The sequence below is a fragment of the Dipteris shenzhenensis genome, chromosome 33 (assembly GCF_047967505.1).
Source record: "Dipteris shenzhenensis isolate YYH24624 ecotype China chromosome 33, Dip_SZ_1.0, whole genome shotgun sequence".
NCBI classification, from domain to species: domain Eukaryota; kingdom Viridiplantae; phylum Streptophyta; class Polypodiopsida; order Gleicheniales; family Dipteridaceae; genus Dipteris; species Dipteris shenzhenensis.
Window position 1 is genome coordinate 6,886,256 of NC_141628.1, and position 120,855 is coordinate 7,007,110.

A 120,855-nucleotide genomic window follows, 5' to 3' on the forward strand; every position below is an offset into this window, starting at 1 on the left:
TGGGCCCCTAATGGGCCTACTCCATTTGGTACTGGAAGCGCATTGGGCCATGGAACTTGCCCGATCGTAAGACAGTGATGAAGCATGCAAAGGTGCCATCCCAACTTGTAGTGCATTTGGCCCCTGCTTACTACCTTTAGCTGGGACTAGAACACCTTTTTGAAGATGGTGAACTAGTCCACAACTAAGTCATCCTCTAGTGCTACGATTATCCAAGAACTAGGAATGCATTCATTTCGCTAACCTCTAATGGATTAAAGTGTTGGAAGTTGCTTGTGCAACGTGTAGGACTTAAGGACATAGCCCACACTCTTCTTCAGTTCGATGAACTCAGACAAAAACCTGCATACTGTCCTTAAGTTCTCTCAAATGCTTTGCTAATGAGGTAGCCTTGTGAGGACGAATAGCTACCTGCATCGAAGTACATGTCACACCTTGAGGGAGTAGCAAGCTTCCCAGGATTCAGGTGCTCTTTGAACTTGAAGGTTTTTTCTAGCAACTATGAGCTAAGGCGTACATGGATGCCATCAATTATGACGCTATGGTCTTCTTTGTCATAGGAATCTAGAATCTCTTCAACCAGTGATTTATTCCACACCTCTCTCCATGGCAGTTTTGCAAACTTCATGTTTGCGCGATCTCTGTGAGGATGTCACTTTTGAAACTTTTGATGGGGTGTGGAGGTGACACATGAAATGGTGCCCTTCTCCTCTTTTGATGATCAAAACGCTCTGGCTTTTATCTGGTGGTGCATGTCCTTTTGTGTTTTCCCTGCCTCCTGTCGATACTATTTGAGGGCCTGTTCATCTTCAATTCATGTATGAAGTTTCTATCAGCCTTGGCCATTTCTGCCAATAGTTCTTGCTCTAGTGCCTCGTTACGTTCCTGTAGTGTTGCGTCCATCTTCCTAGACTTGCATGCTGTCTCCTCCAAGGTCTCTCCCACCACTTGTAGACTGATGATACGGCCTTGTGCTAGAGCTGGAGCTCTTCAATTAGCCGACGGATTTGCTCTCTGTCCTGGGCCCGTGTGGTTGAGGCTGCTGCATTGACTTCCTGCCGCCTTTTGTAGATGTTGTGTGCAATAGGGACCCCCTGGATTAGGAAGCCCGTGAATCGATCTTCCATAAGGTCGGCGTGCACAGATGCCTTCTCCCATAACTACCTATATTCTAAGATAGGCTAAGTTAGTGCAATGGCAAGAAGCTTCCTGTGCATCAATCCAATTGGTGGTAGAGGGCCTTGCTACTCCCCAATAAGGTGCATGCCTTTGAGAGATGAGAGTAGAGAGGCAACCTGCCTCAACAAGTTGGGGATGTGCTACAAATATTGAGATGTTTGGCCAACCGACGGGTCTTTGAAATTAAAGAGATCATCATAGAGCTGGTTGGATATCCCTTTGCGGGGATTACCGAAATCTGAGTGACTGCGTTCGAGCGAGGTGGAAGTTTGAGCGAGAGCTCTTATTGATTTTCATATTCCAATGCCTGATTTATGTTGCAAAAGTATCATGCATCCTTGTCTTTTAGTTTGATGTTTCCCCCATTAAATACTAAGTTGAATAGAGTGGAAAATGCCTCCATGGTCATGAACACTGTGTAGCAATGGAGTGATGATGAGGATGATGAAGAAGAACACTAGAGAGCCTGATAGACGATCAGGCACAACAAAAATGAAGGAGCTAATGCAACCGACGAAAATCTGGAAGCTGTCGTGATGAACGATGGAGATGTAGAAGCAGTAGAAGGTTGAGAAAGCAAATGGAGATGACTGAAGTCCCTAACCCAATGTAGCCAAACGGAATAAAAAATTGGACATCTCGTCCAATGAATGGCTGCATGAATAACCCTTTCTTTAGCATCATTATTCTTCATTAATGTGCCCACAACGTTTAAACTGCCACGTGTTGGCATGCCATGCATCTCTACTGTCACTAAACAACTAATTGGCACTCTAGTTGGCATGAAATTCACCAAGGCATTGTTGACCGAGTGATTTGCATCTCAATCTTGTTTGTCCAAGGACCCGATGCTCGGTACGATTTCACTTTGTTCCATTATACAACTCAGGGAATACATTCCCTTGCAAATCCTCAAGTTGAACTGTCCCATTAGAGAAGTCTTCAATTAACCTGTAGGGACCATTCCATCATAATTTGAAGTTCATTTTGAGAGGCCCCAACTTAACATTGTATAATAATATGAGCATACATTTTTTCAAATGCTTAGGCACAATGTGCCTATCATGCCATGCCATGCCATTCTCATGTGCTGTATCACCTACTGTGACCAGGTTGCTCAAAGGCATAACTCATCCAAGTGGCTTACCTAAAGCAATTACCCCTTGATTGCTACTGACTCATCCAAGTGATGCTCCAATAGCAATATAAAGACTCGGAACAATAAGTTCTAAGTGAACAACTGCTTCCAAACTGAAGGCCATACGAAAGGAATTAAGATTTGTAGTTACCTTATAAGTAGTTTTATACGCCCACATGCCATGAGGATAGTAAGTAGTGGAAACTGTATGCATGATTTTGAATTCAATCTTCAGTAAGTACCACATCACTAAGGAAATGTGTACCTTGATCACCAACAAACTTCAAAGGGCATCCATATCTACAAATAATATTTTCAAAAATGAGCTTAGCAGTGTTTCGAGCCGACTTATCTCGGAGTGCCTTAGCTTCAGCCCACTTAGTCTCATATTTAGTAGCTACAATGATGTATTTATTATGTGTAAACTTGGTAGGTTTGAAAGGACCAACAAAATCCAAACCCCATCTCTAAAAGGCTTCCCACAGATGAGTAGGTTGTAATGGCATAGATTGCTTGGCCGATAATTGTCCAGTGCATTAACAGATGTCATGGTGCATACATTTAGTTTGAGCATCATTGAGCAAGGTTTCCCATCATAAGCCAACCTGCAAGACTTTTCTAGTAGTTAACTTCCCTTGGAAATGTCCTCCTGATGGACCCAAGTGAGCTTCCTACAAAACAATTGCTCATTTGTGTGGCATAACCAGAACTCCATTTGCACACTGATGATAGAGGTGTCCACCAATCAAAGTGTATTTCCAAGCCTTAAAGGCTACACTTATCCTAAGGCATTGTATTAGGAAATGTACCCCTAGACAAATAATTCATTAACTTAGCATGCTCACAACAATAGTCAACTGCAAAGAGTTCAGCATCTGGGAGTTAAGTAGTGAGAGAGTAGTGAAACAATTAGTGCCTACATGGGTTTTCCCAGGTTTATGAATGATGATTTTAAAGTTGAACTCTTGAAGAAGAAGCATCCAATGTACAAGGCGTCGTCGATGGTAATTCAACTGACACTACCTCATCAACTAGTGGAGTGTCAATTATAGGTACAGTGGCTAAAAGATCTACCTCTCTTGGTTGCTCAGATGATTCTTTGATCTTCTGATGAGCAAAGAAATCTTGATAGTATGGAGCTAGTCACATTAACTTGGTGAATGTTAGATTGACTTGCATGTTCTTGAATATTTTCCATGCTTGGGCTAGCTTTGTGCTAGGTTCTAATGAAGCAAATGGTTCTATTTAATTTGCCTTAGATTTCGAGGATTCCCCTTGCTTAGTAATGGACTACTGAATCTTCTTGGGCATTTCCACTACTGGAGCTTTCCCTTTTAATTCCCTTTCAATTTTAGCAGCTAACTCCTTTAAGCCTTCCAATTGACGTCTTTACTTGAAGAATCCATGTCTTCAGTGGTTGTAACTGTTCCTTTTGACCAAGTAACCACTTGGGCATCAATTGCATCTAGCAACTCGGCTACAATTGCTCAACATTCTAGATCCACTTTTTTTCTTTCCATGTTAGTTTTGAGGAACTTAAAATGTTTACCCCATATTGGATAGCCAAGTCGTAGATGATTTTCTTCACATTGAACTCCAACCGCTCCAGTTCTCATGATAGGAAACCAACTCCTTTGGCTTAGGAAACTTCATGCCTAGCTGCATATCTCGTTCTTTTCGAGCATGTATCAGCCATTGACTAAGGTAGAAAGTATGTAAGTAGCAATCCAAATACTCTGTGTATTCCACATGTCGGTCTTCAAGCACACCACTAGACTCCACCACTCATTTGGAGTCACTTGGAGAAATTTCCTGTGGTAGCCCACAATTCCCAGCAAACAACTGTTTCACTTCCTCACTGGTCAAGATGAACCTTAATGACCTCAACACTAAGCTTACTACCTCAATTCTCTAAATCTCTTAATGTGAAAAACTCGTTAACTTGCAATTCAATTGACCCTTCCTTAGCAGGATCACCAAAATGTTGGCAATTCGGTTCCCTCACTTGAGCTACGTAGTGTTAGCTCAAGCCTGTACTTTGCTCGGTGAAGATGCTCTCTGTTGTAATCCTAAGTATGAAGTGCCTGGGTGATATAACAAAAGAAAACATTGATACTCGGAGTTCCGGGTAGTTGTCCATAGGAGAAACATATGGTGAAGGCAGAATATCGAGTTATACACACTTAAAGAGAATCATGAGCATAGTTCATCGACAAAGACAAGTATATAGACAAACAAAATCAGCTTTCTAGGTCAAAGGAAGAGCTCGGCACACTGCTCTCTTGTTCTTCTCTCCCTGCCTATTACAACCGCATCATCTACCTAAACAAAATAGCCTTCTAAGAGTGGTAGCCCTTGGTGTGTATGCCCCTACTATTGATTGGTGGATTTTCCACAATCTCCTGCACCTTTGATGCAAAATGATGCTTGGTTTAGGACCACCACTTTTGAGTGAGTTAGCGCTCGGTGACTACACTTCAATCTATGCTCCATGTTAGCCTGACCCAAGGGCTAACAAATGCATAATGGTGGTGGAGTGGTGTAGAGAGTACCGGATCACTAGTGTTTCCTTATCCTCCCCTAAGAACAACTTGAGTCTTATGAGAAATTATTTTTTGTGTATGGATGGTGAGAGAGTTGATCACATTATTTCACACAATTGTTTGGACAATGCCTTGGACCTTGTAGTTCTATTCTATTAGGAGCACATCTAATTGAGACCTTAGCATTTGGTCAACATGTGTTGAGGGTGGCTTAGGTGTTGTGTCATTTTAAGCCATGGACTGAGCGGGTCCTTTCTTCAATCCAACTTTGGTATTGTGCACCAGATCCCCTCAATGTTGAGATAGCGGGAACTATGACCAATTGATAGATTTATTGGCTATTGATGATATGATGTAGAGGGGAAACGTGTAGACTATTATTTGTTCTAGGATGCTCTATCCAAAGAGCTTACCGATAAATAAAGCTGTTATAAATGGTTGTGGGATGCGACTTGTTCAAAGCTCATAGCATGGATGTGGGTGGGCACTAGACTTTGAAAAGGTTGGAGGCATGGTATATGGCTAGCCATGATAAATATGTGTATTCCCATATCGTGATTGCAATCAAACTATAGCTTCATCAAGTGCCTAGTGTGTAGCTAAAAAGGAGGTGCCACTTGTTACTACCAACTTGATAAAGATGAGTACAAGAATAAACTAGAAAGTACACAATGTGGCACCTCCATTGTGGCCCTGGTCATATTTGATTATCTATCCTTGTCCTTTCACAAATAGGTTGTTAGTATGCCCAACATACCCTTGTGTCTCAACCTTACTCTTTCTTGGATAGGTTGCTTTTATGTCATGGGCTAGGTATCTTCTCCTTCTACCATTAGACATGGCTACTTACTTTATCTTATGTAGATTGCCTTCACAATAGGCTACCCTTTTTATTGACTAGTCGTCACTTTTTTGAAAGGATGTTCATCATCACCATAGTTGCTATTCTTTGCAATAGGTTGTTTATTCTCTTATCAGGAAATCCATTCTTTTCTATTGACCTTTTCTCTTTCTTATTGCTAGTCACTTATTTTATAGGATGCTATGCTTCATTACAAGATGCTTCTTCTTCAATGCCTACCGTCATGATCACATAAAGATCATTGCCTTTGTGCTTGATATTTTGCCACCTATGTAGTCAATGCATCTTTCACTCTCCTCCAAAACTTAAGCTAGGACATCCTCCTCTATCCCTTCCATAGTAGCTAGCTCCTTGATTTTTTCAAGATGATTGGTGTAACCCTCCTTGTCTACCTTAAGAGATCATGATATGTCCTATGAGATATTGGCTATACTCTATGGATCTATCTCATTGGTCCTAAGACCACGGTCACCCATCCCTCAGACCTAATCATTGGTGTTAGGATAAATTTGGTAGCTTACAAAAAGGGCGTTCATATTTTTGTACCAATTGTTGAGTGATGTTGTCCATGTGGAACATATGGCCACATTCATCATCACTAAAAGATGCAATGCACCGAGCTTGAGCTTATATATATAATACATTCAATGAGAAGCAAAGGAAAGAGCTATAATTGGATGTATGAGACATCCCATAGCCTCTCCCATGGATTGTGGATATAATACAATGAATGTTCTGGTCCTCAAAATCCCCATACAATGAAGCTACCTACAATGGTGGGAAACATGCTAGTATGCTCTATGCTCTATAGTCTTATGCCTAGTACTCTCCATCGATCATCAACTTATGCTCTACAATCCTATCCTATGGGCCCATATAGTTAATGTAGGTCTATATAGGCTCATATAATTCTTCGTATAAACTTATAAAAGACACATAGGCCCATTTATACCCTTCTACGCCATTGTAGCAATATCTAGGCCTTTTAAAGGGCCATGCAAGACCAAGACAAGAAGATATAGGTGCATAGAGACCTTTGTAGACCATGTAGGTCCATACAAGGCCCTTATAGTCCATACAAGCCTATATAGGCTCATATAGGATGTTCTAGGATCTCATCTGAGTTGTTTAGGCCCAAAGGGCTTATAATGTCCATGTAGGCTAGATAGTCTCTTACAGGACATTAGGTTGATATGGGCCTTATTGCCCATGTAGGGTACATATAGGTACTTATAGGCCATTTAGGTCCATATGAAGCCCTTATAATGTTTCTCTCGCTCTCTCTCTCTCTCTCTCTCTCTCTCTCTCTCTCTCTCTCTCTCTCTCTCTCTCTCTCTCTCTCTCTCTGTGGGTGCGAGGAAGAGAGAGAGAGAGAGAGTGAGAAAGAGAGAGAGAGAGAGAGAGAGAGAGAGAGAGAGAGAGAGAGAGAGAGAGAGAGGAGACTCTCTCTCTCTCTCTCTCTCTCTCTCTCTCTCTCTCTCAGAGTCTCCTCTCTCTCTCTCTCTCTCTCTCTCTCTCTCTCTCTCTCTCTCTCTCTCTCTCTCTCTCTCTCTCCCTCCCTCCCTCCCTCCCTCCCTCCCTCCTTCCCTCTCTCTCTCTCTCTCTCTCTCTCTCTCTCTCTCTCTCTCTCTATGTGGATCTCTCTCTCCCTCTCTCCCTCTCTCTCTCTGTGTCCTCGCCCCTCCCCCCCTCCCTCCCTCCCTTCCTCCCTCCCCCCCTTCCCTCCCTCTCCCTCTCCCTCTCCTTGTCCCTCTCTCTCTCTCTCTCTCTCTCTCTCTCTCTCTCTCTCTCTCTCTCTCTCTCTCTCCCCCCTCCCTCCCTCCCTCCCTCCCTCTCTCTCTCTCTCTCTCTCTCTCTCCCCCCTCTCTCTCTCTCTCTCTCTCAATGCATGCATGCATGCATGCACACACACATGCACATAGGTCCTTATAGGCTCTTATAGCATAGCTCAGCCCATTATAAGGACATGTATAGTCTATGTAGGACCTCATAGACCATGCACAATGATATAGGCCCACATGGGGCCTACTAAAGTCCATGTAGGTTCTTATGGGCTTAGAAGGGCCATGTAGGCCCACATTTTCCCTTATAGTTCATAGAAGTTCGTGTAAGTCTAGATAGCCTCCTTTAGGGCCATACAGGCTCATTGTGTGAACAAGTAGGCCCTAATTATTAGCCTATGTGGACTTTATTTTCACATTCTAGGGCTGCTATCAGTTTTTTTATTGCTGTAAATACCTTGTTTGGTTGTTGATTGCCATGGAGCTCATATGTGGCTTATTTCTATTGCAAGCTCTCTAGAGTTGGTGTTTGATTTCTCTATGGGCGAAGGCCTAATGACTTGGATGGCCATAAAGTATGGATAAGGTGCATTGATCATTGCCAATGGTCACATTATATGTGGCATGATGGATAGTAAGGTTCACCGATGGGAATGGAGTGGAGTACATTGCATTGCATTAAAAGAATGCATGCATCTTTATCAATGAAATTAGGATGATATATTTGAAAACACATCTAGTTGTAGTCATGGTCTTTGCATTAGGCTCAAAGAAAGTCATTACTAGTGCATGTTAGAGGATTGGATGACTATAAGTTATAAGAGCAGTATTGAAAGACTCTATAAACCACGTCATCACCTATGGATGTTAAAGGCTTCGACTATAAGTTAAGTAACCGCATGGTATCCCAAGAGCTCTTAATGACCCAAGAAGGCCGTAGCCTTTCTAAGATTTTTCTCTGCCATTGATGTAGGAACTGATCTCCCTTGTGACTAGCTTGATTACTTGCACCCATGTGAAATTCTACTCTTAGATGGCTTAATTGTGTCATATGCGATGACTTGTAGATTGCACTTGGAGTTAAGATTTTGGTTCTTGTTGTTGTTAATTGTCTTAAATGTTCTTGATATGAATTTCAAATTGAAGAATTACTAGAAGAGGCAGGCACTCAAACACAACCGGTAGTATAGGGGCTCCCATAGTTCTAGAGATATTCCATACTTATGTTTCTTTGAGTGACACTTCATTTCATTTCTTTCATTCATACTAAGAACATATTGCTATTATATATAGCCACAACTATCATGAGACAAATTGATTTGAAAATGATCGATGCCCATTCCTCAATAAGAACTCGGTTTGTGATTCAATTGCCATGTATTGAGTTATCAAGCTTTAAAGAAGTAGTTTTTATGTGATTGTAGCCTTGAAGAGAGACTCCAAATTTTCCACAAGCCTCATAAGTAAATTAAAGGGGACCGCAAAAGACTTGCTAAAGATGTGCACGGTGCATTGCATCATTGCTACTTTTTTGTGACATTCATGTGATGAATGGTGTACACTGATGTGCAATGAGACAAAGTCATGACGGTGAGGTCCAGGTTCTCATGAAATTTTACTTCTTTGAGTTCATGAGAGACTGGATGAACATATATCATGTATGTTGAGATATCGAGCTCCACTCGCGATATGCCAGGGTGACTGTTGTGCATTTATGTCACCGACTTGTTAGCTGGAGATGCGGTTGGTACACCGCCCACGAATAATAGCTGGATGACAGCTATCGTTATCTATTCTAGTTTGTGGCTCAGTTAGTATGCCACCTTAGTTAGTTGAGTTTGGTTTGAGACCCACATATGGGGTTCTTCTATTTCTTTGTACTAGAGTTCTTTTGGCTTTTACAACTAAGAAGAGGAAAACTATTTTCAGCCTCCACCTTTGTGTGTATTCCCCCATTGTGCTTGTGAGAAAGCTATAAGTGAGACTCCTTCCCTCTCTCCCACTATCTTCACATGGTATCAGAGCCTTGTTCGTGGTAAGGAGCTCAAGAAAGCAAACCAAGTTCGCAGTGTCCTGGTAAGAGGACAAGTGTTGCTTTCCTTTTTCGAGTTTGGGAGCAAATCTCTGCAGGTAGCACAGCCGGAAGTGCAAGAGTGCACTGTCTCAGATTGAGACGCCCTTCGCGGTGTGACGAGAGGGCATTATATGCTGATTCGAGGTCATTTCGGGGCCCGTTTTGAAGGCGGAAGTTCTTCACAGGCACTCAGAAAAAGGCCCTGTTTTGGCTGTGCGACCACTACGCGGCTAGTCGGTGAAAAGTTGCCGCAGAAATTACATCGTATGCCTGTGTGCAGAGATATTGGGAGTTGCAGAATCATGCTTGTTGCCTGTTGATGCAAAATCGTCACTAGGAAGTGACTGTGTGGTGAAATACCACTTTCGTCAGTTTTGCAGATCTGCCCGTGTGAGGCAAAAGCTGTGTTTTTTGCAGTGACAGAATATTTTGCAGTGTTCTGTAATGGCATCTGATTCTCTTTCACAGATTGTCACTGAAAAGCTTGACAAGAACAACTTCCAGGCATGGAAGTTTAGAATGACGAATTTCTTGATGGGAAAAGGCTATTGGGAGTTCATTACAGGAAATGAAGAAGAACCTGTTCTTCCTAATGTTCCCAATCAACAGGAACTGCAGGCATTCAAAGGATGGCATGAGAGAGCCAGGAAAGTTATGTACTGGCTGTCTATCAGTATTTCGGACTCCATGATTGTGCATATTCAGGATGCAAGTACGCCAAAGGTGGCATGGGATACGTTGGCTAAAATGTATAGCACAAATACGTAGGCCAGGAAAATGCAGCTCAAGCAGGAGCTGCACAATGTGCAAAGAGAAAATATGAGCATCAATGACTACCACATGAAGGTGAAGAAAATTGCGGATGCACTTGCTTCCATTGGGTTGCCAGTGGATGATGACGATTTAGTTTCTGTGACCTTGAATGGTCTAGGAAAGGATTATGCACAGTTCCGGACATCCATTGCCGTCCGTGAAAAATTTCCTGATTTTGAGGAGTTGATTGCTCTTCTAATTTCTGAAGAGCAGAGAAATGGTGGTGCATCCTCTTCAGCAGGAACTTCAAAAGAAGCTGTCTTCTACTCAAATGCTGGCAGAGGTAGAGGCAGAGGTAGAGGAGGCCGATCTGCAGGCCGTGGTAGAAATCAGAATATGCAGCAAATGCAAGAAAACCAGTCCTATGCAAGAGGACGTGGTAACTCTAGAGGCAGGGGGAGCCAAAGAGGCCATGGTGGATGGCAGAGAGGCCAAAATGCAAACAGCAATGTTGAATGCTACTATTGTGGCAAAATGGGTCATATGGCTAAAGACTGCTACAAAAAGCAGAATGACATTATGAATGGAAAATTGCAGCAAGGCAATTATGCATCCTCTAGTAGACAGGGTGATGACATAAATGAGCATTTGTTTATGGTACAGCATATGACAAATTCTGTGACAAGTGCAGAAGAAAGCAATGATGTGTGGTATGTTGACTCAGGTGCGTCAAACCACATGACAGGTCATGCTGAATGGATGCAAGATGTAAGGAAAATGGAAAAACCAGGATTTGTGGAGACTGGTGATGATACTGCACATCCTATTGTGAAGATTGGCAAAATTCCTTTGTCTATGCAGGATGGGAAAAAGAAATACTTGTCTGATGTATTTCATGTCCCGAACATCACCAAGAACCTGGTTTCTGTTGGTCAGATGGTTGAGCAGGGCTTGCAGGTCGGATTTAATCCTCATGGATGCTTTGTTGAGGATATGAAAAATAATGGTCGCTTGATAGCAAAAGGAAAGAAGAAGGGCAGGATGTTTACGTTGGATGCGGACATGCCTGAATTGAGTGCAGCAATGTTTGCACATGGGACCGGTGTAGTTGCAGATATTGATATCTGGCACAAACGCATTGGTCATGTTAATATACAGCGACTTAAATCAATGCAAGCCCAAAATATTGTTGCAGGATTGCCTAAATTCAAGGTTGCAGAAATGCACAAGGTTTGTGAAGCCTGTCAATTTGGGAAACAGGCAAGGAAACCTTTTCCTAGGCATGTTCAAGAGAGTAAAAAGCCATTGGAATTAATCCACTCTAATGTGTGGACTACTAAAGCTGCATCTATTGGTGGCTGTCACTATTTTGTCACATTTATTGATGACTTTAGCAGAAAAGTTTGGGTGTATTTTATGAAAAAGAAAAGTGAAGTGTTTGGGCACTTCAAAGCTTTCAAAGCTATGGTTGAAAAAGAAACAGGCCTGCAAATAAAATGCCTAAGGTCAGATGGAGGGGGAGAGTACCTCTCAAATGAGTTTGCAAGGTTCTTGCAGGAGCATGGTATAAAGCAGCAATATTCATGCAATCATACCCCACAGCAAAATGGAATTGCAAAAAGGAAAAACAGGCATATTGGAGAGGTATCTCGGGCTATGCTAAATGAAAAAGATCTACCAGATTATTATTGGGCTGAAGCAATTGCTACATCAGTTTATATAATGAACAGGACTCCCACTGCAGCAATACATGGCATGACGCTAGAGGAGATGTATACTGGTAGGAAACCAGATATTTCTCATTTGAAAATTTTTGGTTGCATTGCCTATGTCCATGTGCCAGATGAGTTGAGGTCCAAGTTGGATCCAAAAGCTGAGAAGTGCGTCTTTATTGGTTATTCTGTGCAGCAGAAAGGGTATAGATGCTATAACCCTTCTACTCGTAAGTCTACAGTGAGCAGAGATGTTGTTTTTGATGAGATGAGCAATTGGTATAAACCAGTAAATGTGATGATTGATGTAGATGCACAAAATGGTAATGCTGCACAGAATTCACAGCAGCAATCACAAAATATCAGTGGACCTGCAGTGTCATCTAGCAGTGGTTCACATACTTCACCATGGACAGGCAGATTGAGATCAGGAGAATCTCCTCAAAGCAATGCAGATAGTGGTACGCAGGTATCACGAAAAGGAAAGGAGAAGGTAGATCAGCCCATGTTTGATGTGAATGCAGGTCACTCTTATGTGGATGGTGAATCCAGTGGCTCAGAGCAGAGCATTGATGATGAGTTGGGTATTCCTTCTGTTGTTACACCTGGAGTAAGGAAGACCAAGGATGTTTTGAGAGCACCTGGAAGTGAGCCTATTTTACGCAGGTCTACCAGGGTTAGGTATCCTGTGGATAGGCTGAAATATGATGGATTTACAGCCATTCACTATGCCTATATGGTCAAAGTGATACAGGAACCAGAACCCATTTCTTTTGAGCAAGCCATGGGAAAAGAAAAATGGGAGAAAGCCATGGATGAAGAAATGGATGCCTTGGATGCAAATGCAACATGGGAATTGGTGCCTTTGCCTAAAGACAAGAATGCAATTGGCTGTAAGTGGGTTTATAAGATCAAGCACAATGCAGATGGTTCTGTGAATAGATACAAGGCCAGATTAGTTGTCAAGAGGTATGCACAGACATATGGCATTGATTATGAAGAAACTTTCAGCCCGGTTGCAAGGATGGCAACCGTAAGAGCAGCCATTGCTATGGCTGCATCAAAGGGATGGTCTTTACATCAGATGGATGTAAAGAATGCCTTCTTGCATGGTGATTTGCAAGAAGAGGTCTTTATGGAGCAGCCAGCAGGTTATGTTCATGCTATCCATCCTGAGTTTGTTTGTAGGTTAAAGAAAGCCTTGTATGGCTTGAAGCAAGCACCTAGAGCATGGTCTGACAAGATAGGACAGTATCTTGTCACTATTGGCTTTCAGATTTCCAAGGCAGATTTCTCACTCTATGTGAGAAAAACAGAGAAAGGGATTATGCTGCTTGTCATTTATGTTGATGATTTGATCATCACAGGTGACAGTGATGAAGATATCCTTCATGTGAAAATGCTATTGAGGCAGAAATTTGAGATGAAGGATTTGGGAGAGCTGCGTTATTTCTTGGGCATTGAGGTGATTAGATCACCAAGTGGGATACAGCTCTTGCAGAGGCAGTATGGGCTGGACATGCTGTCCAAATATGGGATGACAGGCTGTAAGCCTATTTCAGTTCCTTTGGAGCAGAATATGAAGCTGAGCGCAGATGCAGGTGAGCTTCTGGAAGACCCTACTATGTACAGACGCATAGTAGGAAGTTTGATTTACATGACTATTACCAGGCCAGATTTGAGCTATGCTGTTGGGTTGGTAAGTCAGTTTATGCAGGCTCCAAGGAAACCGCATTTGGATGCGGCTAGACGCATACTCAGGTATGTGAAGTCCACATTGCAGTATGGACTATTTTATGAGGCTGGGGTTCAAATACAGTTGCATGGATACACTGATGCTGATTGGGCTGGTAGTATGATAGACGATCTACCGGTGGATATGTGTTCTCTTTTGGGAGTGCTGCAGTCACTTGGAGTAGCAAGAAACAGCCTACAGTTGCCTTGTCGAGCACAGAGGCTGAGTACAGGGGTGCATCAATGGCTGCATGTGAGGTAGCTTGGTTGCATAAGCTGCTCTATGATATGCATCAGTCTATAGACGGTCCAGTTGTCATTTATTGTGACAACATGAGCAGCATACACTTGGCAAAGAACCCAGTCTTTCATGCTAGAACAAAGCACATTGAGGTGCATTATCACTATGTGCGGGAGAAGGTTTTACTAGGTCTTATTGATCTAGTTTATGTCAGCACAGAGGATCAGGTAGCTGACATATTCATGAAAGCATTGGGTGCAGAGCAGCTGTGCAAGTTCAGAGACCTGCTTGGTATGCAGGAATTGGGATTGAGCTCGAGGGGGGAGTGTTGAGATATCGAGCTCCACTCGCAATATGCCAGGGTGACTGTTGTGCATTTATGTCACCGACTTGTTAGCTGGAGATGCAGTTGGTACACCGCCCACGAATAATAGCTGGATGACAGCTATCCTTATCTATTCTAGTTTGTGGCTCAGTTAGTATGCCACCTTAGTTAGTTGAGTTTGGTTTGAGACCCACATATAGCGTTCTTCTATTTCTTTGTACTAGAGTTCTTTTGGCTTTTACAACTAAGAAGAGGAAAATTGTTTTCAGCCTCCACCTTTGTGTGTATTCCCCCATTGTGCTTGTGAGAAAGCTACAAGTGAGACTCCTTCCCTCTCTCCCACTATCTTCACAATGTACACGCACTTGCCATTTTTGAAAGCGCAAGTTGTTGCTTTCTTATAAGGCAACATTATGCTCAAGAGCTAGCATTCATCCATAGGGCTCCTTTGCTTATCTCATGGGATTTTGTCCCTTTTAGATCTATTGCTTATGGATACTCCCTCCTAGTGGTACATAAATGAAAGGAGAGAGAGAGAGAGAGAGAGAGAGAGAGAGAGAGAGTTTATTAAAGTCTTCAAAAGTCCAATGGGTCTATGAGAGTGTGAAAAATTCTAATACAATTAAGTTGTGTTGGTGGAGCTACTAACAGGCATCCACTCCATTTGATGAAAGCAAAATGATAAGTGCTCAGTGCTATATAGTTATAGTCATGTCAAAATGATGATCGTTTACAATTTATTCAATGTTAGATCCACTACAATTAACATGTTCATTCCCTTCCAAAGGCAACCATGACACAATCTCCCATTGTAGTAATGCAAAGCTAAAAGAAACCTACGATATTAAGAAAAATCAAAATACAACATGATTGAATATACCTAATGTGGCAAGTAGCTCACATTCATCCCTTTCGAATCAATCCTCTCCAATAAAATATATATTCCATGAGGGCAATTCCATTATACTAGAAAGCAAGAGAACCACAAATGGAGCAACATGAAATTTGCCACCACAATGGTTGATAAAAAGGTCTGTTTGACCTTTTCTCAACCCCACCACTATCATGCGACTTGGACAACTAAGGGATAAATCTTGGTTGCTCTCTTGTGTTCAAGGCATACACCTCATCACATGAAATATTACAAATACTCTTTTGAAATGCTAATATTTATATTGGCTCAAGATGATCAACACATAACTAACAATAGGATGTATATTTTCAAATGAGAAAATCTAGAGACATTGATTCTATGGCTTCTCTTAGTTTTTCTAATTGATTTACAAGGCACTATTATTTAACACACTTTCCTCCACAAGACTCACAAATGTGCTCCATAAGGTCAGTGTTCACATTCATGAAGTACAAAATCCCAAACACCTGCAAATTGGAAAAAACTTTTGTGTAAGTATATGTTGTGTGAATAAACATACAAAGTGTAGAAGTAGAATAGGCACCTTGGTCCCATAGCCTAGTCAAGAAAGTTGGCTAGAGAAAGCTAGTTTCAACCCGGTTGGACCGTCAGGGACCTCCGCCCAAATGGTGAAGTCAAACACACAAATTGTATTCTTTGCCTTCACGAATGAAACTTTCTTCAAGATGTACATAACCACACCCTCCTCATTAAATTCTTGGAGAAGCTGAGTCAATGTGGGTTTCCTTTCATTGACGAATGACAGCTACACAACAAATACCATGCAAGCATAAGCCAAATTTCCACCAATTTATCATCAAATTAAAGGAAGCTGTCAACAAGGACTCAAACTTACTATAGCTCTATCCTCATCTCATGGTCCATCTGCAACAATGATTGGATCCATCATTCCTTCTTCATTTGCTACTTTGATGATCACAATTGCAACCATTCCCATCACATTTGATATATTTAATTTTCCCAAGTTAATCATCTCAGCAGCCCAAGGAGCATATGTGCAAAGAGAATATTCGGGTAATAAATGAAGATTTCCTTCAAAAGGTTCTCCTCTAATGATGCATGTAGTAGCATCCGAAGAAGAGAGAATCTAGAAATTCAACCTTCAGTCGCACCTCTCAAAACAATGCTAGCTCCTTCTATTCTATAAAACTCCCCAACTTGCAAGAAATTAGCAAATTGGTGAATGTAAGTAGAAGGAATGAGCGATGTTACTGTATGAGAGCGAAGTCCCCTTTAAAGAATGTGGGTTAAGTCCAAGCTAGAACTGAAAAGGCTATGGTACAAACTAGAAGAATGTGGCAAAATGATGGGCAGTGATTGGGCTAGTTGGTTGAGATAAGGGGATGACTTGGGGAATCAGTGGAATGATACCAACATGGTGTGGGAGAGATGGCTAGCTGAGAGGGAGAGGGGAAAGAAAAGTCCAGGAGTAGTGTGGGATAGTGTATGACACCTCTAATATAGGTGCCATAGGTAATGATGTGGATGGGGAGACTGTAAGAGTAGCGAGAGGAGAGAGGGAGGAGATGGGTGCACTGGAGAGGGGTAGGAAGTCAATCTTGAACCTCCTATTATGGGTATATTTGTAGCTGAAGAAATAGATGGAGTGGATGTGGTTGCTAATGAGGCTGCTGATGAGGCCATGGCAGAGGCTGAGACTGAGGCTGAAGCTGAAACTAAAGATGAGGCAAATCCCATCTTATGAATTGCTTTGCTATCTAGTCCAAGTCCACTCCGGTTGTGACGCTTATTCATATCCTCGAGCTTTAATTGTATCTGCTGGTTTTTGTCCTCTTTCTTGATTTTATCTTTGTCTTTCTCCCCTTTTCCCATTTCAAGTCATAACTCTTGTTATCCGGTAGCTTTTTTCACTTTATTTTTTTTGTAGGTCCTAGCGTGGGGGCATGACCAGCCCCCCCATTGTCAAAAGGAGAGCTCTCATCAGAGGCAAGAGAGGTTCATGTGGAAGCGCAGCTTGAAACATGTTGTTGTTATAAAAGTTCATCCCAAAATGGGTTGTTGTCTTTGGAAGCGGGTTGCGGGGGAGGCCAGGCAAATAGCAAATATGAGGGAAGGGTAGGGGCGGAGAGTCAGAGTGGAGATGGGAGGAGATTGAGTGGAGATGGGGGAGTAGAGGTGGGTGGAGAGGTACAACAGCAGGTGCGGGGAGAGGGAGCAGTAGTGGGATGAGCTGCAGTGGGCGGGGGGGCAGTAGAGACAGAGGAGCAAGGGTGGAGTAAAAGTGGAGGCAGAGGAGCTAGAGAGGAGGCAGAGGAACTAGGTGGGCGGAGGCCTTGTCAGACGCAGTGCTACGACTAGGAAATGACACAAGACCATGTCCACGGGCCATTCCCAGCACTCTATCTCTGACTTTATGCCCTCACTACCTCAGCCCCCTTGATGCTCTAATGATGACTGCAATGAATATGCCCTCAATTATGGTAGGAGTGATGTCTTGGCAATTGAATATGCAATGAATATGTCTTGGTGACTTTCATAGCTGACCTATGGTGTAGCAAAAACAAATGAAATCTTCCACCCTTACTTGTTGACTTCTACACACATGAGAAATAAGAGTTCATAACATTTCATGAGTGAAGGCATAAGACTTATGCAATCTATAGCACCAAAAGAGCAAGCGACTTTTAAGTGGCATGGTTGTGGTGGGGTCCCGGAGGCCTTGGAAACTTCCTGTGGTATCTTTAGTATGTTTGTGGTCATACTCTTGCTTTCAATTGTAAATGGAATTGACCGTCGTGTGCACAAATGGGTGTGGTAGACTATCATAACATGTGTTGCGATGCAATGAGCTTGGTAGAGAACATCAAAGACACCAACCTTGTAGTAACAATCACTCACATGTGGCCAAGATCACAACCAAATGTCCCACATGTCACACACACACCCACATGTCTCACACACCCCCCCAACAAATTTGCAAACGATGGCTATCAAACTGCCCTCATCTCCTAAAATCAAAAAGACATTTGGACTGCACCAATTATAACCACGAGCACAGATCGTCAAATAGACCAATTAAAGAATAGACCAAATAGACCAATTAGAGAAGGACACATGGACAATACCCCTTCCTTCATCCATTGACACGAAAATTGACTTTGATCATCGGTTCTCAATAAAAAAATTGTCTCTTTGCCTTTGATGAAGCTGGTCACCAATTTTCCAATTTCCTCTTGTGAATTGGCTCCCACTATCGATTGCCCACATTGTCGAGAAGGCTAGGATCCTATTTTGGAGAAACTATAACTCGTTCCCAAATCTTGCATTCATCACTATGAGAGAGATGAGATTAACTAATCTAGTTCTTCCTTATATAAATAATCAACATTAAATTCCATGTGGGCCTTCGATGGATGCAAGCACTACCACATTGTTATCCAATGACTCGAATCGAGTGTTGCTCATGACCCCTTGATATGAAATGATCTAATGGTCCTCATTTATTACCATCTATAGCGAGTCAATTTATGTGTAATGTAGCCACTAGCATGGACCATTATGAAGCTTTGTGGATCGGACGGTGAGAATTTATCCTCCATTGACCACATTCGTTAATGGTTTGCATATATATCGTCAACAAAGGCTTGTGTCAGCAGATTCCAAATTCGAACCGTCTGATCCAAACATCTTCATAATGGTAATCCTCCCTCGAATACGCCTGTCCAAATCAACTTCGTCAAATATACCTACCTAGAATCTCACATGTGTCATCCCATAAAGCCCCTCCCACTGCCCTATTCCTTCTCTGTCTCATGGACTAGTGCTAAAGACGATGTCCCCACTCTAGGTAGGTATATTTGAAGAAACTAGTCTCTATGAAGAAGTGCTTTTCTGTACCAAAAACATCTCGTAACAATCCAACATACTTTGGCACGATGTCCCCACTCTAGGTAGGTATATTTGAAGAAGTTGATTTGGACTAGTCTCTATGAAGAAGTGCTTTTCTGCACCAAAAACATCTCGTAACAATCCAACTTACCAAGCTCCAAATTATGGAAACATCATAGACATGTCACAAACTATGGCACCCCTACTTTCATCATTAGCATTCACTCCAGCATTCACTCTAGAACAAGCATTAACCACCACGAAAAAAACAAAACAAACACCACAACCCCACACAATCACCACCAATGAACAACATAACTACAATACACAAACCACGCATAATACTAAAATCCAAAACACAAATACATGTAGGACAATTAATATTCAAATCCAAATTATTAGAACCAGAAACAACCACCCCAATTTTACCATCCTCCCCACACAATGACCACCACATCAAAAATACCACAAGAATACTTCCCAACAAAACCCAATCTGTGATGGAGCACAACCAAAACTAGAATTACCAATCAAAAAACATCCAAACCTATACAAGCACAGAACTAACATTAAGTAACAAAACATAAAACCAAAAACTATAAACAAAACAACACAACACACGTTACTTGCATAAGAACCAATACAACCAACCGTATCACTAGAAGGAATCACACCATCAACCTTATTATGGAAAGTCTTTACACTATCCCACAGCACATCCTAATAGTTCTACAAATTTCTAAACTAGTCATATAAATTCGACAGGATAGATTGTACAGCAGCAACCTTGATAATGTTGCCATTAGAAAAAATTTAGACTAAAAAAGGGTCCTCTAATAGAGCCCTTGGGCTAGTGACATGGAAGAATGAGGTGAATACAACCCAATAGAATATTGGCTGGTGGAGGGTAATAGAATATTGGAAGTAGCATGACTTCTCTATTACTTTATTCAATGGCCCAAACAATCATGTGGAGCACCCACTTGATAACTCAACTCTCCCATCACGTTTTTTAATTGTAACAAAAACTGGGAAACCTAGTTTCTCAACCAAACTTGTACCATTTGACCTGAAATCGCCACGCAGATTTACCCCCTCCCAAAGGCCATCGATGGTCAAGAAAGGGCCTTCGTCACCCTTTTTTAGTTGGGAAGTTGCCGAAAAAGGCGGCTCATTGCCTTCTCGGGCTTCCCTCCTGGAAAAGGGCTCCCAAGGCCCCTTCCCTCCAACCATGAAGTCTCAAGAGGAAAAGGATGTCAGATCATCTTTTTCCACAAATATTAGCTTTATGCAAAAGCTCAATTAGGTTCAATAGAAACTCTTTTAACTTTCCCTAGCATGTATACACACTTGAGGGCTTCCATACAACCGTGCTCAAGGGGTATTACTAAAACTCACCGTTAAATTGTGAACCTTTGGATAAACCATTTTTTTGTATTGTCCATGTGTCCTTCTCTAATTGGTCTATTTGGTCTATTCTTTAATTGGTCTATTTGGTGACGTGTGCTCGTGGTTATAATTGGTGCGGTCCAAATGTCTTTTTGATTTTGGGAGATGAGGGCAGTTTTATAGCCATCGTTTGCAAATTTGTTGGGGGGGTGTATGAGACATGTGGGTGTGTGTGTGACATGTGGGACTTTTGGTTGTGATCTTGGCCACATGTGAGTGATTGTTACTACAAGGTTGGTGTCTTTGATGTTCTCTACCAAGCTCATTGCATCGCAACACATGTTATGATAGTCTACCACACCCATTTGTGCACACGACGGTCAATTCCATTTACAATTGAAAGCAAGAGTATGACCACAAACATACTAAAGAAACCACAGGAAGTTTCCAAGGTCTCCGGGACCCCACCACAACCATGCCACTTAAACGTCACTTGCTCTTTTGGTGCTATAGATTGCATAAGTCTTATGCCTTCACTCATGAAATGTTATGAACTCTTATCGCTCATGTGTGTAGAAGTCAACAAGTAAGGGTGGAACATTTCATTTGTTTTTGCTACACCATAGATTAGCTATGAAAGTCGCCAAGACATATTTATTGCATATTCAGTTGCCAAGACATCACTCCTACCATAATTGAGGGCATATTCATTGCAATGCATGTAGACATATTGACATAAGATATTGAATTTATTCAATGTTAGATCTACAACAATTAGCATGTTCATTCCCCTTCAAAGGCAACCATGACACAATCTCCCATTGTAGTAAGGCAAAGCTAAAAGAAACCTACGATATTAAGAAAAATCAAAATACAACATGATTGAATATACTTAATGTGGCAAGTAGCTCACATTCGTCCCTTTCGAATCAATCCTCTCCAACAAAATATATATTCCATGAGGTCAATTCCATTATACTGGAAAGCAAGAGAACCACAAATGGAGCAACATGAAAGTTGCCACCACAATGGTTGATAAAAAGGTCTGTTTGACCTTTTCTCAACCCCACCACTATCATGCGACTCGGACAACTAAGGGATAAATCTTGGTTGCTCTCTTGTGTTCAAGGCATACACCTCATCACATGAAATATTACAAATAGTCTTTTGAAATGCTAATATTTATATTGGCTCAAGATGATCAACACATAACTAACAATAGGATGTATATTTTCAAATGAGAAAATCTAGAGACAGATTCTATGGCTTCTCTTAGTTTGCCTAATTGATTTACAAGGCACTATTATTTAACACACTTTTGATACCCCATGCATAAACATGGGAGCAATTATATGCATGCACAAAATAGGAATGAGGCAAGTTGCAAGTGTGTTCTAGAATCATGTAATTTCGACTCAACAACGTGTAAATATAGCCCATGAGTTCGATAGAAGGATTTTGCAATTTAAGTTTGAATAAAAAAACATGGTTTATTCAAAGGGCATAAATACAAGTGTAATTAAATCCATGTACAAGAAATAGGAATTAGGCAAGTTGTGGAATCACGCTAGGCCCACTCAACACTGTGTAAGTATAGCCCATGCGTTCAATTAGAGAATGATTTTTACATTGCAACATTAAGTTTTCATTTTCTCTTTTATTTTCTTTGTAGATTTTTTATCTTTAGAACAACAAAAATTCTAAATTTGTATGATTGGACTTATTCTAGTTTTACAAAGGTATGTGGTATTCGGGTTTGTTATCCACCACCATGCCTTGCTGTTGCATGGAAACACGTGCTATTAGCAGGGCACCAGAAAGTGAATAAGAACTGAGTGGTTATGGAAGAATTGTCAGTCATCTTGTCATTTTTCCCACTACATTTGTTAAAGTAGAGTAACTTTATTTATAATGGGAGAATGAGTGTCCAATTTTTACAGGGAATGTTGTGGAAGCATATCTTAAAGAGTGATGCCTTCATAGCAAGCTTTGACCATGGCCGAGAATCAACGTATTGATCCTAAAGTGGATGAATAGTATGTGTGACAGTCGTGTGCTTTATGGTAGTGATGATGAAAGTAGGGGTGCCATAGTTTGTGACATGTCTATGATATTTCCATAATTTGGAGCTTGGTAAGTTGGATTGTAACGAGATGTTTTTGGTGCAGAAAAGCACTTCAAACGAAGGTTTTCAATGGCGGGCATTTGCATCAAGCTTGAGCAAAGCTATCCTTGATGGTGGTCCATAGGCCTTGATGACATGGCACAGCATTGACTTTGATAACAATAAAGGGAAAATGTGTCGATGTAGTTAAGGCCAGTGCTATATTGATAGAAGTGCACCTGTGCATTGAGGTCTTGGAGGAATTGTGTTTGGTAGGAGTTGCATCTAAAGACTTGGGAGGTTATTAATAGGGTCCATTGTCGTGATCCAAATCCACATTTGGACTGAATTTGCTTGTGGTGCTGCCAGTGCCCTGCTCCTACACTGTCCTTGTGCATGCAGAGGGTCAAGAAATACAAATGCATGTTGCTTCAAGTTGAAGGGGAAATCTTTTTGTTGCTTGGATACTTATGGTAACCGAACGTTCAACCTTCATCATGTATATGGTTTCTTCTTAGATAGGTCTACACTGGAGTGACATGGACCGAATGATACATATGCATGGTTCTTCAAGTTGGAGGGACATGTTTTCTGTTGCTTTGATACTTACATTGGTTACAGAACATTCAACCTTTATCATTGAACAGCTATTCAACTTTATTGAAATATCTTACGCGGGTGCAGAAGCCCCAACAACTAAAAATTTTCAATAAGAACAATAAAAACATGAATTTTTACGCTTGGATATATTACAGAGGTATATTTCTCTATCACCTTAGTGGACATACAAGTTCTTTGAATTTTCGGCCAAGTGGTGATCAGCTGTTCAACCTTATCGAGATATCTTACGCCGGTGCAGAAGCCTCAACAGCTAAAAATTCTCAATAAGAACAACAAAAATCTAAATTTGTATGATTGGTCTTACAAAGATATATTTTTCTCACCTTAGTAGACATGAAATTCTTTGAATCTTTGTCCAAGTGGTGATCAGGTGTTCAACTTTATTGAAATTTCTAATGCGGGTGTAGAAGCTCCAACTGCTAAAAATTCTTAATAAGAAAAATAAAATTTTGAATTTGTACAATTGGATATAAGACTATACTAAGATAGATCTACACTTTATTGACATAGAGAGTTGATGCTCATGAGGGTAAATAGTTTTTTCTCTTTAGAACACTTTGAAAAACCAAAATCGTAGATATCGATGTCACAAAGAAGATAACTGAGCTTGCAAACTGTAGGTGCTTTGCAACCTTGGACTTCGTAGAAAACTAGATGTTGCACTATGGAACATTTAGTTGAAGAAGCATATATGGCATGTACAAAGTAGGGTCTTCTTATATAGCCTTCTCTTGCAATGCTAGCCTTTGTCACGGTTGAGTCTTATCTTCACTTTGGAGTGCTGACAGAAACTTGGTATGAAGACTTTTGTATAAATGGGTGCCTGAGTGTATGTGGGTGTGGATTCTTACAAAAACATACCTATGTCGGTGTGTGGATACGTATGTGTGTGAGCATTTGTTTATACTTTGGTCACTGCTAGGTGTTGATGACGTCGGTGGGGGTGTCATAGTCGCTCATCTCCTTAGAGGCTAAATTGGCCTTTTGCTTTGAGCTCCAAATTTTATCCTTGTCGGCTCTAGGATTCAAAGCTAGAACTCTTCGGAAGGATTCCTCACAGAAATGTTGCTAGTGTTCTTAGGTTGGTTGCTTTGACTTTTAACATTGGTTCTCTCTCTCTCTCTCTCTCTCTGTGCTAGTGTTCTCAGGTTGGTTGCTTTGACTTTTAACATTGGTTCTCTCTCTCTCTCTCTCTCTCTCTCTCTCTCTCTCTCTCTCTCTCGTTCGCTCGCTCGTATTGATTGATCAATGTTTCGAGTTCTTATGAGCATGCATGTAAACTATCCTCAAACTATCAAACACTTATTTTCCCTCACACATTTAGAAAAGGTGTCCAATGGACACTATGGTTCTACTAGAGTCAAAATTGGATAGAAGGCATGTGGAGAAAGAATGTGACTCTGCCACCTCTATGTCCGAGGCATGTTGGTCTACTCCTTCATCACCAGTACTCTCAAGTGTGGCAATATGGTCTGCTAACTCTCTGTCAAGCGAATGAACCAAATTGCAGCATTTCACCCTTGATAGAGTGCGTGTGGAGAAAGAATGTGAGCCCCCTCTGTTTTGAGGCATGCTAGTCTGTTCCATCACCATTACTCTCAAGAGTGGCAATACGGTTTGCTAACCTTGTGTCAAGTGAATGAACCGTATTGCAATATTGATTGACCAATGTTTCGAGTGTGCCTTTGTGAGCACGCATGTAAACTATCAAGCACTTATTTTTCCTCATACATTAGCAATGGTGTCTAGTTGACACTATGGTTCTACTAGCGTCAAAACTTGGTTTTGCAAGAAATGGAAAACAAATTCCACAAAGATGAGGTCTTGTTGCAAAACATGTTTGAAAGCATAACGAAAGTAAGCAAGTAGACATTGCAAGGTTGTATGTTGCATCAAAACTTTCAAAACGTAGAGTGGGGACATCGTGTTTGGCACTAGTCCATGAGATAGAGAAGGAATAGGGCAGTGGGGACATCTAGAGTGGGGACATCGTGTTTGGCACTAGTCCCTAAGACAGAGAAGGGAACATCGTGTTTGGCACTAGTCCATGAGACAAAAGGAATAGGGCAGTGGGAGGGGCTTTATGTGATGACACGCGTGAGATTCTAGGTAGGTATATTTGAAGAAGTTGATTTGGACAAGCGTATTCGGGGGAGCATTACCATTATGAAGATTTTTAGATCAGACGGTTCGAATTTGGAATCTGCTGACACAAGCCTTTGTTGACGATATATATGCAAACCATTACCGAATGTGGTCAACAGAGGACAAATTCTCACCGTCCGATCCGCAAAGCTTCATAATGATCCACGCTAGTGGCTACGTTACACATGAATTGACTCGCTACAAATGGTGATAAATGAGAACCATTAGATCATTTCATATCAAGGGGTCATGAGCAACACTCGATTCGGGTCGTTGGATAACAATGTGGTAGTGCTTGCATGCATCGAAGGCCCACATGGAATTTAATGTATTTTGTTAATTATTTATATAAGGTAGAACTAGATTAGTTAATCTCATCTCTCTCATAGTGATGAATGCAAGATTTGGGAACAAGTTATAGTTTCTCCAAAATAGGACCCCAGCCTTCTCGACAATGTGGACAATCGATAGTGGGAGCCAATTCACAAGAGAAAACTGAAAAATTGGTGACCAGCTTCATTCGTTCCTAAGGTCTGTCAATGGATTACCTCACATTTGACCCCTCCTTCATTAAGATGCATGACCTTACATACACCGGACTTTTAGGTGTACGCAATCCTGAGAATCTTTCCCTCATCAACCCAATCCAACCAAAGCACATCAAAGTCAACATCAATGTTCTACAAGAAATTCAACGATTGAGAAGTCAACGAAAATGGGTTTCACAACAAAGAAAGTTCTCTCACTACACACACACACACGACATTGCAATCTCTTAAACAAAAAATTTTATGAAAAACAAAAGGAAGACATACTTAGCAAGCAAAGCAACACTTATGTCGTCATCAGTGCCCAAGCATAAGCAGCTATACTCAGTTTCTAAAGACCTGCGAGTCTCTTGGGCAAACCCAAGGCTTACTAAAATACGTCAAATAAACAAAAGAGAATGAAAACAAGAAATAAAGAAGAAACGAAGCACGTGACTAAGCAAAAATAAACAAGCGAGTCAAGAAACAAAATCTTCCAAAAAACTCTCTCTCTCTCTCTCTCTCTCTCTCTCTCTCTTATTTAAAACATAAAAAGCTAAATGGCCCTTTACACTTATGTATCATTTCTACAAAGAGGCAAAAATACATTTCTAACTTAGAAAGCACAAGCATACTCAAACAAACTCTCTTTTGAAACTAAAAGAAAAACGGGCTATTCAGCTCCCCGCTTTTCTTTTGAAACAAAGCCGAATACCATAAATCTTAAAAGTGTAGACCCCACTTCTGTTTACGAGTATGGTTCACCTGCTCCATCCCTGATTATAGGGGGTGTCTAAACATAAGTACAAAAACTGTGTCTTATCCACCCATTGTGACTACATTAGCTAGCTGGGTACTATGGGAAGGCCCCAATTATACAAAAAGACTCCCAAGAATGGACCGAAAATTCTTGGCTATCACAACTATTCAGCACACAAATGGGACCACTTTGCCTTTAAAGCAAGAAGGAAATCATCCAGCATAAATATTGCTGGACAGGAATCTTAAAGAGTACTTCAAACTCCATAACCAAAAACGGCACGAATCTTCCGAAAAATGTGCTCTCTCCAGCCTCTCTCTGTATTTTCAACAACAGTAGCATTCCCAAATCTGCATTGGCCAAGAAAGCATGATTAATAATCAAGCTAAGAACAAACATGTAACAGTTTGTAACTAAACTAGAAACACACAAACATTTCTTAAGAACCTGTCCTCTTCAGGAACGTCTGTCTGGGTCAACTTCACAACAGTAACACCGATTTCCGGTTCTTCAAAGGTCAGGCAAACCTGCAAAAACAGATTGACACTTTGGTATAAAAGAGCTAATTGGTTGTCCATGTATGCCTGCGCCCAAGGGCTAATTAAGCTAGCAATGTTTGAAACCCATTTCTAGTCTCACTAGATTTTGACCACAAAGGCACCCATCCACACAGATATTTGGAGCTTCCATATTAGCAATGCTTGCAACCCATTTCAAGTCTCACTATGTTTTGATCACAAAGGCACTCATCCACACATATATTTGGAGCTACTAAATACTACACACAACCATACCTTCTTCAAGAGCACCCACCAGTGGCACGGGCATGCAACACTGTCCTACCACACACACTCCCATAGAAATATGCAGGCTTAACATATGGATACACTATCCACATGTTTCAGAGAATGGCTAGGGCTCAGGCGCAGGTGTTCGCCAATAAACCAGCCAAATGTTGTTCAGATTGGCCAGGCAGTTAGCACAGCCTTCTATTAATAAGGGCAAGCAGCTCATGCTTCCTCATGAAGATAAGCATGAGCAAGATGATGCCAGATACAAAACTTATGGGTCACTTTTCACAAATTACCACAGGAGGTGTTGAAGTTTAAAGTAGGGGATTTTGTGCAATTGCAGCACACAAGAACATGCATGCCTCCTTGAAGGGTAAGACCAACACAAAGCTAGCCCACAAGTATGATGACCCTTACAAGTTTATCCAAAGGTGGGGAAGTAGCACATCAGTTGGTCCTACCGCACATTTCAAAAATTTATGACAGTTTCAAGTTCCATTACTGAAACCGCACATCGGTCAAAACATGCAAGTCTTTTCTAAGCTGCCACTTATGAAAGAGTCTCCATATCCATGAGCTGATCATGGGCTTCAAAAATAGGATCCCTTTTTAAAATAATAATAACAATAACAGGCCTAGATATATTATAAGGGGTGGTCAGCCCCAAAAGGAGGACCAAACCCAAAATTTGGCTCATAACAAGTGGGGCACACTGCCCGTAGCCTACACTGCAAAGCCGTCGAGTCAGGTCTAGGGAAGTAAGAAACTAATGTTGAGAAGACATGAACTCGTTAGGGTCTCTTTACCCTGACAACCATGCTAAAGTCCTGAAGTACGGACTTTAATCCGTGCACTATCTTCCTTGACTCTGTAACCATAAGCAGGGCCACCTTCAAACACTAACTGATTCTGCACTCCCCAGATCGACATGAAAATAACTGCCCTCAAGAAGGGCCAGCGATCAGCCAAGGTCGAAGTGAAACCTTGGGGGTCATCTACAAAAATCCCACTCCAGATTGCCTTTACAGAGAATCTAGACATCACCCCTGTGGATCATACAGCCCACTTCAAGCAGCCTCAATCCAATTTGGCTGTCTGGCACAGATGAGCATCCTTTAAGGCACACGCACAAAGAGGACAATCAGATTAACCTGGAATTATTTTGCCAGCCGACTACACGCAGAAAGCCAATTATGTAGCACCTTCCATAGCATAAACCTCGATTTTACTACATTGCACTCTTTCCGAAGACCCCGCAATCTCCCTTTCCACTAAGCTATTCCCCTCCATAGATTCCATTTGGCATTTTAAGAGCTCCCTGCAACCAGAGATCTATAGACACACAGAGCTGCGATTTTCCTTAACACAATTTTACCTCCAACTGTCCACGATTTACCTTCCAATCAGAGGAGCTAATGCAAATTGTCCACGAAGGATCTCTACTGATTTCCAATCAGCCCTGCTACTGTCCCACAGTTGTTCCCACCTCGCCACCCCCTTCTTCTGGAGACTTCTTGCCTTCAGGATATCAACTCTTGCCCAGGGGATACTATCCTTCAAAACTGTCAGCTCCACGATATAGAGACTCTTCTTCAGCTTGCAAACTAAATGATCTTTGCCCTTTTCTTCAAAGCCTTCCAGCTGCAGTGGGGCCATTGACTTCTAACACCCCCTCTCAATGACGCAATTGTGGGCCGATCATCATATATCGAATGAGGTGCTCCAGTTGATCTCTTGGGAGTTGTCAATGGTTGGACAGTACATCAGCTCCACGACCCCGTCAATGATGAGCTCCATACGAAGTGTTATTAGACCTCTATGTGAAACCAAACTTCTGGGAAACCAAAGGGCAGTGAACAATTATTAACCAGAAAATACCATTATTACAGTCACTTACAGAAAAACACAGCAACAATAAATGGGAGCTAGATTGCTCCTGCTCAGAAACCAGACACCCGATTGGCCCCAAACCTTGGCACCCCCTTTGGTCTTTCTTTTCTTCCTTTATTCAGTATGCAAAAATTACAGCAAGGACAACTCCCTTGCACTTGTGACAAACTAGCCAACTGAAACCAAAAACTGGCAGGCACTTGACATCTTGCTACTACTATGGCAATTCTTGGCAAAAAGCATCCAATCTCCAGGGCACAATTCCTGGTAGATAACATTCCAATTTCCAGGGCACTATTCCTGGTAAACTGGCATCCAACTGGCAGGTATGAACAACCTGCAACACTAGCCGATTCCTAGCATACAAAGGCATCCAAAACCCAGTACAGAAACTCTGGCAAGCTGCTCTGGAAATTCACAAGAACTTTCAAGGCAATCACCTTCTTTGGGCTGTCCCAGCATCAATTCCCAGACACACAAGGCCTGTATACAGCCCGGAGCTGTTGCGAGCAGCCCAACTCAGCCACACAGCTCTCACAAGCTGTCACTAATGCCAAATCCCTTACTGTCCACCTGGAAAGTCCTGGCAGAATTAAAGTCCAAGTTTCTCTGTCCTTTCCCAAGTTGGCCCAGCATCAACCCAAAAGCATCTCAGCAGGCACACAAGCTAGAGTTTACCCAGACGAATTCGTACAGCCAAGAGCTAATACTAGCAGCCCACCTTGGTCACACAGCTTCCCCTGCAACTATCCCTGGGGCTCCCTCAAGCCTGTGCACAACCGGCCAGCAAACCATAGACACAAAATGACCTTTTCTGAAACCCACTGGCACACAGGAGCAAAATCAGCCCACAGACAACCCTGGAATCAAGTCGCTGAGCCTCCAACAAGCTAGGTGAAATCCTTCTAGCAGTTTTCTGGTAACCACAGATGATGGCCAATCTTCCTGGCTGCACCAATAGCCATGCATCAGCAAACGAAGATTTGGCTGCACCCAGCAACCCTGCAACTGATCCTGGCTGCACCAGGCAGCCCTACGTCTGATTGCGAATCACCTTAGTCTGAAAACGAATTGCCCAAGCACGTCCCTGACTGAAAGACGAAATTCCATGTTGCTAATTACGAAAATTGCTCTAGTAGCTTTTGGAAGCTCTTGGCACTGAAAATTTTTCTTCTGGAGGGACCTTGGCACAAAAATGAATTCTTCTGGAGGCTCCCTGGCACAAAAGAGAATTCTTTTGGAGGCTCCTAGCACAAAAAGGAATTCTTCTAGAGGCTCCTTGGCACAAAAATGAGTTCTTCTCGAGGCTCCTCGCACAAAAACGAATTTTTTTTGGAGCTTCTAGCAGCCTCTAGCTGCTCCCAAACAGCACGCAGACTGGTTTGGTAGTCAAAAATCAGCAAGGCGATCTGTTAGAACAGGCCTGGGACCCTTTCCCAACTTGTGACTTGCCTCTCTCTGTCTTTCTCTCAAGCAAATTTTGACTTTTCTTCTTGCTTCCCAAGCCATCTTGCTAAACGTGGCCCCTTGAGCAATTTTTAGCAATGGGACTTTTACCCCTCTCTTGCCATTCAATTCTTTGCCTTGGCCCATGGAATTAATGCACGGAGTTGGCCCTTTTTAAATTAAAAACAATTAAAGGCCTAGGATATTCACCCGTAAATTCCTAAGGTCCAGAAATTCACGTCCTGGTGACACTGTTCTTTGTCCGTGCATGGAACGGAACTGGGAAGGAGATAGTTGTACGCTGAATTGAATGTAAAATTCATTTCACATCAAGATACTTGAGGGCTCTCTCTCTCTCTCTCTCTCTCTCTCTCAGTGCTCTCTCTCTCTCTATTAAGAGACCGCCAGAGATGAGGCATCACCCTTGACGTAGCCCATCGGGTACAGGGATTGAGGAGACCACACCCTCCGCCGCCTCGAGAGACAGCTGAACAGACACAGATGCGAGAGCTCCTCACATCCCATCTAAGAGCCACCAGGGTACCTAGACATTTGGAGCCTGGGCATGTACTAGGAGTGTTAGCTTTGGCACCTGATACTAGTTTGCTATTTTGCTACTCTTCTATTTTGCTCACTAGTTTAGCACTTTAGCTTTAGCTTTCAGCAAAGGCCTTAGTGAGCCCTTTGCTTCAGCCCATAGCGGCTAGTATGAGTTACTTTTGGTTTTGTACTTTGTCTCATAGACACGCGAGGTCTCCTGCAGACTTTAATACATCTGTGTGTGTGTGTGTAGGGGGGGGGGGGGGGGGGGGGGGGGGGCTGCTTTTTGCACTCCTTGGGAGCTGCCATGTGCCCTCCCTAAAGCAAATGTACTAGAGGGTTTCTTGCTGTCCCATAGAGTTTTTGGTCTCCAGTGGACGTTAATAGACTTTCTTTCTTGCTTTCTTCTCTCTCTCTCTCTCTCTCTCTCTATGTGCACACATAACATAAAACATTCTCTAGTTGACCAAGGTCAACCCTCTTGACCATAATTATGAGGCTTTGATCAAAGGTCAAGGCGCGTTAATTAAAGCCAAAACTCTCCGAACAGAGTCGGGAATATCTTATTTGATCGATGTCAACCCTCCTTGGCTAAAGCCAAGCTTTGCTGGCTGAAGTCAACACTCTCTGACCGAAGTCAACTCTAAATTGCTCTAGTTAACCGTAGTCAACCCTCTTCGTCTAAGCCAAGTCTCTCTAACCAAGGTTAGTCTTACTTAATCAGAGTTATGTATCTTTGACCAATGGAATATAACTCTTTGAACACAATTACCTTCTCCAATAGCAGGAATATAATTCTTTGAACACAATTACCTTCTCCAGTTGCTACTGGATCTTCTATTATTGGCTCTGGAGGCTCCGGCCATTGATTTCTTTAGAAGACTCACATGAAAGGTATTGTGAATCCTCCAATGGTCTGGCAGTTATGGAACCTCATTAATCTCATATGAAACCCTAAAAGGACCATAATATCTGAGAAATAACTTTGCATACACTTTATCTTTGTCTTTAAGCTTGCGGATCCTGGCTTTTTCAAATTTCAAAAGTACCAAATCCCCTCACTCGAGATCTAACCGTCTCATGTACTTGTCTGCAACTTTCTTATGCTTTTCTTGAGACCTTTCTATAGCTGTCCGAACCTAGCTAAAAGCTGTATGGAGGTCTATAACATACTGATCGGCTACATGTATCTCATCTTTGGTTCTCAGGACAGGTGGCAGAATCACCTTTCCATAAATGACATGTCATCTCAAATGGGGCTTTTCCTCTGGAGCTATGAGCAGTATTATTATATGCAAACTGAAGGGGAAAGGGAAGAGGGAGAAGAACAACAGGGAGAGAGTAAGAGAGAGGAGTGACACTAAAGATGCGGGTGTGAAGTGATGAGCCACACCACAAACTCATAGGTTTTATTAGGATTAGGTTGTTCACCCTATGACTGTCTTAAGACAGTCATAGGTGTCATATCTTTAATAAAGGGGTGGCAATGTGCCTTTACCCCAACAACCTCCCACCTAAAGGCCAATGTGCCTAAAGGAAAAAAAGAATAAAAATTACAGCAATATACAGTTACTGTATACAAGACCATAAAATAAGAATGGTCTCATCCTGATCCCATGATGTGGCGGCAATGTGCAAACCGCTCTGTTAGCAAGCTCTTAGTGAGCAAATCTGCAGGATTATCATTAGTATGTACCTTCACAAGCTCAAGTCGCTTGTCTTCCAGTACCTCCCTGATGAAATGGTATTTCACATCAATGTGCTTTGTCTTTTGATGAAAGACCGGATTCTTTGCCAACATGATAGCACTCTGACTATCACAATGCAAAACTGGCATATCTCCTATAATGCCGAAATCTCCCACCAGCCGAGTAAGCCATATTGCTTCCTTGCAAGCCTCAGTGGCTGCAACATATTCAGCTTCAGTAGTTGATAGTGCAACGCATTTCTGCAACCGAGACACCCATGAGATAGCACCTCCTGCAAATGTAAAAATATAACCGGTAGTAGACTTCCGGTTATCTGCATTCCCTGCATAGTCTGAATCTGTAAAACCATGCACCAATGCATCCTGCCTACCATAGCATATGCACAAATCTTTGGTACCCTTGAGATACCTCAAGACACCTTTCACTGCTTCCCAGTGCCGCTTGCCTGGATTTGCCATATACCTGCTGATGACTCCCACCGCAAAAGCAATATCCGGACGAGTGGCAACCATGGCATACATCAAAGAACCAACTGCAGATGCATACGGAACCTTGGCCATTTCAGCCTTATCATCATCTGATCTGGGGCTGTCCTTACTGCTGAGTTTTAAATGTGGAGGTAACGGGGTACTAATAGACTTCCCCCCCTCCATTTTAAACCTCTGCAGTACTTTGTCAATGTACTCCTTCTGTGACAGAAACAAAAGTCCCTTGGACCTGTCACGAGTAATCCGCATGCCAAGAATATGGTTTGCATCACCCAAGTCTTTCATGTCAAAAGACTTATGCAGTTGTTTCTTCAAAGCACTAATCTCATGCTGAGATTTACTGGCAATTAACATGTCATCCACATAGAGAATGAGTAGCATCAAACTGCCATCCTTTGCCCGTTTGGTGTACAAGCAGTGATCGGTCTCACACCTATGATACCCTTGGGACTGCATGAAGGCATCAAACTTCTTGTACCATTGTCTTGGTGCCTGCTTGAGTCCATACAAGCTCCTTTTGAGCTTACACACAAGCTGCTCTTTCCCTTTAACAGCATATCCCTCTGGCTGACTCATATAGATCTCATCATGGAGATCTCCATGAAGAAAAGCAGTCTTCACATCCATCTGACATAAATCCATGTCCTCATGAGCAACAAGAGCTAACACTGCTCTCAAAGTAGTCATCTTGACTACAGGGGAAAAGATCTCATCAAAGTCAATGCCCTTCTCCTGCTTAAATCCCTTGGCAACCAATCTGGCCTTATACCTCGGTAAAGCATTTAAATCCACTTTGACTTTGTAAACCCACTTGCATGGCAAAACCTTTCTGCCTGCAGGTAGCTGCACCAAGTCCCATGTATCATTTTGAAGTAGGGAGTCCATTTCTGACTGCATGGCTTTCTCCCACTTCCTTTTCTCTGTTCTTCCCATAGCTTCCTTGAAGCTGGAAGGCTCACCACAATCTGTCAGCATAATAAAATCAGCCACATTATTGGCTCCTGGGACAAACTTGTCAGGAGGCCGTTGTACACGGGTGCTCCTCCTAACAAAATGTTCCGGATTAGGCTGCTGTCCAGCCTGTTCGTCATGCATGACGGGTGGCTATACCACCATATTTGGCTGTTCTACAGCCCCATTTGCTGGCATATCCTGTGGTGCATCATTGGCAAAATTATCTGGCTGATTTTCAGCCTGTATACCCTCTTGAACAGGGTTATCTGCAGCAGCCTGCTGCTGCATATTAATGGGCATTCTTTGCTGTCCGACATCATCATAAATAACCCTCCTGTATTCCACAGGTTGCACGGGTTCTTTGTGTACACTATCCTCTTTAAAGATGACATCATTGCTGCGTATAATCTTCCGTTTGATGGGATCCCATAACCTGTACCCCATTTCACCTTCGTCACCATAACCCATAAAGATGCATCTGAAAGACTTTGGCTCCAGTTTGGTGCGCAGTTCTTTGCGTACATGAGCAAAGCACTCGCAGCCAAACACACGTAAGTGCTTATATGAGGGTGGCTTGCCAGACCACACCTCCTCTGGCACTTTCAACTCCAAAGCCTTGTTTGGCGACCTGTTAATAATGTGAACTGCTGTTTGCACGGCTTCTGCTCAAAAGCCATGGGGCAATGCAGCATAAGACAACATACATCGAACTTTCTCCTGAATAGTTCGATTCATCCGCTCACTTACACCATTTTGAGATGCATTATGAGGGGCTGTGAGTTCCTGTATAATGCCCTTAGCTTCGCAAAACTGCACAAAAGCATGTGACACATACTCACCCCCATTATCGGATCTGAGCCATTTCAGCCTACGACCTGTCCGATTTTCAACCTGAGCGACAAACTTCTTGAAAGCATCTAAGGCATCGCTTTTATGCTTCAAGAAATAGACCCACACTTTGCGTGTGGCATCATCAATAAAAGTAATGAAATACTTTGCACCCCCTAGTGATAACTCTGGCATTTCACACAAATCAGTGTGCACTAGATCAAGCGGTGCTCTATTTTGGGGAGTTCTCCTCTTATGAGGAGTCATAGAATGCTTGCCAAATATGCAATGATCACAAGTAGGCAAATCTGAAAATGAAAGAGACGGCAGATAACCCAAACGTGACAGTTCTTGCATTCCTTTAACGGACATATGTCCCAAACGGCTATGCCACAATGAAATCTTTGGCAGCTCGGTTATGGCAACAACATGATTACCTACGCTGGAAACATAAAGAGGGTACAAGGTATCACTCTTAAAACCCTCAGCCACTACAACCTGGCCATCAGTAATCACCCATTTGGAATCCCCAAATGTGGTGTGGTAACCACTGTCATCCAATAAGCCAGTGCTAATCAGATTTTTCTTGATTTGCGGCACATGGCGAACACCATCAAGCATAAATGTGCGTCCATCAGGGAATGCTATCTGTATACTGCCAATCCCTGCAATCTGACATGCATAGTTGTTCCCAAGGTGAACAACTCCATGAGTACCTGTGTAGGAAGTAAACCACTCCCTATGAGGAGTAACATGAAAAGAAGCACCTGAATCCAAGAGCCAAGTGTGCATGTCATGGCCATCAATAACCAAAGTATGTGCAATTACAGCAGAAGAGCATAAAACATCATGTCTGTCACTGTCACTGTCCTCTGCTGCAACATTCACTGCATCCAAGTCATCTACCTTGGCCTTGCCTTTGCCTTTGCTTCCACTGCCTGCATCCTTTGCTTCAGCCTTCTTGGCTTTCTGATCCCGTATAAACTTGAAGCACTTAGACTTCACATGTCCCTTCTTGCCACAATAAAAGGATTCAATATCCTTTTTACCACGGGACTGACTGCGGGATTTGGACTTACTAGCAGATCTCCCCTTCTGCTGAGTCCTGCCTCTTTCCTGTACCTGCAAAGCATTTGAAGACTTGCTGCCTGCATTATTTTTCCTGCTCATCTCCTCCATGAGGAGAGAGCTCTCTACATCAGCATATATAAGAGTGACATTTGAATTAGACAAGGTGGTCTTGAAAGTGTCCCAACTCTCAGGAAAGGTACACAACAAGAAAGTAGCCTTGAACTCCTCATCAAGGTTCAACCCCTGTGCAATCAGCTGTGTAAAGATGGCATTGAACTCACTCAAGTGTGAGGTCATAGCTGTACCTTCCTTCATGCGAAGATCAACCAGCTTCTTCAACCAATACACCTTACTGGCTGAACTCTTTTGGGCATACAACTCTGCTAGCCTCTGCCATACACCATAAGAGGTCTTTTCAGCCTGAACATTGTACACAAGAGAATCACTGAGAGTAAGCATGATAGCAGCCCTCGCGGACAAATCTAGCTCCTCCCATTCATCATCTGACATCCCAGATGGCTTGACACCCTTCACCCTTATGGGCTTAGAAATCTTCTTAAGCAGAAGTACATTCAAACACTGTTCTGCCCATAATGCATAATTGTGTGCCCCTTCCAATTTCTTTATGTTCAGAATTGATGATTCACTTCCCCCTGATGCCATATCAGATAAGGAAAGTACCTGACTCCCTGTAAGTTAAAAAAGGACTGAATAAAATTCTGATTTCTCAGAAAAAACCTGCTCTATCAAGAGCCAGGAGCACTCACAATAGTGCTGTTTTTTACTGTCAGAAAATCTGCAGCAAAACAGAAAATCCCCTCCAGTTATTGTACCTTCTGACACACTGTACCGTGCTCAAATATGCATAAAAAACAGTACTTTCAGAATGCTGCAGCTGCTCCACAAGTGCTTTAACAGTGCATCATCAGCTGACAAAGCACAAAACACTGCTGTCCTGATCACTTCTCCCACCTCAGATGAGGTATTGCACTGATTTAATATGCATAAACCACTTGGCATACACTGTTTTGTTCACTGAAAAAGAGGCTCCAGACACTTCAGCCTGTCACAAACCTGCAACGGAAAATGGGATAAATCCCAAGCAATCACCCTTCTGCCAAGGGGATAAAAGGCATCTGAAGATCTCTGACAGTAACCCAAGTGCTCTCAAGCAAAATCTGGGCAAAAGCCCCTTGATTTAACACCTGTACCAAGTGAAAAACACCTCAACACTGAGGTAGCAAAGAAAATACAGCGCTCTCCTGGCACTTTCACCTGACAATGCAATGCATAAACAGCCCTGTGTACACAATAACAACACAGATCCCAACGTACAAACACTGAAGAGAAAATCTTTTGAGCACTGTCAACGATGGACAGTTAGGGACTGAGTAAACTCGATGCGCCCTGGCCAAACGTGGCTCAACTGAGATTTTCCAAGGTGTCGTACACAAAATGTGACCTGTAGAAATGTCACTGAATACACTGCGGAAACAAGACCAATGTGGGCTCCCTGGCTCCACACTGCCTCAAGGCATACACTGCATAAGCTTCCAGGAAAAAGCCCTTTGAAAATGTCACCCAAAAGCTGAGATTTGCACTCAGCAAAAGCATAAAAATCCTCTGCAAAATCAAGGCATTACCTTCCCGAAACAAGATAACTGTGCAACCACCACACACTGTGGTACTAGTCACCTCAAGCACGAGGGACAAGAGTGTACTTGCTGTACCTCAAAAAAAAAAACACAGTTTGAAGGACTGAACAGCCGGGAATGCTCTCTCTTTGCCTTCTTTCCCCAAAGAAAAATGCTGTACTTGCTGTACCTGTGTACTGGCAGCACTGTACCTGCTGTACCTGTGTACTTGTGCAGGGTACGAAATCCCACAACAGAGAGAGAAAGAAAAAAAAAATTTCCGAAATGCTCTTCCCTGATGCAGCTCCCTGTCGAAGAAGTTCCTGACGCTGCTCCCTGTACGTACGGTGGCGTCCGTACAGTACGGACGCCTGTACGGAGTCCGTACGGCGGTACGGACGGCCGTACACGCGCGCGCCGCCCTATACGAAACCCGGAGGCTGTAGCAGCTAGCAGCAGCTAGCTGCTGCTGTGCAGCTGCTGGCGCTGCTCGGCGCCGCCCTGCTGCAGCCCGCAATGCGCCCTGCGCTCCTGCCCGCGCTGTCCCGCTGGCCCGCGCTGCGCTGCCGCTGCAGCTGCCTGCGCTACGCCCTGGCTGCTGCCCTTGCTGTCCCGCTGGCCTGCGCTGCCTGCGCAATGCTGAGGGCACGAAGCCCGAGGGGAGGGGGAAGGGTAGAGAGAGGGGTAGGCAGGGGTAGGGAGGGAGTGAGGCTGGCTCTGATACCAGTTGAAGGGGAAAGGGAAGAGGGAGAAGAACAACAGGGAGAGAGTGAGAGAGAGGAGTGACACTAAAGATGCGGGTGTGAAGTGATGAGCCACACCACAAACTCATAGGTTTTATTAGGATTAGGTTGTTCACCCTATGACTGTCTTAAGACAGTCATAGGTGTCATATCTTTAATAAAGGGGTGGCAATGTGCCTTTACCCCAACACAAACTCCACAAGTAAGGGCATTCCGTAACAAACAAGTGTATATCTTTACGCATAGCTGGCCAATAAAAATACCTCTCTTAAGCCTAGGTGCTAGCTGTAATTCCTCTATTCCCAGCATATGGAGATGAATGGCATTCCTCCAATCTTTTGCCTGAGACTGCTCTCAACGGAAGAGACCTGCTTTTACGTACATTTCCTAATTTACTACACTACTGCAGATCACGGGAGTAGCACCACAGATATTCCTCCCAGCCATATCCTTGCTAGAGCGTGAGAGCACACACAGAAATCAAAATCACGTAAAAGTTTTTTTCTCTTTTTCTTACTCACTCCAACAAGCCCCATCTCCCTAGATGGATCTAGATGCCACATGTCATCATCCTAGGGCCTTTCCTAATGCATCTTTTCACCCCTCTCTTGGGATGCTTTAATTTCCTTTGCCCCTGGGCACATTGCTTGCATTAGACCCTTAGCCTTAGATCCACCTAGTCTGGTGCTATCAGCCCTTACCTAGGACCTTGACATTCATTCCCTCCCGACCATTTACATGAAGCGCAAACAAATATATTACAAACGTAGATCCTTAAGGGAAATGTCGACTGATTCTTCCGAGGTCATGCTACCTCGGCTAGAGCGTAACATTCCTTCCCTCTTCAGACATTAGCGTCCTCGATGATAAAGTCTGGGAACACTCTCCGCAACTGATATACGGATTCCCAGGTAGCTTCTGATAGAGGCTGACCATGCCATGCAACCAACACCCTAGGTATCTTTCGATTTCGCACTTGCATTGTTCCTCGGTCCAGGATTCTTGTTGGTTTGCGCCTTGCATTATCCTCTATCTCCTGAAACAAAACCACACCTTCGATTAGTGAGTCACCAGTATGCAAAAATTTCTTTAAACGAGAAACATGAAACACTGGGTGCACCTTGCAATCCTGTGGCAATTCTAATGTATAGGCTACCTTGCCTATTCTCTTTAGAATTAACCAGGGCCCACAGTATCGAGGTGATAACTTAGCACACTCTCCTGAAGTTAACGACTTCGAGTGCGAAAAAACTCTGAGAAAAACTTTTTCTCCTTCCTTAAATTCTCTTATAGACCGGTTTTCATCCGCATACGCCTTGGCTCTATCCATAGCCTGGCGGATATTAGCTCTCGCAAGTGCTAGCATCTCCCGCATTTGAACCACAAAGTTCGCGGCACTAGGCACTTTCTGAGTTACTCCAACTGTAGTTGGATTTGCTGGTCTATAACCATAATTTAATTCAAACGGACTAAACTCCGTAGAGGAATGTTTTCTATCATTGTAGGCAAACTCTAACAATGGCAACCACTTGTCCCACGTATGTTGCCTCAATGACACATATGCCCTCAGCGTATCCTCTAAAATCTGATTGACTCTCTCTGTCTGACCATCCGTTTCAAGATGATCCCCACTACTCATTCCCAACTCAGTCCTTAGTGTCTCAAATACCGCTGTCCAAAAATGACCGGTAAATCTGACATCTCTATCCGACACTATGGATCTAGGCAATCCATGCAAACGAAATATATGTCTAATAAACAAATCCGCCACTTCGGGGCACTAACAGACTCTCTAGTTGGAATGAAGTGAGCCCTCTTGGTTAGACGATCAACCACAACAAGGATAGAATCATACCCTCCTTGTGTTGTAGGCAGACCCATAATAAAGTCCATGGAAATGCTCTCCCACTTACCTAGTGGTATTTCCAAGGGCTGTAAAAGTCCGGGTGGCTTCACCCGCTCAGCCTTCCTTACCTAACACGAAAAACACCATGTCACATATTCATGAATATGCTTTTTCATCTTTGGCCAAAAGAAATCTCGTTTCACGAGATCATGTCTGCTCGACGCCTGGATGTCCCGCACATGGGCTATCATGGCACTGTCGAATGACTCTCTGCCTGAGATCATTCTGACTAGGTACTACTACCTTGCCATTTCTTTTCAGCATACCATCCCTTATGGTATATCTTGCATATGTCTGGCCTTTTCTGGATGCCAGGTCATCCTTTTCTTCCCCGGGTCTAAACACATGAGCTTTAGGCCATAAGCTCTGGACAAACTTGTCCACCTTTTGAGTTTCTCTAATCTCGGTCATTACAACACTCTCTAATACCGTAAAACTCATATTGTGCATAATGCGAGACAACGCATCAACAACTTTATTATCATTCTCTCTTCGGTACCGAATCGTCAAATTAAACTCCTGATGAGCTCTGCCCACCTAGCTTGGCAGCCCCTCAAGTCAGGCTCTTTACAAAAATGTTTCAGAGTATCATGATCCACATCCACATAAAACTCTGAACCATACAAATAATGCCTCCATGTTTTCAAAGCATGGATAACAGCATACAACTCTAATTCATGAGTTGGCCAATTCCTTTAAGAGGGAGAAAGCTTCTTGCTTTCAAAGGCTACTGGCCTTCCCTCTTGAAGGAGAACTGCTCCTACCGCAATGCCACTTGCATCGGTTTCCAGGAACAACGGTTTCTGGGAATCAACTATTTTTAACACCAGTCTTGTGACCACAGCTTGTTTTATGGTGTTAAAACTTTCTTGTTGATTCTGTCCCCATATAAAAGGTACTTTATCTGAGGTCAGATCAGTCAATGGCAATACTATTTCGGAATATCCTTTGATATGCCTTCGATAAAATTGGACAAATCCCAAGAATGATCGCAAAAAGCGGTCAGACTCTGAGGGATTGGCCAAGTCAGTATCGCAGCCACTTTCTTTGGATCCATTTCTACCCCCCTCTGGAGTAATTATGAATCCTAAATATTCAAGCCTAACCGTACATAGTATAGTTTTCTTTTTATTTACATAGAGACTGGCTTTCCTCAAAGTACTAAACACTATTCTTAAGTGTTCATGATGCTCAGTAATACTTTTACTGAACACCAGAATATCGTCAATAAAATGTACTACAAACTTTCCGATATACGAACGTAGTAAATCGTTCATAAGCATGATGAATGTAGCTAGAGCATTGGTAAGTCCGAAGGGCATTACCAAAAACTCATAATGACCAAACCTAATTCTGAAAGCGGTTTTATGCACATCCTCGGCTCTAATCCGGATCTGATGGTAGCCACACTTAAGATCTATCTTGCTGAAAATCACGGCTCCATGTAATGCATCTAGCAAATCATCAATCTGAGCCATCGGATACCTGTGCTTAACAGTGATATTATTCAATGCTATGTAATCTATACAGAGGCGAAACGTATCATTCTTTTTCTTCTTTAATATCACTGGCGAAGCAAAGGGTGAGAAACTTGGTTGAATCTGCCCCAACTTGAGGTATTCTTCCAGTTGTCTACCCACCTCCACCTCTTCAGTAAAACTCATTCTATAGGGAGGTCTATTTACAAGTTCTGCCCCCGGGATCGGTTCAATTTTATGCTCAACATTCCGCTCTGGAGGTAGCCCATAAGGTAACTCATCCCTAAAACATTCAGAGAACTCCTCTGCTATAAGGTTAGCCAGCTTGGCCATCTCACCACTTTGCGCAACATCAGTGCTAGCCGAAGAATCATCAACCGGATCTACCGATGCTGTACAAAGAAATAAAAACTCTTCTTGAGCTTTTTGGATTTCCATCATGGAAACCAACGGTCCCTGAGGTACATCTTTCTCACCTCGTAAGACATACAGTACATCATTCATCTTGAATTGATATACGTGCTTTTTCCAATCAATGGCTGGATTCTTCCTAGAATGCCACGCCATACCCAGGGCTATATCTGCATGAGCAAGCTTAGTCATTTCAAAATCAAGCTTCTCAGCATATTCCTGAATACGAAGCTCCAACTGGGTAACCCTTTGGTCCCATACTTCAGTTGAACTTCCATCTGCCATCCTGACTGTATACGCATAGTCAGATGGGCTGTCTTTAACTTCAGCCTCTTCACGAGCTTGGAGTTAATTACATTGTGAGTTGACGCCGAGTCAAACAACACAATGACATCATGATTGGCTACTTGCCCTTTCATCTTAATTAACTCCGTATCATTAAAGGCTGTATACCCTATTGCTGCGGACTTAGATAGGATGTTATCAGGTACACTCGTTACTAGCTTAGCAACGGACACACATAATAAACAAGGTACTGACCTCTGAGAAGATCCCGCTAGCTGAATCTGCATCTGTTCCACTCTAGGACTTCCCTCCATCTCCACGTCGCATTCTGAGACTACCATCTCAGCCATCCGACGATCCTTATTTCATGGACAATCCTTCCACTGATGAGGCTGAAGACAACCAAAACACAAGCCTTCTCTCCTCGCTTTTTCTCTTTGCTCTGGGTTTAAGGGAGACTTAGACCAAGCCCGGGCTGCCATTGGTGTTACTTTCCTCTTCACTCCAATGGTGGTACTAGATTTAGGAGTTTCAGCGGGTCTCGCCTGCTTGGCTTGACCACTCGGCTGAGAACCACTCCCTTTACTAATTCACTTCTTCTTAAATCCAGATTTCTTCTGGTACCCATACTGGGTTCCGACCTGTGCAAACCCACTTGGCCTGCTGCCCTTGGCATCTTCATAGTTCAGGGCTATGGCTATTGCACATCCAACGTGTTTGCATACTTAGCCCGAACTTCCATTTTAATCCGATCATTCAATCCAAATATGAAATCTTTCACTTAGATTGATTGAGGTAGGGGTTCATCAACCTTCATTACGCTCTCTCGAAACTTATCAGTGTATTCTGCCACTGACAAATTTCTCTTACGAAGGTTTCTATACTGATCCCAAGCTCGGGATGCTTCGTCACGAGGTAAGAAGTGTTTCCTAAATTCCCTTTTAAACCCCTCCCAGGTAGTGGATGCAATACCATCTTTCTGTTGTTTAATCCACCACCGATCCGCTGCCTCACTAAACATGTGGGTGGCCTCGCGGATCTTCTTGATATCATTTCTGATTTCACAAATGGCGAACGCCTCGTCCCATTTGTGTAACCAGGTCTCAATGACATCAGAACTACAGTCATTCATCCGACCAGAATACTTTTCCAGCCTATAATTGGCAATATTAGGTACTTTAGCCTTTCTAGGCTCAACCGTATGAACACTAGACTCTGGTTCCATTCGAGCCTTTCCTTTCTCATCTCGAGAAGGTCTGGCAGACATACTGTGTATCACTCTTCTAAGTTCAGACTGCCCTGCATTTGCCTGTAACTGTTGCGCTAATAACTGCTGCAAGGCATCCCCAAGTAATGCGATCCTGCCAGATAAGGTGTGAGCTACTGGGCGCGACACCTGCTAGGTCGGCCGGACTCCTGACTCTACAGGGTCCATCCTGGAAGCTCCTTCTTCTGCTTCCATTCAGGTCAATGGGTGTTTTGCTTTTTTTTTTTTTTTAAAACACCGCTAGAACACTGTATTTACAAACTAACAAATTTCAGTGTACTGGCACTCTGACACAATTCCCTATTCTAGGGAATACCTGCAATCCCACATGCACACTAACTAGGCATTTGACACAGGCATAACCCAAATACCACTTTTCCCTATACTAGAGAAATTCCTGCAAATCAACTCTGACTGAAGCACATAGGCATATACACAAGCATAGTCTCAAAGACTGTCCCTTTTGCTGTACAGGAATAAATCAACTGTAAACTCTGCTGTATAGAAACAAATCGATTGCAAACTAAGATGTTGTATAGAAAGGGAGCAAATGGGAAGGAATGATGCTCCCTGGAAGTTCCACGAATCGCAGATGTCTCAAAGCCTGTTCTCTGTCTCGGAACGATACGCTATCTACTGCTTTGAGTAGCTGCTAGATGACCTGAAGGCCTCGGCGTGAATTTTGAGAGCGGGGGACCCGTCAACCACGCACTGTAGTTGAGTCACCCACATGACCATACTGCTACTCGTGCGTCGCCCATCGCTATCTGTGAGCTCCACGAAGTAATTCTGCACTCTGATCATCCGAAGGTCTTACGCCTCCACGAACTATCTGCAAGCTGTCAACGATCTGTTACCTCGACTCCATCACGCTGTCCTGATCGTCAGCGCTCCCTTCATATGCGACTCCTCTCTTTCACACACCACCGTTCCCACGCCCTACTGCTCGTCGTTACAGCCTTGACCGAGTAATTGATACGATCATTATCTAATTCTCTGGCTTTTTCGTCGACCGAACCAAATTTTGCGTGGCTTAATTTGTCGCATGGAGGTCACGAGCCCCTTGACTCTTTTCCTCCGTTTGGCGTCACGCCATCTCTATTCCCCAAGTTTCTCAAACGTAGTTCCACGTAACGGAATCCGCCTCAGCCCACGCCATTCAACCCCCTGTGCTCCGATGCCCCAAATCCCGTTCGTCCAACCTGGAGCTCTGATACCAAAATTTTACGTACATTTCCTAATTTACTACACTACTGCAGATCACGGGAGTAGCACCACAGATATTCCTCCCAGCCATATCCTTGCTAGAGCGTGAGAGCACACAGAGAAATCAAAATCGCGTAAAAGTTTTTTTCTTTTTCTCACTCACTCCAACAAGCCCCATCTCCCTAGATGGATCTAGATGCCACATGTCATCATCCTAGGGCCTTTCCTAATGCATCTTTTCACCCCTCTCTTGGGATGCTTTAATTTCCTTTGCCCCTAGGCACATTGCTTGCATTAGGCCCTTAGCCTTAGATCCACCTAGTCTGGTGCTATCAGCCCTCACCTAGGACCTTGACATTAATTCCCTCCCGATCATTTACATGAAGCGCAAACAAATATATTACAAGCGTAGATCCTTAAGAGAAATGTCAACTGATTCTTCCGAGATCATGCTACCTCGGCTAGAGCGTAACACCTGCAGGTCCCAAATCCTTCATGTCGAAGGCCTCATGTAACTTGGCCTTCAATGCATCTAGCTCATAAGTGTTCTTGCTAGCCAATAGCATATCATCCACATAAAGTGCCAAGAGTATCGTAAAGTGTACAGGCAATGATCAATCTCACTTCTTCTGAAACCCTGGGACCGAATGAAAGCATCAAACTTCTCATATCATTCTCTATACACTTGCTTAAGGCCACAGAGACTCTTCTTTATCTTGCAAACCAAATGCTCTTTGTCCTTTTCTTCAAAGCCTTCCAACTGTACCATGTATATTTTCTCATGCAGATCTCCATGCAAGAAAGTTGTCTTGGCATCCATCTGCATAAGCTCCATATCCTCTGCTGCCACAAGTCCAAGTACGCATCTAAGTGTGATCATCTTCATAATTAGAGAGAAGGTCTCATCAAAATCCACACCCTTCTCTTGCTTGAACCCTTTACCAACCAAACCAGCCTTATACTAAGGCACATTATCACCTGTGACCTTCATCTTGTAGACCCATTTACGTGGCAATGCTTTCTTTCCATGAGGCAAAGAAACCAAGTCCCAAGTCTTATTCTTCATAAGTGAACTCATCTCTAATTGCATAGCATACTCCCACTTGCGCTGATCCCCGCGCATCATAGTCTTCCTTAGTAAGAAGGCTCCCCGCAATCAGTAAGCATCACATAGTCTGCCCCTTGAATAAATCTATCAGGCGGTCTAGAAACTCTAGCTGATCTTCTCAATGACATTTCAGCTTGCTTTCCCGCATGCATATCAGCCTTATTTGGCTCATTAATTCCACCAATAGATGTTCCATCATTTGCCCTTGATTGTGTAGCTATGGAGTATCTAGAGGCACCATTTCTTGCACATTCGATACATGGACAACTTGTTGTCTATCAACATATATCGGTGTTTCACATCCAAAAAAGTGATTCTCCTCATTTCCACGTCCCTCATGGGAGTCTTATGCATCTTCTTCTCATTGAAGACCACATCACGACTTCGTATGATCTTCTTTGCTTCTGGATCCCACAAACGATAGCCCATCTCTTCATTTTCACCATAACCCAAAAAGATGCATTTCCTAGACTTGGGATCTAGCCTCTTCAGAAGGTCGTTTGACAAATGTGCATATGTCTCACACCCAAATATGCACAAATGAGAGTAAAAAACTTCTTGCAACTCCATGCCTCTTCAGGAATACCACCATCAAAACTCTTACTAGATAATATATTGATCACATACACTGCAGTTTTCATTGCCTAGTCCAAAAACCACCAGAAAGATTTGCATGGAAAAGCATATATTGCAACATTTCCAGAATGGTGCGGTTCATCTTGGATTTTGCTCTAGTGTACCAGGGAACGTGAGCTCCCCCTTGATCCCATGTGTATCACAGAAATGCTGAAAGCCATGAGAGAGATACTCTCCACCGTTGTCAATCCGTAGACATTTAAGCGTTCTATCTGACTGATAACCTAAGCCACTCATTTCTGAAATACCTAAAGCATGTCGCTCTTCCGAGCCATAGCATAAACCCACACTTTCCTAGTTGCATCATCAATGAATGTCACATAGTATTTAGTCCCGCCTAATGACCGTGTAGGCATGGGACCACATACGTCTGAATACACCAAATTGTTGGAATCGGAGTCCTAGTGTGTGGTCCTAGAATCCTAGGAGTGTCCTACAGTTGTGTGAGTGTGAAGAGTCTTGAGGCCACTTGTGCCACCTCATGTGGTAGGTGTGATTCCTCCCCTAGATTATAGGATCTAGATTCTCTTGTGTGTGACCTTATCTATGAGGTGTCTGTGTGGGAAGATAAGGCTTGCCCAGCCTATAAAAGAGGCTATGTACTTGCTGTGATAACACAATCTATCAACATCAGTTCATGCCTCAGATCTTGTCTCTCACCCTCTCCCCATTTTTAACAGTTGGTATCAGAGCCATGTCTCCTCCTCCTTGGCCTCACTTGGAACCTGTCTACAATTGTTGATTGGTGAGCTGCTGGCTGAGAAGATGCCCACAACTGCTTAAGAACCGACAGCACTGCCATGAAGACATGTTGCAAGCGCAAGATCGCAGGAGTCACTCTATGGGCAAAGATCATAGTCATTCTTGAGTGTTGTTGCATCACACTAGCTGAGGCGTTACCTTCTTGAAGGATATAGCCGGCATACCGAGCAAGGAGTTTCTGTCCTGAAATAGCTCACGTTGATCGATGTGAGACCATAACCTTCTTCTGAAGAATCCTTTGCTTGAAAGCACTGTGAGTGTCTCTGTAGTGGCTCTTGTTGTCTACTGCACACAACAGTGTCAACAAGTACGCTTTCTTTACAGACATGCGCTGAATACGTCAAAGGTATCCTCAAGCTTCTGGGCGCATTCAGAAATGACCGATGGCAAAAGTACCAGGCAAATCGTTGAGCTTGGATTCGTTGTTTCAAATTCTCCTTCCTATCATGTCTAACCGCTCATTCTGCCCGCCATCCTGCGAATCTTCTACCCGCTCCTCTGCTCGTCATCTGCCCACACAACAGGCCTGATTTGTTGCTCCTACGCGCGCCATATAGCCTCTGATGCTGCTGCCCGTACACCTGCTGCTCCAGCCTGCTGAGTGCCCATACACCTGTTTCTCCATGGGATTGCTGCCAAGACCTGCCCGTACACCCACGCTGCTTCTAGTTGCTCACGCAGCTGCTCCTGCGCCACAAGAAGCTCTCACTCTAGGTGTATTCCTCCAATTTGTGCACAGAGCCCGTCTGACTTTTCAGCCATTCACAGAAGCCTCGCTGTTGTCTTCTATTGACCCTGAGCGTGATGGTCTCGACAATGGGATGATTTCGTACCAGTAGTCTATAAGCTGTTATGCGCTTTCTGGAAGATACACCACTGCCTTTATCTCCTCGATTTCTTTCTACCCATCACGTGCTTCATTTCAACAATGTCGTGGGAGTTCTCCAACAACATTTCGCTTATTGTTTTGGGATCCATGTCCACGATCTGAAATCTCTCTCAGGCAACAGCACGAAGGTAAAAATTGCAGATTTGCTCTTTCAGTTCGTGGGTTCACTCTTGCGGTCTAGATCTTGCTACAACCGGTACTATTCTGCAACAAATTGGGGCTTTTATGGTCTGAAGCTTCCCTAGTATTGCTAGAACACTATGCTCTAGGAAATTTTGAAAAGCCCCAATTTTCTGCAAGCCCTAATTTTGCAGCAACCATAACCCAAAAATTTAGGGCTTTTTTGTCCTATGTCTTCCTTTGGCATAATTGAAGCTTCTAACATGTAAAATTTGAGTAAACATTGTAAGGGATTTAGACACTGGCTGTAATAACAGCTAAGACCTTCCCACCAATGGATCGCATAAAAAACTCCTCGTTCATCGAGAAATTCTCAGGGAGCAATTTCCCAACTTGGCAGACGAAACTCCGGCTTCTTCTTATGCAAGAAGGGATATGGAATATCACCAATGGCAAGGAGCCAAAACCCCAAAGTGATGATGCTAGAATCAGTTGGTGGGAGAACCAAAATGATAAAGCAATCGCTATCATTGGCCTAGCTTTAGCTGACAACCTTATCCACCATGTGGATTTTGATAAGACTGCAAATGACGTTTGGGAAAAATTAGAGAATTTGTTTGGAAATAAGATCAATAATTCCAAAGTATTTCTCAAACAAAAACTCTTCAAGCTCAAGATGAAGGAAATTGAAACCCTAAATGAACACTTGAGCAATCTTGGGTCAATTCTCCAACAATTATCTGCCATCCGAGCCATTGTTGAAGATGATGATCAAGTTGCTGTACTTCTCTCAAGTATTGAAGACATTTCCAAGTACAATGAGATCCTTGTTGTCCTAAGAGTCAGCCGCAATATGAGCTTTAAGGGTATGGTAGCTCATCTCATTGATGAGGACCGTAGGCTTACAGAGAAAGCAGAATCTTCCTTCGAATTTGGCAAAGCATTCTTTCTCAAGAATAAGCCCAAGAAGAAAGGAAAACCTCTAAAATGTACTAACTGTCAGAAACTTGGCCATCCAGAGGATCGTTGCTTCAAGAAGATGGCAAAGGTACAAGCCAAAGAACATGCCAATCTGGTTGCGGAGCAGAGCGAGGACGAAGACGATGAAGCTACACCTTCTGGACCTGAGGAACAAGCCTGCACTGCTACTGTTTCTGGTCTATCCCTCCATGAGGTGATAGATGAAGAGTGGGCTTTCTAGAGTCATGTGTGTTAGGTACTCTGCCTTGGGTAGTCCCCCTAAAATGATGTAATAATATGTCATTTTGTGTGCCTTGTCCTATAAAAGGCTCCACTTATTTCCATGTACCCAGTTAGGAGACAGGGGGGTTGTTATGTCTTTCCTTTATCAGGCCTGGCCGAGTTCCAGGATGTTGGTGTACTCCCTAGACCTATGAGTTGGTCATGCATCCATGCTCAGATTTGAGTCTCTAATCACGTTGACACCTAAGCCATGAGAGTGCTTGGTTCAACCTCTGAATTATGCTCAGCTGTTAGCCTCTGAGATTGCCTGGGATGCATAGTCTGGATGAAGTCATAGTTTTTCACCCTAGCTCCGAAGGGGCGTTTGTTGGAATCGGAGTCCTAGTGTGTGGTCCTAGAGTCCTAGGAGTGTCCTACAGTTGTGTGAGTGTGAAGAGTCTTGAGGACACTTGTGCCACCTCATGTGGTAGGTGTGATTCCTCCCCTAGATTATAGGATCTAGATTCTCTTGTGTGTGACCTCATCTATGAGGTGTCTGTGTGGGAAGATAAGGCTTGCCCAGCCTATAAAAGAGGCTATGTACTTGCTGTGATAACACAATCTATCAACATCAGTTCATGCCTTAGATCTTGTCTCTCACCCTCTCCCCATTTTTAACACAAATCAAGCTTTTCAAGCTCTTTTTTTTCCCTTCTTTTATGGGCTGATTTAGTCTGCTTCCCATAGAGATAATGCTCACAAAATTCAAGTCTAAAAAACTCAAATGCGGTACATAACCCAAATGACATAAGAGTTTCATGAAAGAGAGAGAGAGGGAGAGAGAGGGAGAAAGAAAGAAAGATATATTAATGTCCACGAGAGGCCTCACGGGTCTACGGGACAAAGTACACAGAAAAGCGAACTAATACAAGCCTCGGTGGGCTGAAGCAAAGGGTACGCTACGACCCTTAATGAGTACTAATCTATGCCAACAGAATCATAATCATAGAAAAAAAAAGTCAACTACAACTGCAGAGTGGACCATATCAATCAATCTATTGAAGCGCTGGGACGAAACCGAAGCCTAGTACAGTGATGGCTCTCTGGTGGGCTGCGAAGATGTCTCGTATCTACGTCTGTCGAGCTATCTCGCTCTGCGGTGGGAGACGCAGTCTCCTCGCTCTCTAGACTCTCTGGGCTATGTCTAGGATGACCCCTCGTCTCTGCCGATCTCCCTTGAGGAAAGCTGTGATAGGTCGGACCTCAATAGAGTGTACTCTAGGGGCTCTCTGTCGCACATGTGGCCTCTGCGTCCCTCTCTCGGTGATACTGTGCCGGATGCTCGTCCAGATTGCTCTCATATTGGCTAGCTCCTCCTCCTCCACTCCACTGTGTCTTGGGACTGACTCAAATGTATAGAAGTCTGTGACGTGTCGATGTGCCCGCTCACCCTCTATGTCCTGCTACTCTCTGATCTGTCGTAGAAGCGTCTCCCTGTGTCGCCGCATCTCCATTAGATAAAGCCTAATACAAACCTGGTCATGAAAATAGATCAGTCGTGACAAAGGACCAAAGCCACTCCCCTCTAGGTAGAGACAGTGGTAGCATCCTCGAATCTCGTAGTAGGCTGGACAAACACAAAGAAAATGCTCCTGTCTCAACCGCCCCCAGCGTCCACAGCATGCAGACCCGATGCTCTCTGGGTATACCTGCTGCTCTCCCTACCTCAATCCTCAACTGGTGGGATGAAACCCGCATATGAACAATGGCAATCCTCAATGCATGGGAGACTCCTCTATCCTCGAGATACTAGGGTCTAATAATGAATCCCTCCTCTGATACTCTCAGGAAGTGGTCGCGATAAAGATGGGTCTTGGTGGGGAGCTCCTGGTCCTCCCCCCAAGTCCCAGATATGTAAAGCTAGAGGAGGTCTAACCGTATGATACGATTGATCTCATCTCGCCGGATCAACTCAGGAGGTGCATCCATGCTGTACTGAAAGGAGGGAAGCCTGTCTATCTGGATACCGTGCCTGGCAAGCCATGTAGATATGCATGCATACCATGCGTCTATCCCGCTCTCTGCGAGTTGTCTGGATGACTCTAGGGCCTATCTCGAAAGTCTCCAATAGAGTAAGCCCTAGACTCTGTGGATGAAAGTCATTGTTTGAAAGATGGCATCAACTTGGAGAGGTGTCATGGCGAACTCTACCTGTACTATCTCATGTGGAACTGAGGGCTTACATCGGATCCCATCGTCACCTGTAGCCGCTCGAAGCTCCTCCAATCTGTCCACGGAAGATCGCACCCCTTGAAAGGTGCTGAATACATGACAGTCGGCCGCACTAATGTGCCGAAAAGCCTTAGAGGCCAATCATTGCTGAGTGGTTATGAGCCTCATTGAGGAAGAGGATATTTGTACAACTCAGTATTGCCGATTGCTGATAGCAAGAGGATATTTATACAACTTAATCTTGCCACCAACCGAATTTGCTGCATTCGATTTTTTTGGGAAGCCGATGGAGGAGACGATGGAGAGGCCGAAGACTAAAAAATACGGAGCCTGTGTCAAATATCTCCTGGCAAGCTAAACGGAAGGGGTGGAGATAATCTCCCAGAAGTTTCGAAAGAAGATTGGAGTCAAGCCATCCTCACCTGGACACTGCATAAAAACTACAAGACTATTGTCGATACATGATCCCAAATTACATCCCTGGCCACAAGACCAACTAGGGTCATCCTCTCCGTCTGAAAGAGCTGGCTGTAAAACCATGTGGTCAGGTCCAAAATCCCCTGCCGGTCACTGTGCATGATGCCTTGCGAATCACGGAGACACTGCAGCTGTGTGCCTTCCGATCGGGGCCCAATGGTCTAAAAAAATTGCTTCGTCATCCTGTCCCCTTGTTGCACCCACCGGGCCCGAGAGAAGTGATAGGAGAACTCAACTCGCCGAATCTCTATGTCCTGAAGCTCAAGGCGAGCGCTCTCCTTTTCTTCCATAGGATGGACCAGCTTGTGAAAGTGAAGCTAGTGTTGAATACATGAGGTGCAAGTCGCTAAGCCACTGAGAACCTGGGTCCTGCTCCTCGAGCCACCCTATGGAGGCGAGGTCTCTCCTCAAAGCCCGTCACACTCCTGAAGAGTCCGCCGCCTAAGGGCGTGAGTCTGCAACTCCTCACTGCTCCTCTGAATCGCATCAGCCACCCACGCAGCCCAGCCCTCGCACTGTGTCATCTATGATTGCTCCCAAAACCTTGCCATGACCTGCTGGATCTCCTCGTCCTGCAAGACCTCCTTTGGAATGCAGACCCCCTTCTAGGGGAGACCTCGGCGGGGCTGATCTAAGTGAAGTACTACTGGAGAGTGGTCTGGCATCGTGGTACCTGCCAGAATCCCGGTGGAGCCGCCTCTGTGTAGTGCTCAGTCCCCAACATAGAAACGGTCTAGTCACTCAAGCAATCCATCATGTCTCCTCTGTCCAAAGAAGAAGAGGAGGCTGCAGCCTGCCAGGTGTCCTGCTGAAATTTGGCTCTCTCCACGGGTCTCTGCCACAGATCATGAAAATGAATTGCTCCCAGGTGCTATGCTCTGCTGCTGGCATCTCAGAGAAGGAGGCGCCACCCTGCTTGTCTTCCCCAAACTCCAGGTTGGTAAAGTCCCCTCCAACAATCCAAGAGTCTACATCCGGAAGACACTTTGACAACCTCCTCCAAAAGGCCGGGCAGTGATGTCTGCACGCTGGGGCATACACGTTCAGGATCCCAATCCTAGACTCTCCCGTCTGAACTCCCATCCAAACTGCTCGTCCTAGAATGAGCTCGCACTGATCGTAGACCTCCGGAGCGAAAGTCTATGAGACTGAGATGCACACCCCTCCGCTCCGTCCTACTGCGGGAGACCACTCCTCTGGACCTCTCCCTAGGAGAAGAAGGTGTCGGCGTTTGATATCTGATGCTAAAAACATGTGCTCCTGAATCAAAAGGATGTCCACTGCCCACCCTACCACTGACTCCTGCCGGAGTATCAAGTACTACGGATGGCTACGAGCACGATTGTGGCCCGTGCACGTTCCAACTCACTATGAGACTGAGATGCAGACCCCTCCGCTCCGTCCTACTGCGGGAGACCACTCCTCTGGACCTCTCCCTAGGAGAAGGTGGTGTCGTCGTCTGATATCTGATGCTAAAAACATGTGCTCCTGAATCAAAAGGATGTCCACTGCCCACCCTACCACTGACTCCTGCCAGAGTATCAAGTACTGCGGCTGGCTACCAGCACGGTCGTGGCCCGTGCACGTTCCAACTCACTATGGTCCAACTCATGAGAACAGGGGTGCCGAGAACAAGGCTCTCCTGCGGGTGGGTGCCTCTTCCAAAAAGATTGCCTTGCGTGACTTTACCGGTGGTTTGGAGAGCGAACAGTCCCTGTCTGTGCGACGACATACTAGGGTGGATATCGGCTCAATACCAATCTTCCATCCCCACTTCATTATGCACGAGACTTCCACCCCGAATAGTTCCGCACACTTCTGGAGGGGCCAGTAGTATGCCTGCTCTACCTTTGCCTCCAGTGGAATTCTGATAACTCCTACCGCCAAACCACACATCGGCTCCTCGTGCGTGAAGCTCAGCTGAAAGTTCACCTCCGTACGATGGCCATGCCAAAGGTCCAATCTCTGTGGCCCCATCCACTCGTCCATCATGCGTGAAATATGATCTCCAATAATAACATCAAACACCTCTGAAGACCACTTCTCCAACCCTATGGAGGCAAACTGAAATCTCCAAATGGGGTGTGTCTAAGAGCCCACTGCACTGATCAAACCCCCCTTCCAGGGCTGTAGGACCATGAGCGTTACCTCCAATGGCAGGGGATATGAGTCCGGAATCTCCAGATAGTTCCAGGGTCCTAACCTCCAGAAGTCCCGTGATAAGGGACGCCCAAATTGGAAGTTGGGAGCTGCTGATCGGGAGGACAAGCCCCATCCCTCAAGATCCCTCCCTGAATGGATCGACTACTGCGATGAGGAAGCAGAAGAGGGCGTCATCTTTCCCTTGCTTGCTAGCACGAGTGTCGAGGCGGAAGAACCTGCTGCGGAGGTGGAGAGGGGGGCGATGGGGGAGGAAGGGGAGCGGAGGGCGAAGGGAGGGGTGGGTGGTGAGAGTGATCATAGCAAGAGGGGCTTAGGGAGGGGAGGACGGGGGAACCCTGGAGGGGGAAAAGTGGAAAGGAAGAGGGGGAGGGATTTGGAGAGGGAGGAGGGGGAAGGATGACCACAAGCCCCTCTGCTGATCAAGCTTGCCGGGGCTCTAGATCCGCTCCTCCGCAGCGCTGTCGGGCTAGCATCCGCAGCTTCCGCCATCGCCGCATCTAGAGCTCCTACAGCTCGCTGCTAATGCAAGACCGAGTGCGGAGGCTAAACCTCCAAAACGGGAGGATCATCTGGCTGGGCAGTGGCTCCTTCCGCTGGGGGCGGTGGCTCCTGATGTTCCTCCCGGGCCTCTCGATCAACCATGTCCCTCTCTCTGCGTTTGGCCCTTGCCTATGGCGCTTGCGGGTCAGTTTGCTCGGTTTCTTTTTCTTTCTAACCTAGGTCCAATCCCCTTCTGAGGGGGTAACCCAAGGGGTTTGAGACTCCTGTTGCTCCTACCTAAGAGGGCGCTGGACTCGGGCCTGCTGACTCTACCTACTCTACGGGGGTGGGAGGGGAGGTACTCGGCCATGGCCACGGGAGCAATCTCTGGCTAAGTGACCCATTAGTCTACAACGGATACACTGGCCTGGTAGCCCAAAAATCTCCACTCGCTGGCAAAGTGTACCCCCTCCAAGGGAGAATCAACTCTGGGAGGACTCTGGGCTCTCCACCACGTCTGATCGTGGGGACCCGGTCATCTGCTACCACTACTGTAGCCGAATCTGGTGGAGACTTGAGCACTGTGCCAAATGCCCGACCAATGGAGGGGAGGATGGCTTTGTACTCCTTTGGGAGCCCTAGGAAGCGAAGCGTAACCGGGAAGCGGGGAACATGATGTGTCGTGTCCATGTCCTCCACTGTAAAGCCATGGTACCAAGGAAAGAGGTACACCAGATGCGGACCAAGGAGAATGGGCTCTCCTCCACAAGTGTCAAGGTTGTATCGAGGGAGCTCGACTAGATGAGGAAGATGCCTCTCCCACAGATGATGACCTCCTAAATGCAGTCGCCCTCTAGTGCCAAGCTTGCCTGGATCCACTCTCGCACCTGTCACCTTGTGGGTGTGAGGCCCACAATTCCGCCCACAATCGCCTTGTCTTGAAGGGACTGAACTGCTTGCTAAACCTGTTGTTTATCGGTTGGAGAAAGAAGGACCTTAACGGCTGTGGGATTCAAGGGTGCTGCCATAGAGCCCCTCTGGCCAAACCAAAGGTCACCACCAAGATCTTCTTCCTTCTTGACAAACACAAATGCTCCTACTACTGGTGAGGAAAGGAAGGAAAAGAGGGGGGAGGTGGGGCAATGGGGAACGGACAATGCAGGAGGGCAGAGGCAAAGAAGGGGGTTGAAAAGGAGAAGCGGGGGGAGCAAAACAAAGAAGCAACGGAGGAGGGGGGTCAAGAAGAGGACGAAAGAGAGGCAGAGGGGGAAGGAAGCACGGGGGGGGGGGACAAAGAGGAGGCAGGGGGGGCGAAAAAGGCGAAAAAGAAGGCCGGGTGAAGGTGTGGAGGGGCGGGAGGACGGTGAAAAGAAGGTGGGGAAAGAGAAGGAGATGGCGTCGGGCGGGGAGATGGAGCAGAAGGCGGAAGGGGAGGCGAAGGCGGGGAGAGATGGTGAGGCGATGGAAGGCGTCAGGAGGAGCTATGGAGGGGAGACGGGGCGGAGCGGTGATCGAGGCGAGGGCGGAGCGGCGGCCGAGGCGGAGTGGAGGCGAGACGGAATGACAGCCGAGGCGAGGGCGGAGGGGAGGTTGGAGGCGGGATGGCGATGGCGGGCAGCAGAAGCAGCCAGGCCCATCAAATGTAGGTTTCTTTTACAACGATGCCGAACAAAAAAAGTGCTTCCATGTATTAATGGCATGAATCACAGTTAGCAATTCTCTTTCATAGATTCCAAAGTATCTCTTGGCATCACGTTGTCTCCGACTTTCATACACCACTATATGATCATTCTAATGCAGTGCAGCCCCAACACATTCTCCACAAGCATCACAATCTACATCAAAAGACTTATACAGATCAGTACTACCAGAATTGGCTCTGTAGTCAATGTCTCTTTGAGTGTATTTAATGCTCTCTTCTGTGGAATATCCCATCTGAAAGCTGCATTTTTCTTACTCAAGTCATGAAGTGGAGCAACAACATCAGCAAAAAGCATGATGAATCTTCTGTAATAAGAACAAAGGTCCAAGAAACTACAGACTTCTTGCATAGTTTTCAGCTCTGGCCATTCCTGCATGGCTTCGACCTTCACAGGATCATCTGCATTCCATTCTTGGAAATCATGTGCCCCAAATAGTGGATATCTTCCAAGAAAAATTCACTTTTCTTGCTGTTAGCATAGAGTTGATTATTGCGCAGCTCTTGGAAGACAGTAGCAAGGTGTCCACGTGCTCTTCTTTGGACTTGAAAAAGACTATGATGTCATCAAAGAAGGTACCAGTGAATTGCTATAAGGACGGAAGATACAATCCATCATTCGATTAAAGGTAGCAAAGGGCATCACTAGATATTCGTACAGCCCAAATGTAGCGCGCAACGTTGTCTTATGCACATCCTGTGGCTGTATTCTGTCTTGGTAATAACCACTTTTCAAATCTATTCTCTTCAAAACTGAAGCTCCATTGAACTCATCAAGCACATCACCTATGCTTGGAATCGAGAATCTATTCTTGATGGTCATCTTGTTTAGTGCACGATAATCAATGCACATACGAAATGAACCATCTTTCTTCTGTATAATACATCATGATGTTTAAGAGGAAAAATGAAGAAATCCTCTTGATATACGTAACGTTATACATGGACACGAAGCTTCCCAATCAAGCGAGTAAAAAGCACAAGGTCCCCATGGAACCTCTGATCGTCATCTAGGGCCCTCCCAACTCTTCAATCTTTATTCCCATCCTCAGGGCTAATCTTCTGATATGAAGTTATCAATAGCCCCAGGATCAAAAGGATAAGCGCTTGCTAGTCTCTAATCTTGCCCCATGAAAACAACAATTCTCTTTCCTCTAGATTTGACACTCTTTCCAAAACATCAGAAATTCCACCCACCACCGGCCTAGGCAATACTTGGGGCTTACTTTGCTCCTTCGGGCCCAAAGGCCTCTCCGAGCACTCGGCAGCCACATGCTGCTCTTTACCACACCTGAAGCATCTGCCCTCTTTTCACATAGTAGCAATCTGTTTAAGAGTGAACTGCCTTTTCCTCTTATAGACTTTCTACGCTTGGTTTCCCCTCGGCTTCGGAGGGTGAAATTCCCTCCTTTGAGCCTTGGAAATTTCTTTTTTCCAAGGGCATCCCCTTTCATTACACGGTCAGTAATGCCAGGAAATTCCAGCTCAGCTGTAGGGGTTGGAGGCCTACCAAAGCTCCTCATTGGAAGAACTTTCAGATTTCTGCTGACTTGCAGAAAATTTTTTGGCAGAGGCTCTGGAAATCCCACCGGAATAGAAAAATCACTCTCTTCTTTTGGCTTTCTATTCATGGTGGGATAGCAGTGAACCAATAAAGATCCAGGTTCGGAGCTGACCCTTCTTGCCCTCGTTACCTTTCTGCTTTGGAGACAATACAACACTGCCTTTGGGATTGCAGACAAGCGAGAATCATATGGAAGGGGATGGCAAGACTTCTCAGCACTTTTATTCGCCTACCTTTCTACATGACCTGGGGATCAGTGGCTTGGCTCACTCTTTCAGGGCCCCAGGTCTTCTTTGAGAGACTTGACTCCTCTTGGGCTCTTCACATCCGACGACACCTTGTGGAGTCGTGCTCTCTAGAGGATGTTCCGGCCACTCTCTTCAAGGCTGCTCATTCCTCGGTTGACTCTCCTTGGGAGGTCTTAGCTAGCATTGCAACATGGCACATTTGGAGAGCCAGATCCACTGAGGCTTTGGAGGGTTCTCAGGTTCACCCTTCTTAGATCTTGGCCAGTACTTGGAAAGATACGGTACATACTCTGATGGCCATTTGGGCGACCATGCAGGGATCATCTCGAGCAGCCTCCTCCAGGAGAGTTACTTTTCTCAGAGATTGGAGAGACTCTCCCTTCTTTGATAAGACTTCTACAGGGTTGAGTTGGCATTTTCAGCCTCGGCCTTGGTTTCTTTCTACCTCATTCCTCTGAGGTGTTTTTATTACATGCTTGGCATGTTGTATTTCCGCACAGAGCTTGCTCTAGCGAGTTTCTTTCTTACTTAATAGAAGTCTCTTTTTTGCAAAAAAAAAAAAAAAACCATACACCATACATACCTTGATGGCCGTATGGACGAGTATGCAAGGAGACTCCTGTGCAACCTCAGCTAGGAGGGCTTCTTTCTTCAGGGGATGGAAGGATTCTCCTTTCTTCTCTGAGACTCCTACAGGGTTGAGGTGGCACTTTCAGCCTCATCCTTGGTTGTTTTCCACCTCATTTTGAGGGGGTTTATTTATCCTCATGATTTCATGATGCATACTGCTTTGAGCTTGCTCTCACGAGTTTTTTCTCTTACTTAATAGAAGTCTCTTTCTTGAAAAAAATGAAAAAAAAAAAAAGAAAATTCTTTTTTCTAAGACTAGGGAGTTGCTGATTTCTTCCTCTCTACTGTTCTGGCATATAGAGAAGGCATTGTAGTGGGATCCAGCACGTGCATCAAACTTGCCATAGAGGTTGCATGCATAATATACTGTATGCCTTTATGATGCTGGGTATTTACCATAGCATGTATGTTTGCAGTAAGACCAGCCCTTTACTTCCTTATTTGGGTCTTCTTAGGGGCCTTTTTAAAGGGTGCAATCTGCAAATATGCATCCCAAAACTTTTGGTTATAATTCTCCATTGTGTCCTCTGTAAGAATTCTCCTTGTTAGTCTGCATGCCCTCTTGCTGCCTGACCTGGCCAGTTTCTGCAATCCCCTCATGGGGTGAATGAGCGTCTTGTGAAGCCATCTCTGCAAACTTGACTTGAGACACATCAATTCTCACACAGTGAGTATGAAACCAATGCACACAGCCTTTTCTTTTCAAATTGAAAATGCCTCAACAAGAGGTGCATCGCATCCACAACTTAGTCCAGACTTGTGCCAATGGCTGCCAACTCAATGCATAAACCTTAAGTTTTCTTAGGCATCGACTGCTGTATTGCCCTACTATAACTCCTCTCAAAAATGCATTTTACTTCCCTTTTCTGCTCAAAGGCAATGCATATTTTTTTATTTGTCAACAAATCTATGATTCCCTTCTGGTTTCTGACGATAAGTACTGACAGTCTGCTCTCTAACAGGTGAAAACTGATAGGTAAGAACGATCTTTCTTTTTCCAACTGCTTAACTATGATCTGGTTAACTGGCCTGGTTAGCCCACGTAGTGTGGTTTAGTGCTATGCCACATCAGCCTGTAATGAGTGCCACGTCAACAGACTACATGCATTGCCACATTCACTGTGCACTGCCACCTGTCAGTACCACGTGTGTCCTGCATGCCACCTATACTCTACTACCACGTCACATGTCTGCGTGACTCAGGCGTGCATCTTGGTGGAGTAAACCCAACACAGGTTTTTTATGCATGGTCGTTGATGGGATATCTCAAGGTGTATGCCCCAGGCACACCTTGGTTTCTATGTGTGTGCTAGAGGCACAGTTAGGTGCCCATAAGCACTGTTAGGTGGTGGTAGAAGCCACATAGGATGATTGAGAGAATCTAGGAGCAAATTGAGGAGATGATTGTGAAGCTCAGAGGTCATCAGTGATGTCAATGATCATGTAAGAGGTGCCTACTTAAGGACCTCACCTTTCTTCATTCCATAAGCAAGAATTCTCAGTTTGTGTTCACTCCATGCTTTCCTTTCAGTTTACCAACATGGTATCAGAGCACTTTGATCCTCCTTGAGCCCACTTGTGCCACATCATCTTCTTCTTCTCCATCTTCTTCTTCTTCATCTTCACCATTTCTTCCCTTTCTTCCCAAATCTTGCTAAAGCTTGTTCTCCCTCAGTTCTCCGCCATTCTCCAAGCCCTTCTTGCGGAGATACCCCTCGTTTGGGCGAACTTCCACCTGCAAGCAATTGAAAAAAAAAACGTCTCTGCTGGCTGCCATTCTCCAAACAGCGCATTTTTTCGTCATTCTTCTATTGCAAAATACTCCCTACCTGCTGCACCATTGCTCGAGCCCTCTTAGGAGTAGATGGGCGACCTCGAGACGAACATTTTGAGTCACTTTGCAGCCCATTTGGTTCAGTAACGAAGGAGAAAACGTCAAAACACAGGTTCAGCCTGCAGCAACTCCCCCGGGCAATATCGCGCGCCATTTCGCCCAACCTCTGTGCTAGATCTTCTCTGGTATATGAGCTTTCTTTTGCTTCAGAAAGCCCTCTTTTCTTTGCTTTGAAGAGTGAGATACAAGCCCTCCAAGTTCAGGCCTCTGTTTTGGACAGTTTTGACAAGGTTGTGAGTGTGATGCTACATTAGATGCTACTTTAGCATTTCTGAGTTTTTAAAGTTTTGAAAAGCATCAGTACAACTGTGGCTACAACTTTCTTTTAAGTTGCTATACCTGGATTTGCTTGGAATACTTTCATTTAGTCACTTCTATGAAGCATGCAAGTGAAAACATCATTCATTTGTAGTATGGATTTTGGTTGCAAGCCTTTGCTACTCTAAATGCTTGTATTTTGAAGCTCTTCAACTCTTTCTACCCTTGTAAGAGAGTAGACACTGCCCATTCGGGGTTAGACCCTCTCATGGCTACCATCTTGAATATGGATAAGTTCAATGGTAAGGGCTTTCACACATGGCAGATGAAGGTTAAGTTTGCATTGATGAGGGAAAACCTCTAGGGGCTTGTCAAACCGGCTTCAACTTCTTCTTCAACAGCCTCCAATGCTGGAGAATCGTCAGCTCCGACACACCCGGCAAGAGATCCTGCTAGAGAGGAGAAAGCCTATGGCATCATTGCTCTTGCCTTAGGAGATGACTATATTCATCACATCTCTGATTTGGGGTCTCCTTCTGAAGCTTGGCAGAAGCTTGATATTATTTTTGGTGCTAGCTCTCACATCTCAAAATTGTCACTTAAGATTGCTTTCTTTGAATTGAAGATGGTTAGTGGCACTCCCTTGGCTACCCATGTCAATTACATGCTCAACTTGCTTCTATCAACTCTCCTATCACTACAGATGATGCAATGGCAGTGTTGCTCAAGAGTATGCCTGAAGACTATGATCATGTTGTTACCACTTTGAAAAATCTTCCTAATCCTAATCTTGAAGGTCTTATCTCTGCTCTTCAAGAAGAAGAAAGGCACATGGAACTCCGGAAAGGCAATGACACAGCCTATGCCATAAAAATCCAGAAGGGCAAGTTTTCAACTTGCAATCATTGTGGGAAGACTAATCACCTCTCAAGAGACTGCTTCAAGATCAATCCATGCAAACACTGTGGCAAAAACAATCATCATGAAAAGTTTTGTAGAGCCAAAAAGGAAGCAACTTCAAAGTCAAAAACTGCCAATCTACTTTCAGTTGATGTGCCTCCACAAGATGAGGCATCCTATGAAGATTATGCTTTTTGAATCATCTCCATGTATGCTCCAGATCTCTCTTTTGTTGAGTCAAGGTACTCAGCCTGGATAGTCCTCCAAAATGAATGAAATAAACTATTGTGTGTTTTATAAACACCTCTGGTCACCATATGATGTAGGCCATGTGTATGTGTTTTTGCTCCATGGTACCTCCTACAGACATTGTGTGCATGTACATGCAAGGGAGATAACCATTGGAAGGTCTTTTGTATCCCTTTTGTTTACTTCACACCCTTGGGAACCCCTTGCTAGCATGAGAACCTAACCATAGATTTTTATCCTTGACCACCATGAGATGGCATGAGAAACTATGAGACTAGATGTATCCTTGACATAGCCTAAGGCATTCCCTTGAGGGGGAGTATGATGGGATATCTCAAGGTGTATGCCCCAGGCATACCTTGGTTTCTATGTGTGTGTGCTAGAGGCACAGTTAGGTGCCCATAAGCACTGTTAGGTGGTGGTAGAAGCCACATAGGATGATTGAGAGAATCTAGGAGCAGATTGAGGAGATGATTGTGAAGCTCAGAGGTCATCAGTGATGTCAATGATCATGTAAGTAAGGACCTCACCTTTCTTCATTCCATAAGCAAGAATTCTCAGTTTGTGTTCGAACACTCCATGCTTTCCTTTCAGTTTAGCAACAGTCGTTGGGACCTTTGCAGTGCTGTCCATGATGCAACGCATGGTTTGAGGAGTTTGATGTTGGCTTCTAGGCGTCGTGACGGCAAGCTGATGCCCAACGGACGTGATTAATGTCAATCCTCTACGTGATAGAGGGGATGAAAGCATCGCAAGACCATTCGTTCTGCTTCTCCGTTATCCCGTTGATGCCTTTGTACCATTGTCATGAGACTCGAATAAAGAATGCAGGTCGATAAGCCCCGCTAATTCAGCGCTTTGCTTCATGCCAAAACAAAGGCATTTGACACGTTGGCGAACTCGAAACCACCACCAACTCGAAACCACCCTTACTCGCAAGTCGCAACGAAGATCACTGCTCTGTGCTTGCTCTACTTTGAATCGTGGATTTCAAAAACTAGTCCTCTGCTAATGCCCATGGTCGTTCGGCGTTTCTATTTCTTCCCTGATCGCATGAAAGGTAGGGAGCATAGCCGAACAATGCGCTGAATGTAAAATTCCTTTCACAGCAACATAATTTTGACGATGGCGTGGGACTTGCAATACTTGAGCACTCTCTTTCTCTCTGTCAACACACTCTCTCTCTTACTATCTCTCTCTCTATTTCCCTCTCTTTCTATCTCTCTATACCTCCTCCTCACTAAGGCATAGTTCACAGAAGGATTTCTCAAAGTGTGTTGAGATCTCCTTGCCTCGGAACTGGACTCAAGTATATCCATTACCTGAGATTCATGCAACGTCCTCAAGTACATTTTGGTATCTTTGTCTCCATCGACGGAGGCTTCAAAGATGGGTCTAGTGCTTCCTACTCCTCCTATGACTCCTTACTCTTCAGCCTTCCCAATCTCCTTGATCGTGAGTTTAGGTACTAATGGGGGTGCTAATCGAACTTCATGAATCTCCTCTTCCAGTTGGGACACCATCTCTTCAAAGACCACATCCCTGCTGACGAGAATGTGCTTCTTCACCAAATCGAAGAGACTCTTCACTAAATCCAACAAAGATACATTCGCGACTCTTGGAATCCAGCTTCGACCTCTCATCCTTGTGCACATGCCAAAAATCCTCAAATGCGAGATGGTAGGTTTCTTACAATAATAAGCTTCAGAAGCGGTCTTGTCTTTAATGGCCTTTGTCTTCGTCCTGTGTACATGTGGACGGCAATGTCCACAGCTTCACCCCAACAAGCTTTTGAGAGGTTCTTCCCCCTTAGCATGGTCAACCCCATCTCTATGATTGTCCATCGCTTCCTTTCAGCAACTCCATTTTGTTGTGATGTGCAGGCTGTAGTGAGCTATCTTTTGATTCCATGTTTCTTATAGAAAGCATTGAATTCTGTTGAAGTGAGCTTCCCCCCACGATCAATCTAGATGGCTTTTACACACTTCCCTATCTCCTTTTCTCCTTGGCCTTCCATTACTTGAATTTGTCACATGCTTGAGACTTCATGGCCAGGCAATATAACCAAACCATTCGGCTGTAATCATCAATAAAAGTAAAAGAATACCGAGAACCTACAAATGAGTTTGTAGACATAGGTCCGCATATGTCGCAGTGTACCAACTCCGATGGTGCCAGCCCTTGATGTGGCCTCCTGTGGGAATCCCTCCCAATGTTGCTTGCCCTCCAAGCAAGCCCGCCATATTCTTTTTCTGCATTTCTGACAAGGTGCCATAATTGATGTATCAGAAGCGCTCATGCCACAGCTTAGAGCTTTCATGGTCCCCATGAACCCATAATGCATCGATCCAGTACAGCCTGTTCTCTTCAACTCCTTAAGCACACTGTCTCCAGTTTCTTTGGATATCACAACTCCTCCCTTGTCGTTGAACAATACCGTCATCTTGTTCTTTGACATTTGACTCACAAAAAGCAAATTCTTATAGAGTTTTGTAACATAGAGAACACCGGAGATTACCTTCACAGCTCCTAATTCGGTGAGGAATGGTATGCTTCCAATACCCTTCACAAGGCACATCCCATTGTCCACCACCGTCACTTTTGAGTCCGGAGGTGTACCTTCCATGGTCTTAAACCATTCCTTCTTGTTCGGTATGTGTTTTGTTGCTATGATGTCCACATCCCAGACCTCCTTGTCTTCACTCACTATATGAGCTGAGCAATGCTCAATGACCAAGAAGAGAATAGTCACATTCAGTGCTTCAGACTTCAACTCCTCCTTGGGCTTGGAATCCCTTTCCCGCTTCAAGTCTTCTTTTTTCTTTTGGCAGTCCTAGAATAGTGGCCGATTACTCGCAGTAGAAGCAGTTCACCTCCTCCTCCTTTTCTGCATTATCTGCCTTGTTGCCCTTGGAGTCCCTAGACTTGCCTTGTGCCGCGCTTGTCTTTCGCCAAAAGTGCCTTGTCATCTTCTTTGTTGTAAAGTTTCTCCCAAGCCTCCTCCTGTAGCAATAAGGGACCAAGCTCCTCAAAAGTCATGCACCAAGCAATGTGGGCTGGCTTGAGTCCACTTTCTGACCAACTGATGCAAGCCGACCTCTCACCACCTGTGAGGTGGTCATGTTCTGTATCTCCTTCATCCATGCTCATATTGTACAACTGATGATTGAGAAACAAAATGCACAATGTGTTGTCCGTCTCCAACAAATCCTTCAGAGTGGCCCACGCCTCGACTGATGTATCCGCCATCTGGGTATGAGGAACCACCACATCTGCCGTCATCCCTATGATCAGTGCAAGGGCTTGGGCACCTTTGTGTTCCCATGCTTCGAGCTCGTCTAGATCTACACCAAAGAAAACTTTTCCTAACACATCCTCGAGGTCCATGGTTGTGTGCACAGTAACTATAGGAATGGAAGTAGTACCACCACCAGAACCCTTCTTCGAAGGCATAGCTTCTGAAAATCAGAGAGAAATGAACCAAAAAACTCTCTGTAGCAACCAAACACACACACCTTTCTTGAATCAGGGTCTTTGAGAGGGGAGGGACTCCTTCTTGAAAGTGAAAACTAGAGCTGCAACGTTGGCTCTGAAACCATGTCAGAAAACCTAGGTAGGAATCACTCGAACCTCACATGCAGAGAATAAGATCAGGCTCTATCCAAACACTCAATGATGGACTCACTCATGTAAGCCTTGCTCATGAATATAGATAGGACATGAAAGAGAGAGATAGAGAGAGACTCAGCTTCTTTTCATCCACAAGGTAGTGGGCAAAACAGCTCAAGGGTGAACACCAAAGCATCCACCAAAGGGCTGGGTAAAACAATGATCAGGAGATCACAAAACAGAGAACTCTTCCTGTGACTATCTCCTCGCTCTCCTGCTCCATGTTTCCTGTCAAAAGGATTTAGAAAAGAAAATATGAAGTGAGGGCTTTATATAGGTAACCAGCAGCCCCAACTCTTAAGGGTTTCTAGATCTGGATCTGGTCCAACCTGTCAGGACAGCCAGATGGTCCAACTTTGCAGGGCTATTTATCGGCCCTACGCTGCTGCAATCCTGTGTGCCTGCTGCCACAAAGGAATCCTATTAACCCACATTTGTTGCTGCAGTACCCGGGATAGCCCTCGCCCCAAAACTGACCACCCTTCTGCATAAACTCACAGGCCCGGTTCCCTACCCCCTCTCAGTCCAATGACCATTTTCCTCCTCATAAGGGGGTTCACAGGTCGGTCCATTGACTTCTAACACAGACCACCCTGCCCTTTAGGGACTTTCAAAGGTTCCCATGGAATATACTAAAGCCTCCTTTTGCCCTCTTCCTAAGACCAGAGAAAATTGCGAAATAATTTTCAATTTCAGTCCAGTGGCTCTTCTTGAAACTCCATGCAGATGCAATGTATGACATGGCATCGGATAGTATATGCACAATAACCAACACTCTAGCACTCCATCCTCAGCATAAGCCTTGCCAACCCCTTAAATTCTCCTTCAATCTCTCTGAACCAGTAAAAACGGTGCTCCCAAGTACCTAACCACACACCCTCTGGCCACGGACTCCCTTTCTCTGGTACCTTTTTCCCTTCTCTACTGCCCAAGCCAAGCAAATGAGGCATGCTGACAAAACATTTGGAATTTACAGAAGGGAATTATGTGCATTTGTGGCTAGACAAGCATCCTTGAAGAGCAGTGCCAATAACAAGCTGGACCATAGGTAATAGGGCCCATACAGGAGGGTTTCTTGATAGCATAGCACTACCCAATAAATCTTTCAGATTTTGAACCCAGGTGCTGATTCAGACATTATAAAGCATATTATGAAATTTTAGACCAAAAAGGGCCCTGGAAACAAGGAACCCCATATAGTATGACCAAGGCCTTCTATCTGTGTCGAATGTGGTCTACAAACCCCCTAATTTGCCCATGAATGTAGGTGGACTTTGAAAGCCAATACACACCAGCTCCGTAGTCTCTGTGCCACCAAGCAGTAAACCTCAAACGCATCTAATCATAGCTCCACAGTCACCTTATGTGCCAGGATTTCAACTGATTAGGGCCAGAAGCAGCCCACACACCCTCCCACAAGCAGCAAGCCCTCCTTGTCTGTAACCCATGGTGGGACTCATAACTAGCGCTAGAACACCGAGGTGGTCACAACAATGACCGCCTTGGTACCTCCAGACTGAGTAAAGGAATCCGACTCTGAGTTCTGATCCTTAGATTTCTTCTTGGAAACCTACACTCTCTAGCTAGATGCCCTCACTTACCACATTTATAACACTTGCTCTGCTTCTTCTTGTGCACTGTCGCAAGGGCTTCACCTCCACCTGGAGTCGCACCTGAAGTAATCCTCAGCTTCCCTTGGGAGATGAGAACAGATTCTCTCTTTTGTATTGTGTCCATAGCTTTGGACGGAAATATATATTCTTTTGGTAGCTTCTATATCTGGCTGGTTCATTGTCTATTGATGAGTCTGCACATCTATGTGATGCACATTAAGTTAAGAAGTTTGTGATTCCACTCCCACACAAGTACCACCAACTCTACAACACTTGACTTTTGCTGTAAAATAAACCCCTTTTCTGAAATTACAGCAAGTCATTTTCTCTCTTGTATTACTAAAAGGAAAGAATGGAAGGGGAAGGGATATTTAATAATGAACATTTAATAATGAACTTGTCCTTTTTCCTCTGCTACAAGAAGGAGATAGGGAGAGAACACCATCACCTCCCTCCTGAAGAGTATGATGTAGATAAGAGTTTTACACATATTGAGTATGATAACCCACGTATAGAATTACCTTCATCTCTCCTTCAAGAATCTCTTGATAGGGAGTTTTCCTTCAGAAATGAAGGGAGAAACAAGTTCATCCAAGAGCAAGGCATTGAGTTTATGTCTTTAACTCAAAATCCCGTACACATGAATTATAATCCAAGAGGAGTCTCCCGTTGATAAGCTAGTTTCTCAGCTTAGCCATATGATTGAACAGTCCACTATGACAAAATTAGGGACTAAGAGAGTGCTGAATTTTGGGGATGACGATTTAAGTACCCCCTCAAAGAGAGCTAAATTCCAACCCCGAGAGAGAATAGAGTTCCCAAAGCATGATGGAGCAAGAGAGGCGAATAAAATCCTCAATTGGATTCGCCATTTTGAGCTATATTTTGCCCATCAAGATAAGACCGATCACAAGAAGCTTGCTCTTGCCACTCTGCATCTACAAAAGGATGCTTTAATGTGGTGGTCCTTATCACAAACGGGAAAAGAGCCTATTCTTCAATGGTCCAAATTTGTAGAGCAGAAAGGCCACTTTCATGCCTCCGAGATAGGATAAATAGGGCTGAAATAGAAGAGTTGGAAAAAGAGATTGAGGGTCCATAGTTTCTATAAACTATGTAGCTCTCCATCGCAAAATCATCCATAGCCAAGGTCTACCTAGTTCAATGAAACATTTGGGTGAGAGAATCGTTTTAATACTGACCAGTTTGTTGAGAATGCGTTTCACTTATTGAGCAGGTTACTATAAAGAGATTTCAGCAGCTAAGTATTCAGAAGAGGATTCTGAGCATGAAGAGATACTTAAGAGGCACTGCAGTGGTACTTCTGCATTTTAAATATTCAGCATCAAGAGGAACCAGAACTTGAAGATGAGATTTAAGTTCTGATTCAGAAGAGATCATGTACTACTAGGAGAAGATTATTTGCAGATTATGAAGAGGAGATGCAAATGTAGAAGTAAAAGAGAAGCGTACGCAAGAGAAAGAGTCGAGAGAATCCAGAAGAGGACTTCTACCCATTCAAGCAGAAGGGAGTGTCATGACAAGAGAAATCACTAATCCGTGATTAGTAGACATTATATATTATATGCCAATGGTGTAACATGTATATGTATTTATGATGGACACCGACCGATTTGTTATGGCGGTGGATCATCTCAGTAGAGAGGACTAGTCGAGCTGGAGCCACTGCTTCAGATGGCATCGAATTTGGACATGTGATACTTATTCCATTAATAAAAATGTGCACACACGTGTCTAGGTCCTAGGGGCAATAGGAAGGGAAGGGTGCATTAAGGTGCATTGAATGGTAGATGCATGGGTCATAGGCTAAGGGTAGGTGTAAATGGGAAGATGGAACTTGATTGATCTCAAGGGACATTAATGAAAGGGTATCACCCTTTCATTGTGAATCTCAGGTAGCATGCTTCATTCACCTTGCATTCATCCGCTCTCTCTCTCCCACCTTGCATGTAGGTCGAAAATAGAAACAAGTACTCTCACGAGGGCGCTCTTCCCCATTGGAGGGCCAATCGGCATTCAAATTCTGTATGCATTGCACACATTTGCATTGTTGAGAAGGCTGGTTCTTCACAACAGCAGCCTAGTACAGGCAGAGCATGGCATGGATATGCGGCTTGGAACAGGCCCCTAATAGAGGCGCATAGGAGGTAGAAAAGAGCTGGCACATGGCGCAGCATGGCAGGCCAAAAGGTGCCTGCAAAGGGCGGGCTATGGCCCTGCAAAAGAGGCGTGGCAGAGGCACAACAGGGTGGGGCAGATCTAGCAGTGGGGTCGGCCACATGGGGGGGCTGGTTAGGCTGGTTGGAGCCAGCCAACCAGACCTTATATAGGCAGACAAAGGGGGCTGGGACCCTGCCTTGAAAGGAGGGCTAAAGCCCTAGAAGAGTGGGCCAAAGGCCCTAGAAAAGAGAGCCCCACAGGGGCATTTATAGGCAGACCAGGGCAGGGCCTGGTCGGCCTGTTTGGGTTGGCCATAGGCAGCCTGCCTGGTTGGTTTTTGCAGCAGCCCTTGGGGGTATAAAAGGAGGGCCTCCAGGCCCTCACAAATCTTTCTCTGGAGCAGCCACTGAGCAGTTTGGAGCAGCTCATCAGCAATCTCTGGGCCTACAACCAGGAGAACAAAGATAGGCTGAGGAAGCTGCAGACCTAGCTCAAGGTGCTGCCCACCTAGGCTGATACACAGGCAGTAAGGTGGAGAAATCATTCTGGACCGAAAGTCTACAGAAGCTCGAGGTGGAGCACGCGGGCTCGAGTCTAGAGATATCCGACAGATAGTAGAAGTACCTTGTGGTAAGATCAGAGGACCACACCATTGGTGGGACTCTGGATCCATCTCTCTTTTGTGTGTTGTCCATAGCTTTGGATGGAAATATATACTCTTTTGGTAGCTTCTATATCTGGCTGGTTTATTGTCTATTGATGAGTCTGCACATCTATGTGATGCACATTAAGTTAAGAAGTTTGTGATTCCACTCCCACACACACACTCTGTGAGCTCCTAGGCTATTCTATCAGTCCTCTGCTGTGCAGACCCTCTGTTGGTAAATTCCTAACAAAGTATGAGTGACAGCAACTGACTCGAAGTCAAAAAAGCACCCATAGCCAATAACTGATCACGGAGAATCTTGGCATGCATCAAAAAAGGTTGCATAGAACTCCCTTTAGGAAACTTGAGATTGTACAGCTGTCCCCACAAGGGGACAGCTCGCATAGCCAAGTCCCTGGCATAGAGATCCTCAAGTGTAGACCAAACCTCAAATGCACTCTCCAGTGTCTAAATCGCCAGAAAAACCTACTTGGTGATGGTCCTGACCAAAGTTAAATGGGCCTTCAAATCCCGATCCTCCCAATCCTTGAGCTTCTCTTGAAACCCATCCTCTTGGTCAGCTTCCAGTTGATTGAGCTCTTGGGGATGCTCAGGCTTTCGTTCATAACCCTGTACAAGCTGCCACAATCCTTTATGGACAAACCAAATTTTCATGTTGAGCCTCAAGTGCATAATTGGTGCCATCGAGCTTGTCCTCCTTGCTCATACACAAGGGACCCATAGAGCTATTCCAAATCTCGTACTCCTACTGTTGGTCCAGGCAAACCCTCTGCCTCTTGGACTAAGAGCTGACACTGCTAGCTGGGCTTGGAATGGGCAAACTACCCCAAAGTACTCCTGCAATGACCTGTGGGCATACAGCCCCAAGGTGCTGCCTGGAACTGGAACAAACAGTCCCTAACAGCCACCTAGGAAAACTGCCCCAAATTGTCCTCAAGAAGGTCTGGTACACCATCCTACAGACCACCCCAAACCACACCTCGAACTCCTGCTGCCAATCGTCTTCAAAAGCTGCACCAAGTGCACCTCCGAACCTGTGGGTCCTGTCCAAACCATAGTTACCAGGGAATGGCGTTCCGACATCTGGAACGTCTAGAACGCCGTTCCAAGTAGCAGGCCGGAACCGGAATGGCCCCGGAACGCCCCCCCCCCCCCCCAAAAAAAGGGCTCTTTGAAAGTTTCAAATGGGTATTTTAGAGCTTGTATATAAAGTTTAAAGCTGTAAAATGTTAGTTTCTTTCATTTTCTAACATAGTTTTAAGCCATATGATGGCGTGTCGTGTATGGCGTGGCGTTCCGGTTCCCGTTCCCCCATCCCCCCTTCCCGGAACATTCCTGTTCCGACACCCGAATTTCCAGAACGTTCCCATTCCCTGGTAACTATGGTCCAAACAACCGCGATCTGATCAGGCTGCTTGTGGAAGAGACGGCGGACCTGATAGGCTGAGCACTAGAGGGGCAGACAGTTCACAACAACCGCCTCTTGGGAGTGCCTCAGCTTGAGTGTACGTGGCAGCAGAAGAGCACACAACAGCAGCGAAACAGAGCAGCCTCCAAAGAGTCAGATGGCGCCTCAAATCTATGCTGCAACACCCTCAGAAGGCGGACCTCATGATCTGATCAGGCTGCTTGTGGAAGAGAAGGCGGACCTCATGGGCTGAGCACTAGAGGGGCAGACTGTTCACAACAACCGCCTCTTCGGAGTGCCTCAGCTTGAGTGTATGTGGCAGCAGAAGAGCACATAACAGCACCGAAACAGAGCAGCCTCCAAAGAGTCAGATGGCGCCTCAAATCTATGCTGCAATGCCCTCAGAAAGTGCGCAGCAACTCTGCCCTCCCTTGGTCCCTCCATGTGAGAGTGGAGTGCAGTGCGGAAGCATGCAAGAGAGCAAGAGAGAGCGAGAGAGAGAGAGAGAGAGAGAGAGAGAGAGAAAATCGACACAAATAGAGGCAATGGCAACTGTATATATAGCAGGGGAATACAGCCAGAGAGGAGGAGAGAAATGCTCCAGAAGTGGTGCTGTACAATGGAGTAGACAGGGCTATAAATAGCCTGCCACATAGGCCGACCCAGGGGTAGCACATAGGTCGACCCCACGGTCAGTCAACCGACCAGGCTGGCCGATTGACCTGACCTCCAAGTCGGTGTAACCCAACCAAGGTCAGGGCCATAAAAGGCCTGGCCAACCAGCCCTAGAGGCTGGGCCCGCCCCCACCAGCCTTGGAAAAGGCCTCCAAATGCACTCTATCCTATCCTGAATAAGGGTGGGCACACCCACAAAAAAGCCCTATGAGATGCATATAAATCCAACTTACTGCACAAACTGTCTGTTGGGGCAGCCACACATATGCAATTTTGAGTGAGAAATTTATGTGGGGATGGCTCCAATAGATGGAAAAAGTTTGGAGACTCGATGAGGTTCCCTGGGGTCTGCTTTATCCTGCAACTGAGTACTCTCTCTCTCTCTCTCTCTCTCTCTCTCTCTCTCTCTCATATCATCTCGCCAAATCTATCCTGCTCCCTCTCTTATAGGACAAAATATGCAATGCATTGTCTATAACCTATCAGGCACTGATGTCTATGGGGATGTCATAGTAGGTAGTCCCTGGTATGCTTGAGTTGATTTACCACGAGCCTAAAACTGCAATATTCCTCTTGCTTGTAAAAGAGCAGTCTGGACCTCTTCTAGATTCATCTAGATGTAGGTAGCTAGGTTAGCTTAGTGTGTTTGTGTAAGAGTATCTAGGGGGAGGGTTCATGATAATGTTGATTGTTTCATTTTATGAGTATGGCATTTGGAGATGAGGAGAATCCCATCAGTTTCAATCATTGAGGATTACTTATGCTTTCCTAGCTGCACGCCACGAAAACCCCAGCTACCTGAGATTGTCCTTCCACTAGTGCCCAAGCTGAGCGTTGACTTTTTATGTAGTCTTCTCTGCAATTTTGTGAGCAATGAAGCCTTTTTACAAGTGCTGTTTATTCCTAAATGCCTTGCAGTTGGATATTCGGATCATCGAATGCATGTAGCATACAAATCCATTCAGTGCACATATGAAAGATATCATGAGTGATTACAGGCACGGTGGCTGAAGCCTCTACATCCATACATCAAACGGGAACTCTCTGCAAAATAGTAATCCAGAAACAAAAAGGAAGAATTTTGAGCAGCGGAATCACCGTGGAATATTGGCCATCGTTCCAGCTTCCAAACCGCCACTTCTGCATTATCATCTTGTCTTCTTCCAACTTCATGTGCACACCCGTCACTGCCCCATCAAAGATAGAAAACTGTCCCCCAGCTTCCTTGCTAATTTTGGCATTGCTTTGTGTGAAACCCTTCCATCTATTTTCATCCAACAGGGTCGTATACAAATCATGAGGTCGGCAATGAAATCTCTCAGTGAGGGCAATAGTTTTGAACCCTTCCTTGCCCGTAGACTTAGGCAGAGGAGGTTTCTTCACTTCAGGTGCCACAGCTTTATTGTCATTCTGTAAAACACTGGAACTGTTCTTGGAGATGGCAGCTTTGCTGGTAGCTTTCCCCTCCAGTTCATCTTTCGCTGGTCCACCGGCAGACATTTCTTTCACGAACTTGGCCACCCGCTCCAGGACAATGGGTTTTCCTTTTGCAAGGAAAGCCTCTCGCAGTCTTTGCCCCACTGGACCTTCGTCAAGGACGGAAACTTTCACTTCAGGATCCTCGTCAGCATTTTCATCAGCTATGTATGGAAGCTCCACCTTGCCTTCAACTTCAGCCAAGCTATTTCCACTCCTGTCCTTGGCTTCACCTTTCCAACAAAGGCGCACCGTAAGCTCATATCCTGGTATAATCTTACCCTTCCGGATGTTCACGTATGCTTCTCCGGTCACGCTTTCCAGTGTGGTCGTAGCAACCCACAAGCCCCCAGAGCCTTCGAGGATGGGCAAATTCTCCAAAAGCTGACCGAGGCGGGTACGAACCCATTCGATGCAATCTTTCTCCGCCCAATGCCAGTTATGGACGTTAGACCCATCGGCTCGCTCTTGGACGATCCATCGTTTATCCCCTTCACCAAGCTTAGCCATGAGAGGCGAAGAGTCTGTGCAGGGAGAGCAATCAGAAAGGCGATCGAGGGATACAATCTGAGCTACACAAGGTGAGAGGTTCGGGAAGGCGAGCTACAAGGACTACAAGTCCATGCTCGAATTTGGTCGCATTGCTTTCTAAGAGCCTCAGCCTTAATGGTTCTAAATGTCCTAAAGAATCCTACATTTGTCTTAGCTCTACCTCTTATGCCTGTTTCTCCACTCACCCATCCTTGTGCCACATTTGGCAAGATCCAATCTTCCGAGGCCTCCTGTCTTGTGGATGCACCACACTGGCTGTGCGTGGGAACGGTTCATTCCCAACCCACGCAACATCAGCCAGGCCACCACACCCAATGCAAGCGCTAGCTACACCATTCTAGTAGAGACGGAATTTCGGGCTCTCCAATCGAGCATTACGGGGCCAACCTCGCCTAGTTAATGGATTTTCGTTCATTGCCACCTACAACAGCTCGTTCATTGCCACCTACAGTAGCTTAGCTACAATAGTTCGTGGATTTTCATTCATTGATGTCTACAGCCCATTTGGGATGTCAGAGAGAGGCGAGTTTTTAGGCCTAACTCGACATGGGGGAACGGTGTAACCTTGAGCGTAGCCTAGTGGTGGAAATGCCTAACCTATTGAGCGCATAGCACGGGATTGTCTTCTGAGAGGTAGGAGGCAATGCTATTGTGGAGTTTTGGATTCTCCTTTGTGAATTTCCAAGTGTAACATTTCTCTTTTATTATAAAGTTGTTTTTGCTAAAAGCATGAGTTCTTTTGAAAAAAGTTAAGCACTTGTTAGGCAGGTAGCATTGTGGGATGAAATGAAAATCTCACCTCTCGTTCAGCCATGTGTCATATTCCATAAATAATCAAAGAGCCTAATCTTTTAATCTTTTAATCTTCTAATATTCTTCTCACCTCCTTCCCTATGTAGAAATGATTGCCCTCCCCTCCACCTGCAAACCCGTCGCCTCGCCCTCTCTCTCCCTGTGTTCACCTCCACCCCTCTCCCTTTCCGCTCATCTCCCCCTACAAGCTGGGCAAACCTCCTCCCAAGAGATAAGCGGATCATGTTTCTGCCATCTTCGTTTACAGCTCTTGCTCTCCTCGACTTGCAAACCGGTTGTTTTCTGTTGTTCTATGGCATTGCCATGTCTCTCTATTCCCCCTCCTTTGAGTAAGGCAAGACATTTTCTCAGGAACACTTTTAATCCATATTCTGTGGAACCTAGCATACCACATAGCTCTATCATCCTTCAAATTTCATCTAGCATTAAGGATTCGAAAGAGATCATCCATGCATGATATAATAGTTCCACCTTACCTTTAGATATCTTGTTGTTGCCTCGCCACAAGAATGATTTGCACAATCTGATAAACCTGTCAAGACCTGTTTTGGAAGGAGTCCATTAGGAAAAATAAAAAACAGCTATAAAGAACCAATTTTCTTCCAGCCAAGTTTGCTTGGAAGCTTCTCCACTTTTCCAGCTTTTTCTGAAATCTATCCAATACCCAATCCCTCCTTTGCTTCATTGTGACCTCAAAACCCATTGGAATCCCCAAAGTCTAAAGGTTGTGCCCTTTTGTATTTTGAGACATCCTAGCTGCTGAAGAATCCCTTGTTCCTTGCCATTGAGAGTATCATACCCTATTTTATAGTGGTTGATTGAAGATCCTGTGAATTTATAGAAAACCTCAAGACAATCCATCACACAACTGACATCCTGATCAGTATTTCTAGGGGTCAGTGTAATGTCATCAGCAAACTGCTAATAGACTAGCTATTTACCATTCATAAGTTCAATACCTTGGAGACTTCTAACTCATTAAGACAAAAAGTTTTGTAAAGATCTTCCGACAGGATGCTCACACCAGATCTGCCATCCAAAAGGACCTCTGGTATGATCGGTATTTATATGCTACCTGAATAGTATAATCCACATCTTTAATTTGTGTTGCATTAACTTCAGGCTTAACTTCTTGAGCCTCCACATCATCCCCTTTTGCCTTATCCTTTAGGCTCACACCACTGCCTGATAGATTAGCCAGCAATTGTGTTTTCAATTCTGGTACTAGATTAAGAAGCTAGTCTAATGTAATATTTATCTTGGCCTTCAACAAACAGTGAAAACGATTCCTCATGGTCCACTGCATCCCCAACGTTGGGCTTGTAGAGTATTTCTCCAACAGGATGACACTCTCTGGAAGGAGTCTTCTCTTTTGAGACATCGATCTTCTTGTTTTCATGCTACTCTTCGGGCACGACAACGTCCCTTGTACTCCCTTCACTCTTGTCACCTTCCTTTTCTGGTTCCTCATTAATTACTACTAGCTTAGCACATTGAGGCTAGATCTTTTTCTTAGCCATCTATAATCTTGCATGAATCTTCATTTCTAGAGGCTGGGATTATGAGGTATCTTTCATTCCCCACCTAGCTTCCTTTCCTGCATTCACCTTATCAAGAGCTTTAAGAACATCTTGTTGAACTTTATTTTGCTCATTCCAATCAATTGGATGCTTACCTTTTTCTGCCATAGGCAATTTCTTTTTAACTGGGACTGGACTCTTGGATCTTGTGATGGTGATTGCTTCAGGATAACTTTGTTTCTCTCGCATCTCCCCTTCTTGCTTGCAACCTGTGCAATCACAGGACGCTGCCAATATAGACTCTAAATCTTTCTTTCCATGCCCAACCGTCTGCTTCACTTTTACGGGCATATCCTTTGAATGGCTTTGTTCCAACTGAACAAGCACAACATTGGCTTGGACTGGTGGTTAATGAGGTTGATTTTGTGTCTGTGATTGAGTTTGGTACTGCGCAATAGGAATACCCCTGTCATCGTAGTGTTTGCACCATAATTCACAACTTGGTCCTTGCTGATGTCCGGCTTGACCACAATACATGCAATTCTAAGCATCATTGTTTTGATTTCGATTGTCGAGACTGATTTTCCCAATTTTGATATGGTTGTCTTCTTCCTTGGTTAGCACGATTATTCACCCCTACTTGGTTGTGGTTGTGTTGCTAGTCCAGTGTTTTTTGCATATAAAGAGGCAATCTCGCCCTATAATTTGGATTATACCAACAATTGGCATTCTCATGATTTCTTTTAGAAGAGAACTCACATTTAAGCTTCTTAGATGAGGCAACTTCTGATAGTCCCATGCTTTTCAAATGTTATTTGATCTTCTTCTCTAACTTCTCATCTCCTGAGGAAGATTTCACCTTTTTCACGGTGAAGTGCGCTATTACTACAATTCGTACTCCCACTAGATGCATGAGGTGTTTGAAGGGGGCCTTTACAAAGAGCAAGAAAAGAGGTGCAGAGCAATTATATGGCTTGAAATCTCATGATTGGCACAAGATGCTCCAAGTAAGTATTTTATGTGCATAATATATTTTTCCTTTCAAATTTGTGAGTGAATAATTATAAGCAACTAATCAACCATCTCCTTGTGGGTCCAGTTCATACTACCTACTAGCATTTCTCGTAGTGCACCGAAGGACGTGAAGGATTGTATTTACAAGATGGGCGAGCTTGTGAGGTACTTTACATGATACAAAATATGATGCGTATCAATGCTCCATGCAAGGTGTTCATATTGCTAATATGGTGTACTTTTTCATTTCTAGGTATGTGAGCTCAAAGGAAATAGATCCCACCACGCTTGAGAATGCTCGAGTTATGTCAGTGGAGGTGGTTTGTTTAGTGGAGGAGACATTTCCACGTTCTATTCTCACAAGCCAACTACATCTTATAGTGCATTTGGTGGATGAGACTATACATGCACGATGGTTGTTCTTCCTCGAGCGCTTCATGAAGACCTTGAAGGGCTTCGTGAGACAAAATGCAAGACCCGAAGGTAGCATGGCCGAGGGTTTGGTTGGTACAAGAGTCACTTGTATATATTTCTGAGTTTCTTGTTGATGTGGATAGCTCTCTCCCACGACTATGGAGAGATGATGAAGACCTAAGGATGACCTCTATTATGCCTCAAGGAAAAGGATGCAACAAAGTAATAGACACAGAGTTGCTTAATAATATCAACCTCTATTGCGTGCTTAATAGTGATGTGATGAAAAGATGGGTGACAAGATATGAGGATGCAAAGGCAAGAAGACAAGAAGAAAGGGCCCTCTTTCGTACACACCACGGATCTCGTGTGCCATATCCTCAGTATCTAAGAGCACTTCCAAAGGATATTCATGTGGATTGGCTACTTGACGAAATGGAGAAAGCAGAGAAAGATGAGGGGATGCATATCACAATGGAAGAATGAGAGTATGCTAGGGGATGCATGAGCAAGGTCGGTATATAGAATGTTATGCATAAGTTAGGAGCTTTCAATAATTTAGATTGCTTATTTAATTGATTTTTTCTTGGTGTAGTGCACTATGTTTAATGCTATATGGTGTGAGGGCAAGTATTTTCGAACACAACGAATTGATGATAAGAGAAACACACAAGATTGCGGCGCCATTGCTAGCTTTAAGGGAGCCAATGGAGCCATGGATGAACATTGTGGCATAATCTAAGATATTATGAAGCTTGACTTTCGACGCTTCTTTGTGTATGTTTTGGATGTAAAGTGGTTTAAGGATGTGGTGGAAAGAGGCCCTAATGCAACAATCAAACGCCATGCAAGTGGCTTTGTAACTATTGACTCCACAAAGTTTTGGCAAAGTAGGAAGGACACACTAGTACTACCGCAACAATGTGAACAGGTACTGTGCATACATATTAAAATACTCACTTTTAAATATTTGATACCTTCGATGCAAGGAAAATAACATGATTGTATTTGTGTTTGAATTAGGTTGTCTATCAACCAATGGTGGATAATAATAGATGGTGGCATGTCATACCTATTATGCCATGTTCCAAAGTGATGTATAGTACATTTACTAATATGGAGCGTATGGAGGATGATCATGGCCATGGAGGTGATGATGACCGTGATACGAGAGAGGAGGATGATCATGAGATAGGAGATATAGATATTGAGGCCATTACCCATGAGGACGAGCCTACCATTGGTGATGCTGATTTCGATGAGCACATGAGTAGCATAAGTAGTAGTGGGTTGAATGTATTTGTAGATCTAAACACTTGTTTGGATTTTGAAGTAGATAATTTGGCAAGGGTTGATCTCATTGAGGATGAGATTGAGCTATAGCCCATCATTGATATTGGCAAAACTATTTTACATATTGTCTCCTCCTCCTCACCTCACTTAATTCTTGTATATGTGGGCTTGCAAAAAAGCATTGATGTTTTTGTTAAAATTATGTGCTTTGGTAATCATGGACAATGTTTGGAAAGCAGTGATGTACACCAAAATCTCACTTTCTGTATTCTCTATTTTGCATCTAAATACGCATCTAATTCTCAGTGTAGACGCACTAATACACGTGCAAATAGACGCTCTGACAGACGCAGTATTAGACGTGCCCGTATTTTCTCAGTGTAGACATGCTAATAGACGTGTCAATACACGTGCAAATAGACGACCTATTAGACGTGCTATTAGACACGCCCGTAATTTTTGTATTCAAGCAACGCCTATAGACACGCCCGCTATTTTGCACATCTATCAAGTGCGTCTATAGTTGCTTTGTGTTGTTGTGAAAATGAATCAAGAAAATATGATTTACCTCTTTCAAACTCTCCACTACTTGTGTCCATGGAGTTCCTTCATATTCATCTGGGGAAGAAATTGGTTGTACTTCAGACGTGCTTGCTGCTAGTTGCCTGTATAAGAAGGCACAATACACAACAAGACAACAAAACCAACGATGAAGTCGTGCACGCTCACGATCCATGCAAACGGTCTTTTGTAGATGAATGTGGTTTTAGAAAGCCCTTACTATGCATGTGAGCAAGCTTTTTTTTCTAAAACGGGTTTGCCACATTCCTAGTCCAGCCTTTTCGAGAACAATTTGGAAATCTCTGGAGGAAGGAGACAATACGTGGATCTAACCACCGTGCCAAACTCAGCTGCGATCAACCCACAATATGAGGAAAGGCTCACCTATATTTAATTAACGATCATTATCTATTAGCAACATCTTGCAGCAACGGCCTTCCACTATCTCCTGCTCCTCCATGCAATGCTCGAGCCACAATTCTGTCTCTGCAGCCGCCTAGCGTCACTCCAACATAAGTACTCATCAGAGTAGATGCAAGCAACCAAACGGTTCCCCATAGCGGCTCACCTCTAGTGCTCGAGCCAACCTCAACGTCCTAGGTCCTCTTGATTGATCCAAGAAAAATGTAAACAACCTGCACGAAACAAACTAAAGAAAAGCTTTCAAATTCTTATGCAGGTGAGTGCTCCTGCAAACGATATCAGAGAGATGGCGGTTAAATGGCTACGATAGGTCCAAAATGATCAGTCTGTTTACGTGGATGCCTCAAAGACTAACTAGAAATCGGCTACGAACCCAGTGCCAATAACAACTATCATCACTCCACACAATCAACAATGCTATTGCCGACTTCATAGAGCATCCTTCCCCAGTTTCGGGATCCAGCTAGTCTGCTTCTAAGATGCTTAAAATTAAAACATCAATAAGGTCCAGTGAGATGAGAAAAACAGCTAGCAGTGACATATGCTGCGTAGCCGAAATTGTACAAACTTTTAAAAAGGATACCTGGAAAAAGGAATCACATGAAAAAGATCACCTTGGCACCATTTTTCAGAAGCATGCCAAAGCGTAGACGAAAGAACAACTCTTGGATGCAAAAGGACATTCAATCGTCGAGGAGTAACCCTTGGGGAGCTGTTGCTCCCAAATCTCCTCGAGCCACATCGATGGGATTCAAGAAGGAAACGATCTGCAGCAGGAATATAGAGAGACAAGTGATCTAGTGGACAAAGGAAAACATAAAAACCTTTCCTTTGTTGTCCAACTATTGACAAGATGAAGTAGTTTAAGGAAGGTGCAAATGTTGATGGGGTAGTTTGTATAGTTGCGCAGTACTGGCTCATCGGTCGCAATGGGTCATTGGGACACGTTTTAGACTATGGTGCTACAGACTGTTGCATTAAAGGCTCATACCTTGTTAGCTGTTCGGAGATTTATCAGAGAGATACTTGGTTCCAACATCGCCACTGGCCAAACTCTATAATCTATCTACCAAAATGAAAGCCTCATTTCGTCGTTGGCTTCGTCCTCCCCTCTATCTGTTCATTCGAGTGACCATGTCTGCGAGCATGCGCTATTTTCCTATGGCTGGTCGCGATGATTGGCTTGCAGGGCACGGGCAACGTAGGTACAAAAACATCCTTCTGAGTAACAAACATGCTTCTTGCAGTCGAGCTTCCATTGACTTCTTTACCTCACAAATTAATGTGGGTGCTTTGAGTCTACAGATGCAAAAGCCGAGAACTAGAAAAAATAGAGGAAACTTCCATTACCTGAGAGAAAATCATCACCTCCTTTCAAATGGCAAGTCGGTTGCATGTCGTGGAAACGCCAGCTACGACGTTTCTTGATGTTCCTGGAGGAAGGAGTAGACTTCAATTTGTACGTGGACAAGCGGAAGCTTGAAAACACAACTTCGAATGAGAAATCGAACTTGATAAGAGACCTTCCTTGGGAGGCAGTGGACAACTAAATCATTTCATTGATCCAGACAAAGATGGCAGTGAAGCTGTGGGTGCAGCGTCACCTAGCACTGTAACTGGAGGAAACGATCGAAAGTGCGGTATCTTCGCACATGCAAATTGCGAACTCATTTGACAGAAATCTCCATGCTACGCTACGGCAAAGAGAGCAAGAGAAAACAACAGGCGGGAGGAGGATGATGAAGCAACGAACTGCGAAATGGAAGGAAGCGAAAAGTGCAGGAAAAGGGAGAAATCGAGAGCTGGGAAGGGAGGCGAGGGAGATGAAGCCCACATCCATATAAACTCGATGAGTGGAGAGGACCAGTGACCTGACTCATCTATGATGGACTAGAGACCCGCTCCGCAGGGTCTCAAGGAGGATCTTAAAAGTTCTTTAATTTAAAGAATTTAAATTCCAAGTTCCAAGACTCCCTTTTTAAGGGTGAAATTATTACTATATATATATGTATATATATAGATCTATATTTATGACCTCTCTCTATCTGTAACCCAAAATTGCTCTCTCTCTCTCTCTCTCTCTCTCTCTCTCTTTCTCTCTCTCTTTCTCTTTGTGTCCTCTCGCCTGTCAATATATATATATATATCGGTCTCTCTCTCTCCTCCACTCCCTCCCTCTCTCTCTCTCCCTCTCTCTCTCTCCCTCCCTCTTACTCTTCTCTCTCTCTCTCTCTCTCTCTCTCTCCCACCGTCTTACTCTTTTCCTCTCTCTCTCTCTCTTATCTCTCTCTACCTCCCTCTTACTCTTTTCCTCTCTCTCTCTCTCTCTCTCTCTCTCTATTTGTTTTCTCTCTCTCTCTCTCTCTCTCTATATATATATATCGTCTCTCTCTCTCTCTAAAACTTTCTCTCTTATCTCTCACTCTCTCTTCCTCGTCTCCCCCCCCTTCTCTCTCTCTGTCTCTCTGTCTCTCTTATCTCTCTCTCTCTAACTCTTTCTCTCATCTCGCTCTCTCTCTCTCTCTCTCTCCCCCTCCTCTCTCTCTCCCATCTCCCCCCCCTTCTCTCTCTCTCTCTCTATCTCTCTTTCTCTCTCCCCCCCTTTCATTCTCGCTGGCTCACCCCCCCGCTCATACTTATATTTATATTTACAAATAAATAAATAAATAAATATATATACATATAAAAACCTTCCCCTCTCTTCGTCTTCATCTCTCTCTAGTGCTCTCTTTCTCTCTCTCTCTCTCTCTCTCTCCCCGGCTTCATATCTCTCTAGTGCACTCTCTATCTCTCTCTCTCTCTCTCTCTCAATCTCTCTCTCTCCGGCTTCATCTCTCTCTAGTGCTCTCTCTCTCTCTCTCTCTCTCTCTCTCTCTCTCTGCGGCTTCTGGCACCCACGCTGCCTTTTGCTGTCGTGCCACATGGTGCCCTCTGGGCATTCTTGTGCAATCCACCGCATGTAATGCTCGCAGTTGTGTAGTAACCCACGTGTAAGTTCATAGCATTTTTGTTTAAATTTTCATATAATGCGCAGTCCAGCTTCCAAGACTCTGAGTAGTCCTCCTTTTGCCCACTTGCAGTCTCATGGTCCGCCCTAGTCTGAGCAAAGACTGGTTGATAGCCATGTGGTAGTTGCCCTTGGTTCCTTGTGTTGGCCACTAGCCAGTGCCCATGTTTGGCACATGGTCAGAGTCTGCAAAATGGTCAAAATCTGCACATCTGCAAGATGGTGTTGCGCATCAGAGTTTGCACGTCTGCGAGCTGGTGCGCACCTTTGTTTCGTCGCCACGTGGTGCCTCGGACCTACGTGAAGCTCCAAAAACCCCTCTCCCTCCCGAACCTCCGTCTAACTCCACCGAACCTCTCGCGAAGCTCCCTTTTGCTCTCCCTGAACCTCCAAAATTGCACCACGTTAAAACCTCTCTTTAAAGAATAGCAAAGACTGGTTGATAGCCATGTGGTAGTTGCCCTTGGTTCCTTGTGTTGGCCACTAGCCAGTGCCCATGTTTGGCACATGGTCAGAGTCTGCAAAATGGTCAAAATCTGCACATCTGCAAGCTGGTGTTGCGCATCAGAGTTTGCACGTCTGCGAGCTGGTGCGCACCTTTGTTTCGTCGCCACGTGGTGCCTCGGACCTACGTGAAGCTCCAAAAACCCCTCTCCCTCCCGAACCTCCGTCTAACTCCACCGAACCTCTCGCGAAGCTCCCTTTTGCTCTCCCTGAACCTCCAAAATTGCACCACGTTAAAACCTCTCTTTAAAGAATAGAAAGAAGGCGAGGGAGATCCATTGGAAACACCTGCGTGTCACATGGATTGCAAATACGGGCGACAAATGCAATATTTTCCTGTAATTAAATAAATCAAGGATTTTCTCTTTCCTCACTTGTTACACCATTACTTAGGCTTCCACTTTAAAAGTGGCAGACCAAAAAGACCTCATTTATACAAAACAATGGGCATTTCCCCAAAATAGCTCAGCCATGCGGAGATTGGGGTCAACAAAATCAGAATTTCTTTTCTATCATAAGGGAAGTGCGGAGGGAGACGTGCAGGCGATTGTCAACGTTCGAGATCCTGTCACATTGACTTCTCGGAGGAAGGATAGACATTGACAAGCGCGGCCGATTCGTCCAATGGTGAAAAGACCTCATTTATACAAAAAAATAGGCATTTCCCCAAAATAGCTCAGGCATGCGGAGACTGGGATCAACAAAATTAGAATTTCTTTTCTATCATAAGGGAAGTGCGGAGGGAGACGTGCAGGCGATTGTCGACGTTCGAGATCCTGTCACACTGGAAGGATAGAGATTGACAAGCGCGGACGATTCGTCCATTGGTGAAAGTGACCAATTTGTAAATGCTGCCAATGTAGGGCATGTTTCCATGCGCCCTGGCGCGTGACGAGGAGATCAAGCACCATTGGGTAGGCTGATCAACCCTTGCCTCCATGGGCTGGATTGGCCACCCGGTGCGCGCACCGAAGGCAGCCCGTTAGCCATCGACCAATTTGTAGCTTCTCCGAGTTTAGCCGGCACGTTGGAGGACGACCTTGACAACGAGTTTGCTCATGGTTGTTGCTCGCAGCGTAGCGTGGTTTTCAACAGACCGGAAGCCCTTGAGCAGATTCACTTGTCAAAGAGCGTTGTGAGATGTGGCATCCTTGGCACAGCATGGCTTTGAACTCCTCCAAATCTACCAGCCCGTTTCCGTCCATGTCCACTTTATCTAACAGAGTTTGACACTTCGCAAGATCCGTTCCCTCTGCGAAGCCCAGGCCGCAAAGAACCTCCGCGAGTTCCTGTGCGCAGATGTAGCCGTCTTTGTTCTTGTCATACACGTTGAACGCATCGAGAAGGTCATCTGAGTCCAGATCTGCTGGATCGGGTCGCCGCACTCCCTCTTCTACCAGGGAGTTCTCGTCTCTGTAAATCGAGTCGTACAATTGGATAAATTCATGAAAATCAACAGACAGATCGTGATTCTGGTCAATTGTCTCCATGAGAGACATCAAGTAGCTCCGCGACACTTCTTTACCCACTTTGCTTGACAAGCACACCATTTCATCCAAGGTTACTTTCCCGTCCTTGTTTTCGTCGATCAGTCGAAACAAGGGAAGCAAGTGGTGCCCGGAATCGGCCGTATAGGGGGAAAAAGGAAGACAGTCAGTTTCGTGTAGATGAGAGCACGCATGCCTCTTTTGCGATGGCGTCATGTTATGGGCACTCGGAGGCGAGAGAACGGAGTCGTAATGCCACAAGCTTTGAAAGCAGTCCTCGAACTCAGAGTGGGCGAATCCAGAAGGGGAAGAAGGGGGAGCGAGGCGGGGGGTAAATATAAGGGAGGCGTACTCCATGAAGGAGGTTTGAGGCAAAAACGAAGAAAACGAATATCAGAGGAATTGAGGAATCAACAGATGAGAGGAAGGAAATGCAGAGGCGTTATGTGGATTGAAACAGGCAGCGGGAAGGGGTTAAAGAGGATGCTGAGGGGCGTGGACGAGATCGTTGAGCAGTTGAGGCAAATAAGAATATGAAGAGGAGCTGAGGCAGACTCCAGAGGCGTTGTGGATTGAAGCAGGCAGCGGGAAGACGTTAAATAGGGTGCGGTGGCCCGTGTTGGGCGGTTTGGATAATTTCCCAGCATTTCCCACGGAAAGTTTCTTGTGTCCAATTTCAATGCGCTTCCAGAATCACACATGCCACAATTACGTAATCACAACGAGTTCTGACCCGGGCTTCGACATCACATTGCACAATTACGTAATCACAACGAGTTCTGACCCGCGCCTCGACATCAGGATGCGCTCGTATCATGCAACTGGAAAGACGGGTTTGATTGACCACCAACAACGTCCTCGAGAACGTTCACGCTCCCATGACGTTGTCGCAACAATAAGGCAGCGCAGTTTCTGAAAAATTCAGTCCTTATTACCCGTAGAGCGGAAAATCGCACATACCACCAAACCGAAATAGAATTCAATTAGTTGCAAATGGATCCTTAAGCCCTGATGACATGTGGGGAAAATGAAAAGTCAATTCCCCATAATGAATATCAGATTGTTTGGTGGAAACCTCTAGTAGCTTCACTAATTCCTTTTTCCCACAAATCCCCTGAGCTCAAGAGCTCCTTGGTTTTTTTGGGGGAAAATGGGGAAAAAAGGTGGGGGACCACATGTTAAAGTTCCCATTTCTCACAAAACTCGCACCATGTCATAAGGCCTTTAGACTAATATTGCTTGCTCCATGGCTCCAAGCATTGACCTGGCTCCATGCATTCTCATGGCAATAAACATTTTGAATGAGCTATATGAGCAAAGCTTAACAGTTACATTGCAGAAGATTACCAGCATAAGATTGCACTCAGATATATTCCATAAGATGTCCAAATATATATGATCATTGCACTCATACACATTACAGTCACATAAATCCAATGTTGCATGCTTTGTTGAACATAAAAAGCATAAGATAAGATGCAATGTTACGTAAAGACATAGCATTCAAAACATAACTGAAATGCAATCTCATGTTCTTTCTTAAAAATAAAAAGCATAAGCTAAATGCAATGGTATGAAAAGACTTAGCCTAAAAAACAAGTAAGAGAATGCAATGTAATGTTCTTTCTCAAGCATAAAGAACACAAGCTGAATGCAATGTTATGTATATAGTTTGCAAGGAAAGCATAACTAGGATACAATGTTTTGTTCTTTGCTTAACTTAAAAACCATGTTCAATGTTGCTTATATTAACTTAAGATTTTCATGTAATGACTTAGCATTAAGAAACATATGATGCAAATGCAATGTTCTCGAACCAATGCAATGTCAATGTTCTATCTTAAACATAAAAAGCATAAGTTGAATGCAATGGTAGGTAAAGACTTTGCATAAAACCCAATAATAACAATGCAATGTAATGCTTGATCTCAAACATGAAAAATGTAAGCTGAATGCAATGTCATGTACATAATTTGTAGAGAAATTATAACTGAAATGAAAAGGCTTTGAATAACATCTTAACATTTACATTCAATACATGAGATGTTTTAAACATAACCTCACATTCATATATAAGGGCAATCACCAAAGGTATTAAAGAATTATTGCTAGCACAGAAAGCATAGAACTGCAAGGTATGACATTGAATAAAGCCACTTATAAGTACTATCCCTTTTAAAGAGAAAGTCCACAACCCTTAACTTGCATATGAGCAATAAAGATTGTTTCAAAATTTTGTGACAATTCCAAGTCCCACTTTTATTGAAAATCACAAATTTTTATACAATAGAATCCATAATTTAGTTGCTTTTATACATAGATTTCTTCATCTAGGAGTCAAGTTTTTGATAAGTTTTTGCATTGATCTATTCTTTCGGAGACTACTTGATTGAATATTTGGGAGTTCAACCACTATATTAAGAGACAATGTGCATGCACACTCATGCACTCTATCATCAAGACCAACATTCCATATGATCTTTTCAAGGAAAGAGATTCAAATGTCTAAATTTCATTACGCATAAATATAAATTTGTTTGGACAATAGATTATTTCATTGACAACAATGTCTGTACAAATACATGCAAATGCCTCTTGGGTCAATGTTTGCTTCAGTGTAGCCATTCTTTGGGCCATTTTGGGGCCGCGATGCGACACCCTCTTGGGTGAGATGTTGAGTTTTTACGCGGACCCGTGCTCTCGTTGAAAATCTTTTAACGTCATGATGCCGTACCAGCATAATATAATGAGATGCATATTTATTCTGAACACCATAGAGCTCGACACATGACATTTCTACACTACATTGTGCATCTTTGCACTGCTTCGTGTAGCACAGTTTTTGACCTAACTACCTGTCATCGTGCAATCTTTTATCGTGTAGCTTTGCCACCTGTCACCAGGCAATGCGCCCATGTAGATCATGGAAATTTAAGGTTGGCTTGAAGAGACCACCAAGCTGGTTCTTGGTGAAATAATGAGACACAATCTATCATTTTGACCTTTGCCACTTGTCACCAAGTAGCGTGCCCATGCACATGAGGAAAATATAAGGTTGGCTTGGAGTGACCACCGTGTTGGTTCTTGGAGTTATGGAGTTACCTATTTTTACTTATTTTAGAAGGAGATCTATGATGACCACTCGATGACCACCATGTTGGCAAACAAAAGGAGGACTATGACAACCAATGCGATGGTTCTTGGAGTTATATATTAGTGCATCAAGGAAAATTTATTTCCTTGTGCAACCAAGGAAATTGCAATTGATGATATGGCCCTTGAGGGTCCCCTTTAGGGGCAAGGGCCATATTGACATGCCATATCTGTCCAATGGCATCTTGTTTATTATATAATGCATTTCGATATGGCCCTTGCGCTTAGAGGGGACCCCTCAAGGGCTATATCATCAATTGAATTTTTTTAAAGTTTAACTATATTCTTCTATATGTATCTCCATGAAACCATCGTGCTGGGTTGTTGGACCTATTTTAGCGCCATTTTGGTCCTAAACCAAGGAAAATGTAGTCCTACTCTATTGGTGTTTTAGTCCTTGTTGCAATATATCCTAAATGAGGGTAGAAGTATTCTGAGCCACTGCGGTGACTGGAGACCCGGTGGTGCCATCCAGATAATCATCTATAATTCATTGAGTAAAAATTTAGCAAAAGAGATTACAGCTACATCCAATAATAGGTTATATAAAAATTAAAAACACTTTATACTAAGAGCAGAAATTGAATAGAAGATCTTACATTTATAAAAACTCAGCAATTGCTGAGAGCCTTAGAGGCCAAAAGATTACATCTAGCGACCATAACTACTCAGCCATTGCTGTGTGGTTTATATAAAAATTAATGACAGTTTATAGTGAGAGCCTCAAATTGAACAAAAAAGATAACATTTGTTAAAACTCAGCAATTGGTGATAGCCTTAGGGACCAAAAGATTACATCGAGCCAAAAGATCGCTGAGAGACTTGAAGGCCAAAAGATTATAAGTCATCAACACAATCATGAGGAGAACCATGTTCAAAATCAATAGGCATCTCAACATAAATATCAACACTATCATCAGAATCATGTGTGTGTGCAGGATGCAAATCAGGATTTCCAACACATTGTTGTGCAGATGGAATAGTAGTGATGGCATTAGATGAAGGAGCAGTAATTACATCAGAAGTAGAATCATTATCAAATAGAAAAGGAAAGCCAGTAATCAAGGACTCAGTATCCTTTGCATCCTTGGTAGACCATGTCCCCCCCATTAACGAATATGGCATCATAACTGATTATCACCTTCTTAGAAGAGGGATCATAGAATTTATAACCTTTAAAATTAGGAGAATATTTGATGAATATGACCTTCAATCTAGGAGGATCTAGCTTTTTCCGTGTCCCTTTTGGTACATGAATATAAGCACTGCAACCAAAAGCTTAAAAATGTGATACAGAAGGAGTCTGACCTGTGCAAGCTATGATTGGTATCTTATTGGAAGATGCTTTTGCACAAAGATGGTTGTTAGAATTGCTTCTGGCCAAAAGCTCCAAGATACTCCAAAATGAAGGAGCATACATGGCTTAGCATCAAAAGAAGTGCGATTCTTACGCTCTGCAACTTGTTCAGGAGAGTATGAAACAGAATATTCATGATGAATACCACACTCAATGCAATAATCATAAAAAAGATTAGAAATATATTCTCCACTGTCGTCACTACGAAGGGTCTTGATACGAAAACCAGTATGAAGTTCTGTAGTTTTATATTGCTTGAATATTGATAAGGCCTTTGACTTATGTCACAAGAGAAATACAATTGTATATCTTGAAAAATCATCAATGAAAGTGATGAAATACCTATAGAAAGACCTAGATCAATGAAAAGGTCCACCCAAGAGCACAATATTCACAGAGTCCTATGTGAGGACATCCAAATCACTAGGGCCTATAACCACATTGGCAATATCATCATCTTAGGAAAGTTCAAAGAGGTTACCATGCCGAGGAGCAACTGATATAGTATGTCCATCTTTTTCAATCTGACAATGTGTGTGGTCAAAGCCAATAAAGAGACCAAGATCAACAAGTTGTGCAACCGAAAGAATATTTCTCTAGTGATCTCGAACATGGAGAACACCTCACAAGACTCTTGTTGAAGAAAGAGTGCGAAGATATAAATCACCAATACCCATGACTTGACAAGTAGTGTCATGAGCAAGATAAACTAAGTTCTTGTGAGGAAAAGCATAATAATTATGTAGCCTCTGAGATTGATCATATGTCATATTACCAGTAGCACCAGAATCAACAATAAAAGTGGAACCATCTCAAACATGAAGTATCCTCTTTGGAGAGACATCAGAACAGATATGATTTTCCTCTTGATGTGTATGGGCATTGAAGGAGTATGTTGAGCAGCATATGCTTGATTACATTCGGATCATAATGCCTCTTGTAAATCCGAAAGGATAGATGATTTCCACCACTTGATAATCACAATATATAGCTCTAATAACTATTTCGTATAGTATATCCCTCTTGACCATTTCTTTCTCCCTTGCACTCTTCTTGCAACTTCTATCCCCTCTCATAATGGATCCCTCTAGACACACTAAGCTCCAAAATGTGTTTGCACAGTTTGAAATCTCCTCACATAATCTTTCCTCCCCCTTGCACCGTTCGACAACCCCTCACACAATCTTTCCTCCCCCTCTCTGTAGCACATTGCGAGAGCATCTCCTCTCGTGATCTTGAGATCGAGACATCTGGGAGCTGCTCACTTGCTCTTCAAAATCGCAATTTGGATGCTCTTATCAGCAACTTCACTAGGTTGGTACAGGAGGTAAACGTGAAGGAGGGACAAATAGTTTGTCAAGATCAGAAGATTACCATCATTGAAAGTGTGATTGAAAATGCGCTAGGCATTCTTGGAGGCAATTTGCAAGAACACTTCTTCAAGAAGTAGTGGAAGAGACAAGATATTCTAGATGTATACCCCAACGGTCGGATTAGTAAAGATGGTGGAGTCAAGCTTTCTAGCTTGCTAATATACCTCCAAGATGTGCTTAAGAACACAATGCACTTCTTTTCTGACACGAGAGGAACTATGAAGTTCTAGTAGGCTCAAGCAGGAATAGAGTAACTGAAAGGACGTGATGTCTCTTTCTCAAGGGCGATGTCCAAGAGTGTGATAACCAACTTGAAGAATTATGTAGATGGCAAATCCAAATTGCCATCTCCATCTGCTAGGTTGCAATATACCTGATGACATCTACCCTCAAAGGGATTTTTGAGCAATAAGATAAGAAGATGTCTCAAAAGGTGACTTTTCTACAAGAGAAAGCCACCACTGTAGCAAAGGCAGTGTAACTTGAGAAAATTCTTAGGGATGGTGCATAAGCCAAGGTAGAGGAGGCAGAAGTGAGGGCCTTGTAGGCACAAAAGCGAGCTGAGGCCACTCCAAAAATGGTCGACGTGGAAACTCAATAAGAGAACAAGCAGAGAAGCACATCAAGGAGCTCCATGATAGGCTTGAAGATGTTAGAACCAATGGGGACATCGTGGAGAAGGAGCTAGCAGCAATGATGCAATAGCACCTTGAAGATTAGAGAGCCGAAAACGATGGTCTTTATAAACAGCTTTGCAACATGCAAAATGCATTGAATATTGAAAAATACCAGATGATGGAGGAACTGAAAAGGGAGAATGCAAAAACCAGAGCAATGATGTAGGAGTTGCAAGAGACATTCAAGGATAGGAAGAATGAGACAGAGAGCAGTCACAGTGGAGAAGACAATGAGGTAGCTCTCCAGGCTAGGAAGGATGTAGAGAGAAGCCACGATGGAGCAGGTTGCAGCAACCACAGTGGGGGTTGCTATCTAAAAACACTTTTGAAAGTTCAAAGATTAAGACCTTGCAACAAGATTATGATAGAAATTTAAGCAGCTTCAAGAGATGCTTAGGGAATCAGATGAAGCTATTGCATGGAGTGAGCAAAGAGTGGAGGCGATGAAGGAGAACATCCACAGGCTTGGGATGAGGGAGGAAGGAATCAAGAAGCAACTTCTTCATGTACAAAGCTAGACTATGGTATTGACAGCCACAATACTTAAATCAGATGCCTATCCCGTTATGCTGTAAGGTCTGCTTGGTATGCCATATCCCCATCATAGATGACTACATGATCTGATGGCCTGCATGCTATCACCCTGTGCACGTTTTTTCCTTTGGGGTTTTTATGCATGCAAGATTGGTATGTAGAGCATGTCAATTGCCATTGCCTAGGTCATGGACAGATCAAATGTGCCAGCCTGCTAGTAATAATGGAAGCGAACCTGCGCTAGTGGCAGTTAATATCCTAATGTGCAATCACCACCACACTGGTGGTAGTTAAATTAATATCTTAGTAATAATAGAAGAAAATAGATACATTGCCTAAGTAAACTTTGGAGAATATTTATATTTCAATAGATTACATACAAATTATACAGATTACATCTCTAAGACTCCTTTCCTTCAGGGGGTTGGTTCCATATTTCTTTGATCAAGTAGCCTTTAATTTAGCTCCTTGATTACAGGCTCGGCCTCCTTGCTCATTTCCTAAAGGGGGCCGGTTTCTCCCTTCAGGGTATGGTTCCACATTGCTTTGATCAACTCTCCTTTTTTAGCTCCCTCCTAGCTTGGGCTAGTTCCTCCCTTCAGGGGTCTGGACCCTCCCTTCATGTTGCTTCCTCTTTCCTTGCTTTGAGCTCCCTGGTTGCATGCATAACTCTTCTTGCTCCTTTAATGAAGGAGGCTAGTTCCTCCTTTAAAGATCTTTCTTAACCCTTTAATGAAGGGGACTAGTTCCTCCCTTCAGACTCCTTTTCTTTTCAGTCGGACTCGATGAGCTTGGGCTTCTTTAATTCCAGTTCCATGTCTTTTGCAATTTTTTCCCAAATGGCAAATTGAGCTGCAACATCTACTTTCTTGTCATAGATAGTTGTAGCTTAACTACCACCATTGCGGTGGTTGGTCGCTAGAGCACTGGTTAGTTGCATACTAGGATATTAATTGCCACCAGCGTGGTGGTTTACTTCTATTATCATTATTACAAGATTAATGGCATACAATTCATTCATTTAAAGACATTGTATTTGTGGATTAGTTATGGGATTTCATATTTCTCAATGTAAGTGCAGCTCTGTTAAGATATATATATTTACATATAATAATATATGCATATGTATATATGTGCAATATTAAAATATTTCCAAAGTTATTGAAGTGATGTTTTCTCAACTATGTGACTAGATAGTGTCATTTGATAGGCCAAGGAGGATAATGTGAGACAAAAGATTTCGATTAAACTGAGTTGATCTTTGCATATCTTTGCTAGAGTTCCAACACATTAACAGAGAAGATTACCCATCTCAGCCAAATGATGAGAGGTGGACATAGTAAGGTCATATGAAAGAAGAATGAGAACGATGGGCTCAATGAACTCTCTTGCACACTAGGATATTAAATGCCACCAATGCGGTGGTTTTCTTCTATGATTACAATATGAATATGAATGTCTTACAAGTCATTCATTTAGGATTTGAGATTCATTTACAATTCATTCGTTTTGGAGTCCACATAGATTCTTGTGACATCACCCCATGTATTTGTGATTCTTTCTATAACTTCCATGTATGAAAGTCAATGCTCGCACATTATCTTTTCATATCTTTGCTAGAGTTCCAACACGTTGATAGAGAAGACTACCAACCTCAGCCAATTAATGAGAGGTGGACATGTTAGGTCGTATGAAAGAAGAATGATAAGGCTGGGCTCAATGAACTCTCTCCCTATTTAAGTGCAGTGCAAACACAACTAAGAGCCCATTTTGAAATCTAGCCCTGAAACTCTATAGACCGATCCACCTACTGCAAATCTATGGTATACCCAGGCAATGCGCATGTTCTATCTAAGGATAGTTTAAGATAACCTCCATGCAGAAAAAGACCCAGAGACAAGGGAGGAAATTAGCTACAAGGAGGACGTGCTTTGTAGCTGGCTATTTGATATGGAGGTAGTAGATACGATGAATATCATTTCCATGTCTATCATTTTTCTTATTCCTTTAAGGTAGTTGTCAAGCTCATGATGTAGTTTTGTTTTGGTAGGACATGGAGGAGGCTCGACTATGTATAGAGCATTGAGAATAGGATGAAGAGGACCCCCAATGAAAGGAGGAGTTACTATGGGCATACAAGAAGGCTTGGTGGTGCCATCCAAAGAATCAATTCCAAACTCAATGAATCAAAATTTGAGCCACAAATAATCACATGCCGACTATCCAAATAATCATGAAGGAACCGCCATGCCTAGCATAATGGGCCATCGTGGTGGTTGGTAATTAACTGCACTCTCCTTAATTGAATGCAAGCCAAATAATCATGAGCCACATTCAACTAATCAAAATTCAAGCTATCAAATCTTTTTTGTAAAAATGACTTACGCTTAGCATATAAGATCAATCCAATCCTTTGATATTTGCTGCAATGTTATAATACTATTGGATGGTTTAGTCACCGATTTGAGCCACTAATTAATCATGTACCCTTGGCAGCCACCTTGATGGCTACTAAATAGGCCTTAGCCAACCATTGCGATGGCCTCACTCTACTTAAGCCTCCAGAGGAAACCAAAAAATGGCAAAAAATAAGGACCTTTTCTCTCTTACAACCAACTTGATACTCTTAGACAAGACCTTACAAACCTTACAAATATGAACATTAGACTTATGAAGAGTCGACCTCTCTCAATGAAGTGTTCTCATTCACACACATGGATATAACATGAAAAATTCAACAAACCATAGTCTAACACAATCTCCTTCAATACAAGCATTTGCTAATAAGGAGTTGAAACTAGGCTAGGAGAGCCAGACCTAAGCTTTGATACCATGTGAAAATGCGGATTGTGGTCTCATAGTGGAATGAAAAATTAGCAACAAGATCAAGGGGGATCAAACCATAGAAGAAACTCCATAACAGAGATAGGTACACTCTAGTCAATGTATTCCAAGATGTACTTATCAACAATACAATAGAGGCTTCTTATATAGAAAGAGCCTTTAGAATAGTCAACCCATGTAGTATCCTCTTATCCACATCTCTACTAGTGGTAGCCCTTGCTCTACATCATCTTATGTAGTCCAAATCCTTGGGTGGGTACTTTAATTCACACTAACATCATACCTTAGATCATACCTTTTCCTCTAATTATGTGCACATGGCACCATGTTCCAACCACCGGGCTAGTTTAGGACAATCACATTTAGTCCAAGCCTGGTTTAAGAAATGAAACAAGTAAACTATCCCAAAGCTCAATCACAAATAACCATCGTGCTGGTTTAGGCACCACTGACCTGTGTTGTATCAAGCATGTGTATGATGTGCTCATCAAACACCTTGCATCCCAGTTGCTTTTAAGAGATGTCCTTTCCATTTGGAGAAACTCTTGTATTTTCATGCCAAAACGTCGTCACTCTAGCAATGACTTCCACACTTGTCTCTCCTCTTGTTGCATTTTATTGAAGCCCACAGACTTCTCCAATCGGGATTATTGTGCATTGCTTCTACTCTACGTTCAACCATTGGAGCCACATTGGTCCTTCTGATTGACAGAATTTTCAACATTTTGCAGCTAAGCCGTTTCTCCTTTTTTTCAAGGGACACCAACATAGCTAATGTTGCCCTCTTTCTAGCTAGTTGATTTAAGCTATGCACTGCTTTAACTTTTTGTAGGCCATTTGTTATGTTAGAGAGCATTGCCTCTTGGGTGTGCATCTCCCAAGGTGTTGGCAGGGTTATTACTCTATGAACTTTAGGGTGTAGGGCTAAAGCTTGTGAAGACTTGAGACTGGTATTCACCTGAATGGCCTGATATTGCTGCCTTGAATGTTTCCACTAATTGTGACACACAGATCATGTTCTTCGTTCTGATGGCAATGATCGAATGGGTCCATCTGCAAACTGCTTCTTATTGCTGCTCTGCAAGGAGTCTTCTTTCTTCTCATTGTTTCTCCCTTTATAAATGTTGCAAAAGTGACTTCTGTTGCAGTTTCATTGATACCGTGCCATTGCTTTTCTCGACCCACAATTTGTTCCTTGTGCCACATTTCAACTTTCCTATCTCACAGCCTCCATCTGCTTCTCTTGCAAGCCATGGTGAGTTGCATGTTGCCATTGATTCCATGGCCACAATCAATCCAGAATAGACCCAGATAAGCTATAGCTTTTGAGGCGAGTAAAGAATATAAGACAACTTAAACGAAAGAAGACAATGCCAAACCAAAGTCTACGCAAGGTCACATCAAGGTGCATGCGGGACGTTTGCAGGGTGGGAAAAGGTCGCAAGTACTTAATATTCAGCCGGCGCCAGGTTTCCCCCTTCCAACGATACACATCAATAGAATTCGATATCCCAAACAAGTGTCATGTGGCCTAAAATTCTTCAAAACAAAAATAGGCCAAAGGACATGCTATCGAGTGTGATGCCATGTATTATGAAATGCAATGACCTTTGGAATGCTTATGAGCCATATAGCAGGCAAGTGCATGGAAAAAGAAACAATTCAAAACTGTAAATAGTGTTGGATTTATAATAAGATCGTTGCACATGCACAAATTGCACATTTTCAACTTCTTCTTTTTTTAGGTGAATCTAGATACCAATATCATCAACTATCAATGTTTTAAGACCACCATGCAATAGTACCACTAGTTTGGATTCCAAATTTTCAATTCATTTTGGTTTTCAATAAATCAAAAAAATGTTATGAAGCGTGCCCTCAAATGGGTGTGCGTCACTTTAGCACAACATTGGAGGCCTGTTAACCCATGCCTAATGTTCTCATTTATGTCTGTCATTGGTTTGAGCAGAGATCACTTAGTCTACTTTTGGGTGATTACTTAGTTGCATGTATGTACATAATAAAATTTTGATGTTTTGAGTAAATTGCTATATCCTATAGTCTTCAAGATGCATGCTTCACATGTAACATTGCACTTGTAATGCTTTAAAGGTCTTGTTCCAGATACTTATTCTATAATTTTTTGGTCTCATGTTCAAGTTTTGAATGTGTACTACACCTTGAAGACAAAGTTTGCCGAATTCCATTGAGCAATGCGTAAGTTATGGGTCATGCAAGATACCTATATAGAGAAAATTCCCTTAACCTCACCAAACATGGCTACACCCAAGCAAACAATGACCCTCTTCTCTTTTTTGTCTAGAAGACATTGACATCCATACAATAGACCATACTTCAAGAGCTAAATCCTTGTCTCTAGGCTTCTAATGGCTGTAAATATCTCTTAGCTGTATGTCTAGTTGCGTATGATCTATTATAACCAAGTTCTAATACTCTAAGTATAGCTTCCATGTCATGCTCATTTGTTGAAGAGGTCTCATTTCTCTCAATATTCTAGTGCAAAATGGATGTTTTAATAGAAGCTATATTTATATATTAATATAAAATCTTGATGAAGCTTGTATTTAGTTTTTTAAGTTTCACAATAATGATAGAACATAGTATGATTTTATATATCTTCTTTTGAATCTTAAAGTAAAACCTTTAGAACCTGGTGAAACGTTTAATTTTTTCATATGAAAGTTTCAAATCATGGCAAATGTTTCAAACTTTTATTTTTATTAGGGAATTCAAACTTTTGATGCCAATATAAAAGTTTCACTTGTTAACGAAACTAACATCCTTGATTTGCGCTCGTCTTAATTATACTAGTGGATCAAGTTTCTGATTCCTTTCTTGCTTTGTAATGCTCTTTGTTTGAATTCTTGTGTACAACAATCTTAGGGCTTGGGATCCTTGATATAATCCTATTGTATATCTTTTGTCAATTGTATTGGTGGATCGAGTTTGTCATTCCTTTGTTGCTCTACTATGGGTACTTTAGTGCTCTTCATTGGACTTCTTATGTATAGCTCTCTTGGCTCTTGGGATCCTCAACATGCTCCCTAATGTTGTTTTTTTTGGCATTGCCTTGTGGTGTTTGGACTACTTTGTGTAGTTGAGTGTTCGGAGTTTGGTTTTGATGAACTTTCAGTACTTGTTCTATTTTGCTGCATCCTTATGACATGTTTAGAGTGTTTGCAAAATGGATGGCCTAGTATCATAGGTTGTTGCCCATATCCTGTTGACTCGATGATGTTCCTAACATCACAATTTTTTTTCAATTTCAATAGATAGGGTAAAAGCCTTGTCATGAGCTCATCGTTTACAATTGCACCTTTGAATGGATTCGAGAAAAGAAATTTCTTGGATCATTGAGGGACACCTTGAATGGAATATCATCTATAAGTATGATGTTTCTCTTTCTAAAAATATTTGAATATTGTGCACATGCTTGAGATCTATAGGGGCTTGAAGTGTTCATGTTCCCCTGCTCTTCTATCGTTTAGTTCGATCCATACAATAGATGGTCTTTTGGAGATGTCTGCACCTTTGAAAATGCCATTGGCACCATTCACAATCCTGTCACCGATGTCAAGGTTTCCCAAACATATATCAACTATCATCCCAGGTTTCACATGCAGCTCTTTGTGTAGCCCTGTGGTTTTTCTTGGGTTGTCGGGGATCGTTATCTTTTTCCTACATGAAATTTGAATGTAATCGCTTGTAAGGAGGATGTGTGGTGTACCTTCTATGCTATTGAACACAGTCTTGTTGTGTTTGTCCTTGGCGCTGTTTGTGTAAAACAGGTGCAGGATGTTGGTTTTATTAGGAGGATCTTTGTAGTGCTTTGCACAACAAAGACCTCTTTGGAAGTCCTCTTAGTTTGCTAATTCTCTTTGTGACCATGTAGTTGCTAGCAAATGAAGCCAGGCATGTTGCATGCAAAGAGGGCAACCTTTTGGTGTACTTTGTGATAATATCATCAAAGAATACATGGGTGCTCTCGGGTTGTAGCAACTCCAACTGGGCACGGCGCTTGAGCAGGACCGTTCTCTCCTCGATTGGGTTTGTGTTTATGCACATAAACTCTCTTGTTGAAGTTGTCAAGGGAAGTGAAAGGCAAAGTTAAATAGCTTGTTGGGCACTGATGTGTTGTGTGTTTAGGATGGCATTCCCCACCTTACGAACACGACCATCAGCTAGAGCATTTTCCCTAATGCTTTACTCCATTGCGTTCTCCATTGCAACATTTGTTTCTTTGTTGGTTTTAGTCATGTATGATGTATAGTATGTTGCTGCCCCATGTGGGTTCATGACAAATTGGATGTCAGTATTTGCCCCCCATAGCTTTGTCAATGCCGAATTGAAATTGTTTGTGTACACATCCTAGGGGTGTCTTCTCAACAAGACTTTTGCTTCATAGAGGCTGCTTCTAATTGCCAGCTCATAATCCTCATCGGTTATTGACAATACTTGGAGGAAGTCATCGATCGTTGTTGCATCAATTGTTTTGTCAGGTAGGGTTCTTTTAATCTTTTGAAAATTGGCTTTGTGCCCCCCATGTCCATATCGACGGACAAAGGTCTTAGGATTTTTGTTTGCCACATTGGGAGCGCATTGGCGGCCTAGGAAATCCGAACCTGCAATCCCTTTTTTTTTTTTTGCAAGTTTTCCTGTGGCGGTGTGTTTGCAAATTAGATTGGCTGGCTTCCAACTTGGTGCTTTTTGTTGTGATCCACATGTCGATGAATTCAAACCGCTCGTCCCAAAAAGTGGCGTGTCGTCTATCCATAGCAATCCATGGTCATGCCGGCTTCCTTTGTTTTGAAATTTTCTCACGAAAAGGAAATCATTAATTTTTCCTAGAATGCTTTTATCTTGTCAGAGCAAAGTCTTTAAAGCCCTGAATCGATGCACATAATACTACGCGATTGTTATGGGGTCTGCCCTAGTCAACTCTTGTGCATTGGCGTCAATGTTGCTTGCTTCTTGAGGATTGCTGGCTTGTCTCAATTGACACAGGCATAGTATTAACGGCTCCCAGTTTTTCTTAGTAGCAGAAAGCGTCATGAAGAATGTCAGGGCCTTGAGCTTCTTGACCATGGCAAAAAGGTTTCTTTTGAGTCGCTGCTTTTGTAATCTACTAATGTTCAGAGGCAAACGAAGTCCCACAAACCAATTTTAGATTGCAGTAGTCTGTCAATGTTTGTGTCCATCATCATCAAGCATACCTCAATTGTTTTTCCCTGCAGTTGTGCTTTCCTTAGCTAGACCCACATAGAGGATAACACTTGCCACACTAGCACTTTCATTGTCTTGAATAAAATGTTCTCAATGGAGAGTGCAAATCGTCGATCCTCATTGTGTACTTCCCACTTGACTGTCCTGATAACTTTCTCTATCGAATGCACAGTATGTTCTTGGGCACCCAAAAAAAAGAGTAAAAAATGCAAGCTCTTCACAATGCTCGTCTTTGAATAGTCCGAGCGGGCAGTAACCCTCCGATGGGGCAACCACAATGGGCTTGCTTTCATAGTCCACAACTTGCTGGGATGTGTAAATGCCTTAGACAAGAGTGTCTACTACAACCTCATTTGGTGTGTACTCATCTTTCGTTTCCGGAGTTGATGTCCCAGAATCTTCGGCCCTGCACTGTAGAATGCGCATATGCTCCAACCACATCTGGTTTACTTTGACATTGTTTTCTAAGTAAAGTGGTGTTTCTAGCATTTCATGCAGTGCATGCATTGTCAGTGTCAGGCACACCAAACCACTAATGTAGTTGTGTGTGTACCTCATGCGCCGCTTGATTGCTACCATGACTGTTGCAGTATCAGACAAGAAGCAGGGGAGTATTTGCTGGGCCCTGTAGACATCGGTGAACACATTCACAACAATTCCATGTAGGCCAAGCTGCCCCTCATAAGTCAGTTGCTTGATTTGTGCAAATGGTATTCTTATTGAAATAAGGCATTCCTTGACTTTATTGAGCAATGCGGTATTGGCTCGTGCAGAGGACATCTGCATCTTTGACTTCGAGCGCGCAGGGGTCTTGCTCTTCTTGAGCTAGTTTTGGCACTACTCGTAGACTACTCTGGGAAAACCTGCAAGGGGGGGAGAGGCTTCGTTGCTGGCTCCCTCCACAAGAATCTCGAGGGTCATGTACTTCAGTTTCACTTTGAATGTCAGGTAGTCACAACAGGTGCATGTAAAACTAGGCGTGTCTTTTGTTTTTCGATGGTACGTACGGTTTGTCTTCTTGATTCTTATTTGGTTTTTGGTTCTAGCTTCTTTGCTGTGTGCTCAGGCCTCCTCTGCAGGATGCAAGAGGATGTTATTTCCTTGCAAAGAATTTGTGTTTCTTGGTATGGTAGCTTCAATTGTTGTTATGCTTGCTTGATAACTAGCTGCCCTGAGCTTCTAGATCTTATTGCAGGTAGCCTTTAGGTCATGGCTGTTGCCCACATGCATCTGCCATATGACCTCGCTATGTCCTTAGCGGGGACGTCCAAGCTTGTCTTCCTTTTTCCAAGTGTTGTGCGCCCATTTTGTTCTGATTTGTGTTAATGGCAAGACCACGCCGGATGTGACGGATTCGTCAATCAAAAGGTTTTGTGTAGGTCACCATCTATTTCCCCCAAATCTAGAATGCTAGTAAGCAACATGACATCATACAAATATATGGAGAAAGAGTGATTGTTTACCCTGTGTAGTGCCTCTATGCACTGGCAGATCACATGTGCATGTCCCCCGCAATGTTGGAGTTGTTGCAGTCCTAGTCGTTGGCGTAAGCCATTTTAGGAAACATTCTTTGCAGGGGAAACAATACACTAGGAGGTACTGTCAACTTGCTGTTACAATGCAGAGTCTCAGCTCTAAGAATGCCAACTATTATATTGTGGGAGAGTGTGGGGAGCAGAGCTTGCAAACGGGCCACCACCTTTGTATTACATGGGTGGCTATTCGAGAACTCCTCGTCCACTTTGAAGTTGAGCTTGGAAAGTGTAGCTGCAAGCCCCATCAGGATAGGCTTAGAGTATTTCCAATGCTTCTTTGGAGTTCTACAATGGCCCTTAGAGGAAATAGTGCATAAGGGAAGCGTGAACTAATTGCAGGCAGCAAGCAAATGTCCTTACTGTTGCGGGGCAGTTGAGGGCATCATGGGGCAAGTGAGGTAGTAGTTTGTACACCCAAACAATAGTGCATTGGTGCCGGAGTCATTGAAGACGGCCCGAAGCTTACCCAATTAGCCCCGAATCTATAGTATCAGAGCAGAGTAGAAAATACTCTTCATGGACTATTAGGAAATGGACTTGTTTACTCTAGAAGGCGGAGTTTTGAATATCTATATTTTCTTCGTTACGTGCATATGAACGAAAGCGATTGGAAGAAGGATGTAATACGTTTGCGGTCTCGAAATAGGTTGCCTTTGAGAGCACAGGGGGTAGTGGTTGTAATGGCTCGAGTTTCAATAGCTTATGTAGCACCAAACATTCCACATTGACCAAAGGGTTAATGCTGAGAAGTAGGCAGGGCAATGTGCAGCCTCGGTTGCAACCCAGGGATTGCCAAGAAGTTGCCGAGTTGGTGTTTCTTCATTGTGACTTGCACTGCAAAAGGATGCAATAGGGGAAGATTTTACTCATGGGTAGTAGAAGTGAGCGCTCGATGGGAAAATTTTGTGTATTTTGTACTTTGGGTGGGGGGGATGTCTTACAATCAAAGAGAGACATCATGGAGGTGGATGTTATAGAGCAATGAAGGCAATGCATCATAAGTTTTTTTGTTATACGAAAGCTTTTACATTGGATGTGTTGGTGTGGGAGTGTGCCAATTTGTACAGTGTTTTGCCATGGCTACAAATGCACATGTGAAAAAACCATGGAGGAGGCACAAAATATGTACGTGACCTAACAACTGAAAGCGCTGCACAAAGGAGAGTGAGTATTCACAAGGGGTTGGGAGAACTAGCAAGCATCGCTTCTAAACACTCTCACTGAACTTTGTGATGAAGCTGGAACTGTTGACAATGAACTCTCCCGTTGACCTCTTCTTGAGTAACAGCGAGCGCGTGGCAACTACGCCATCATGCAGGGATGTTCTCAAGCTCCCTTCGGGCACTGCACTGAGAGTGGTGAAGTCAAAAATGCCAAGTGCATGCCTAGCACACATGTAAGATATGTTCTTCGATACGTACATGATGATCCCCTTGTCCATATATTCCTGCACTGGGTGCGCAAGAGTCTGGAGTCTATCCGCAATGAAGGAAAGCTGCTTAGCGAGGAAAACATGGGGATCAAAATAGATGCAATGGGGGGGGGAGGGAGGGGGGGCAGGAAGGAGGCCAAGGAAATGTTAGGTTGAGTTTTGCTCACTGTCGCAGTAAGAAAACAATACGTCTGTGCTCAACAGATAACAGGATCTCGTATGCAAGAGAGAAAAGTAGATAGTATGGAGAATAAAAAATGTGATTACTATAAAACTGATACAATAGATGTCACTACCTCCCAGCCGTGCGCTCCTATGTGAGAAGCTTCGATGGCATGCTAGAAACAGTAGAGGACGGAGGCTGGATGCTAAGGACTTGGGGTTGCTGTAGCCAGTGATAATGATGGGCTTCACGGGCTTGCTCTTATATAGCCACCAGTCGTAGTTAGTTAGACCCACTTGGGAGACCGACCCAGTCAACCCAAAACGGCCAACTGGAGGTCAGTCCCAAAATAGGCCACCGACCACACATTAGAACCGTGGTGTAGAATAGAACAACTAACCTATGGTTATCATTTGGCCCAGAGCCATTCGGGATCATCTAGGGCTCCAAACGGGCCCCGCAACCCGAGAGTGGGCTGCCCCAAGAAATGCTCCATCTACCCTCAGTGCGGTCAGTCATGGGATGCCTTCCCGCACTTGCATGTAGCCTAGTTGAGAGTGTGCCAACACTATCTGAAGCCGTCTAACCATCAGGCCACACATGGCCCCCATTTGGTGTCCAAACTAGGTCCTACCAGATAACCTAGCTACTCAAATGCCTTCTCCTCATATGGGGGCCTACAAGTAGAGTTAGCTGGTTCCTGCGTAGTTACACGAGAGTGGAGCATTGATATCTAATACCACCCCTCAATGTCCACCCGCAAGTGAACTTACTTTTTCGGCCCAATGCTAAGTTGATGAAGATGCCTCTCCAGCAAGTCTCTTCCAAGAGCCTTCGTGAAGATGCCGGCAGCATTCTCTGTAGTTGGACAGTATACCAAGTTGGCCTCTCCATCCATGATGAGCTCACGTACAAAGTGATATTGAATCTCAATGTGTTTTGTGCGAGCATGGAACATAGGGTTCTTTGCAATGGCGATGCAACTCTGAATTGTCACATGATAACTGTGTAGGCTTGTTCTGCACTACACCCATGTCCCCTAAAATCCTCCTCAACCACACTGCCTCACAAGAAGCAAAACATGCTGATTTGTACTCAGCCTCGGTAGAAGAAAGAGCAATTGTGGGTTGCTTCTTGCTGGCCCATGACACAGCTCCAGATCCAAGTGAGAAACAGTAACCTAGCACTGATCTCCTGTTGTCCACGTCTCCTGCCCAATCTGAGTCATTGAATCTGGTCAAGATGTTGCTCTTGGTATAGGTGATGCCATGATAATCAAGTGTGCCTTTGATGTATTTCAGCACCCGCATCTCTACCCTCCTATGGCTCTCTCGGGGCTTATTGGAAAACTTGCTTAGTACACCAGTCGCAAAAGTGATGTCCGGTCATGTGTTGCACAAGTAAATCAAACTGCCCACAAGCCTTTTGTACTTTGCTTCATCCACTAGTGGTGATGAATCCTCGTTTGAGAGCTTCATGTTAACCTCCATAGGGGTGCCAACTGTCTTGCACTCAGCCATGCCAAATGCCTTCAGTATCTCTCCAGCATACTTCAGTTGTGAGATGAAAATTAGTTTTGGGTCTTGCCAAACTTCAATCCCCAAACAGAAATGCATCTTTCATTTCAAACACTCTTCCTAGCAACTGCTTTGTCTACGAGATCTTTTCTTCATGGTTCCCTGTTATGACAAGGTCGTCCACATAAAGGACCACAATCATACACCTGCCTCCTTCTGTGTAGATATACAAATTTGCATCAGATGGGCTCCTCCTAAAATTGTTTTGTGGAAAGTAGGCATCAATCCACTAACCACACTCGTGGGGCCTGTTTCAGCCCGTAAAGTGCCTTCTTTAGTTTACAGACTTTACCTTCTGAACCGAGGATCACAGAACCTGGTGGTTGTTCCACGTATACCTCCTCCTTGAGATCTCCATTCAGAAAGGTGGATTTTACTCAATAGATAACGGGATCTTGTATGCAAGAGAGAAAAGCAGAAAGTATGGAGAATCAAACATTTGATTACTGTAGAACTGATACAATAGATGGCCCTGCCTCCCAGCCATGCGCTCCTGTGAAAGACGCTTCGATGGCAAGCTGGAAACAGTAGAGGACAGAGGCTGGATGCTAAGGAATAAGGGTTGCTGTAGCCAGTGATAAAATGGGCTTCACGGGCTTACTCTTATATAGCCACCAGTCATAGTCGGTTAGACCCAATTGGGTGACCGACCCAGTCCACCCAAAATGGCCGACTGGGGGTCAGTCTTGAAATAGGCCACTGACCACATGATAGAACCAGTGCGCAAAATAGAGCAACCATCGACCACTGACCACACGATAGAACCACCAACCACATGATAGAACCAGCCCAAAGCCATCTGGGATCATCTAGGACTCCAAACGGGCCCTGCAACCCAAGATTGGGCTGCCCCAAGAAATGCTCCATCTACCCTCAGTGTGGTCAGTCATGGGATGCCTTCCTGGACTTGCATGTAGCCTAGTTGGCGGTGTGCCAACTCTATCTGAAGCCGTTCAGCCATCAGGCCACACATGGCCCCCATCTAGTGTCCAAACCAGGACCTACCAGATAACCGAGCTACTCAAGTGCCTTCTCCTCATATGGGAGGCTTACAAGTAGAGTTAGCTGGTTCCCGTGTAGTTACAAGAGAGTGGAGCATTGATATCTAACAAATAGCTCTACTGGTACTACTTGTGTGCTGTTGCTGGACTCTTTCTTTACTCCGTTCTTCTCATCTGCAATCTTCTTTCGGTACTCATTCTGCTTGTGCCCTGCCTTGTTGCAATAGAAGCACTTGATCTTCTTCTTTCTCTTTTTTTCATTAGAAGAAGATGGGTTACTAGAGTCCTTACCCTTACCTTTCTTTGATCCAGCGAAGAAAGCCGAATCTTCTCCAGTCCTCGTCTTCTGGCGCATCTCCTCTAGAAGCATCACGCTGAAATCCTCAAAGTTGAGGGGCGGATTTCTATTCTGCGTATTTAGCGCTGTAACAAGACCATCGTACTTTGGTGGGAGAATCCATATGCACCTTCGTGCTAGATTCTCGCTGGTGATGGTGATGCCAATCGCAGTCATTTGATCGCGCAGATTCTTCACCTTGGTGATGAAATTCTCTGCTGTTTCAGACTCTGACAGTTTCTCGTTCGCGAGTTGAGTCTCTAGATTCTAAATCCGCATCTGATTTGTGGTCTCGTACTGATTTTTCAAGACCGTCCATGCCTCCTCCGCTGTGGTGACATGTTGAATTAACGCCATGACTGAAGCACTTACACTGCAGACAATAGAACACATCACATCTGCATTTCTTCTTGTCCACGCGAGAATCTCATCCGCAGTTGGTACTATTTGTTGTGCTGCATTGGCTGGACTCGGTCTCGCAACCGACTTCACGTCCACCCCAGTAGCAGTATCCCAAATCTCATATGCGCTTAGGATGGTCTTCATCTTGAACTTCCAGAGTGGATAGTTAGTGTTGTCCAACTTTTCGCTTTCGTCGAATAGTGGGATTCACAGTCTTGCGGGCTGGGCCATTTCTCACAATCTGCTCGCAGAAAAACACACTACCAAATCTTCTTGCTAGAGCCCAAGCTCTGATACCATGTAAGAAAACAATAGAACGTCTGTGCTCAACAGATAACAGGATCTCGTATGCAAGAGAGAAAAGAAGATAGTATGGAGAATCAAAAATTTGATTACTGTAAAACTGATACAATAGATGGCGCTGCCTCCCAGCCGTGCGCTGCTGTGTGAGAAGCTTCGATGGCATGCTGGAAACAGTAGAGGATGGAGGCTGGATGCTAAGGAACCAGGGTTGCTGTAGCCAGTGATAATGATGGGCTTCACGGGCTTGCTCTTTTATAGCCACTAGTCGTAGTCGGTTAGACCCAATTGGGAGATCGACCCAGTCGACCCAAAACGGTCGACTGGAGGTCGGTCCTGAAATAGGCCACCGACCACACGTTAGAACCGTGGCACAGAATAGAGCAACTCACCTATGGTGTCCGTTTGGCCTAGAGCCATCCAGGATCATCTGGGGCTCCAAACGAGCCCCACAACTCGAGAGTGGGCTACCCTGGGAAATGCTCCGTCTATTGGTCAGTCATGGGATGCCTTCTGGCACTTGCATGTAGCCTAGTTGGTAGTGTGCCAACTCTATCTGAAGCCGTCTCGCCATCAGGCCACACACGGCCCCACTCTAGTGTCCAAACCAGGACCTACCGGATAACCTAGCTACTCAAATGCCTTCTCCTCATATGGGGGGCTTACAAGTAGAGTTAGCTGGTTCCCGTGTAGTTCATGAGAGTGGAGCATTGATATCTAATAGGTCCGTCAGCAATAGTGATTTGGTTTATTGGAGGGCCATCTAAATCCACCTTGATAATCACGAAGGCGATTGTGTCAATGACGGACATGAAATGTGCCCTCAAGTTCTCTATTTGATTCGCGGCCCATGGTGTGTACCGGTGAATGAAATTCTCTGGGACAAACAAAAATATTACTTGCAAAAGGCTCGCCCTTGATTACTGTTGTTATCACATCATCTAAAGAGAACGATGATGTGTCCCCTTCTCCAGGTGCTCTTTTGGTTATCTTAGGCCCTTCCACATGGTAAAACTCGTCCACCTAGAAGACTTCTTTGAACTGCATGATGTGTGAGGGGGGGGACATGCAAAGTGATTGTCTCTGAGCAGTCACTGTCTGTGAAATTGATGCGCATGTACACAGGGTAGGACACATCCTTCGCTTTGAATGTTCCGTATTTCGCAAGTGCTTTGCCTTCGAAAGCAAAGCGGTATGAAACAAACTCGGAGAGTGTGCTAATTGGAAGCACTTGGAGAGCAAGTACATTGGTTGCTACTGCGGGTGTGGGAGCGGTCTCTTTTAAATTCTAAATGATATGCAATAATCTAAATCACTAATTAAAAAAGAGATGGATATTGAGTACCCACTATGTCAAAACAAAGGACCTAAACAAAAACATGTGTTCTTTGAAACATCCGAGCTTTCATGAAATGATAGATATTGAAAAAACAATTTCGTGCTAAAAATTTTGGTTGGATTAAAGTAGGGTTTCTATGATTGCCTTGGCAAATTGTTGGAGGCAGACATTACTTTATTGCGGCCTGGAACATCGTCTTTAGTGAGGGCTTGGGGTGCTTTCAAATACCTCCCTCCTTCCTTGGTGCAAGATTCAAAGGCATACTTAAAATCGATGAGGGTTTGGAAAATGATGCTTTTATTAGGCATGTTCTTGATGCGGACACCATACCATCCCATGCCAGAGCACACATTGCATCTCTCATTTGAGGGGAAAGACCTACGTAGAAGGTGCAATCGGGGGGAAAACTTATAGACAACAAAACATTTGATGCAGGAAATTAACTAAAAATATAGTAGATTACCTTCGGTCGGATTAAAGGGTTCGCTAGCAACTATTTCTCATGCATTGAATGCTCTAAATAAATACCAAGCCTTCACATAAGCACTAAACACTAAAGTAATAATCGACATTGGAAACTAGGGTGATTGACAATTTACTACAATGCAGGAGGGAAAAAGACCTTCGTTTGACTCAATTTCAATGGGATATTGCTCTGCTACAGGCATCAATTTTTTATGTTCTACTCGTAGATCACATAATGGAGGATCCTCAAATCCACATAGGCGTTCATCGTTTTTTCTTGCTGATTCTTCAACCTCTTCTATGGGAAGGGAAATTGCAACCCCATTTGCAAATTAGGAAAGAGAGTGAAGTAATTTGTTCACGTGATGATAAGAGCATGCTAGGTGAGATTTTGTTTGTATGCAATTTCATCTCACCATAGCACGGAATGATTTAAATTTCTTAAAAAAATTATGAAGCAACACAGCATGAATAATTAATAATGCTCGCCATATAAGATACCCTCTGGATTCTTAGAAAGTGCTGTGAAAGCACCTACTAAAAATTTGGGGAAATGACACGCTTAGAAAAGCACAACTACAAAAACTTTGGGGAAATGAGATGCTTAGAAAATCAAGCATGAAGTAGCTTGTAGAGTGAGCAGTGACCGGATATCCTCATTCTCATGGCTCTATTTTTAGAACCTGCATCTCTGTTGAAAATACAACAAGAAGGAGACAACGAACGCCGTTGGCCTTGATATGCAGCAACGCTAATTGTGTGGTGATTTCTATGGAGCATGGTTGGGAGAAGCAACTGGTAAGATCGCCCAGCGAGGTCAGCAGGATGCAGTAGCAGATAAATAGGAGATCCATCTGAGGGTAATCTGTTGAGAGAAAGAGAAAGAGGAGAGACATGGACACAAGAGTTGTGTTGAGAGGAAGAGAAAGAGGAGAGAGGCCAACACAAAAGTTTCTCCCAAGAAAGTGATTCTATTCATAGATCATAGGCATATATATAGTTGAGGACTAGGCTGAGTTAGGGCAAGCTATATATAGTTCTAACACCCCCACTCAAACTAGGTATTCTAGCTACGGATGAAAAAAACCCTTGGGGAGTACAAGGGAAAAACTCGAGCCACTATATATATCTATGTGAAAATATATATACAAAGGATGGCCATATGCCATTTTGAATGATACAGTCTAATGCTGGATGATATAGTGCAAATTGCATGTGGCTAGTACAAGGGCATAAGACAAGCACTTGTCCATAGTACAGTGCAAAGTATAGGCACAGTAGAGCTTGTTGTCTCCAAGTTCAATTTGGTCAAACGTCCTCAAACTTTCATCCACATAAAATGACCTATTTCATGCAGTGTATATGAACACAACAAATATTCAAGTGTCCGTCTCTATTGTACCAAGGATGAATGTATAAGCAAATTGCTTCGGTAACTCCAAAGATGAGTATGGAGGGGCGATTTGAGATGTCCACAAAGCCAGGGCTAAAATGTCTCTTGGGTAGTGTAAGAAAGCCGTAGCAACACAATAGGAAGGCCCATAAAGTTCTTGCAAATCAAGAACCCAACCAATAATCCAAAAACACAACGAGCATTCGGGCATCCTAAAGTATCCTAAAATGTCGCTTGCGTAGTGTAAGAAAGCCATAGCAACACAATAGAAAGGCCCATAATGATCTTGCAAATCAAGAACCAATAATCTAGAAACACAACGAGCATCCGGACATCTGAAAGTACCGAACAATTGAGCATCCTAGAAGTACCGAACAACTGGGTAGCCGGAAGTACCAAACAACCAAAAATACAAGCCCGTAATGATCCTGCAAATCAAGAACCAATAATCTAGAAACACAACGAGCATCCAAACATCTGAAAGTACCGAACAATTGAGCATCCCAGAAGTACCGAACAACTGGAAATACGAACAATTGGGCATCCCAGAAGTATCGAACAACTGGGTAGCCAGAAGTATCGAACAATAAAAAATACAACGAGAATAAGCCATGCACGTATGACAAGAGGCAAGCTTGTGTGGATTAGACACAGCTTACATAATCATAGCGCGAATGAAATAACAACCTCTTTGCATCCGAAAGTACCGAACAACCGGGAAGACGAGCATCCGAGATTACAAAGAACATCCGAAAGTAACCAAGAAAATGAGCATCTGGGAAGGGTGATCACGTCCAAACAAGTACTCAATAGTAATGCATATGTGCCACGTCCAAATGAGTACTTAATAAATAATCCATATGTGCCATGTCCAAATGAGTACTCAAGAAGTAATCCATATGTGTTCATATGAAAGACGTTGAACCTTGCCACATGCAAATGAGTACGCAATATGACCATGTCAAAATGAGAACTCAATAAGTAATCCATATGTGTCCATCGTGAAAGCCATATAAATATGTCACATCCAAACGAGGACTTAGTAATAATCCATGTACCACGTTCAGACGAGTAAATATGTGTCACATCCAAATGAGGAGTCAGTAATAATCCATGTACCACACCCAGATGAGTACTCAAGTAGTTAGCCATATGCCACATCCAAATAAGTACTCAAGCAATTAGGCATATGTGTTCATAAATATTGTCACGTGAAAGACATTGAACCTTGCCACGTTCACATTAGTATGCAATAAATAATCCATAGATGCCATGGCCAAACCAGTACTCATTAAGTCAGCCATATGTGTTCATCATGAAAGACATATAAGTATACCTCACCACATAAAGGGTGAAATAAAAGTATGCCTTGCTTGAACCAATAGGTAAATACATACCATAAGTCATCAATAAGTTAATCGACAAAGAAGAAAGAAATAATTGGTATAGCAAGACCTTGCATGCACTCGTAAATATAGATGACTATGAAAAACAAAGTAGATATACTCATCCTGTAGGTATTGAATGTGCAGAGAAAGAAACATTAGATCAACATTTTCTTTTGCTTATCAAGCATACCTACATGATATTTAGCCTACTCTAGATCAAATACAATGGATGGCCTATAGGCATGCTTGATTAATAAATATGAAAGAGAACCTGCTTTCAAAATCATAAGATAATCGAAAGTAACTCTCACCTAACTCTCACCTTCAAAATAACATAAAACATTTAGGAAATCAAAAGTAAATGATAAGATAATAGAAGAAAATCTAGCCTTTAAAACAATACAAAATATTTTGAAAGCTCCTTTGAATCAATCAGCTCATGTTGAAAGTAAAGCTTGATATAGAATATTTGGCAACTCTCTTTAACCAAGATTTATGGAGACTTGAAGCTGTAGCTAAACTTGCTAACAAAACATAATAATACATGTATTATCATTGTGAATAACCAAGCATATGAATGTAGTGGAATACAAATAGCATAACCTTTCGAGTAGAATATCAAGAACAAGGCATTGTACTGAACTACGATCATATCATGGTTCCAAATCATGTACAACATTAAAGAAAGTTGGATTATCTTTATACCAAAAGGCAAATAAAATCTCCAACACATAGATGTATGTCATAGTGATTGCTGAAAAACAATCAAGTTTTGTTACGCACCCGAGTATAGATATTGACAGAGCTCTTTGGTTGAAGGACGCTCTGTGAGGAGAGTGGGAGAGAAGTAAGGAGTCTCACTTGCAGCTTTCTCATATACACAAAGGGGGAATACACACAAAGGTGGAGGCTGAAAACAGTATTCCTCTTCTTAGTTGTGAAAGCCAAAAAAACTCTCTCTTTCTCTAAGTACAAAAGGATAGGTGAACCCTATATGTGGGTCTCAAACCAAACTTAGTAAGGTGGCATACTAACTGAGCCACTTACTAGAGTACATAAAGATAGTTGTCATCCAGCTATTATTCATGGGCGGTGTACCAACCGCATTTGCAACTAACAAGTCGGTGACATAAATGCACAACGGTCACCTTGGCATATCATGAGTGGAGCTCGATATCTCAACACTCCCCCTCAAGCTCAATCCCAATTCCTGCACACCAAGCAGGTCTCTAAACTTGCGCAGCTTCTCTACACCCAATGTCTTCGTGATATGTCAACTACCTGATCCTCGGTGCTGACATACACTAGATCAATAAAACCTACTAGAATCTTCTCCCGCACATAGTGATAATGCACCTCAATGTGCTTTGTTTTAGCATGATAGACTGGCTTATTTGCCAAGTGTATACTGCTCATGTTGTCATAATAAATGACAATTGGTCCATTTGTAGAGTGATGCATATCATAAAGTAGCTTACGCAACCAAGCTACCTCACATGCAGCCATTGCTGCACCCCTGTACTCAGCCTCTGTGCTCGACAAGGCAACTGTAGGCTGTTTCTTGCTACTCCAAGTGACTACAGCACTCCCAAAAGAGAACACATATCCACTGGTAGATCGTCTATCAGAAATACTACCAGCCCAATTAGCATCAGTGTATCCATGCAACTGTATCTGAACCCTAGTCTCATAAAATAGTCCCTACTGCAATGTTGACTTCACATACCTCAACAACATACCTCAAATCTAGCCTAGTAATAGTCATATAAATCAAACTTCCTACTATGCGTCTGTACATAGTAGGGTCTTCCAGAAGCTCACTTGCATTTGCGCTCAACTTCACATGCTGCTCCAAAGGAACTGAAATAGGCTTACAGCCTGTCATCCTATATTTGGACAGCATGTCCAATCCATACTGCCTCTACAAGAGCCATATCCCACTTGTGAATCTAATCACCTCAATGCCCAAGAAATAACGCAGCTCTCCCAAATCCTTCATCTCAAGCTTCTCGTTCAATAGCATTTTCACATGAAGGATATCTTCATCACTATCACCTGTGATGATCAAATCATCAACATAAATGACAAGCAGCATAATACCTTTCTTTGTTTTTCTCACATATAGTGAGAAATCTGTCGTGGAAATCTGAAAGCCAATAGTGACGCGATACTGTCCTATCTTGTCAGACCATGCTCTGGGTGCTTGCTTCAAGCCATACAAGGCTTTCTTCAACCTGCACACAAACTCAGGATGAACATCATGCACATAACCTGGTGGTTGCTCCATATAGACCTCTTCTTGCAAATCACCATGCAAGAAGGCATTCTTTACATCCATCTGATGTAAAGACCATCCCTTTGATGCAGCCATAGCAATGACTGCTCTTACGGTTGCCATCCTTGCAACTGGACTGAATGTTTCTTCATAATCAATGCCATATGTCTGTGCATATCCCTTGATAACGAATCTTGCCTTGTATCTGCTCACAAAACCATCTGCATTGTGCATCACCTTATAAATCCACTTGCAACCAATTGCATTCTTGTCTTTAGGCAAAGGCACCAATTCCCATGTAGCATTTGCTTCCAAGGCATCCATTTCTTCATCCATGGCTTTCTGCCATTTTTCTTTTCCCATGGCTTACTCAAAAGAAGTGGGTTCTGGTTCTTGTATCACTTGACCATATAGGCATAGTGAATGGTTATAAATCCATCATATTTCAGCCTATTCACAGGATACTTAACTCTGATAGACCTGCGCAAAATAAGCTCACTAATACCCAACTCATCATCAAGGCTCTGTTCTGAGCCACAAGATTCACCATCCACATAAGAGTGACCTGCACTCACATCAACCATGTGCTGATCTACTTTCTCTTTTCCTTTTCATGATACTTGCATACCACTATCTGCATTGCTTTGAGGAGATCCTCCTGATCTCAATCTGCCTGCTGTCCATGGCAAAGTATGTGAACCACTGCTAGAGGACACTACAGGTCCACTAATATTTTGTGATTGCTGCTGTGAATTTTGTGCAGCATCACCATTTTATGCATCTACATCATTAATCACATTTACTGGTTTATACCAGCTGCTCATCTCATCAAAAACAACATCTCTGCTCAGTGTGAACTTACGAGGAGAAGGGTTATAGCATCTATACCCTTTCTATTGCAGAGAATAACCAATAAAGATGCACTTCTCAGCTTTTGGATCCAACTTGGATCTCAAATCATTTGGCACATGAACATAGGCAATGCAACCCAAAACTTTCAAATGAGAAATATTTGGTTTCCTACCAGTATACCTCTTCTCTGGCATCATGCCATGTATTGCTATAGTGGGAGTCTTGTTCATTATGTAGACTACTGTAGCAACTGCTTCAGCCCAATAACTACATGAATATTGCTGCTTTATGCCATGCTCCTGCAGGAACCTTACAAACTTATTTGAGAGGTACTCTCCCCCTCCATCTGACCTTAGGCATTTTATTTGGAGGACTGTTTCTTTTTCAACCATAGCTTTAAAAGCTTTGAAATGCTCAAACACTTCACTTTTCTTTTTCATAAAATACACCCAAACTTTTCTGCTATAGTCATCAATAAAAGTGACAAAATAATGACAATCTCCAATAGATGCAGCTTTAGTAGTCCACACATCAGAATGGATTAATTCCAATGGCCTCTTACTCTCTTGAACATGTCTAGGAAATGGTTTCCTTGCTTGTTTTCCAAATTGATAGGCTTCACATATCTTATGCATTTCTGTAACCTTGAACTTAGGCAATCCTGCAATAATATTTTGGGCCTACATTAATTTAAGTCGCTGTACATCAACATGACCAATGCGTTTATGCCAAATATCAATATCTACAACTACACCGGTCCCATGTGCAAACATTGCTGCACTCAATTCAGACATGTCCGTATCCAACGTAAACATCCTGCCCTTCTTCTTCCCTTTTACTATCAAGCGATGCTTATTTTTCATATCCTCAACAAAGCATCCATGAGGATTAAATCTAACCTCCAAGCCCTGCTCAACCATTTGACCAATAGAAACCAGGTTCTTGGTGATATTCGGGACATGAAATACATCAGACAGGTATTTCTGTCATGTGGTTTGACACACCTGAGTCAACATACCACACATCATTGCTTTCTTCTACACTTGTCACAGAATTGGTCATGTGCTACACTATAAACAAATGCTCATTTTTGTCATCACCCTGTCTACTAGAGGATGCATAATTGCCTTGCTGCAATTTTCCATTCATGACATCATTCTACTTTTTGTAGCAGTCTTTAGCCCTATGACCCATTTTATCACAGTAGTAGCATTCAACATTGCTGTTTGCATTTTGGCCTCTCTGCCATCCACCATGACCTCTTTAGCTCCCCCTACCTCTAAGATTACCACGTCCTCCTCCATAGGACTGGTTTTCTTGAATTTGCTGCATATTCTGATTTCTGCCACGGCCTCCAAATCGGCCTGCTCTACCTCTGCCTCTATCTCTTCTAGCATTTGAGTAGAAGACAATTTCTTTTGAAGTTCCTCCTGAAGAAAATGCACCACCATTTCTCTGCTCTTCAGAAATTAGAAGAGCAATCAACTCCTCAAAATCAAGAAATTTTTCACGGATGGCATTGGATGTCCGAAATTGTGCACAATCCTTTCCTAGACCATTTAAGGTCACAGAAACTAAATCATCATGATGCTCATATTTTCTCTCTGCACATTATGCAACTCCTACTTGAGCTGCATTTTCCTGGCTTGCATATTTGTGCTATACATTTTTGTCAAAGTATCCCACGCCTCCTTCGGCGTGCTTGCACCCTAAATATGCACAATCATAGAATCTGAAATACTGATAGACAGCCAGTACATAACTTTTCTGGCTCTCTCATGCCATCCTTTAAATGCTTGCAACTCTTGTTGATTGGGAACATTAGGAACAACTGGTTCTTATTCAGCTCTAATAATGAACTCCCAATAGCCTTTTCCCTTAAGGAAATTCGTCATTCTAAACTTCCATGCATGAAAGTTATTCTTGTCAAGCTTTTCAGTAACAATCTGTGAAAGAGCATCAGACGCCATTATAGAACACTGCAAAATATTATGTCACTGTAAAAAACACAACTTTTGCCTCACAAGGGCAAATCTGCAAAACTGACGAAAGTGGTATTTGACCACACAGTCACTTCCTAGTGACAATTTTGCATCAACAGGTAATAAGATTGATTCTGTCTTTCCCAATATCTCTGCACACAGGCATACGATGTAATTTCTACGATAACTTTTCACCAACCTGCAGAACAGTGGTCGCATAGCAAAAACAGGGCACTTTCCTAAGTACTTCCGCCACCAAAATGGGCCTCGAAATGGCCTCGAATCAAAAAAATAATGTCACCATTTCGAGGCCATTTCGAGGCAATTTCAACACCCTTCGCGGTGCGACAAGAGGGCGAAGCACACTCCCGCAACATATACTGCCCTCTCGCTACACCGCGAAGGACGTCCCAATATGAGACAGTGCACTCTTGCACTTTCCGGCTGTGCTACCTACAGAGATTTGCTCCCAAACCCGAAAAAGGACAGCAACATTGATCCTCTTACCAAGACACCACGAACTTGGTTTGCTTTCTTGAGCTCCTTACCACGAACCGAGCTCTGATACCATGTGAAGAGAGTGGGAGAGAAGTAAGGAGTCTCACTTGCAGCTTTCTCACATACACAAAGGGGAAATACACACAAAGGTGGAGGCTGAAAACAAATTTCCTCTTCTTAGCTGTGAAAGCCAAAAAAAATCTCTCTTTCTCTAAGTACAAAAGGATAGGTGAACCCTATATGTGGGTCTCAAACCAAACTGAGCTAACTAAGGTGGCATACTAAGTGAGCCACTAACTAGAGTACATAAAGATAACTGTCATCCAGCTATTATTCATGGGCGATGTACCAACCGCATCTACAGCTAACAAGTCGGTGACATAAATACAGATTGGTCACCTTGGCATATCACGAGTGGAGCTCGATATCTCAACATACTCTATGAATGTTGAGTAGTAAAGCACTTACACAAAGACTCAACAAGCGATGAACTGAATAAGAAAACTGGTGAGTAAAGGATGCACTAAATAAAAACTAGCTTAATATATGTGAAGCATCATTGGCTTTTACTGTTGCAAAAGCAACATGAAACCACAAGTGATGAAGCACTCAACTCTTGTGTTCACTGATGACCTAATAGAAATCACTACAAAAGCATGTAGATTGGGCTATCTTACTCTTAACGACAAGATTGAGACTCTACTTGGCATCGATTAGATAAGATCTTGATTCCTAAAGATTGACTACACTTACAACAATGACCCTGCGCTCTTGGTTTTTATGGATATGACCGATGGGTGTTAGGTCTCCTCTTCATATAAATTTTATGGAGTCCTATAGCTAAAGAAGTTTGCTTTATGTGATTGAGCATCTTATTTCTTCATGTGGAAATTAATGTAAAAGCATGATATGCTAGTGTGTTAAATCCAAGGGAACACAAATACTGAGTACAAGATGGTGTGATCAACTAGTGGAGACTAAAAGCGGGAGGGCGATACCGTATCAGGAAGCTTCTTATCATTAAGTATATATATATATATTTATTTATTGCTTTTGCTTTTCCATCCTCATGTCCTAGGTCAATTCTTCTATGTTATGAGTGTTCATCTTCCTGCCCAAATACTCTTCTACCAGTTTATTGACAGCAGGCATCAAAAAGAAATAATCATAACTTACCCAAAATTGGAATATAGTGATCCAACCAGTCAAAATAACTAGCGCATACACTTCGAACAACCCATCACGGGCCGTTTTCATCAATCATGACAATAACACTTATTTGCGATGCATCTTTTATAACTTTTGCATATCAACTCAAAACCTAGCGATCAAGTAGTCGAAACGATGCGAAAGAACATTGTGCGAATGATCGTGTTGTCAGATTGACAAAAAAACATATTGCTTTCTCCTCATAGTCATGCTAGAGCGTAGCCAAGCTCTGATACCATGTTGAGAGGAAGAGAAAGAGAAGAGAGACGGACACAAGAGTTGCTCCCAAGAAAGTGATTCTATTCATAGATCATAGGCATATATATAGTTGAGGACTAGGCCGAGTTAGGGCAAGCTATATATAGCTCTAACATAATCTGCGAATTGAATTGTAGAAGCTTCCACTCCAAGGCAAAGGCGCAGGAAGCGAGCAAGAAGGGAGCCTCACGGGGGAGAGGAAGAAGGGAGGTAGGGTCACTGAGGAGAGAGGAAAGGAGGAAGATCCAAGACAAGAGGAGGAGGGCGGAGTGAAGGAGGCAGGAGAAGCGTAAAGTGAAGTGAGAACCAAGGATGAGGGGGTCAAAGGCGATGGAGAGGGTGACGTGAAAGGCAATGAAGAAGGGGAGGACAAAGAGGAGGAGGTAGAGCTGAAGGTGGGTGGTAGGGCAGGGGATACCATGGGTGAGGAGAGAAGGAGGCAGGGGCATGGCAAAACTCACCATTAATTCGAGATTGAGCATCCTTCTTGCATTCTTTCTTACATTCGGACATATTCATCATACTTGAAAAAATGTATTGAATTTTATCATGAATATTGGATTGAAAAACACTATGAAGTCTTTGAAAGGAAGTTCGAAATGAATCACGAAAATATGATTTACCTCTTTGAAACTTGCCACTACTTGTGTCCATGGAGTTCCTTCATATTCATTTGGGGAAGAAATTGTTTGTATATCAGATGTGCTTGCTGCTAGTTGCCTGTATAAGAAGGCACAATACACAACAAGACAGCAAAACCAACGATGAAGGTCACGCATGCTCACGATCCATGCAAACGGACTTTTATAGATGAATGTGGTTTTAGAAAGCCCTTACTATGCGTGTGAGCGAGCTTTTTTTCTAAAACGGGTTTGCCACATTCCTAGTCCAGCCTTTTCGAGAACAATTTGGAAATCTCTGGAGGAAGGAGACAATACGTGGATCTAACCACCGTGCCAAACTCAGCTGCGATCAACCCACGATATGAGGAAAGGCTCACCTATATTTAATTAACGATCATTATCTATTAGCAACTTCTTGCAGCAGCGGCCTTCCGCTCCTCCATGCAATGCTCGAGCCACAATTCTGTCTCCGCAGCCGCCTAGCGTCACTCCAACATAGGTACTCATCAGAGTAGATGCAAGCAACCAAACGGTTCCCCATAGCGGCTCACCTCCAGT

At 43.5% G+C, this 120,855-nt stretch overlaps 1 protein-coding gene and 1 pseudogene across 1 annotated transcript; both read right to left on the bottom strand.

Moving 5' to 3' along the window:
* Window positions 1-26,578: 26,578 nt before the first annotated feature.
* Window positions 26,579-75,399, bottom strand: LOC147879602 (uncharacterized). Its single transcript, XM_087372038.1, has 3 exons — window positions 74,121-75,399; window positions 27,119-27,198; window positions 26,579-27,021 (listed from the first exon to the last, which is right to left on the bottom strand). Exons 1-3 carry the CDS (start codon window positions 75,006-75,008, stop codon window positions 26,928-26,930), a joined length of 1,062 nt encoding a protein of 353 aa, XP_087228164.1. The 5' UTR covers window positions 75,009-75,399; the 3' UTR covers window positions 26,579-26,927.
* Window positions 75,400-85,588: 10,189 nt separating this feature from the next.
* LOC147879603 (calmodulin-like protein 3 pseudogene) lies at window positions 85,589-86,635 on the bottom strand (annotated as a pseudogene).
* Between the last annotated feature and the right edge of the window lie 34,220 nt (window positions 86,636-120,855).

What these genes read in the sequence shown, in the direction of transcription:
- LOC147879602 (XM_087372038.1), bottom strand. Translation starts at nt 75,008, where the DNA reads ATGGCTAAGCTTGGTGAAGGGGATAAACGATGGATCGTCCAAGAGCGA. An exon ending in ACGATGGCCAATATTCCACG is followed by an intron (nt 27,199 to 74,120) that starts GTGATTCCGCTG and finishes CTGTTTTTGCAG; the next exon opens with GTTTGCCTGACCTTTGAAGA. An exon ending in GACGTTCCTGAAGAGGACAG is followed by an intron (nt 27,022 to 27,118) that starts GTTCTTAAGAAA and finishes TGGCCAATGCAG; the next exon opens with ATTTGGGAATGCTACTGTTG.